Here is a 119,197-nt window from a genome sequence, read left to right on the forward strand (position 1 = left end):
ATTGGATAACATTCACTCTTCTGAAAATTTAATTTATATCCAAAAAAGGAGCTGAATGTATCAAGAGTGGACAAGATACCAGGTAGACCAGATACAGGGTCAGATACATAGAGCAACAAATCATCTGCTGATGATATACAACGATAGACTGTGTTCGATGCCATTCCTAGTGACGCCTTTAAATGAAGTAGAGGATCGTAATGAAATGGCCAATGGCTCAATGGCCAAGGCAAATAAAGATGGAGAGAGAGAGGGCAGCCCTGACGTGTCCCACGTTTTAATGGGAAATACTCTGAGCGCACATTGTTTGTTTGAATACTGGCTTGAGGTGATGTATAAAGCAATTTCACCCAACTAATAAATTTATTACCAAAACCAAATTTTTTTAATACAGCAAATAAATACTCCCACTCTACCCTATCAAATGCTTTTTCGGCATCCATTGAAATCACAATCTCAGGTACCATTTTGGAATGTACTGTATGAATAATATTTAAAAGAGTATTATTAGTATTATTAGTATTAATAGTATTATTAGTATTATTATTAAAAAATAAATGACGTCCCTTAATAAAACCGTTTTGCTCCTCAGAAATAATGCTGGGCAACACTCTCTCTAGACACAGAGCTATAGTTTTTAAGGTTGTCTAAAAACTGATTCATAATAGCAGTGTCGGCCGGAAATTCAGATTTATACAAAGAGGTATAAAATGATTTGAACGTGGCATTAATTTCTACTGGGTCTGTAACAATTACATTAACATTATTATTAATTTTAGGTATCAAACTTGAGGCAGATTGACGTTTCAATTGGTGAGCCAATAGTCGATTCGCTTTGTCCCCATGTTCATAGTACTGTAAGTGCCGCGTGTCTGCAGTAACAATCGCTCTACTTCCCTAGTGGAGATAAGACCAAATTCTGTCTTAAGGTTAAGACGTTTCTTAAACAGTTCTGGGGAGGGATTGAATGCACACTCTTGGTCAAGGATACCAACCAATAGCAGAAGTGAGTTCTGTAAGCTTGGCCTTTTGTTTTTTGACAGGAGTATGAAATAATCTGCCCCTAAGGAAAGCCTTAAGTGACTCCCAAAGTAAAGGTGATGATGTAAGTTCGTTCTGATTAAAAAGGAGAAACTCATCAATAGAATTAGCTAGAAATTCACAAAATTTGTTATCTGCCAACAATAGAGAATTAAATCTCCAAAGGGGGGGCGTAGATCTCTCTGTGGACAGCTGAATATCCAGAAGTAGTGGTGCATGATCTGATATTAAAATACTTGAATAATCAACGGCAGCAACAGACGAGTTCAAGCTGTTATCTATGAAGAAATAATCTATTCTTGAGTATGATTGGTGAACCTGAGAGAAAAAGGAGAATTTTTTAATTAAAGGATTACAAACTCTCCAAGGGTCAACCAACCCATTCTGATTCATAAAGCCAGAAAAAGATTTTGACATAGCTGACTGAGATATTGGTCGTGAACTAGATCTATCTAGCACTGGGTCAAGTACACAATTCAAATCCTCCAAAAATCAACAAATGAGAATTTAAATGAGGTACAGTATGTTACTAAGTAATCTGTTGGCGAATTCAACATCATCAAAATTGGGTGCATAGACATTTACCCGCAGCACCTTTGTTTGCATTAACATGCCTACAACCATAAGTATCTGCCATTTCTATCAGCAATAACATCGGTAGGTAGAAACTGAACATTTTTACTGATCAAGATAGAACCTCCTCTTGATTTAGAGTTGAAGTTAGAATGAAAGACATGCCCTATCCAAGAAGCCTGCAGCCTACAATGATCTTTAGATTTGAAATGAGTTTCTTGCAAAAACACTATGTCGGAATTAAGCCGTTTCAAATGGCTAAAAACTTTACCACGTTTAGATGGGCTACTCATGCCACGTATATTTCAGTTAATAAAACGAACAGATGGGCCTACACCAGGATTACCAGAATTCGACTTAACAGTACTCATTTAAGTGCACATGAATAGTACCAAATGGCCAGGACCCCCCAACACACATCCCCCCACATACATACGCACACACACACACACACACACACAAACACACACACAAACACACACAGACCCATGAACATATACACACTCCGAAGAGAAAAAAAGAAGAAAAGAGAAAAAAGTCCCCAAAAGGGAGACAACTATACAAAAACTAGAGAGAAAACACATTGATGCCATGGGATTGTGACATCAACTCGGAGAATAGCCCGAGACTAAGCTGCAGTAAAGCGATAGATACCTCCCACAGAGTCTTAATACTGAACAGTAGGCAATTCTATTAATGTAAACCCCATTATATAAACAGGAAGTAAACACACACTGATATAACTGTATTACTGCAGAATAAAACACTACCCAATGTTCATCGTTTTTACAGTATATTCTTGGCCTCTTCTGCAGAGACAGTCCTTTTCCACACCTTTATATGTAATCCGGCAGACGAGCAGGGAAGAAAAGACCATAACGAACCCCTTCCTGGCCGTGCAGTTGCATCCTGACCTCATTAAATGCGACTCGATACCGGGCCACCTTGGCCGTGTGGTCGGGGAAAACAGACATCTTTATTTCTCCCACAGCATCTTGTCGTCTCTCTCTGGCATGCCGTAGAACATTCTCACAGTCGCTATAATAGTGAAACCTGGCAATAACACTGCGCGGTCGCTCACCGTGTTTGGGCTTCGGCTGAGAGGTTCTATGTGCTCGGTCTAACAAGCGGTGTTTCTTCCAGTCTAAAAGCTTCCTTGAGCAATGCAGAAACAACCGTAGTGTTAATGACGGAATCCTCAGGAATCCCGACAATCCTAATGTTATTCCGTCGCGACCGACATTCGAGGTCCTCACACGTATGCTCTATTCGGACGGGATTAGTTTCACGTGGGGACTTTGGGGTAAAGTAATTATTACCAGAGCTTGTCAGTGATTTTAGTCCCGTCCGAATGTGCCATCTCGGTAATCATTACGGACAATGTCAGTAAAGATTTCGGCGACTTTTAACGTCTGTAAAAAGGTCCGGAAAAATTACCTCAGGTAATACTAATCTTGTCCGAATAGACCCGCTGTAAATATGTACGGTAAAATTCGTCATTTCCTGTTTAAAAGTAGTTTTTGGCGTGTTTTGCAAGCATGGAGGCGCTTGAAGAAGCATTCGGTTGCGTTGTAGGTGGTGGGCCAACTCTGTGGCAAACCTCCAGTGTTTTCCGCATACCATTTAAAGCAAAAAGAAGATTGAAAGCACTCATTAGAGGCACAAAACTTCTTTTAGCTCTAGGTAAGCGTCTATTACCACCACAATCCAATCAGAATCGTTAGACTGGATTTAACTGTTTTATATAACGTAAAAATATAAATAAATATATATATAATATACATTGTACAATGGTCATGTTATTGTAGGCTAATGATCCAGATGATAATATTTTATATTCTCATCGTTTATGTTCTTAATAGTTCTTAATATTACTCTTCAGCTGATGCTTTATGCCATGCTCCACCCAAGACAATCTTCAGAAACTGCCATTTCTGGGATATAGATGTACAACATTTCGATGATGATGGCTGGTACCTCAATTTCAGGATGCCAAAAACAGCATTTCATCAACTTTGCAATGACCTTACACCTCTCATTCACCCACAAATAACTGCAATGAAAAGTCCTATACCCCTGGAAAAGAGAGTGGCCATCACTCTCTATAAATTGGCGAGCAACATGGAGTTCCATGATGTCGCCAATTTATTTGGAATTGGCATTAGCACAGCATGTGACATATTTTGGGAAATGTGCAAGGCACTTTGCCAAATTAAGAAGAAATATGTCACAAGGCCAAAAAATGAAGAAGAAATGCAAGCTATCATTAATGGCTTTGAAAGAAAGAGTGGATTCCCGATGTGTAGGGGTGCTCTAGATGGCACACACATAACCATCATTGCACCGTCAGCTTACCACACGGACTACCACAACCGTAAAGGTTGGTACAGTGTACTGCTTCAAGGCCTTGCAGACAGCAATTACAAGTTCCTTGACTTTGATGTTGGCTGGCCGGGGAAATGCCACGATGCTTTCGTGTTTGAATGTTCTTACCTCTCACAAAATCTTGAGAATGGATCATTCTTTCCAAAATATAACAAGAAAGATTAACGGGGTTGATATACCTGTAGTAATTGTGGCCGACTCTGCATACAGTCTTAACAAGAATGTTACGAAGCCTTTCCCTGAAGGCACAGCAACTGCTTCACAGCGCAGCTTCAACGAGCAACTGAGTCGGGCACGAATCCATGTGGAGCACGCATTTGGACGCCTTAAGGGCAGATGGCGGATTCTGATGAAAAGGAATGACTCGAGGACAAGCAACATAAAATACATCGTCACAGCAGGGTACGGGCTATAATTGAATGGTGTGGTGGAAGGAAAGGCTGTTGGCCTAAGGCACTGAAATAACTGCATAATCAATTCTCTGTTCTCTCTCGAACGCCTCTCCTCAGCCTCCATCCTTCTCATTTCAAAATCGAGGCGACACCTCTCAAAATCCATCCGGTTCCTCTCAGTTTCCTTCTCCCATTCCAGTCGGTCCCTCTCGTACCGCATGTAGTCCCCACCTTTTCCACAGCTTCCATGACTTGTGTTTTCTTCCCTTTACGTTTACGTCCCCCTGTCAAAAAACAATAAGATTGGTTGACAGGGATACACATGATTCACTTGGGTAAAGTTGGTTTTATATTCGCACATTCGGACATCCGTATTCAATAGCCTTGTTAATCACACCACATTGGACATTCAGTGGACATTCACAAGTAAATATGCCATTAAAACAATACTTGCCTATTTTGATCGACTGTGAAAAATGTTGCAAGTTGACAATCGTTGGTTGTCAATATCATGTCGCTGCTTAAAATTCGCAAAAATGTATTTATTGCACATTTATTGGAAAGTCTGAATTTATCAGAAGTCCAAATATGCGAATATAAAACCAACTTTACCCAAGTACATGATTCTTTGAGAAGAGTGATATATTGAAAGAATTACATTTTAAAATATACACAGAATTAGTTTAAATGAAGTGCTACCGTTGCGTGGTGTTGGATCTGGCCCCGGTGAAGGTTGTGGACATCTTGTTGGAATTGTGCTGGGTCCTGCAACATCCTCTTGATTGTCAGGTAAAGATTCTGTTGTGCTCGATGTAGAATCTTGCTCGAGATAGTCGGAAGGAGTGCTGAATCCCCCATTTCTCCCACTGTACATCTGTGTGCGGCCAACTCTGCGTCTGAAGCGGCCTTATCGTTCGCCAGTTGTGCTTTTACCGACTGTAGGTCAGCTCTAATTGTGGACAAATCATCACCCAGTGCCGCTCGAAGTTCGGTTTTAAAAATCTCAGCAATGTCTTGCTTTAACGAGATTAGCAGTTCTCGCTTTAGGGACTCCGCATCAATTACCTGGGCGACTTCCCTGGGAGATTTGGAGCTGCGGGGTGAAGACGGAGCCCCAGGGTCCAGGGTCGCTACCTGTGTGGCAGGCCTCAGTTGTTGAGCCATGGTGGCACGGGTTTTAGATGATTTTCCAGCCATGATAATACGTCCGAGTGTTGAAAAAAACTTTAACAAAGTATCCTAGGGGTAAATATATCAAAAAGGCAATCTAAATTGCGATATAAAATAACAATTACCATAAACTCTGCAGGAGCCCCAAATCGCACGTCTTACTCCATTGGCTGCTCAACAGCGCCCCCCAGCATGTGTTTTGAGTGAATCCCTGCATGCATGTACAAAAGTGAAAAGCTTGAAGCTTGAAAAGGGTTGGTTCACCTTGTTTTGATGAAACATGATAGGACACAGTGTGTTTATGTCAAAAATCTCGGAAAAAAGCTTTTTTACATTATTTTATGCTAAATAATATAAAATATAATAGTTCATATTAAAGGCCAATATGTTGATAAAAATATGATTTAAACTCGAAAATCTGATGATTTGAGTGTGGTATAATCATTTTCATGCAATCTTGGGTATCAGCATGTGTTTTGAGTGAATCCCTGCATGCATGTACAAAAGTGCGTTTCAGGAGCTGAAAACGCGTTTCCTGCAGTTTCAGCGCTCTAGCGCCTTCCTTTAGTGGTTTTTCGTGCAACCTTATATAAGCACACATCTGACAAGCTTGAAAAGGGCTGTTTCACCTTGTTTAGATGAAACATGATAGGACACAGTGTGTTTATGTCAAAAACCTCGGAAAAAAGCTTTTTTACATTATTTTATGCTAAATAATATAAAATATAATAGTTCATATTAAAGGCCAATATGTTGATAAAAATATGATTTAAACTCGAAAATCTGATGATTTGTGTGTGGTATGATCATTTTCATGATACATTGCATTGAAAAGGGCTGTTTCACCTTGTTTCCATGAAACATGAGAGGTGAAGTAATTACAGTATACTGACATACATGTCCTCTAGTGACACTTGTTTTTGGATTGCGTAGGAAACCCTTCCACAATGCCACTATAAAGGATTTGTCCTAGTTTGCACAGGTTAGTATTGAAAACACAAGATCAACAATTAGAGTTGCTCTTACCTTGAACGCAGGTCCCTCGGTCTTCTAACAAAAGTTCTTCTACCTATTCTATTGATTGAATCTTTAGATGAAGGAGGCAGACTTAGACCTTTTTGTCTTTTCAGGATCCTCACAATGGGAGGCCTTGTTTATATTAAAAGTAGTGTAATACAAATAGGTGTGTGTAATATATGTAAGGTAAAAGAAAAGAAAATTACAAACAAAATCTCCTTCAAATAGTCAAACAATTCTAGCGTAAGTAGAAATAAGTAAAATGCAAAGATAAAACAAACCAAGAAACACTCTCCAAGTGTAAGCCTGCGTTTGGTCTCCTGATGCACCCTCTATAAGCAATAACAAAGTATAACACAGTGAACTTGCCTCAAGGTGAATGCACCCTGATAACTGGTTCTAAAACCCTATTTATACCATTTTATTAGTCTGATCTCATAACGGTCATTCTGCTTCTGTCAGCATCCTGTCAGGTTCTCTCATGATCTCATACTTTTGCAAAACATCCTGAGAAGTCTCCTCAGCTGCATGGCTGACTGTGTGTTCTTATTCTGCTGATACAAAGCTGCTGACACAAAAACTTGTGATTTCCTTTTAAGCTTTCACTGTTACTCTCTGTCTTAATATCTAAACATACTAATGAAAATTATATAATTTCTTAATCACACAATGGTTACATAAATTCATATAAAGGTAAATGATACTTGTCATTCATTTTATACAACCTGGGTTGAATCAGGTTCCTTCTAGATCTTTTTCTTTACGGTTTTAATCAGATATATTCAATTTCTTTATGTCATATAACAATTTCCCCATTTATTTTAGTTTATTTTCCACAGCTTCCTTTTTCCTTGCTCTCTGTCTTTGTTGCCTTTTATTTCGTTTCTCTCTTTTTGCTGCATTAATTTTACTTTGTTTCTTTATAGTATTGGATGAGATTGTCACATAAGGATAACCATGTGCACGTTGTATGGATGGCAGTTACATGTGATATGGCAGTTACTCCACTCCTAACATTTCTATTCACACCCCCTCTTGGAGTCACTGGCATAGCACAAAGAAACTCCATACCTCGATCATACTGCTTCCTTAAATTGACTGCCTCAGCTTCAAATTTAGCAGGTACGATCTTAACTGTCTGTCCTAAATCAACTGACCTTTGTGATGCAAGCATGTAGACTATAAACCCAGCAAAGAATTGTTCTACCATGAACTAACAAAAGCGCTATCTCATCTAGTGATGGGTCCAAATCTTTATGTATTCGTACTTTCTGATTATCAAAGGAAATTTGAGCATGATAAATTGGATCTCGAGGATTATATCTCCATTCTGGTGTTTCAGTTACCCACATCCTGGTGACCAGCTAAATGCCCATTCCCCTCCACAATGGCCCGGATTATGTCCCATGGTTCCCTCCGTAGTGACATCTCGCCTTTGAGCTCCACCACTACATAGTCTCCCATTTCTGGGTCCACATCTCCGCACCACTATTAAAGGAAACAGCATTCATGAAGAAAACCGGACACCAATTGCATTGAACCTTATGCACCAGAATTGTTTCTCTTTTAGCAGTAATTACTCCCCATGGTTTAACCAAATCAATAGGTCTAACTGATTGATCTATTTCATAATATGATTTAATCCATTTAAAGAAGAGCACAGTATCTTGTGGCGAGCTGTTTACCCATGACTGTACCTGTTCTAGGTCCAAGCATTTCCAAAGCATACCTTTATCCCAACAATGAATCCACTACTATGAATTAACCATATGATTAAAGTTAACGCTATGGAAATACTTTCAATTTGTTGACAATATATTATTCCAAGGAAACCTATAATAACTTTGAAACCAGGATATTTATCACATATTAAATAAGTACAAGCCATAGACCAAAGACCGAGATTTATGCTCACCGTTGTCCATGGTTTAGAGCCCTCTCCTGGATTAGTGCCATTACTGCCGGAAGCAGTAGCATTGTCGCTAAAATTTGATGCCATCTTAAAATCAGTCGGTTTTCGAGATCAGAAATTTAGATCCTGGTTTCACATAAATCTGCTCCTTAAATCTTTGTTAGATTTAGTCCCGCACGAGGGGTGTGTGACGCACGAGGGATGTGTGTCAGTGTGGGTTCTTTATACCCCCGATGTCAGTAGTCTTCTTCGTTCTTCCGCTCCGCTCCGATGTCTTCGTGATTTTCGTGAGCTGAAAATTCGCAGACACCTTGCACATTGTATCCAACATTGCATACATTTCATTGCTATTATTAAGATTATTATAGTTCCTACAATTGCAACGATTATCCACCACCACTTCATGATTACTCCCCAAATTGTCTCTATTAAGTCCCAAAGTTTTTCTCCCCAGCCATATAAAATTTTTCCAGTGTCTTTTGCTGTTTTTTTGACAACTCTCCATCCTCTGGTAAGCGTCCTTATAAAGACGGGCAGATCCATATCAGATGTCCAAACATGTTCCCTTTTCATTTGAGACACTTGTTTATGCATTATAGCAACCCAAGTCCAATTTAGGCCTGCCATTACAGGTTCCATATAAGTAGTGTAAAAATTGTATAAGTTTCTGCTAGTGCGGACAAAGACAGTTTTATCAACCAAACCACTAGCACAGTATTTTAGCATTTGATTCATGAGCATCATAATTAGTACTCCTGAGGTGCGATTATACCCATATCCAGAGCAACTTACTCCTTCTTTATTAAAAAGAGATTCTCTATATGGTTGCCAGGCCCATTCAGTAAACAGCTTTGGTGGACAACCCTGTAAACTGTGACCCATGTTATATTCTTTTGGGACTCATTTGTTTGCTATATTCTTAACTGTTAGAACATCTATAAGATTTTCATATTCTACTGCATTTTGCTCTGTATGATTTAGGCACTGGGTTCTTACTCGAATTTGCCCATCATCCTTTTTAGTCCACAGCGATATTCTGTTCTTTCCTATTAACCCAGGACATGTTCCATTCTTTGTCCTGTTTAAAGGAATTCCGTTCCATTTTAATTTGACTTTTTCTATTTCAGTATCATCTATTTTGAATGGCATATAACTAGTCCAGTTGGTACCTGTAAAATAAGCACCAATTGGATAGACAATGTTTCTATCATTAATTCTCTGCTGTTTAGTTTTTTCTGTTGTCCATAAGGTGGTAGTATTAATCCTCGGCCATACGAAGATGTGTAAAGACAGATACATTCTCATGCCCTGGTCTGTTACATTGTTTATAAGGTAATCCAAAATTCCAAACTCTTTTGCTATCTCCATAGGCAGCCCATGTTCTGTTGGACTACGGGTCCATACAACATTCTGGGTGAGCCAATGAGGTCCGGTCAGAGGGGTTTCTTCCATTGATTCTGATAAAATCCTATAATATCAGCGTCAGAATTATTTGGTCTGATTATGCATTCCGTAAATCATATCTTTACTTTCATCTCTTCGTGCCATCCTGTAGCATTTGGACCTAAACAGTTATGTTTCTCCCTCCATATGTTCATTATATTAAGAGAATGGTTTGTTAGTTTCTCTTTAAAGAGGGTTAGATCATGAAATTCTGTTGCATTAACATAACAACCAAACATTGTGTTATTTTTATTGTTTTTACAGTGGCCTTCTTTTCTTCATTCTATAACACAGATTAAGAATTTTTCTTATCCTTCTGTTTTCCTATTTTACTTAACCACCCTTTTACTTTCTCACTCTCTTTAGAGTCTCTGTCAACCCATTTTCTTTTACTGCTCCCTGTTTTAAAAACACTCTTCTATTCTTGCTATTTCAGCACTTACTCCTTCTAAGGTTCTATATAATCCCAAGACCCAAGGGCCTATTGACCTTTTTACCATTATCAGAACCCTTCCTGAGCTCTCCTTCTCCTCCTTAGAAGGTTGATGTCTCATATCTCTTCGGCTGCTGGGAATAATGTTAAAACAAATACTTTTCAGCAGTATCATTGTTTCCATTCCCATTGAATTGAGCCTAGATTTTTCCTGGTTTTACACAGAGTTTAGGACCAAAATTAATAGTCTCTACTTGTCTCCAAGGGATTTTTTCTCCCATGCTATCTTGGGATTCTCCTTCTCTTATCAGCTGCCCTATCAGGTCAGTTAATAGGAGTTTTTCCCATTTTCCAGGCCCAGTTGGGCACCAGACTATTCCAGTCATTTCTCCTTTCTCCCTTCGGCTCCTATAGCCCTCTGGTAGGATTGTGGTGCCAACTGCCTGTCTCATCCAATGACTGTAGTTTATCATTGATGTTAACATATCTATCTTATTGCTTATAGTCCTTCTTTCAGACTGTCCTGTTGCCAGTAATGAAAGTTTGTGGAGCCTCTGCTCCATTCTTTCCTGGTCTTTATATGGAATGAGGGGATTATAACCCTTAAGGTTTTTCCCTTCCATTTCTTGCCACTCTCGGCTTAATAACTCATCGGCTGTCATAGCCAGGAATCCTTTGATGTCTGTATGGGTGATCAGCCCTAGACATCCTTCAGTCTTTCTAACTGTAAAAATTGGCCTTGTAATGAGTCTGTCTGTGTTTTGCCCTGTTTCTGTCTGCTGTCTTGCCCTGCTGTTAATTGTTTGCTCCGCCCACTCGTTTGTTGCCATGGGCACTCATTGAACTCATTCATTCCCTTTCGTTTGTTGTCATAGTTACTCCTTGTCTCTGCTTTGTTATTGGTTCCTGTCTTATATATATATGTACACTGTTTGTTCACTTCCCTGTTGCTAGTTGTTGTTTATGTTCCTGTTTCCTGTTAGCTCTGTGTGCTGCCTAGTTTTGCCTGTCTGTCTGTTATCTGTTTCTTGGCTTGGATTATTAAATGTTTAAACTGCATTTGGATCCTCACTCACCTTTGCCTCATTGCAACAGGCCTAAAGCTTCTCTGCTTTAGCCATCCATTATCATTTAACTTCACACAAGTTTCACATGTTTCTACTCTCCTTCCATCCCATGAGCGTCCACATTCTTGGCTCTTCGAGCTATAATAATCTTTGCATTTATTACACTTCAAACAAACACAAGGAATAACTTCTTCCATCTCTGTAGTGTTGTACTGCCCCTTTAAGAAATAACGTTCCCGGCATTGATTGCTGTTGTGTTTTATGAACAGAGAGCATGTAGTGTTGCTGAGAAAAGTATGCAGTAAACCTCTTTGAAAAGTACACGTCTCAGGTGCTGTCTCGGTCATTACAATGGCGACGAGTGAGTAAAGGGCAAAATAACGCGAAAAAACAACCGAAACCACAAAGAGAGGACAAATTAAAAAAAAAAAAAGATGCAGGGAAAGCCTGAGACGCGGCACGAAAAAAATAAAGTTACCATCGTTTATCTTGTGAGTAAAACCACACAGAAACGATCAAGAAAGAAAAAACTAAACCAAAACGCAGAAAAGTATAAAGTGGATTTCACACACACGTGTGTAAATTTCATACAGCTTCACACGCTTTGCCAACGCTTGAATAAACGCTAAAAGCTAAAGCTAAAAACGTGCTCAACAACAAAGCTACCATCATCCGATAAAACATGGATGCTACTGCTGTACTGCCACATTTTCCAAGATTTGACATTGACTAAGTTCAAGGATCACTTGCAGTGAAATGGAAGAAATGGTTATCAAGATTTGGAACATTTCTAACAGCTGCTGGTGTAACGAACAAGACCAGGCAAAGGGCGATGTTACTGCACTATTCAGGAGAACAAGTACAGGACATTTTCGACACAATTCCAGAAAATGGCGACGGTGATGATTATGATAAAGCAACACAAGTTCTGACTGAATATTTCAGCCCAAGCCGTAATACAGAGTATGAAGTATATGTGTTCAGACAGGCTAAACAAAAACCAGGAGAGACAATTGATGCGTTTCACACAAGATTAAGACAGCTTGCAACGACTTGTGAATTTACAAATACAGACAGAGAAATAAAATCTCAGATCATACTCACATGCAAATCATCTCGATTGCGAAGAAGAGCATTGAGGGATAGTAATCTCACATTAAAACAATTGCTAGACTTTGCCAGAGCATTTGAAACTTCAGAGCAGCAGGCAGCTGGAATTGAAAATGACACACAGGCTAATACCTTCGAAAGTGTTGCAGCAATACCAAAAACAAACCTCAATAAGAGAGCATCTACAAACCACCAACAGAAAATAACACAGAGAACACCACATATGACATGCAGGGACTGTGGTGGCCCTTTCCCGCATCCTGGAGGACAGTTAACATGCCCAGCTAAAGGAGCATCATGCAAATTATGTGGTAAACCAAATCACTTTGCTCGTTGTTGTCTCAGCAGACCACAGATGGAGCGGGACAACAAAAGATACACAAAGCCACGACAAAGACAAGACATCTCGCAAAAGGTGAGAGCAGTAAAGCTAAGTGAAAACAGCCCACCAACAAAAACACTGGAGCCGGATACAACTTCAAGCACAGATGATGAATATGTCTATGTCACACAAGAACCTGCAAATGTCAAACAACCAATGACAAAAGTCTGGATAGCCCAACAACCTCTAGATATAATTATAGACACAGGTGCTACAGTCAACCTGTTAGACAAAAACGCACTTGACCAAATCAAAATGTCAACAAAACTACAACCAACCAACAAGAAAATACTGCCATATGGTGAACAACAACCACTTCCATTACTAGGAAAGCTAACTACAAACATCTCAGCACATGGTAAAACCACTGAGGCAACATTCTATGTAGTTGAAGGAGATCATGGATCTCTGCTCAGTCACAAAATGGCTACTGAACTTGGACTCATTCACATTGTCCTTTCTACAGACATAATTCAACCTACACCTTCTGTCGCTGACCAGCTCTTGTCAAAGTACCCAAACATCACAAATGGCATAGGAAAGCTGAAAAATGTTCAAGTTAAGCTACACATTAATGAGACAGTCAAACCTGTTGCTCAACCACATTGTAGAATTCCTTTCCATGTTCGAAAGAAAGTTGAGAAGGAATTACAACTTCTGGAAGATGAGGGAATCATAGAAAAGGTAGAGGGTCCAACACCTTGGGTATCACCTATTGTTGCGATGCCAAAACCAAAAAACCCTGAGAAAATACGAATTTGTGTTGACATGAGATTACCAAATCAAGCTGTATTGAGAGAGAGATACATTTCACCAACCGTTGATGACATTATTCATGACCTAAATGGTGCGGTAATGTTCTCCAAACTGGATCTCAATTCAGGATATCACCAACTTGAATAAGCACCTGAATCCAGATACATCACAACATTTTCCATACATGTTGCATTACGAAGATACACAAGACTCATTTTTGGTATCTCATCAGCTGCTGAAGTCTTCCAAAACACCATCCAACAGGTCCTACAAGGCATCCCTGGAGTTCAAAATTTCAGTGACGACATTCTGGTATATGGTACCACAGCTGACGCACACAACAGATCCCTCGAAGCAGTCTTCCAACAGCTACATGAAAACAATCTGACAATCAACAAAGGCAAATGTGACTTTCACAAAACGTCCCTTGAGTTTTTCGGATATCTCTTTTCCAACAAAGGTACCTGACCCCAAAAAAATTGAGGCAATCACAGACATGCCACCCCCACAAAACCAAAGTGAGATGAGAAGTTTACTAGGTATGGCCAACTACAGTGCGAGATTCATTCCTAACTATTCATCAACAACTCAACCTCTGAGAGAGCTCACAAAGAAAGACTCAAAGTGGATATGGGGAAAAGAACAAAGAGATGCACTGAAAAACTCAAACACAACCTGGTGAATGCTCCTGTAATGAGTTACTTCCATCCTGACAGAGAAACCAACGTAATTGTCGATGCTAGTCCCGTTGGTCTAGGAGGCATACTAGCTCAGAGAGATAGAACCACAGATCACACCTACGTTGTCGCTTATGCTAGTAGAGCATTAACCCCAGTTGAACAAAGATACTCACAGACAGAGAGAGAAGCCCTTGCCATCGTCTGGAACTGTGAACACTTCCATCTATATCTCTACGGTGCAGAATTCAACATGATCACAGATCACAAACCTCTTGAGTTGATCTTCAACAACCCTAAGTCAAAACCCCCAGCAAGAATTGAGAGATGGGCACTAAGATTACAACCCTACAAATACAAGGTTGTTTACAAAGCAGGAAAAACAAATCCGGCAGACTATATGTCCCCCCATCCACAAAAACTTCACAAATCTACAATCACCGATGACGTTGACACTGAGATACATATCAAATTCATAGCTGACAATGCAGTCCCAAAATCCATGACATTAGAAGAAGTGAAAGCCGAAACAGCCAAAGACAACCTTCTTCAATGTGTTATCAACACTATGCACAACGGCCAATGGCACACATTGAATGATAATTTCACTTCAGAACGTGATCAGGCAGACCTGAGATCATTCCACAATGTAAAAGAGGAACTTACTGTTCTGGATGACAGAAGCATTCTTCTAAGAGGAAATCGTATTGTAATGCCAAAAACCTTACAGCAAAGAGCACTTGAACTTGCCCACGAAGGTCATCAAGGCCTAGTGAAAACTAAACAACTACTCAGGGAAAAAGTTTGGTTTCCGGGAATCGACAAGCAGGCAGAACATTTACTTTCTAACTGTATACCATGCCAAGCATCCTCAACGCAGATCAAACACTCACCACTTCAGATGTCTGAACTACCTGAAGGTCCATGGCAAAATGTTTCTGTGGATTTTTGCGGTCCATTCCCATCAGGTGACTATCTTTTAGTTATCTTGGACGAATACTCCAGATTTCCTTTTGTAGAGAAAACACCATCAACATCAGCAAACAAAGTCATTCCATTGCTAGACAAAGTCTTCTCCATCGCAGGAATTCCTAACATAATGAAATCTGATAATGGCCCTCCTTTCTTCAGCCAAGAACTAGCTAACTTCACTACACACCTAGGTATACACCATCGCAAGATCACTCCGTACTGGCCTCAAGCCAATGGTGAAGTTGAGAGATTCATGAGAACGGTAAAAAAAAGCCACGTCGACAGCTTTTGCTGAAGGAAAGCCTTGGAAACAGGAATTGTACAAATTTCTGAGGAACTACAGAGCAACCCCCCATCAGACCACTGGAATATCCCCGGCCGAATTGTTGTTCGGAAGACCTATGCACATCAAATTACCGACAGTACACAGCCCAGTGCACGATGATGCACTTAGGCAAGCTGATTGCCACAAAAAGGAGATGAAGAAGCAATACTCGGACAAGAGAAAAAGAGTTTCAACATCTGAACTCACAACAGGAGATTCTGTACTCATTCGTGAAAAGACAAAAGGGAAACTCAAAACGCCATATAATCCAAAACCATACAAAGTGATAAAAACAAAAGGCACAATGATTACAGCACAAAGAGGACAACACATCATTACAAGAAACACCTCACACTTTAAACCCCTGAAACAAAGAGTACATGTACCACTCTGTGATCTCTCTGATGATGAAATGGATGAATTCGAATATGGAGACAGACCTCAAGAACAAAGAAAACCTCCAAATGTTCCTGAAAATCCTGAGCAACGAGAACGACGTTATCCTAGAAGAGAGAATAGGAAAAGACCTCGAAAGCTAATGGATTACACTTGAACTAAGGTTAAAGCACTATGAGGAACATCTATAACATTAAAAAGAAAGTTAATATGTTCTAAGTTTTCTAGTCACAATAAGTTAGTGTTTACAATGCTGAATGTACTATAATTCTATTGAGGATTTAAGTTAACATAATTTCGAGAAAATGCATTCCCAGTTCTCTCAAGTCTTATCAATAATTAACATGTCTAGGACAATGTGCTATTGTTGTCATGTTTAGATATTTTTCTTCTAAAACAAAGGGAGGGATGTAGTGTTGTACTGCCCCTTTAAGAAATAACGTTCCCGGCATTGATTGCTGTTGTGTTTTATGAACGGAGAGCATGTAGTGTTGCTGAGAAAAGTATGCAGTAAACCTCTTTGAAAAGTACACGTCTCAGGTGCTGTCTCGGTCATTACAATCTCTATCAGTATCACTTTAGGATATTTGATCCTACATGTTCCACAACAAGTTACACAGGATATGGCACAGCTTCCTATGTCATATGTCATTTCATATGCACTGCTTTCTTATTTCTCCCAATCACCTTAGTTGTGTGACTTTTGCAGAACACACAATTCTCTATGAGATATGGGCTTTTATTTTCATTGATCCTTTCAGGTGTCTCCATCCTACTCCCCCTCTTTCTACACTCTTCTGCCTTTAGCAAGACTGATACTTCCGAGTTATGTGGTCTAATTAGTAGATATACTTGTAAATGTCTGATAAATTGCATTAATATTCTCCTACACAGTATTATATTTATGTGTTAATAAGACATTGTAGTTCTACAGTGCCACCTAGTGATCTGTTCTGCTTTTATTTTGAAAAGCGCCGTTTTCTTCTTCTTATGTTTTTGTGGTGCTAAACTTCCGGTTATACTCGCTTCACAACGTGGTGCTCACGCATCGTCGGAAGAATGGTAAAAAACTTAAACACATTAGTTGTTTATCATGTTCATCCATTTGAATCCTGTAAGGAAAGAGTTTACATTGTGATTTACTTTATTATTTTTGTATTGTTCGTACCTGTTATTTCTAAGAGCCTTGAACTGTGAGGGTGTGTGTCGAGCTAGAGAGAATGTTAGCTGATGGCAGAAACTCTTTAATTAGCGCCCTTGGAGAGCGGAATGAGGTATGAGACTCAAAAATGTGTATTATTATCAGAAGAGATTTTGTTTAGGGAACAGAGAATGTCATGAACTTCATTTGTTTATGAGTTAATTGCACGTGTCCTCATGATAAAAGCAATACAGTAATCCCTCGACACTTCGCGGTTCAAGTTTCGCGGTTCAAGTTTCGCGGCCTCAGTGCATCGGTGATTTTTTTAAAGATTATTCATCGAAAAATAAAAATAACAACGGTTTCCCAGGATGCCAGACAAAGAGAGAAACTCTCTCAGAGGCTTTGTACATACCCATGGGCACTCGGACAAGGCACGTGATTCGCTCCCGGCGCGAGATCTGTTTTCGTTAAGCACTTACAATGCCTCCTAAGCGTCATGCACTTGCAAAAGATGCCACTAGTGAGCCCAAGAGGAAGAGGAAGATCATGACCATAATTGAAAAGGTCCAACTTTTAGATATGTTAAAACAGGGGAGAAGTTAAGCCGCGGTGGCACGCCATTATGGAGTGAATGAATCGACAGTGCGCTACATCAAAAAAGACGAAGATAACATCCGCAAAACCGCTGCAATAAGCTTCAATAAAGAAGCAAAACTTGTGGTAACTCCGCGTAATAAGAGAATTGTGAAAATGATATGATGTACTACTGTCATTAGTGAGTGTAGAACACCATAATACGTATCTTATGAGAGAGAGAGAGAGAGAGAGAGAATGTATAATATTAAGGTTTTATAGTTAAATAGATTTAAGTAAAATATATAAAGTATACATACTTTAAACATTCTGGTACCCACACACATATACAGAAATTCCTAGGGGGGGCACTCCTACTTCGCGGATTTTCACCTATCGCGAGGGGTTCCGGTCCCCATTAACCTAATTAAACCTAATTAAATGCGCCTGCATTTAGTCTGTTCCCTACACTGCTATGCGTCAAGATAAAGGAATCGTGTTGAACCAGGCCAGCGTGCCACAGTGTTTGTGAGGGTCATGTTGAAGTCACATATGATTTGCACATTAATAGAATGCACATGCTTTCTATTAACATAAGCAAATTCATTTTCAGATGTGAACTTATAGCAACATGAGCGCAGTCAATTGCGCCGATTACATTTGGGAAACCAGACATTGCTGCAAATTGCATTTTAATCTCGGCCTGTTCTCGCAAAGTGTAGGGGAACCTGATGTATCGACTACCCATATTAAGTATACCATTCAAAACGACAGATATTATGGCACTCAGGGACGCTGTGATATACCAGACCTATAGGGTGAGATGATAGAATTATTTCATATACAAAAAGGTCTTAGAGACAAAGCTGAGGATTACTTATAGTTTTTTTTTTATATAAATAATTTACCTGTCTGCCAATTCCCGCTGGAAACAGCCGGTTGCCAAGAACCCCAGAGTGGTGAGGACTTGTATTTGGACTGGGATGGCATGGTTCCGGCGTGTTGCCCTCTCTAATACTGGACCCAATTCAACACATAGATCTAAGAGCACAGCTCTAGGGAATCTAAATCGGCTTATTAGCCAGTCATCATAATGGGCCAGGAAATCATCATGGTCCCTGAAAACTCGTTCTCTCCTTATTCTGCCATTGGCGTAATCCTCCAACAGTGCCAGCAGTGCCATCATGAATCATTACATACAAGGGTCACCGAGGATTTATATGTTTCCAGCAATTAGACTGATCGTTAACACCTTGACGAAAATGTTATAGTGCACACATACTTCTTCATGACGGTTTTGTAATGAACACCGTAATAGTAGACCGATGATGAGTAGCGATTGTGCTTCATGACTGTATTTGCAGACTTTGACATTTTATGATATATAAAATATTTCGTTTTTACACTGTGTTCTGCAGTTCTCTAATAAAAGGGTATTTCTTCATTTTGTATGACATGTAGTCGCGCCACCTCCCCATGCGCTCCCGTTGTGGACAATGTGACTAAGGCAGCGCCGATTATTCATTCATTCATTCATTTTCTACCGCTTATCGGAACTACTCGAGTCACAGGGAGCCTGTGCCTATCCTCAGGCGTCATTGGGCATCAAGGTAGGATGCACTGATTATGTAGGTAGGTATTATGAGCTGTACGGAGTACTGGACGGAGTAGCGCTGATTATTATTATTATTTTATTTTTAATACATTTTGAATTACGTTTGGATTTTACTAGATGTATATAGCCTAAAACAATCTGCACAAATAACACTGTTGGATTTAATCTTCATGATAATGTGAATATAACGTATGAAATGGGGTGAAAATTAAATGTCATTAATTCTTATAATCGTTCTTCTCACATGTATTTTCTACAATCTAACTTCAGTTCACGACCTCACCATCTGTGTCGCCAATTCCCTTTGTCTCCAGAATGTGCGTACGCACGTCTCAAAGTTTTCTTAAAGGTGCGCACATTTTTCCGTCAAGTTTGTTTTTTATAGATCACAACCTTTGAGCGAAAACTGGCGTACGCACGTTTCCAGCCCCGCTTTTATAAATGAGATCCCAGATCTGTTTCTTCATCTACAACTTCATAACTAGTTGTGCTGAGTCTAAGGCCATTTGTAATAAAGTCTTTTTTAGTCTCTCGTCCTTCTCTTCCCATCTTAATGACTTTTAAGACGTCTTTACAGTACAAGGATTTTGCTTGTCGACTATATCCTGGAATTAATTGTCTTACATAGTTCAGAGTTCCAAGTAAGCTCTGAAGATGTTTTACTGCTTGCCACTTCTCTAAACGTTGTGGCATTGTTTCTGATAGTGATTTACCAGTTCCTGTTATAGTAAATCCTAAGAATTCAACTTTACTCTTTCCGATGTCTATCTTCTTTAGAGAGGGCTTTAGACCCCCTCTTGCTAGCCTTTTCAATACTTCTCCAAGTATTTGGAAATGCTCATCCTCTGTCTCTGTCATGATTAGAATGTCAACAATGTACACAACAGTTTTAGGCACATCTTTTAAGATTTCTATCATTGCTGCCTGAAATAGATTTGGACTGTTGATGAATCCAGGGCTGGCCCTGAGCATAGGCAGAATAGGCAAATGCTAAGGGCGCCGCCCACCACTAGGGCCCAAATTATTATTTTTTATTTTTATATATATATATATATATATATATATAATGTATATATATTTTATTACCTGAGAAGTATTTTATTTATATATTTATTAGATATATTTTATTGCTGTAAGAAAGGCAAGGAAAGCAAGGTCTCCGTAATATAGTTTTTTTAATATTTAGTTTGTGTGTTTCCAAAATATTTTCAAAATAAAGAAAAACAGGACAAAGCTGTGCAGTTTGTTTCTGTGTAAGTTTATGAACAAAATGATCGGAACACAATTGTCTGTGATTCCAGGGACACCAGGTGCAATCTTGCCTAGGGCAGCAAATTGGCCAGGGCTGGCCCTGGATGAATCCCTGTGAGAGTCTGGTATATACATATTGGTTCTGATCCCATGTGAACGCAGTTTTATCCTGCGATTCTTTATCAATGGGACATGACCAAAATCCATTAGCTAAGTCTATTTTTGATAAGAACTTTCCCATTCCTAATCCATTTGTGGTGTCGTGTATTTATTAAAAATCTAGTATCAGGTACTGTCACTTTGTTTAAAGGTTTTTTGTAGTTAGTCACTAACCTCCAGCCTCCATGTGGTTTTGCTACTGCTTGTATATTGGCATTAGTTGGTGCACCTTTGACCTTTTTTATTACTCCTTGTTTTTCTAAGTCTCTGATGGTTTGTCTTATGGACTCCATCGAGTCTTTTTTAATAGGATATTGCCTTTGGGGACTAGGAGTCCCTCCTATGATTTTAGCAGTATATTCAGGGCCCATGAGGCCACAATCATTTTTGCTTTTACCGTATATGTCTTTATATTTTAGCAGCAGTTTCTCTAATCTCTTTTTGTAAAGGTTAGTTTCCTTAAGAATTCTCTCTATTTTTTTACCTTGATCCACTTTAGGCCCTTTACGTGTTTAACATCTTTAAGGGCTAAGAGGTACTCTTTGGCTTTTATGACCTCGATTCCTTCTAGATCATACACCTCTTTTTCTTTTATTTCACCATCATATGCCGCTATTAGGTACTTAATTCCTATAATTTCTAAAATAGCCTGTCTCTTTGTACCTTTGTCAATTTATTTTGTTAGGAATATGGTTAGGCCATGCTCCTGTATTATTTTTCCAATTTTTGAATTGCTTCATTTTTGTATATTATTAGTACAGTGTTCTATTCTGGCCTGATTTTACGCAACAGCTGATTTATCAATTCTGTCAGTGAATTCAATATTTGTCCTGCTTTAAGCAGTTGATTAGCTCTTTCTAGCAGATCTTTTCCCCTTAGTTCAGTTCCTGTAAGTACTTGGAACATTATGGGGTCTGTAATTACTTTAGTTGTGTTAGTTATTCTTTTTACAGCAGCTCTCTTTTTCATTAGCCCTATATCTTTCAGAATTTCATCTATTTCACCTGAAGTCTCTGGTATGCTGTCTTCAGCAGAGGATCTTCCTCTATCAGGGCTTAAGGCCCTTGTACTAATCCCATCACATTCATCTTCAGAGTTAAAGTCAGCCCGAGCCTGGAATCGGGGTGTGTCTGCTCTTTCTAGGCTGGGTTTGGATTTCTCAGTCAGTCTGTCTCTCAGTCCGCTTACATGGGGGTCTCTTAGATCAGTGAAATCAGAGATCACATGACACAAGGCTTCTTACATCGGTTCACTTCTCATTTCTATTAAATCCATTTTATTTATGTCTCAATTGTAAACGGCCAGTTCCTATGCTGTGCTCGTCATCATACGGCGGCAGACTTAATCAAAGCTAGATCAAATTAGTTTAACATGATTAAAGCATATGTGTTGCAGCACACAGTCAGTTCCCAAAACTTACATGTAACTTTACCGATTCCCGGAACTATTGGCCAGAATCCAAACCTAAATTCTGCCTACCCTTGAGGCGAATTGTCTAAAGATGGAAAAATCGAGTATATGAAAAAATCTAAATTTTACTACTACTCAGAATCCCGTCGCTGGGTCAGAGAGTCCTCTCATCACCAATAGTCAATTGTGTGGTTCGACGAAGTAACCATCTTCGGGTTGGTCCGGACCAGACCGAACATGGATCAACTTTGAGACTGGCACACAGATGAGGGATATCTCGGTGGAACATCCAAGATTGTGGCAGCAACTTTTAATCTATATTTAAAGAAACATCCACTGTTTCTCCAGTAGCTAACTGGAGTAATTTTTTAATTTCAAATCAGTGAACTTATTTGCCTCTCTGAGGCGACTCCTGTCTTCTTTATTTGCTTCAATACGGCTGAGGTTAACACATACTTTGTCATTTACTTTAATCCTCTGCTCGCCTGCTCTGTTAGAGTTTCTCCTATCTTTTAAAGTTTTTATTCTTTTTCGGCGTCGGATGTATCTTTCATCTTCACTTTTACTGGAAAATACATAGTCTGAGGATTCTTCCCCAGTAGCTATTGGGGTAATAAAAAATACCCTAGTACAGTCTTTCAGCTGAGGTAGAGAGGGATAGAGACCACTTGTTTGAGGATCATCCCATGGCCTGGGTCTTTCTGAGTCTATAACATCATCTAATGATGAATGTCCCACATTAGTTCTTTTCCTAAGTACATTTACAAATTCTTAGGCCATGGGAGTCTTACCTCACCCTTCTTTGTTTCCTGCTATTGACATGCCACCTAAACCTACTTGTGACAAATCGTCTGGGGCTTTTCTCCCCACCTCTGGTGGTAATGGGAGTTTAAGTTCCCGACCTTTGTGCCGTATACTACTTATCCAAGTTGAACCTGGATGTTCTGTGGGAGTTGGCATGCTATCGTCCACTCTGACGGTAACATCCTTTCCCAGAGATCTACACAAATCTCTGATACTCTTGGGAGTTAATGCGTACATTTCTCCTCCTGATGTCACTACCGATTCTGCCCCACTCTGCTGGTGAGGGCCAGAGGGCAGTCTAGACACCCAATATATCACAGGTTGATTGCTCATTTTTATGGGATGGAAGTTTTTCAACTATCTCTTGTATCGGATACTTTATAGTTCCTTGCACAGATACCTTGTAGATACGTTGAAATTCACACTAATACCATAGACCTTCTATGTATTATTTTTCAAACATTCCCCGTACGGTGCCACCATGAAGTAATTATACTGACATACGTGTCCTCTAGTGACACTTGTTTAAATAAAAAAGATGAAAAAGAAAATTAAGTAAAATTAGGTAGAGGAAACTTATCATTCTATAAAATGGAAAAGAAAAATTATAACAATTCAATAATCTTCTTTCAGCAAGATGATGGGTCTTGATCCAACTGTCTAGGTACAGGTCTGTTCCTCATTGGGTTGAATCAGGTTCCAACTAGACCTTTTCCTTTACAGTTTTAATTCAATTTCTTTGTCATATAACAATTTCCCCATTTCTTTTAGTTTATTTTCCACAGCTTCCTTTTTTCCTTGCTCTCTGTCTGTTGTTGCCTTTTATTTCGTTTCTCTCTTTTTGCTGCATTAATTTCACTTTGTTTCTCTATAGTATTGGATGAGATTGTCACATAAGGATAACCATGTGCACGTTGTATGGCAGTTACATGTGATATGGCAGTTACTCCACTCCTAACATTTCTATTCACATAGGACACAGCGTGTTTGTCAGAAATCTCGGAAAAAAAGCTTTTTTACATTATGTTATGGTAAATAATATAAAACACAATAGTTCATATTAAAGGCCAATATGTTGATAAAAATATGATTTAAACTCGAAAATCTGATGATTTGTGTGTGGTATGATCATTTTCATGCAATCTTGGGTATCAGCATGTGTTTTGAGTGAATCCCTGCATGCATGTACAAAAGTGCTTCTCAGGAGCTGAAAAGCGTTTCCCGCAGTCTCAGCGCACTAGCGCCTTCCTTTAGTGGTTTTTCGTGCAACCTTATATAAGCACACATTTGATAAGCTTGAAAAGGGCTGTTTCACCTTGTTTCCATGAAACATGATAGGACACAGTGTGTATGTCAAAAATCTCGGAAAAAACCTTTTTACATTAATTTATGGTAAATAATATAAAATATAATAGCTCATATTAAAGGCCAATATGTTGATAAAAATGATTTCTATGATGTGTTTCTGCATGAAAAATTGTGACACATGAAATATTCATTCATTCATTCATTCATTCATTTTCTACCGCTTATCCAAACTACCTCGGGTCACGGGGAGCCACCCTGGACGGAGTGCCAACCCATCGCAGGGCGCACACACTCTCATTCACTCACGCAATCACACACTACGGACAATTTTCCAGAGATGCCAATCAACCTACCATGCATGTTTTTGGACCGGGGGAGGAAACTGGAGTACCCAGAGGACACCCCCGAGGCACGGGGAATCGAACCCCCAACCCTGGAGGTGTGAGGCAAACGTGTTAACCACTAAGCCACCGTGCCCCCACATGAAATATTAACAAAGATTATTATTATTTTATTTTTATTTTTACTACTTTTTAAAATTTTTAAAGTTAAAAATTTAAGTATAAGGGACATGCAAGGTACACTGATATTCCTAGCAATTGCTAGGATCTTGCTAAATAGTTGCTAAGCACTTGTTAGTGTTCGGATCATAAAAAAACAAAAGATCTCTCAGGTACTGTGGAGCGAGACCATTAAGTGCTTTATAGGTAAATAATAGTATTTTATAATCAATGCGAAACTTGACTGGGATCCAATGCAATGAGGATAAGATGGGGTGATTATTTTCATATCTTCTGGTTCTAGTTAGGACTCTAGCTGCTACGTTCTGGACTAACTGGAGCTTGTTTTATGCTCCTACTGTAACATTCAGACAGTAAAGCATTACAGTGATCTAACCTAGAGGTAAGAAATGCATGCACTAGTGTTTCTACATCATGTAATGACATCATATTTCTTATCTTAGCAATATTTCTGAGATAAAAGAAGGCTACCCTTGTGATATTATTTATGTGAGCTTCAAATGAGAGACCGGTATCAATAATCACACCAATGTCTTTTACTGCTGCACATGATGTAATAGAAAGGCCATCCAGAGTTACTCTGTAATCAGAAAGCTTACTTCTGGCTGCATGTGGACCTAGTAAAAGCACTTCTGTCTTGTCAGAGTTAAGCAGGAGGAAGTTAGTAAGCATCCACTGTCTAATGTCCTTCACACAATCTTCAGTCTTATTAAGCTGGTGACTTACATCTGACTTAGCTGCGTGTCATCAGCATAACAGTGGAAGCCAATACCATGTTTATGAATAATTGCACCAAGGGGTAGCATATATAGGGAGAAAAGCAACGGGCCTAAAACAGAACCTTGTGGAACACAGAACATTACCTTAGTTTGTTTAGAGTGGTATCACTGGTATCAAAAGCTGCACTAAAATCAAGTAATACTAGCAAAGAGACACAACCCTGATTAATGGCCAGTAACAGGTCATTTACAACAGTGCTGTCTCTGTGCTATGATGACTCCTAAATCCTGACTGATACATTTCATGAATATTATTCCTATTGTATGCTGAGCTACAACCTTCTCTAGGATCTTTGAGATAAAGAGGAGGTTTCATATTGGCCTACAGATGGACAGATGGCTTGGGTCGAGGTCAGGTTTTTTAATCAAAGGTTTGATAACTGCTAGCTTAACATATTTCAGCACATGGCCAGTGCTAATTGAAGAATTTATTATCCTTAGAATGGGTTGGATAGCTACTGGTAATATCTGTTTAAAGAAACATGTGGGTAAGGGCTCCAGTATGCAGGTTGATCATTATGATAAATCAATGAAAATATGTCAGTCTCTTGAAGGGGATTAAAATACTGGGGATCTAAATACTGATCAAAAACAGAAGTATTATCTACGGCATTATCTATCAATTTGATTGGTATTAAATTAATGGTCTTAATTTTATGCCTGATGTTATAATTTTTCCATTGAAATAATTCATGAAGTCATTACTGCTACAAATAGATGGTGTGTGCTTTTCGGCAGTGATTTAATAACTAGTTAATTTTGCTACAGTATTAACTAAAAATTTAAGATTATTTTTGTTATCTTCAATTAGACTGGAGAAATACACCGATGTAGCACTCAGATTTTTTTGTAGCTATGAAGGCTTTCCTTTAAATGTATTTATCTATTGTGTATCTGAGATATTAGAGAGAGGTTTTAGTAGAGGCACACACTCCTGTGCCGAGTGGGCACATGTTGGCACACATCTTTATATGTGTTTTCTCATCTACCGAACTGTAAACCTTCAATAAATTGAGATATATATCACTAAAGGTGTTCTTTGCATCCAAATCCAACAGTTTTTGGTTTGTTTTGGAATCTACCCACCTATAACTACAGTACAGAGCAAACATGACTATGGCCACATTCACACTGCAGGTAAAAGTGGCCCAAATGCGATTTTTTTGGGGTCAAGTGACCAGGTCAGACTTCTTCAGGAGTAGTGTGAACACTCAAATCAAAGATTTTTTCAAATCAGATCTGGGCCACTTCCATATGTGGCCGCAGTGTGAACAGCCAAGGCGTATTTGATGCGACTTTTACGTCAATCTACATCGACATTCGTCACAATTATGCGCCGGCGAAAATTTATTTATTTATTTATTTATTTTTGCGCCGGCGAAAACGTGACACAAACGTGACTGCTAATGTGTGTGTTAAGAGTGTTATATAAAGTGGTTACGTGAACCAGCTCATAATGCTTGCATTGAATACATCACATTATAGTATTACATGATGTTTGCTTGCACCAGATGATACAATACTTCCTCCATAACCTCGCCAACTTTTTAGCGCAACGGCGTGCTGCGTGTGACGTCATTGTTATTGTTCGTTTGCGCATGCGGGTCAGTTCGAAACAGCAAACAGTTCACACTGGTATCTGATATAGGCCACATTTTGAAAGGTAATGTGAACAGCCAAACAAAAAAATCAGATCTGAGCAAAATATCCGAATTGAGCATTAAGACTTGCAGTGTGAACGCGGCCTATGTGCCAGCCTGATCTGCTTCCCCACTATAGATCTAAAAGCCAGCTCTTCCTTGTTACAAAACAACTCTAAAATGACAAAATTACCACAAATAATCCACAATAAAACCATTCGTGTAAGCGGTGTAAAAACCTTTAATACGATTTTTTGGTCTTGAAAACACACCTCTTTTCGTGTTTTTTAAACCAAACGTTCCGCGCGGTTTCAGCGTTTAACAAGCCAAATAAAACAAGAAAATCCTTTGGAAAGTTGAGTGGGTGAATTTAATGTCCAGGGTATTTAACTTTTTCAAACTTTGAAGAGAGTTCTGTTCTGTGTTTTTAAAGAGTTTGACCTATAAGGCAATAAAGAGTTTGACCTGGTAAGGCAGTAAAGTCTGTGCATCATGGATGATCCATGGATGTTTTTTTTTAGCCACTAACAGCTACAGGAAGTACAGAGACAATAGAAGTTTCTTTTGGCGGCAGACAGATGAAATTTTGTAATTCAACTGAATTTTTCTCTTGGAAAATGAATTATAATCCTGAAACACCAAAGGTAAGAGCAAAGTTAGTGTCATAGCTGTTCAGTTGCTTTGTGGTTTTCCTTCTATTTCTTTGAATATTGGTCACACATTGATGATCTGATACTTATACTGATTCTGTAGAACCAAGTTTGTGTTTCTGTCATGTAATGGATGATTACAGGAGTAAAATTTTGTACAGACAACACGTTTCTGAAGTTTTTTGGACTGTCCATTTAACTGCTTGGTGTTGGAATTCTGCTTTATCTCATTGGAAATAGTGTTCTTAGTCGCATAGTAGAGTTTCTTCCCATTCTTTTGGCATGCTGCAAGATACATAGTACTTATATTTATTATACTTATACATAACTATGTAGTACTTATTATGTTTTTGAAGCTCATTAACATAATGGGCAGCATCTTGCTTAAGATGCTTGCTCTCTGGCTTAAGAGGCACTTAATTCACCTTATATTAAATATTGTGTGACTAGTGAAAAATTACTTGGTTGACAAAGTTAATGTACAAAATAAATTTACTAAAAAAATGACATTTTTCATGAACTACCTTCAACAAATTATGTGTAACCTCATTTTGTTTTAACATATTCTCTTAAGCCAAGACATTACACAGAACTGAAACAAGACAAAGCCTACTCTCATCTATGACAGATCATTGGAAAGTGTCAATAAGTAATATCTTGGATTTCTTCTCTTTGTTAGAGGCTTCTTATTTGACTCTACACTTGCTTTTAATATAAAGTAACAAAGGTACTATAAGCTATTGCTGCTATTAGTTATGTTGATGGTGAGGGGTTGTCGTGGTCGAGTCCTGTGTGAAATTGGTCTAACGTTTTGTATTTAATTGACCATAAGCAAGGATAAAGTGGGCATACACGAGCATCACGAGGAACAAAGCTGAGCTGCGCAGAACTTTTACCTTGCAAGTATGTTTCTTAAGCTCTCTGCAAGCAATTGTTAACATAGTGTGTAGGGGGAACAAGAAACATCAGGGTGAAAACTTGCTTGTCTTCCATTTATACTCTCTGGTAAGTGCAATAGTGAACCGAACTGAACTGAACTTTATACAGAGAATTTGTAATTATTTTTGTCATAAGGTGTGCTCTGTCCTGGCGAACCGACATGTGGTTTAGTTGTAAAAATCGTCATAAAAGTCCCATCTAATGGCTGCTATTGGTATTGCCAGAATAATCATTTAGAATTTTTGGCCTTATGTGACGTAAGGACATCCATCATGATCAAGCGGAAATCCATCTGTATATAAGGGTTTTTGTGTAATTGTTGTCCATGTCTTATGTAGCTTTATGGTCTTGCTTATGTTTACATATGTGTATGTATGTCTTTGCTTTGATATAGATGTGTACGATTGTTAAAATGAACACAGTGTAAACATGTGCCCTATTGTTTGATATGCTTATGTAGGTGATTGCCTCCATGTACTTTTGGGTTTTGTGTATTTTCTAGTTTCACGCTCCCCCTTCTTGTCAATAAACCCGTTTGTGTGATCTTGAGTCTTTTGGTGCTTTTGGTGGTTTGATGGGAATAGGTGCGTTTAGCTCTCTGTCAAGATATATATGGCACACGTATCAAGGACAGAACAAAGGTGTTTTAAGCTTTATAATGGATTACACTTTCAGAAAGTAATTATTGGAGAATGAACTTGTCTATGGAAGACAAAATACTGCATGTGATCCACACATAACTTACATTTGCAAGTCATGTTGGGCAAGACTTTATAACTAGCACTATTGCCACATTGAAGTAAAATTGCACCTACAATGAGTTAAAACTTCAGAAAATGCCCTTCAACTTGAAATTTCAACTTGGTTCCTTCCCTGTTTACAAAATGCCATAAAATTGCAGGGTCATGCACACTGATGCTAAGCTATTTGCTGACTAGTTTGTGTATAAGCTGCTTGCTACTGTGTACTGTTGTTCCTATACTGCAATTTCAATTCTTAGATGAATACAATCTAAAATATTACATAAACGACACTTTCACACTGAATGTGCCAAGGTGGGAAATTATGTTATTAAAGTTTGTAAATTACCACTTACAAAGCACAACAAGCCACATAATTTGGCCAAAATAATACTTGCATTCTTGTGTAAGTTTCCAAAGAGAGATTTGAGAACAAACTGGAGAAATTTTAGCATTCATTTAATTTACAAAGTAAGCTTTATTTTTACCTTTTCACATTTTGCAGCAATTTCACTGAATGTGAGGATGAACAGTAGTATTTTATTTGAAATGCATACAGTTACTTAAACAATTGCATACAATTACTTAAACAATTACTTATTTAATTTAATCTTATAAAATATATTTTAGAAAACCAGTCAAGTATAATGGCAGACTATTTGGCTAAACATTGGATATCATCTGTAAATGGTACAGCAAAAAATGCTTTATTCAGTACATACCATTTACTATTAAAGAATATATGTACAACATAAACATAAATGGTATTAGAACACAATTATAAATATTGTTTTTCAGGTCAAATGGACTTCTGGCTCCAGTACCTATGGTTGATCTCATTCAGGACTACATCTAAGCTGGGGTTCTCCGGCTCTGTGATTGCACGGTCATCTAACGGACTGCCTGTGATTAGGAATAGAACAGGCAGAAAACTGGCAATTACAGTTTACCCTTGTCAGGTAATGCTATTTATTAAACCTTAATTTAATTTATGTTGCAAGAGGTGGAGGTTGATAGTTTAATTGACAGATTGAGAATGGTATAGAGTGTAATGGAAAGATTGAGAAACTTGCCAACACTTACCGATCCCCATTGACCTGTCTGATCCTGAGCTGTCATTGACCAAGAAAGAACTGGATGAGTTGTTTGACTTGGATAATTTTGCTGATCTAAATGAGGAGGTAAGTCTATTTATGGTGGATTTCTTTGTCCTCTGTGTAGCGCTGTGACTCCAGTCTGTTATCCAAATGCAGAAATATTGTGTATAAATTCTGATATATATGTACACACAAAATAACTGGAACACATTTAACATAATTGAAACAAATGAAATTAAACATTTTAATGCACACTACATTCCATTGCCATGACATGTCAAAACATTTGCTGAAAAAAACAAACACACCAGAGTTCTCAACAAGCCTCAGTTTTCCACAGCAGAAGTGTATTTTCCACTGTCTTCTGACATTCTCCTTCACGGCACAGTGGAACACAAAGATAAAGAAGCCTGAAGTAGACAAAAAGGTAGTGAGTCATAAATGCACCTTCAAAATGTGTTAGATAAGTAGTACAATAGATGTCTACTTATATACCTAACCCTAACCCTACCTTTTTTGTGAAAAATGAACCCAAGATAAATTATAGCAGATCATTTACAACTTCATGGTGATGTATCAAACATCAAAAGGCAAAAATAAATAATAATTTTTTCAATTAGCCATAAATAAAGATTAGCTGTTTTATTGACCTCTGACCGCTGAAGCCACGGACTGCAAATAGATTTGTATGAGATCTCATTAAGAAAATATATTGATCAGGAGAGAACAATATGAAGGCTATCTCGATATGTGGAGAAAATAGGGATTAACAGCCCACCGTGCCCTCATTTTACTGCTACAATGTGGTCCAAATGCCTGCCATGTAACCAGGCTGCAGAGCAAGCTATGACATACAGTAACTGAAGACATCCTCACCATACCTCCGGTTCTCAAGCATTCAAACCCACCTAAACCCTTTTTTTGTTGTTGAGGTTGATGCCTCCTTAACAGATGTCCTTTCACAATATTCAGTCCAGTCATCTTCTTTTCAAGAAAACTCTCAGTTGATGAGAGAAACTATGACATTGGGAACAGGGTACCACTGGAGGAATAGCAGCATTTGCACAAGGGGGTGGAGCATCCCTTTGTCACCTATACCAACCACAAGATTCTTGAATATGTCATAACTGCAAAGCACCTGAACCTCCGTTAAGCCTCTCTTCGACACTTGCTTCCAATCCACCCTATCATATCAAACCTTTCAGGCTCTATGAACACCAAAGAGAACACGTCACACAGTTACTTGGTAGAACATACAGTAGGCCTGATAATGAAGACATCACTATCCTATCCTTTCACTAATATCAACTGGCAATGAGATCCTGCCACTTCCTTACCGATCTGCTGGAATTCCAAGGTAAATCCACCATGTTAGTAGTAATTGATCACTTCTCAAGTCCCTGCACCTGATACCTCTCCCCATTCTATCCTTTGCTTTCACCACAGTAGAGTTTCTCTTTAACTAGGAGATTGTAATTGACTGGGATCTGCAATTCATCTTTCAGGTCTGGGCCAGCTTTATGGAGAAACTAAATCAATCAGTTCTCAATCACAAAATCTCAGACTTACAATCAAAGTATACACTCAGCTTACCTTATTTGCTCACTATACCTAGCTATTGTTTACTTGTTTCTGCCTCTAATTTCCTATATTTTAGCCTAGCTCTTGTTTATTATGTTTGCCAATCAACTGACCTGTGTGAATTCCAATGACTTCATGTATGTTGCCTTGTTTCAAATGGTTTGCTACAACTTTATTGCTAAAATATTTTCTAGCACTAGAAACTAGGAAATATCAACCTGTAGTCAGTGAACCAAATAAATGCATTTAATACTACAGAGCATGCTTAAAGAGATATTAGAACATGTACAGTTAGTGCATGTGCGCATACCTTGCAGTGAGTTAAAGATGGCAAACAGATACATAAAGGGCAAGTTGACAGCATCCCAGGCAAAAAAAGCAAATCCCCAGGTAAGGCCTAGAAGAACAGAAAGCCCTGCCACACTCCGCAAATCTTGTAGGACACGCCGATGTTGTAGATTATGGGGATTTTGCCTCTTAATTCGACAAAGCTGAACCATTACCACAATGAACATGCTAAGGCTCAGTAAGAAGACAACACAGAAGTATGCTACCACTGCAACATAGAAGGCTATATCATTCTTCAGCCAGCAACTACATGGAGAAAGATGACAAGATCACACAGTTACAGACCTGATTTCCATCTGTGTAATGAATTAAACAATTTAATACTCTTACAATTGATCTGTGGTTCCATCTTCAAACTTCCCATAAGACACCAACCCATAATTGTTTTCATCAATGGCTATCACAATTATGACCACAATTAGAGGAATACCTTAAATGAAAAGAAAGAAGGAAAGAAAAAAAGAAAGAAAGAACAATTTAACAACTAAAGAAGATATATAAAATAGAATCATCTATGTGAATGTTACAGCATTGCAACATTTATCAACATACCCCAGCCAGCAAGTCCTAATTTGACTATGAAGAGGGATATATATGTATTAAAAACTTTAACAAGTGCAAGGTACATGTGGACAGCCTCCATGGCCATCCAGGAGAAAGACGCCAACAGGAAGTAGTGCAAGAAGAAGGCTGTGGAGATGCAGAGACCCACAACATTGGGGTAGAGAGCCAGCCAAGCATCCAGTAGGAATGTCAGGTTCAATAGAAGCAAAGCCAAACACAGATGGATCACAATTTTTGATGGCATATCCTTACGCAATGTCCTACAAGAGAAGTAAAAAATATTGTTCTTAAATAAATTAAGTTCCTAAATAATACTGGCTTTACTATACACATTGAGACACTTTTGTATATTCTACATTGCCTTTACAACATGAAATTGGTGCAAAACTTACTCAAAAGCCAGATACGTCATCAGAGTGATGGAGAGGAAAATAGCAGAGATGCCACAGCCAATACAGGTGATGAAGGTTAGGATATTATCCTGCAACCGATTGTTTATCCCTTCTCTGGAAAGGTCCTATTATAACAATGTACACAAAAATAACTAAGCAAATGAATGACATTTAACCTAACTATGATAATAGTGCTGACCTAACAATGATTCTATACACAAAATCAGCCCCCTATAAAACATGGATGGTGAAAATTATCATGAAAGAACACAGTTCTGAGCTCAACCACATGGACCACTATCAGGATGATTTGGAATGCTTGCTGTGTACCATGCATTTCTGTCTATTCAGCCTTAAGAGCTAAACCTCACTAATGCAATGACTAAAAGCTATGACTTCACTAATGCTATTCACTAAAGCTCTTAAGGCTGAATTGGAAGATATTCACACAGACTTCTAAAATCTAGTGGAAAGCCTAGCGGTGGCTGTGGGAGCAAGGGAGAGACCAAATTTGGAATTTACTGTTCAACACACATATAGGCATAATCAGATATCCACATACTTGTTTATATGAACTTTTCTTCATTAACTAATAAATTCCTTCTGTGGTAAAAATAAGTCATTAGACAGCAAAAAGGGGCACCTTTTGTGTTGATCAATAAATATGGATTCTATGAACATGCACTGATAAAGCACTATGAGTTTGCCTTTTGATTTAAATTGGTCTTTTTTTTTGCCTTTGACCCTAAATTAGTCAAAACTAATTCCTAACCAATACTCATTTTATATCTACCACACAAGTATAAATTGTATCAAATTTCACATATAAAAAGTATCCAATCTGGGGATAATCTGTGTTTACTCAATATCTATTTGAACTGCTTTTCATTCAATGTCAAGGGGTTTGAATAGAGCACTACATAGAGCACTACACACAAGCACTGTACATGTGCTCAGGGGTGCCCACATTTAGCCAGTGTCACAAAGGGCATTAGAACAATTATAATATCTTTTAGTAATTCTTCTTCTTTCGGCTATTCCCGTTAGGGGTCGCCACAGCAAATCATCTGTTTCCACCTAACTCTATCCTTGGCCTCCTTTACTCTCACACCAATTACCTTTATATCCTTTTTCATATCCATTTATCTCCTCTTTGGCCTTCCTCTTGACCTCTTAATTGGCAGCTATATGTCCAATATCCATCTACCAATATAGCCATCTCCTTCCTCTGTACGTGTCCAAACCATCTCAATCTAGCCTCTCTAACCTTGTCCCCGAAACAGCCAACCTGAGCTGTCCCTCTGATGTGCTCGCTCCTAATCCTGTCGATCCTCATCACTCCTAAAGAGAACCACAAAATCCTCATCTCTGCCACCTCCAGCTCTGCCTCACATCTTTTCCTTTCTGCTACAGTCTCACATACCTCAACCTGTGTTCCTCCACCTGCTCCCTACTATCACTACAGATCACAGTATCATCTGCAAAAATCAGTGTCCACTGGCGCTTACTGTCTGACTTCATCTGTCAACCTGTCCATCACCATAGCAAACAAGAAGGGACTTAAAGCCAATCCTTGATGTAGGCCCACCTCCACTTTGAACTCCTCTGTCTCACTTACAGCACATCTCACTTCTGTTATACTCCTCTCATACATATTCTGAACTACTTTGACATACTTCTCTGCCACTCCTTACATCTTACAATGACATCCTCATACAATACCATAGCTCCTCTCTTGGCACCCTGTCATACACTTTATCTACTGTAAATCCACAAAGATGCAGTGCAACTCCTTCTGACCATCTCTGTACTTCTCCGTTAACATTCTCAGAGCAAAAATTGCACCAATAGTGCTCTTTCTGAGCATGAAGCCATACTGCTGCTCATAAATATCCACTTCCTTTCTTAGCCTAGCTTCCACTACCATTTCCCATAACTTCATTGTGTGGCTCATCAACTTTATGCCTCTGTAGTTGCTACAACTCTGCACATCACCCTTGTTCTTAAACATCTGCACTAGACCCTTCTACTCCAAAGATAGGCTTTTCCACCATTCCTCAGGCACCTTCTCAACTCTTAAAAATGCTGTTGAACAAGCTAGATAAAAACTACTGCTGACTCTCCTATACACTTCCACACCTCCACAATTATGTCAACTGGACCAACAGCCTATCCACTCTTAATTCACCTTAAAGGTTTCCTCACCTCATCCTTTCTAATCTTTCCTATTTCTTGTTCTACAATATTCACCTATTCCTCTCGTTTTTCCCTCTCATTTTCCTCATTCATCAGCTCCTCAAAATACTCCTTCCATCTTCTCTGCACACTCTTCTTGCGATTAGCACCTTACTATCTCTATCTTTAATCACCCTTACCTGCTGCATATCCTTCCCATCTCTATCTCTCTGTCTCGCTTATCCGTACACCTTCTCACCTTCCCTTGTGTCTAACCTGGCATACAACTCGCATGCTTTCTGTTTGGCCTTTACCACATCCCTTTTCAGTCTTTGCTGCAGTTCCTTCTAATCCTGTCTACTTTTTTCAGTCCTTTCACTTCTTTTTAGCTAGCCTCTTCCTCTGAATGTTGTCCTGTACTTTTTTATTCCACTGCCATGTTTCTTTATCTTCTTTTCTCCTTAGAGATGACACACCTAGCACCCTCCTACCTGTCTTCCTGATCACTTCTGCTGTAGTTTCCCAGTCATCTGGAAACTCTTCCTGACCTCCCAAAGCCTCACCTTCTGTCATTATTCTTCACAACATTTTTAGTTTTTCACCTTCCACCACTTGGTCTTCTTTTCTATATTTTCTCTCCTCTTCTTACTTCCATAGACATCTTACATATCACCATCCGATGCTGTCTGTCTACACTTTATCCTACCACCATTTTGGAGTCGTTAATCTCTCTCAGATTTCCTCAGATTGCCTCAAGGTAGAATGTAGTCTACCTGTATACTCCTACCTCCACTCTTATATGTAATTCTATGTTCCTCTCTCTTCTGAAAATAAGTGTTGACTATTTCCTTACGCTTAGCAAAGGCTACCTCTATTTGTCCTTCTAGATTCCTTTTCTTAACACCAAATCTGCACATCACCTCCTCATCATCTCTGTTTCCCTCACTAACATGCCCATTGAAGTCTGCTCCTATCACTACTCTCTCCCATCTGGGAATACTCTCCATCACCTTATCTAACTCATTCCAGAATCTCCCCTTCTCTTCTAACTCACAGCCTACTTGTGGAGCGTAAACCCCTTCAATTTCTAACTTTAAACTGAGTATCCTGTCTGACACTCTTTTCACCTGTAAACATTTGTCACAAACTCTCTACCATTTCTCTTTCTATCCACACCTTTATAAAACAATACTACGTGCTTTGCTCCCTTTCCACCTGGTATCCTTCACACACAGTATATCTACCCTTCATCTCTCCATCATGTCCATCATGTCTCTACCTTTCTCTGTCATTGTACCAATGCTAAGAGTCCCTACTCTTAGACCTATATGCCTATATGCTCTTCTCTCTCTGCCTATGAACCCTTCTCCCTCCTTTCCTTCCTCGAAAAACAGTAGCCCAGTTTTGGCCGGCAAACTGTAGGGCAACAGTACCCGTGGCGGTCAATGTTAACCCGGGCCTCGAACGATAAGGTATGGAATTCACACTGGCGATTAGCATGTTTAATTTTGCCACATTTTATGCCGGATGCCCTTCCTGATGCAACCCTCTCTATTTATCCGGGCTTGGGACCAGCACAGAAATCACTGGCTTGCAACCCCTGTGGCTAGATTATAATGACCTTTAGTATTTGACTTCCAAATATCCAAACAGTTTATTATTGCACAGCTTGGAAGCCTAAAAAATAACACTCTCCTGTCAAATGCCCGTGAGCTCAGATTACCTACCACTATTTAAGTATATATATATATATATATATATATATATATATATATATATATATATATATATATATATATATATATATATATATGTAGTATATAATATAATATATATATAAATATATATTTTTTTTTATTTTATTTTGTATTATTTATATTTTTTCCTTCATCCTACAGTCCCTGGCAAAAAATTGTGGAATTAACACACTTGGAAGAAATTCACTCAGATTTTTTACTTTATAACAAAGAAGGTTTTGTTCAATACCTTAAAGTATAGGAAAGAAATTTGGAATCACTGAATGTTCAGGAAAAAAATTATGGAATCAGGTTTTGATTTGCATTTCTCAATCAAATAATTAATAGTATTAATTAATAATATGAATTAGTCATTAATTAAAAGGGAGCACTTACACACCAGAACAAGCTGTTGGACTTGACTAATTGAAACATGCTTCCAATGAAAGAGTTGTCAGTTGAAAGAGTGGAAATGATTAAAAACTCATTCAACAAGGAATTTCAACATGAAGTATGGGAAGATTATAAAAGGCAAACATACAGGTAGACCAAGGAAGATGTCAAAGTTATAAATAATATACACTCTAAAAAAGGCTGGGTTGTTTTTTCAACCCAAATGCTGGTTGCCGCCATTTTCTTTGCGTCTTCAGTTATTCAATATGTATTTAACGTATTTTTACTGTTATTTAACGTTTTTAATGTATTTAACGTATTTAATGTTCATAACCATAGAAAAATCTGCTTTACTGTATAAACTAATGTTATATGCACAATTTAGGCTTTCAGTCAGTTAAACTGAGACTACCTCATGGCCAAATGACAGCCGTGATCCGATTCACGACAGATCCCAGGTCAGTGAACAGGAGAGCGTGCGTGGCATCTTCATCGGAGCTTGGACGTAATAAGGTAAATGCTTTTTAAATATTACTTTTGAACATGTTAAATCTACTTTATTATAAATGATTTGTTAGATTCGGTTTTGATACGGTGGAGTTTACTTGATGGTAACGTATTTTTTTAGGACATCTCATTTCCTGCTCTGCATTTTGTTTAACTTCGCTGTAAGCTACATTCAACAGCAAACAAGATTCATTCACTGCTTGCATACTACATATAATATATAGATTTTTATTCAGGATTAAAGTTAAATTCCTGTTCTCCTGTACAACCTGAAACAAGCGGGAATGTCTGAGGGCAGCTCAGGATAAATAAGGTTTAAAACTAAACATGTTCGACCGCCATTTTATCCGTGACAAACCCAGGATCATTAGGATCATTTAGGAGCAATTCTTGGATAAAATGCCTTTTGACTGACATTAATATTTTCTCTGTAATTAGTTGATGGCAGTAAGCAGTGTTCCAGTATCTGGTGTGGCAGTTTCTACAGACGTATGTATGGACTTCCTGGGGAGGAGACACCAGCAGAGTTCTGCGAGCATTAATTTTTGCAGACAAACTGTAACTTATTGTTTTGTTTTGTTTTTTTATTATTAATTAAACTGTGTATAGTTAATAAACTTTTATTATTATTATTATTATTATTACTGTGACCTGACTGTTTCATTGGATTCTGTGTTCTTTAACTTGTACACTGTTACATGAAATGTTTTCATATATTTAATTGGAAGTAAATTTTCCTGACTGCAGTCAGTTTGATGCACGTTCATTATTCTAAATTCTTCTATTTTTCTTATAAAACACTGCGATTACATTGCAATTGATGATTCTTATATCTTCGGATATTGAGGTTTATGTAAATGTTATGAAATGTTTTCATATTTTAAATTTGTATTCTTAAAGTAAAATCTTCTGACTGAAGCATTTACTGCGATATTTGATACATTTTCATAGAATGCAAGCGTTTTACATGCTGTTAAGACGAAATCAGCTCCGTGTATTCGACATATCATATATTAGATTTAAGGTATTAGACATATCATACATTAGATTTCGATTAGATTTTGCTATTTTAGCCTAGACATCCTTTAAAAAAATAAGAAAACGTGTATTAATAAAACGAAGGACGACATTTTATTTAGATCTGTCGCTACTCGATCCGTACAGCAACACGATCGGGAGGGAGGGAGGGAACAAATTAATTTATGAATAAATCGGTTTTGTTCTGTGTTTTTGTAATCCATTTTTCTTCAATTCAGACAAAATATAAAATATGCTGCAATAAGAACAGTTAAGCAGAACATATCTTTAGAAAATATTAAATGTAAACACACACACACACATCTGTATTTCCCAAATTATGTGTAACATATTGTCGCTGTCGGGCGGAAACCTCGTATGTCCAAATTTTGTCAATTTCATATTTTTTCATATATCGATGCTATTGGTCAGTCCCCACATGGGTCTGTTATTTTTACAAGTTATTAACCAATCTAAAGTCTTGAAAATAGCTTGAGCGCAAATCTCATAACTCCATTGGACACTTCATCTGTCCACCTCTTCCTCACTCCGCGGGAGAGCTTCGCGGCATATTTCTCCTCAAGAAGAGTCGCAACGAATCAACACGTCTTCTGAGGTGAGGTAAATGTCTTCAATGTAAATGACTGGGCTCAAAGAGAAAAAAACTTGACCCCCGCTAGTTCTGGTGCTTGTCTGAGGACAGGAATTTAGCGCAAGACAATTCACTGCAACGCTGACTAAACCCTGTGCACTGCAGATAAGGTACGGCGTTTTTTTTAATTTCCTGAAAAATAACAGTTTTGGAGATACGAGGAGGCCGCCTGGCAGCGACGATATGTAAACTATAGTTTAATTTTACTACATTTTCTCATATGTTTTATTTTGTTTCACATGTTAACCTTAAAAATTTTATATATTATTTTAGTGATTGCTTAGGACAACAATACCATAAAAACAAGTTAGAGTAAGTAAACAAAACAGACATTAAACGAGCAATATTATTAATTGTTGAAAGGCAGACAAATAATAGTTGCAAATAATAAGACTTGCAAATAAAGTGCTAGGACAACGGTAAGGATAGCGTTAATATCCGAAACTGCCGTAAATCGTTTCGACGTACTTTAGACAGGAAGTGACGTCATTTAGCACATGCGCGGAACCGATCGTGTTGCTTTACGGATCGAGTAGCGACAAGATCACCTAAATTGCTTCCACATAGTTCCGTGTTTCCCGTGGGCAGGGTTGATTACCGAAGTAAGTATTGCTGTAGATTCATTATTTTAATTACTTAAATTTCTGACCCATTTTGGGTTAAATTCAACCCAGCAGTGTAGTCGTTTTTAACTAATAGTTGGGTTAAAATCACAATCCAGCATGCTGGGTTAAACATGATAACCCAACTAGCTGGGCTAAAATTTTTGACCAGCGCTGGGTTGCCAAATAACCCAAATTGGGTTGTTTTTAACCCAGCAGTTTTTAGAGTGTAAGTAATAACTAGATTTGTAAAGTTCGTCGCGACAAACTTTGATGTTGGCTTTGATGGTGCAAGTATTCGCAAAGGCCGGTGCTTTTTGGAGGCGAGTGGACATAAGGGTCAGTGTTACTTTTGGAGGCAAGTGGACAGAAAGATAGGGTGCCAAAACATTTGGAGGCAAGTAGAGACGAGCATGTGACATCATCCGAATACTCCTGAGGAAGTTCCCCTCATTGGGCTGAGTGTTTTGATGACATGCCCATGTTGTGCAAAATTTTTTATTTTCACATGACATCATGTGACGTCACGTGACGTCATCAGAATACACGTGAGAAAGTTCCCCTCATTGTTGTGAGTGTTTTGATACGTCACATGTCCATGTTGAAAAAAGTTTTTTGATTTTGCATATATTGGGGGCGGGGCTGCGGCACAACCGAAAGACCAGTCAGTACACCAATTTAAAAGTTTGTTCAGAGTATCACCCTAAAGGAGCTGGCCAAGTTTGGTGTAGATAGTTCGAAAGCTTGCCGAGTTATAAACCTCCAAATTTTATAATGTGAGTCTATGGGAAAAAAGGCCACTTTGAGACCCAGTACCAGAAGTACCGGTACTCAGATCGCTTAGAAAAGTAATAGCAACAAACTTCAGACCAAGGTCTACAACATATCCGAATTTGGTTCATGTGGCTCGAAAGCCCTAGGCCGCATTACATTTTATAAATTCTTGTCTAAGCTTAAATAGGAAAACAGAATGTTGGCTTCTACAAAGCCAACATAATTATATATAAGCTATAAAGTAAAAAATCTGAGTGAATTTCTTCCAGTTGTGCTGATTCCATATTTTTGCCGGGGGTTGTATATGCAACAATAGTTTCCTCTGTCTTTACTCATATCTACATTTTTATCACATCTACAATTTTGTTTTATTTCTATTTTTTAATTTTTTTATTAGAGAGTCAATGAGAGGTAATGATTTCTCTCACCAAGAGAACACCAAAGCTGGTCAGATGGTTACAGCCACAAATCGTCTCAGCTTGACTCTGATTCAGCACAATACAACCTTTAGAGCTCCAGCCACCAGAACCATCTAACAATGAAAAATGCAGTTAAGTTATATAAAAATGTTGCATTGATTGAACAAATGATTAAAGAATGATTTGAAGAATGTGTGGACAACACTTAATCTGTTTTAATGATATATTTAAATTCTGAAGATATGCTTGCCTATAGTCTAGTTCAATATGCAGGGACACATTTCCACTTTTGGTAAGTAACACTGCTTAAAATATGTTTTTTGAAGTGCTTCTGCATCTTATATTAACCAGGTTTTCTTAACCTCTACTAGTGATTATACTTTGACAATATTACCATTTATATGTTTCTGTTATTCAGATTAATTATAGTCCTCACCGTTTAAGTTGAATTTCCAAAATACACAGGATCGGGAACAGTTACCATGTGGACACTGGGGGTGACAATAATAAATGTATAAATATTAAATATTTGTTTACCATACAACCATGATAAAAATGAACAGCTATTAAAAAAATTAAAAGTTTTACTGCTTTTTTATTACTGACCTCAACAATTTCTGTGTTCTTTAGGGTAAAAACTATTTGGTCTGTCAGGTTAGAGATGGACAAGTTAGCCACACTGGAGGCAAGAACCCCACTGATCAGCCGGCTGATGTTTGGGTTTAAAGCTTTGTCCTGTAGATTGTAATGACAACATTGAATTCATGTCAGGTTGACACAGATAGAAAAAACATGCGGGGGCACACACAAACAAACACAGTGCATAACTGCAGTGGTCAACTGACCGAATAAACCTCTCAATGCAGCCAGATATTGTGTACACAATTGAGCAATTAAAAAATATCAACTATTATTTGAAAAAGAACACACCTGGAATAAAGTGGTCTTCTGGTAGAAATTAAATTGTACTCTGGAGGCCAGTTGTTGCTGTTGAGGAGTGAGGTTTGCTGTCAGGGAAGCAGGGAGCGTTATAGAACCCTGAGGAGAGCTGGACTCAGTTCTCTTCAACCTTGGGCCAATCTAAAATACATTAGAAGAGATATATTAAATCTATAATATTAGGTTCTCATGTAATTTACAATTTAGTTTTTAATTACTATCACTATTTAACCAATATATCGTCGCGTCGGGCGGAAACCTTGTATGTCCAAATTTGGTCAATTTCATACTTTTTCACATATCAATACTATTGGTCAGTCCCCACGTGGGTCTGTTATTTTTACAAGTTATTAACCAATCTAAAGTCTTGAAAATAGCTTGAACGCAAATCTCTTAACTCCACTGGACACTTCAACTGTCTGAGAAATCTCGTAACTCCACCTCTTCTTCACTCCGCGGGAGAGCTGCGCGGCATATTTCTCCTCAAGATTAAGAGTCGCAACGAATCAACACGTCTTAAAGTGATATCTAAAGTGATTTTCGTGGGGCTCAAAGAAAAAAAAATATTGACCCCCGCTAGTTCTGGTGCTCGTCTGAGGACAGGAATTTAGCGCAAGACAATCCACTGCAATGCGGACTAAACCCTGTGCATTGCAGATGTCAAGGCAAACCGTTATGTTCAACCGTCATGCTCATCACTTTAAGCAAGCTGGCTGGCTTTTTGCCTCGTTATTATACATAAGCATGCTGTATAACGTAGCGAAACGATAATTTGAACTTTATTAATTTTATTTTTTGGGTGAACTATCCCTTTAACTATGATTTTATCGATGTTTATCTGTGTTATTGATGCATTTTAAATATCTATTTATTACTGCTTGTTATACATGTTCATTGACGTTTTAAAATGTTTTTTTATAATATAATATTTGAATTAAATTGAATGTTTTGGGTACCACTATTAAATTATTGTTTTTATTATTATTTTACTGACTTTAAGTCAGCCTACTTATAGACAATGCTTCTCTTGGCACTGTGCATGTAAAACACTGTTTTTTGGACACTAACAAGTGAAAATAGTTAGGTTAGATACATTTGAGTAGGTCTGTTTTGTTAAAAATCGATAGCTGTAATGCTTCTGTGCAGAAAGAAACCTGTGAGCCACGAAGGTAAGTTTGCGAGCAGATTAGACTAATTTCCACCTATTAGACAGCCTAATCAGCTTATCGTGTTTTGTATTGCATCACTTATAGCTCTTAAACCTTTAAAATAGAGTTTAGGAAGATGTATGTAACTACAGTCATTAGCTTTGGTTAACTATTGAAGCCTTTTCTTTTGTCAAAAGGCTCAACGTGACCGCAGACTTTATTGAACACTGCTGGCAGCAGCGACGTCTGTGTCCGTACCATTCTTATCAATGACAGCATAATCTCGTATCTCCCTGCTCCCAAGTCATAAATCTTGTATCTCCGATAAAACGTGACTTTGGGAAAATGTTGTGTTAATGTTGGTACTGTACACAACAGTATATGATAGCAATATAAGGTATAATAACAACTTTAACGATACAATGTTTAATAACTCAAAGAAATACAGCGTTTTTTGAATTTCCTGTATATTTCCTGTATCAATATTAATTTTTCCCCTAACATTCATATTGTACAGTTTACATAAATTACAGTGTTTCTAAAATGGAAACAAACACGGGACAGCATTAGTCTTTCTAATTGCTATACAATCACTAAGTAAATATTTGTATTATTTATGACAATTTTTTTCCTAAACAGTGTGAGTAGATGTTACCTGCAAGTCGAAGGGGCCAGTGATAGTGAATGTGGTCTCTGGAAAAAGAGCTCCATCCACCAGTTTTACTGCCAGAGCCACAGATGGGGAAAGAATACTTTGACTCTGTCCTTGCACAACCAGCTTCAATCCAACAGTATCCACAATGCCAATAATTCTTATCAAATCAGAAAAGATATAATGTTTATTATAGTGTATAAAACTGCCATATATTGTATTTGTAACTATTATTTAAACATAATATAATTAAAGAAGTTAACACACAGGGTTGAATTCAAAATTGGCAAAATATGTCAGCAACTTTTGCATCATAAAATTTAGACAGAAAAGGAAATAGTTTTTTCCCTTTGCTTTCAAATATAATATTGTGTAACAGAAAAGCAGAATACAATATATAGTATATAATTGATAATGCTGTTCATTATGCACTACACTTAATTGTCAAATGGAGTATAATTCTAGTCTATTCAGTTCTATTCAAGGGCTACAAGTCAATCTGGTCATTTTTACCTGTTTGATATGGATGCCAGCATATTAGGAGGTGCATTTATAAGATTGCTGACAATGTTGATAGACATGTTTCCCAGAGCCAAGCTAACAGTGGGTCCAGAAATAAGTGACTCTAGCAGAGATACAACCTGCTGTATCTGTATGAAGTTCAGAGAAGATGCATTCCTGCTCAGATTTAGAAGGCTTTCAGCTGTTGCTTCTGCACTGGATGATGAGCCTGTGGAGTTTAGTACCATGTACACACATACATTTTTTTTCCAATTTACAGTATAGTGAAGTGAGTATAAAGTAATATTAATGTATTATAAAATTATATATTGTAAGATTTGAAGTTCTAACTGACATACACCATATGACCAAACATTTTTAGACACTTGTTAGACTATAACAGCTATATGTGGACCTTCCCCAAACTGTTACCACTAAGAGTCCAAATATGTTCCAGCATGACAATGTCCCTGTCCACAAAAAAATATTATTAAGGCATTGTTTGCCAAGTTTTTGTGAAAGAATTGAAGATTTGGGTGACCTGCAATTTCCCTTACAATTTCCCTTTAGTGCTTCAGGCAAAATGTCACAGCATGCAACACCATGGATCCAGGTTCCTGGAGGTGTTTAGTCCCAGTAGGCTCAGCTTCTCAGTCAAGGTGCTGAGGGATGATTGTGTTGAATGCTGTACTGAAGTCTATGAACAGCAGTCATACGCAAGTGTCTTTATTGTCCAGGTGGGGGCTAAATGAAGAGTTGTGGCACTTGCATTGTTGCACTTCCCAGACATCAAGCCCAAACCATACAACCTATCCTGCCCCACAAAGCATTATATGTGCCATTCAGTGGCAGATTCACCAGGCTATTGTATGCAATCCAGCACATTCAGACACAGCATTCTGACCAGGGGCACCAAAGCATTTTCAACGCAGGTGCTAAAGGGCACGCCAGTTTATTTACAGGGGGAGCTAAGTCATTACAAATAATATTTGCAAAATAGGTCTTGGGCTTATGTTTTTAATCTTTTTTTTTTCCATTTTATGACATTAAAGAAGCACTTAGATTACAAAATGAAACGAATGTGCATAGACATTAATTGAACTTCAGAATTTCAGTCAGTGACAATGCAACAAACAGCTATACCACTGGGGTTATATTTACCAGATACTACTAATAATAGTTACCAGTTACTATTCTGAGTCTCAAACCACCAGGACAGTGTAACTTAAATCTTCCAAAGATTTTGCATATATACATAAAAACACCTATAGCACCAAGTATTTAATAAATAACACAACTTACTATTTGAAGTCTCAAATCAGGACAATGCGGCCGTTGTTGTGGTTGATTGCAAATTTAGCAATGATACATTTAGCATCTAGCATTGGTCTATTTATGGCCAAAAGTGCTAAACTAGAATTACGAGGCACAAGAAACCGCTCCATTTTTAAAATAGAATGTAATGATATACGCCTATGCCAGAATTGCTGCAATCCATGTCACATGTCTATGATTCTGATCACCAATCATCACTCTGTTTCCCCACACCCCACAACTCCACAAGACACACTGTTTTTCTAAATCTCTTTTTCTTTGTTGTTCTGCTCAGACTCCTGTCAGTGTTTAGCACTACAGATTTGCTATTTGATCATGCATTGCAATGATTTAACATCCTTGAAGTTAGTATTACCAATTGTGGTCCCAAGTTCATGTCCAGAGTGTGTGCCAGCTTCATGAAGAAAATAAGGTAAATATTAGCTTGACCTCAGGTTATCGTCCAAAATCCAATGGCCAAGAAGAGAGGTACATATACTGTAGCACCAAACCTGAAGTATGGTCCCTGTTACTGCGGTGGACAGAAGAAGCCCAAAACTCCCTTTGCCACTCCATCAATCAGCTCACCCCATAACAGTGTATGTTTGGTAACCCTTCCCCTGGAATGCCAGCACTACTGATTCCTGAGCAATAGATCCCTGGTTTATGCACAGCAAGCAGGTGTGGGAGACAGCACAACAAAGGCTCCTGCAAGCAACCCAAATCCACAAGACCAAGGCCAACCATCACCAGCTAGGTGTTCGCAAAAGTATACAAAAAAATATTACATGCCATGTGGCTATGCTTATTTGAGGATGAGACTAGTTTTATGCTACTGTCAAAAGTTTTATTTTTCCATATTTGTTTCCATATAATTGAGCAGTTTGCAGCATTATTAATTGAATTCAGCATTCTAAATTGCATGAAACTGAATTAAATTTTGTGTAAATTATGTCTCATAAGACATCAGATGTCTGATTTTTTTGTCTATTCCTCCTGACAGAACTAGTGTAATGTTTTTGTAACATATTTTGTGAGCCTCCTTGCTTAGACATGCTTCTTGGTTCAGTCCACAATCTTAATATATGATTCAGGTCAATGTGCGTAACTCTCACTCCAATAATTTCACTTATTTGTCTTTAAGCTTTATTGTTACAGCTTTGAAGGTGTGCATCAAGCATCACGTTAGTTCTGGCAGGCCACATCGTCAAGCGTGCATCAGCTGTTAATCAGCTGTCCACGACGAGCACCATCCGGTTACGACATCCATTTCCCCGACCATTTAAATTCCCATTTATAGAGCCGCTCTAGTGCTTCGCTGTTGCTGTGATATAAACTCCCTTCTCCAACCCCGACTCCACCACGCCGGAACCCGTGTTCCTTGTACCAGTTTACCTCTTAAATCTCTACTATTTTCTCTCTCTCCCTCTCTCTCTAATTATTTAATTATTTATTTATCCATTCATTAATTTATTACTTTCCAAAAACGCGTAAGCGAGCATATCTAATACTATGCACGATTAGTGGTTCTGTTATACGGGGGGTCTATTCTGTTTTCTAGTCGCTGCTCTCCTCGCTCTGTCCATGCATGTGCACGGATGGGCGCGTGGATTCTTGCCCAGAACAGAACCATACCGCCAACACTAACTGTATGCATATCATCTAATAAATTCTCTTTTGACAAAGCGGTCCTGACAGAACTAGGATCTTTGTCCTTCAAGACTAATGTGTTGAGAGGAACATGCTGTGCAGTGTATATTCTTTGCATGCCTATGTCTCAAGACAGTAAAAGAGGTTTTCCTACCTGTTGTGTTGGTTACATTAGTGTTTGCAGGTGGCATGCTGGTGGTAGCAGAATTCACTGGGATGTCGCACTTTTCTATCAAAGGCACAGCTATATTTGTTCCATTTTTGCTGATGCAAAACGTGCAGAAAGAGACAATATAAAATATTAACAATGCATCATATGGTCAGTTTTTGTAGTATACAATTTAATGTATTTGTTTATTCAAATAAAGGCTCATTCATTTTTTTACACAGTTTTCATAGAGGGAATTTTTAAAAAGAATATTCATCATTCAGACTAAGGAATAAGAACTAGTGCACTGACCAGTAATTTGACACAATTTTCACTTTTCCAACTGTGCATAAATCAAAAAGCAGATCAGAAACTGGCAATATGTTTGGTTGCAAAAGATCTGCATTTGTACTATTTTCCCAGCTGCATATTGCTGAAAGACAAAAGCTTGAGTTTCAATACAACATTGAGGTGTGATGTTATGCAGCAATGCATAGTAATAGTATCAGTCATATATAATTTAAACATATAAAATCATATAGGACCATATTCAGAGTTGACTTAAGTGCACATAGTGTAGAGTTAATACCTAAATTGCACACACTGGTATTCAGAACTCAGCTATAAGTATGTGGAGCCCAAAATCAGATCAAACATATCACATAATTATCATGGCATTATTTATATTATGATTTAAAATAAATGAAACTGAATATAACATCATAATGTAATGTCAATGGATTTCTATAGAATTTAGCATTCACATGCACAAATATATTTTTGAAATAGAATCAAAACTCACATGAGGCTTGTCTCTCATGCAGGTCAAAATAATGATTTAGGGTCAGTCCTTTTAAATTACTTAAAGTAAAAAGGAAGAATGGAATACATTTGCCAAAAAGTTACTAGACCCTTATCCAAAAGGACTTTATAATGAGTGCTTTATTACAAGCAAAAGGTGTTTTAACAAAGTTTGTGCAAAACAGATTATTGTATTTTTTCCCCTAAATGGTTTTATGTTTTTGTCTATCACTTCAGCTGTGTTGGTTGCTAAGTCACACTAAATGTGGATAAAGATCTGATACAACTTAACCTGGTCTAATTTTTTACATAACTATAACCTGAAGACTTTTAATATAAATTGTATCACTAGACTAGTGTTTTTATTTAGTAATTTTAGAATTGTTCATTTAGATAATTTGATCATTTTAAAATTGTCTCATGCTTTTATCTTATTACATCACAGTTGATAGCAGCAATGTTCCTCGTAACATGAAAGAGGAAGGCCCCCAAACATTCGTAACATGATGTTTTATAAGCATGATTCAAACACAGAAAACACAGAAGAAAGGAAAACATTGTCAGTCATTGCTTATATTACCAGATCAGGATAAACTTACCATAAACTTACCTCTGCCTAAGCAGTGTTCGTAACACTGTCAAAGCATAATTTTTTCATCTCAGAAACATTGCCAAATTACGTCCCATGTTGACTATCTCTGTGGCTGAAAAGTTAATCAACACTTTTGTCTTTTCGTGTCTTGATTGCTGTAATGCTTTAGTGTTCCTAAAGCTACCCTAAGTAAATTACCATTGGTACAAAATTCAGCTGCTAGAATTCAGACTAGGACCAGTGCAAGGGAGCACATCACACCTATCCTGGAAAAATTGCACTGGCTTCCTGTTAGTTTTCGTATTGATTTTAAAATTCTCATGCTCACTTATAAGGCCTTGAATAATTTGGCCCCTCAATATTTGTGTGAGCTGTTAACCCCCTACATTCCTACATGTGCTCTACGCTCTTCTGAAGCTGGTCTTCTGACTGTCCAAACAACATGGCTAAAAACTATGGGTGATCGGGCTTTTTCTTATTTGATTCCCAAATTGTGGAATCCCTGCCCTCAGAGATTAGGAATGCAGAATCCCTGGATGTTTTTAAATCCCACCTTAAAACGTACTTATTTAGGGTAGCTTTTATGTGATTTCTTTGTTATTTATTGGCTTTTCATTTTTGTATGGTTAGTTTTAGTGCCTGTACTGTTAGATGTATCTTTTACTTTCATATTTTATGTCAAGCGCTTTGAGAAGCATCTTTTAAAGGCACTATACAAAATAAAGTTCATTATTATTATTAAGCTATTTTTGAGACTGAGTCTCACCATCTCATCTCCGGCTCATTCTAACGATCTAATATTTTACACAAACAATCTATTGACTTCTAGTCATAAACAACTTCTTGTCACGCACAAATAAGGTCAGACCCCCACAAACAACATCTTAGTAAAAATTTCCATCACAATACCTGATGTTCTTGTGGGGAGGTAAAGGTAAGTACTTATCTTTTAAGGTGGAAGTCTAGACACTGTTGGAAAATTCCTTCTCCAATGTGTTTTCTCAGGAAAAACCTGTCAGCCTCAGAGGCATGAACAACATTTTTAATTTAAAATTTTAATAATCCAGGTGAGCCATGCAGAAAATCAGCATAAGCACCCTCATATGGTGATATATTTACCTACACTGCAAAAACAGTGACATGTATTTTGATCTTGTTTTGAAAGTACTGACTTTCATTTGCCAACTCTGAATATAGTCCATAGAGTGAAATAGAGAATGAAGATGTATGAAGACCACTTTAACTTTTGCTGATAGCTATAAGACTAATACACATACCCACTCTGGTGACAGTACCATCATGGACAATGGTGCTCTGGTTTTGGAATGCACTCCTTAAAGCTGAGCTGAGTAAACACACATCTATGGCTTTTCTTAGTTTCACAATGACGGTGCATCTTCGCAGGCAAGTAAATAAAGAGTATTAATTTTAAACAATAGGAACTTTGTAAATTTGTTAATTAAATTTTTTGTCACCAGTATAAAATAAGCATATGAAAATTTGTGGTATCTCTGAACGTAAGACTGTAAGGACCGTAAACTTACCTTATATCACATGTCACAGTATAATTCTATATAGTGAAAATACATATTATATACACTGTTATAAACATTCATTTAAAAAAAAATAACAGAAAGAAGGATACTTACTTCATAGATTTGGGAAATATTCTTCAAAGCCTGGCAGTCAAAACTAAATGAAACACACACACACCTAATATATTCCACCCTTCATATATATATATATATATATATATATATATATATATATATATATATATATATATATATATATATATATATATATATATATATGATATATAATCATATATGCAAGAGAAGTCAGTTTGTGTGTGTGCACGTAAAATCAATAAATTATATATGTATAATATATGTATGTAATATATGTATAATTTTATATATATATTAGCACAATGCAAATATCCTGCAGATACAGGCCAGGGGCTTTAGTTAATGTTTACTTAAAGGTAGGGTCTCCGATTTTTGAGAAATGCTTCAGAAAACTGAAAACAGAAAAATTTTTCGGGCCGAAAAATAAACAAAAAAACAAAACAAACGTGTAGCCAATGAGCAGAAAGGAGCGGGTCTTGTCAATATGCGGCGGAGAGAGTGTTCAGTGTGCATGTGTGACATTAGCAGAAAGCGGTTTTAACATTGACATGGAGGATAAAAACTAAGAAAGAAAGCGAAGAAAGGCTTACGATAAGGCAAGAAGTAGGACCCATGTTAATATACTGTAGGATCAGCTTTCCAGCGCTGGAGAGAACTGAAGGAGCAGGAAGTTGGCGCATATTCACAGATTGGAGTTTCCCGAGTCAATAACTCCTGAGCTAAAACACAGTTACTACACAAATAACACCTCTTTTCTATCGTAGTACAGTGATGCCTCGAGATATGAGTGCTCTGACATACGGATTTTTTGAGATACGAGCTGTGATTCGACCAAATTTTTGGCTTGAGATACGAGCAAATTTTTGAGATACGAGCATCCGAGCCGCCGCCGCCGAAACAAAGATCCCCAACAACCACGTGTGCTCTGTTTCCCCGCCTCAGCTTCCTGCGTCTCACTCGGTTAAAGCCGCCTTTCCACTGCACACGACAAACGACGGTCGATAAAACGGAAGTCATTCATTTCCTATGGAGAGTCGCAAAGGGGCTGCGTGAGGTGCCGACCATCTGCGGATCCGTAATTTTCGGATCCGTTTAAATCGTTCGATCCGTTAAAAAAATGTAACTTGTGCGACTACACCGCATCTGATATGCCGACCGGACAGGTTTTTATTAAAACGACCGGCAGATGTTAGTGAGGAAAGAGTGACAAAAAAGCAAAAACAAGTGAAGAGAAAAGCGATGAAGAAAATTAAGCAAAATTAATGTAAAGAAAACAGAAATTGTAGCAATTAAGTTCAGTTAAGTTAAGAGAATTTCAGTTCTGTCAGGACCACTTTGTCAAAAGAGAATTTATTAGATGATACGCGTACAGTTAGTGTTGGCGGTATGGTTCTGTTCTGGGCAAGAATACATGCGCCGTCCGTGCGCATGCATGGTCAGTGCTGGGAGAGAAGCGACTAGAAAACAGAATAGACCCCCGTATAACAGAACCACTAATCATGCATAGTATTAGATATGCTCGCTTACGCGTTTTTGGAAAGTAATAAATGAATGAATTGATAAATAAATAATTAAATAATTAGAGATAGAGGGAGAGAGAGAAAAATATGTGGAGATTTATGACGTAAACTGGTACAACGAACACAGGTTCCGGCATGGTGGAGTCGGGGTTTAGATCACGGCAGCAGCGAAGCGCTAGAAAGCGGCTCAATGAATGGGAATTTAAATGTTCGGGTAATATGGATGTCGTAACCGGATTGGTGCGCGTCGTGGACAGCTGCTTAACAGCTGATGCACACTTGACGACGTGGCCTGCCAGAACTAATGCGATGCTTGATTTAAGTTCGTTAATTTTAGTGAAGTTTAGTTAAGTTCAATTTAAGTGTAAAGTTGCATTAAGAGTGTACAGTAGCGAGTAAGTGAACGAGAGCGAAAGTGTACGTACGAGACAAAATTCCTCCTGTTTACTCATCCCTCAACCTCCGTGCGCATCTTCCGTAAAGTAAAACCAGTTTATTTTTTTAACATTCTCTTTTACTACTGTATGTTTTTATACAATATTTGTCATTTATAAATACAGGTACTGTACATTTTTCATATTCAAAACACATAAACAAAACAACTGGAGTGGAATTTTGCGAGCTGGAACGGATTAATGGGATTTCAATTCATTTAAACGGAGAAAATTGTTTTGAGATACGAGCAATTTGAGATACAAGCAAGGTCACGGAACGAATTAAACTCATATCTCGAGGCATCACTGTAATGCAGAGAGGCAGATACAACCACGTTTTGCTAGTAACAGCGTTTAGCTCAGGAGTTAAAGACTCGGGAATCTCCAATCTGTGAATATGCGGCCAACTTTACTTAAGACGCCGAGGTTGCTTTTTTTCCTTCTCGATAGGTGAGTAACGTTGGTTTTGCTTTGTTTCACAGAACTAATATATACCGTCCTTTGTATGATTATACTTGTGTGTCATTTTTGCTTGTTTGTTTATCTGCAATCGGATTGTTCTTCCCTTCAGCTATGATAAAGACACGTTTCTCTCCATTAGTTGCCTGGGTTGCGTATGTATGTGTGGGTGGAGCTATCAATACAGGGGTGGGACCCATTTGGGTTAGGGGCATGTTTGTTTTGGTGATTTTATATGTCAACATTGGCTTTCAAAAATCGGAGACCCTACCTTTAAGTCATCAGAGTGAAGCACCGGATGGTTAGTACTAAAATGATTTGTTTGAGTATTTCATGAACCGATGATCTCCTGTGAATCAGGAGTCTTCTGCTGTTGAGCCCATACACCTAAACAATGATTTGTGCATGCTGAGATGTGTTTATGCTCACCACAATTGTAAAGAGACCAGGGGATTTTAATACTCCATTGATAATGGCTTTTTAAAGTTGCGGTGCACGCGCTTAACTCAACTTAGTCAGTCAACTTAGAGTTGATAAAACTAACAAACCCTGAGATGGGAAACTGAGTTTTAGGTTACAGAACAGCTGAAAAGAGTTAGTTTTAACTCTAAATTAACTTTCAATTTATACAACTGAGCAATTGTGTCCACAAAAGCTTGGTGGACCTGGGATTTGAACCCATGACCTTCTGATCAGTAGTCCAACACCTTAACAACTGAGCTACCACATCCCACATTTGCTTTGCTGCTCTCTGCGTAACTGAAATGTGGGCAATGAATGAGGTGTTTAAACATCACTTCCTCTTTAAAAAGGGGAGGAGACCGAAAGAAACTCTGGGTTTACCGAAGAAAACCTGCTCCCGACCAGGTTAGGTTCACAGAGTAAGTTACTATGGTAACTGGCTCTGAGTATAAGTTACCTCTCTTTCAGAAACGGGCTTAACTTAACCTGCTTTCTCGGGTTTAACATACCTCCCTTTCTGAAGCGGAAAACCCAGAGTTTCCCTTATTTCAGGGTTATACTCAGAGTTTTCACTTAACCTGCTTTCTGAAACAGGCCCCAGAACAGGCATAAACCAATCTGTCCATTCTCTGCTGACCTCTCTCTTCAACAATTTCTTTCCTTTGTTGCACCATTAAGTAAACTCTAGAGATTAGCAGTTAGAAATGCTCACACTAGCCTGTATGGCAGTAACAATCATGCCATGGTCAATATCACAGAGATCACATTCATTACCCTTTCTGATGGTTGTTTATAAAATTACCCAAAGCTGTTGTCTGGTATCTGCCTGATATAATGCATTGTACTGCTGCCACAAAATTGGTTTATTTCATAATTGCATGAATGATTAAATAAAATTAAGATAAATTTTCTTAATAAAGTGTAAGCACACATATATAGACATAATTAGATAGATAGATAGATATATATATAGATAGATAGATAGATAGATAGATAGATAGATAGATAGATAGATAGATAGATAGATAGATAGATAGATAGATAGATAGAATTTGATGAACATACTTGGTGATGTTACATGTAGGATTTGTTAATATCTGTGGAACAAGTAAATGATCAGTTGTGCCTTTCTTCTAACATAGCAGAGTTCATAGTATTGCAAACTAAATATTATGGATTCAGTTTAAGGAATACAATACAGCTTCACCAAAAAACTGACTTGTGTCATGTTAAAACCGAAGTCTGTAGTTCCAATGTCCAAACTATAATAGGCAGCTATAAAAAGAACAAAGAGAAAGGTAGCTTGAGTTGAAATACTAATAATGTATTTGCACTATATTAATTTCTATATTTTCTCACCTGTGCTGCTGCAATAAGAGGAACAATTACAAGTATTTGGTTGATTTTCTGAGGAGTAAAATTAAAGTTTAACTGTTATATGTAAACATGCTATATAACAATGCTCTATGATGGTCTGATCAGTTTATCAGTCATTACTAAAAATCATATCAAATGCAAACACCAATATTATATTCAAAATGTATATAATATACTCAAAGTATACACATTTCATCTACCTCTTAAGTAGATAGAAGATAAGAACATACATACCTATTTATATATAATAATAATAATAATAATAATAATAATAATAATAAAAATAAAAATAAAAATAAAAATAATAATAATAATAATAATGACATATACTGTGTCAAATTAATAATGATTTTGAAAAATCAGCTATAAATAGAAGACCATATATTGCCACCACATTTGCTATACATACCAAAGGTGCAGTTCATCTGGTCTGGAATATATAGTGAAACATATACAGTTTCACCGTTGCCACTGCTGAAAAATATATAGTAAAATTAACATTGTTTTTATTCTGTAAAATACTGACATTTCTGCCAAATTCTAAATAAACATATTGTAAACATATTTGCAGAAAATACACTGTTTAAAATAAAAATAATTAATTCAGCAGTGTTTTAGACATGAAATAATGCAAGGAAAACATATTAATTTTTAAATAACACAATAAATCAATATTTGGTGAAATAACCCAGATTTTTAATTGCAGCTTTCATACATCATGGCATTCTCTCCAACAAACTTTCACATTGCTGTTGGGTGAATTTATGCAAAAATTCAATCAGCTCAGCTTTGTTTGATGGCTAGTGGCCATCCTTCTTCTCCTGGATCACATTCCAAAGGTTTTCAATGGGGTTCAGGTCTGGAGATTTGGCCATGACAGAGTCTTGATGTGGTGTTCCTCCATCCATACCTTGATTTACCTGGCTATGTTGCATGAAGCATTGTACTGAAAAACCAATCCTCAGAGTTGGGAAACATTGTCAGAGCAGAAGGAAGCAAGTTTTCTTCCAGGACAACCTTGTACATGCTTTGATTCATTTGCCCTCCACAAAGACGAATGTGCTCGATTCCAGCCTTGCTGAAGCAACACAGTTGGTGTGCGAGACTGTGGCTTGTAGGCCTCTCCAGGTCTTTGTCAAACCATGGCCTCACAAACTCACTCGACCTTCCGATCAGTAGTCTAACACCTTAGCCACTTTGCTGCCACTACTTTTTTTAACATTTATTACTCGTATACATAAACAAGGTTTCTTACCATGAAACGTTTACTGTGTCACTTGAATTGCAGTGAATGTCAGGGCTAAGAGAACCGTTGCACTTTTCAAAGCTTCCAATAGGAGGTCCTGGATTTACTGCCGCACTGTGACAAATCCCTTTTACTGTCAGGTTAAAAGTTGATAAGTTACATAGTCTATATTCTGCATATTTTATTTATTTCCTTAATGTGGCTACATTTCATCATTATTTCTATCAAATCAAAAGATACAGTATGCCTAGCAAATGGACAACAAAGGCAGAAAAAACAGAATTCAAATAAAAAAATTGCCAGTTGTACTGCAAGCAAAATAAGTACTTTACAGGTATCAGTCTTTCTGATCTTAGAATGTGTATGAACAACACTCACCCACTTGCTCTACAGAATCTCCAACCACATATGCCTGGATGGAGGATTTATCCGGTACTGTGCTCACAGTTTGTATAATGCAGCATGTATTGGTTGGATGTGTTAATTGCAACAACACAGTACATGTAGTCTGCCTAAAACAGAGGTTTTAAGCCATTAGCAACATTATATCAACTTTGCGTTAGGATTTAATAGGATAATAGCAAAGGAGAAGAATCTTGGCTAACAGACCTTATAGCACTCTTATTGGCACACATGACCTTAATGTCCTAAAAATGTAAATAAATAACAAACTAAATTTTGTTTGTATTCACCCAAGTCATATTATAAACACATCTTAAATGGTTAGTAAACATGTATAGTAAGTCAGACATTTTTGGGCTGTTTTCACACTGCTTACTTTGAACATGTTTGTAGATTCCGTTCCATTTGACAGACTGTGAACAAGCAACAGGAAAGTGACACAGACTTGGAATTGTGTACTTTTTAGATATTTTTTGCAAGCTGAGACATTATTTCAAATGTAAAAATATAAAGCCAACATATTTTCTATTTTGAAAACAATTTAAAAAAAACACTTCAGTTGCCAATGTAATACAAAAATTATTTTGATTTACCTGCTGTTTCCAAGCGTCCCATTGTAAAATAAATTTGTAGTAAATGAGCTGATATTTTGTGTCACAGAAGCAGTGACAGGGTCGGAAGTAGATGCTCTGTTGATGGCAGTGTCATTTATAGTTTCATTGGGTGAAGTGGTATTGATTTTTAATGGTCTAACAGTAGGAAAAGCAGGACTGCATTCGTTTTGATTTTGGAACAGATTTTGAAGCTGAAAAACATTAGATTTAAAGTGATATGGTTAATTGTAAATCACCTCTGTAAGTGTATTGATATTTTTTGTGAATGAAGAGATATTGATAAAATATAATTGTCTCAAAATAAATAAAGATCACTGTTTGAGTGTTTTTGCTCTTCAGGTTTAAGGTTATATTCAGTGAATGACTAACAATTTAAATAAAACAATTAAACAAACAAATAAATAAATAATGTATGTAGGACAAAACAGTGAGCACATTTAATCAATCTCATATAAAGTGTGCACATAAGAAAGAAAAAAGTCTGCACAAGGCATTTTCTTTCATAGCATATTGGCATATTGTATAAATAATGGTTAATTTTAGTAAATTATATATATATATATATTTTCAGATTAATCAATATTTAACCCAGTGTCACTATTAATTAATTATTAAATAGTCATTAATTTGTAATAATTAGGTCATTTTAAATAACTTTACAAGTCATAAACACGTAGCAGACTTAGCTTGCTAATTTTAGACACTTCTTTCAAATGGCTAAAGCAAATCCTACATAATGGCCATAATAATAATAATAATAACAATAATAATAATAATAATAATAATAATAATAATAATAATAATAATAATAATAAAGTATTGCTTATAGTCTGTCTAGTGTTTTTTGATACAGTTTATGTTTACGGCTCTGGTTTTCACCTTTTCCGTTGTTTTGTTTGTACATCACATAATAAATGATCTACATCTGCAATTATCTCCCTTTACAATCCCTGTCCATTTGTTATTAAAAAAAATCTAAATACATATCTTTTTTCAACACTATTTTATGCTATTTTTCTTTTTCATTTCAAGATGCAAGCTTCAGTAACTTCAGAGTGGCTTGAAACTTCAGTACATAGTTTATATGTAAAGCATCACTTGACACAATTTTCACTACAGCATATATATTAGTACAAAACAAGAAATAAACTTTCTCTCCACACATATAAAATGAAAATGCTAGTTCAGTACTTACCCAGGCAGATATATCTGACTCATTAGATTCAGATCCATTAACTTCAACATTTACTGTCATCCAGTAATACACAGCTGCAAAAAATTATTACAGTTGATCAACAGCATTTCTCATGCTCATAAATATTATTTATACTGTTATTTAGGCAGTAATACTCACAGTCACTGTGACAATTTTGTGAGAAACTGCAATGCACTGGCCAGGGTGCTGTATCATAATGAGTAAATTAATTTTGGAGATATCTCAAATTAAAACTCAACAGGCAACAAGCAATGTATAACATACTGTGGATATAAAATGTCTACATATATATGCATATACAAATGGAAAACACAGAAATTTTTTAAAAAACTTTAACAACAGACTCCATTTCCCAAAATACACAGCAGCATACAAACATGCCCGCACCGGACTCCACTTCCTACAACACACTTGCTCTCTCACGGTCACATTTCTGAACTGAAACACCGTGCTTATGTGCATTTGAGTTGCTGTTCTAACACCAAGTAAATATTATGTAAGTGTGCACACCCCTGCTTATGGCTGGCCAATCAGGCTGATTCCAGATCATTTTCAAATGTATTTTTTATACATCTGTCATTAGTGCAGTAATTCTGATGACAAATAAAATACAGCTACTTTTGCATTTTCTTGACATCATCTTGGTTTCATCTGACTGCTGCAGTCATGGTCTACAAATGTCTTGCATTAACAAGATTACTATCAAAAGGCATCAGTATAGATCAGGATTGGGGCACAAAATCATTTCCAAAACATTAGATCATAGAACAAAAGTTTAAAACAGAAGCCTTTTTTATGAGACAAAAAAAGATACAATCCTGCTTAAATCACCCCAAAATATATTATGGTTTTATGATCCCACGATAGAACTTATTGAGCATCACAAATCCATTTTTGTATTGTGTTAGTAGCACAAATACTTATACTCCAAAGAACACCACACCTACAGTGAAGCATGGTGGTGGCAGCACCATGCTATGCAGCTACTTCTCATCAGCTGGGAGTAGGGGGCCTCTCAAAATAGAGGGAATGACAGATAGCTACTATTTTGGCACAAAACCTGGACTCTGTTAGTCAAGATACAAACCAAAACACAAATCCAAGTTAAAAAAGGAACGGCTTCAGAAGGTCAAAAAAAAAATAGACCTTGTAAAAATGTTTTGTCTTACACCCTCCACCCCCACCTCAAATACTTTCCATTTGTTTTTGACTTGATTTTGGGTGCTGGATTACATTAACACACAGACACAGACTTTTTAAAAGGATGTGTAGGCATTTAGATGAAATTACCAATATTGAAATAGCATTTTACCCTTCTGGACACTTAAATGGCATAGTTTCCCCATTGTTTAGCCATATCTTTCTCTGTGTTTTGGTTAGAGGAAGCATTTTTTTTATAAAAAGATTATTTTGAATTTTTGATCAGGTATATAATTTTCTGTATTCACATTTTACACCCTTACCTGCACATCTGTCAGATTTTTATTTCTTTTGCATAAATCTGGTAATCAACCTCAGTTCTAATCAAAACTACTAAATATTTTTTTAAACTTTTTTTTAAATAATTTAGCTCAAAAAGTTATTAGAATTTTAATCACACAATGTTGCCAGTTACATGAACAAAAATATAGAAATGTTGTGTTATTATTCCTACAAGCAATAGGAATACAAAACCCCACTAAAACAAAATGTTAACCCACCTGTTATATTATTAGCAGTAGCTGTGGCTGGTGGGCTCATGGTAATTGTGGTGGTAGTGTTTGTGAGATTCTCTGTCCCTGAACCTTTAAGACAGAAAGAGAATCACCTTTTCCAAAAAAGCCACTAGGGTAGTTGTGACTAGTTGCGTATACTTGGGATAGACATGTTCATTTCTGATGTCTTTTTGAATATTTGATTACTTAACTACCCAGAGGGAGAGAAATACAATAAAATCAAACACTAAAAATATATTAAAATAAAAATATTATTGAATAAAATAAAGATGCTTTAATGGGTTACAGTAACCCAACACTCTAAATCAAACATACACATCTTCTTGGTTTTCCTTACCAGATGTTATAACCTGGTGTGTTGCTGATGATGTGTCCATAACATCAGCTGGGGTAGCCGAAATATTTTGTGAAGTTGCTGCTGTTGTACTTGCATTTATTGTCAAGGTGTACGTTACTGAGGAAAAAGACAAATAAACAAGACAATGAGACCTTCAACTGAGAAAAGATGCAATCCCTATGAACACTGGGATTTTATGGTTTATAAGGATCTAAATAGGAAATAATAAGTGGCATACCAGATATTTCACGATATATATCGTAATAGATTCAAATAACTTCATATGTGTCAGAGCATATTAGATCAGTGCAAAAAATATTGTGTAAATCTTTTTCCTCAGATTGACTGTTATTTCATGTAAAATATGCATTCCCTAATCAACAAACTAAACTAAAAGGGTACAATACAATATAAGGAAAGTGAACATTTACTATAAAAATATAATTCATTTGAATACTAGTGGCCTGCCCAAGAGGCTGATTTTCAATATCAGTTACACAGCAAACTGTATTTATGTGTTCATGCAGATTTGAATTTACAGAAAACAAAACACTTAACTTATGCATAAATTACTGTCCTTTCCTATTGGGATAGTAGGGTTTATTCTCTTGTTTTTGCTATTCAATGAAAACCTTTGGGTTTTATTGCAAAAGACAAATATAATAAGATCAATCAGAATATCAGGTTTCATTTCCTGATATTTACATTCAGTAAATATCTATACAATTCTGCTTAAATCACCCCAAATATATTATGGTTTTATGATCCCATGCCAGAACTTATTGAGCATCACAAATGCATTTTTTGTATTGTGTTAGTAGCACAGATACTTATTCAAATACGTTTTCGTCCATTAAATGGCATAGTTTCCCCGTTGTTTGGCCAAATCTTTCTCTGTGTTTCAGTTAGAGGAAGGATTTTTTGGGACAAAAATAACATGTACTTTGGAAAGGGTATTTAGAATTTTTGACCAGATATATAATTTTCAGTATTCACATTTTACACCCTTACCTGTGCTTCGAGATCAAAAATGTCCATTAATTTAATTACATCACTAATTTGCATAAAAATACAGACAAAATTACCTATTTTTATTTTTTTTTTAAAAGTGAACTGGATTATTTTTTACGTTTTATCACAGTCTTGGATATATCAAAGATTACTAACAACATTGGCTTTTATGCATTGTTAAGTTTTGCACAGCATCAGATTTTTTTCTCCCTCATTTACTTTTCATGGCCCTATTGACTGCCATTATAACCAGATTTTTTCATTGCATGGCCATGACATGGAAAAAAAAACATGCATTCTTGCTGGTTAATGTAAACCAAGCAAGGAACCTCAGTTGGGAAGAGGTAAAATTTGTAATTTTTTGTCATTTTTAGTGTTGACCAAAAGGTGGGGCCATTACCCTATTACACAGGCCTGTGCAAAAAAAAAGGTTTATTTTCAAGCTTTTTACATTGAGTTCTATAGAGGATATCAGCATACTATAGTTTGAGTTATAGTTGAGTATAATTTGTGTTTGTGTGTTTTTGTGTGTAGGGGGTTGTCCATCCCAGATGACTCGGAGCACAAGGCAGAGGACAGGGAGTTCACAATCGAACACATGCTCCCACACCAATTCACACTTCACAGCCAATCGGCCTACAGTCTTTGTCTTTGAACTCAAAATGTGTTAACATCTAAACATGTGCTAACCACAGTCTAAAACATCCTTTATAATAATTTAGCTCAAATAGTTATTAGCATTTTAATCACACAATGTTGCCAGTTACATGAACAAAAATATTATAGAAATGTTGTGTTATTATTCCTACAAGCAAAAATACAAAACCCCACTAAAACAAAATGTTAACCCACCTGTTATATTATTAGCAGTAGCTGTGGCTGGTGGGCTCATGGTAGTTGTGGTGGTAGTGTTTGTGAGATTCTCTGTCCCTGAACCTTTAAGACAGAAAGAGAATCACCTTTTCCAAAAAAGCCACTAGGGTAGTTGTGACTAGTTGCGTATACTTGGGATAGACATGTTCATTTCTGATGTCTTTTTGAATATTTGGTTACTTAACTACTAACCCAGAGGGAGAGAAATACAGTAAAATCAAACACTAATAAGTAAGTAACCCAACACTCTAAATCAAACATACACATCTTCTTGGTTTTCCTTACCAGATGTAATAACCTGGTGTGTTGCTGATGATGTGCCCATAACATCAGCTGGGGTAGCCGAAATATTTTGTGAAGTTGCTGCTGTTGTATTTGCATTTATTGTCAAGGTGTACGTTACTGAGGAAAAATACAAATAAACAAGCCAATGAGACCTACAACTGAGAAGAGATGCAATCCCTATGAACACTGGGATTTTATGTTTTTTTAGGATCTAAATAGGAAATAATAAGTGGCATACCAGATATTTCATGATATATCATAATAGATTAACTTCATATGTGTCAGAGCATATTAGATCAGTGCAAAAAATATTGTGTAAATATTTTTCCTCAGATTGACTTTTATTTCATGTAAAATATGCATTCCCTAATCAACAATTGCTTGCTGTTATGATATCCTAAAAGGTTACAATACAGAATAAGGAAAGTGAACATTTACTATAAGAATATAAATCATTTGAATATTATTGGCCTGCCCAAGAGGCTGATTTTCAATATCAGTTACACAGCAAACAAAACACTTAACGTATGTATAAATTACTGTCCACTCCTGTTGGGATAGTGGCTAATTGGGATAGTGGCTAATTCTCTTGTTTTTGCTAATCAATGAAAACCTTTGGGTTTGATTGCAAAAGATGAATATGAGAAGATCAATCAGAATAACAGCTTTCATTTCCTGATATTTACATCTAGGTGTATTAAACAAACCACCCACTTTCTGTAAAGCAAATATATAGAAATATTAAAGTAAATTATACAGGGTTCCCACGCGTCCTGGAAAACCTGGAAATCCTGGAAAATTAATGACCAATATTCTAGTCCTGGAAAACACATGGAAAATGAGAGAAAACATAAACTGTCCTGGAAAAAATCTTGTTGTCCTGGAAAATTATTATTATAAAGGTTCTTGATCATTTAAAGAACAGTTTACAACTGGTCGAAACAATTAACGTTAGTAACAGAAAGCGCTCTGTTCAGGGACGCTGAGTTTTCATGGGTTTTTTGTTATGCTGTTTAATCTCGCTGTGAGGTGGTTTCAGCTGCTAGGAATGGTTTAAGTGCTCGAATGTTTTCAGCAAATGGTGACGGGTAAGCAGGTTATATTAACCTTGTAATCTGAATATCATGTGCAAGGGGAATGTGCAGCAAACTAAAGCATGCATGATGGCATTGGCCTGAGAAAGGAAAGGGTATTAATATGTGCGGGCTTTTTATTTTATAAATGTTGAAATTTTATTCACATGACAAATTGTCTTTAAAAGTATAATTAAGTAATAGCCATAAAGTGTACGTTGTTTTTAAGACTTCTGGAGAAAAACATATTACTTTAGGCCGTGAATCTGTGATCTTTGTCTTTTTTTGCTAAATTTGAAATGTCCTGGAAAAGTCCTGGAAAATGATCTCTGAAAAAGAGTGGGAACCCTGTTATAGGATATAACAGTGAAAATTTGCTGTATAACCCTTGCTTGCAAAGACAGGATCGATCCGCCAACCAACTGACATAAACAAACTAATGTTTGTGATGCTTTTCCAACTTATTTCAATTGTTGTTTGTTTTGGTTTTCTTCCTTTAGCCTTCTCTCCAGAAAGTAAAAGCATGCTCATTTGGGTTAAGGTACAGTATGGTAATTGACTCGGCCAGTCTAAAACTGAAATGAATTCCTTTGCTGTGTTTGTCATTGTCTTGCTGCAGGATGAAGGTCCTCCCATTTAGACTGGATGAACTTGTCTGTAAACTGGCAGACAGAATTTTCTGTAGAATTCTGAATTCATTCTGCTGCTACCATCATGAGTTATACCTTCAATAAAGATTAGTGAGACTGTTCCAGAAGCAGCTGTGTAAGCCCAAGCAATGACACTAGCACCAGCTTGTTGATCTTGTCTGCTTTGGATTACGAGCTGATTCTTTTTTGACACTTTGGCCTTCGGTTCACTTTGGTAGAGGTTAATCTCGGTTCCAGATTTTTTGTGGCTCATCTCTGTATTTCTATGCAAAATCCAATTGGCCAACCTGTTTGATGCTTGGTTGTTAGTAAACCTAAGGCTTCCTTCTTTTACAAACTGTTGTATTGGCTATGCACAATGCTTTAATTGTTCCTCTTTTTCTCAGCTCCAAAATGGCTGAAAATGAAGTAGCTTTGCCTCCTATAATCAATCTAACAGGGTGCACATAGGCAGCAAGAAAATCATGTCATTATCATGACAATATTTTTGATCAGTTGAAAAATTGTTGGGTTTAAATAAAAGGTGTCATGTTGTTTAACACCTCTAGATATAAATTTCAACAATTGAAAGCTGAAAATCCTACCCTTGCTGTTCCAATACTTACAGAGGGGCCACATTTCTTTTGAACCTACACATACTACACTACTGAAAGTAACTTCATTCTTTCTTTCTTTCTTTCTTTCTTTCTTTCTTTCTTTCTTTCTTTCTTTGATTTTGTCTGTTGTTGTCTGATCTCTCCCTCCCTCTCTCTCTCCCTCTCTCTCCCTCTCTCTCTCTCTCCTTCTTTCTTTCTCTCTCTTATAAACAGCCACTCGTTCTTCTTTTTACTGATGTAAGTCAGAAGCTTGTCATAGATAAAACTAGTCCAGCAGGTTGTAAGTTATATTCAGGTTACATGAACCATTGTGTTTAAAGCTAATTGCCAGACATTTGTACAGTAACTAACATGAAAGAAAGCAACCTGTGAATGCACTATACAATACATCTTAGATGTTTTCATAAATACAATGGCATGTATATAAAATGCTCTGAAATGTTGTCTTACCTAGGTGAGACAGCACGAATAGGACATAGAGTAGATGGTCCATGAACTTCTGTGGCCTGCTATGTAACACAAAGAGGCTTGTACTCACCATTCTCCTGTAACAAAGATGAGCAGTGTGAAATGACCACTGTAATGTCGTTTTTAAGCTGCTAACATACTGTAAAAGCTGACTTTTTTCATATTTATTTATTTGTCTGGATTTTTTACAATTTGAATGTGATGTTGAGATTAATTATTCCTGAAAATTAAAATATTAAACACATTTAACCATTAGATAGATTACATATGAAATATATCATATAGTTCTTATGTGGTGCTGTTTGACATCTAAGTATTTCTCTTTATTAAAATCATCTACCTCAAGACTCAGTAAAATGGGTTAAAAATGATAAATGATAAAATAAGTTTGAAAGTAGCATTCCGTGCATCCCAATCCACCTGAATTTACTCTGAATTTTTCCTACTCCTTTATAGTTCATTTCAGCATTAGACATTTAATAAATTAATTTACATTCTTCAATACATACAATACATTTGCATTACATTACATTTCAGTGCGCTACAGGATACAGATTCTCTTAATATATTTTGTTCTAAAATGTTATTAAGTGAATAATTTCCCTGATGCTCCCAAGCAGATTGACCAGTAAATAGAGATTACAAACACTGACCTCCTGCTTCACCACAGCAAACCAAAATGAAGATACTGCTTCCATTGTCTGATCCATTTGTCAGTCTCAATCTCTTGTTTTCCATGACTCATGAAAATAACCTTATGTTTTTAAAACTCCTGATTTTTTTTCAGAACTTCTTTCATTATTTTATTTAACCAAATTCAGTATTTTAAATATACCATTGATATTAAATGATAATAACAAATGAATTTGTTACTTATTAAATATGTAACAAGTTTCTGTTTGGTATATTTCTGCTTGGTATTAATAAATAAATAAATGAACACACACACACACACACACACACACACACACACAGTGGCTAAAGTAACTTAAAATAATAGCACCTAGGAGGAAATAGCATTACGAGATATTTCTACCATGTGAACAATGGTTGTTTGTACTGTTTGTCCTGACCATCTGATAAAAAGTCTTTATTTACGGAAGCTTCCCAACATTAGTCATTTTCACACATACTTTGAAAAGCTTTTATGGAAATACTATTTGACTAATCGACATCATTTAATACTAAACGAATTAGAAAATAATGTCCATTTAAACATTGTAATTAAAATGACTCAGTAGACTGTCAGATGTCAACACTAGTCTAGACTCCAACTCCAATGTAGGTCCTAATATTCACTACAGCACTTAACAATTATTATTCCGATTAAGTTCTTGTCAAATTCATTAAAATTAACTTATATTATTCATTAAGAATTAGAATTACGCAGAATATAAACATAGATTGTACAAGTCATCCGGTACCTTGTAGTCGGACATCGGCGAACAGTTTGTTGGCCGGTGTTTATATTGTCACGTGTTGAAGCGGACATGCATCCAGCAACATACGGACGGTGATTGACAGCTTTAATCCATCGGTTTCTCCCAACCGTCGGGTTCAGCTCTGTATGTGGCGCCAGTGTCTTCACCCCAATGAAATGACAGGTCTATGTACCGTGTACTGTATGTCCACGAAGAAATCGTGCGTCTATGTTACCCTGTATGTCGGTGTTGATTAACCTGCCTTAAACTGAGGCAGGCTGCCTTGTACAACACAACACGCCTCTTTTTTTGTGACTCACTCTGTCACTATGTCTCAAATCTGTCGCTACATAAAAACTTTCACTGGGCAAAACCTTCAGTATCAGATATTGTACACAAGAAAAATTTAGATGACAGACGAAACCAGAAACTATTAAAACATAGATACTATATATATATATATATATATATATATATATATATATATATATATATATATATATATATATATATATATAAAATACAAGAAACACAATGAATGAAAAGCATAATGACGTCATCTGGATCCACCTATGACTTTATTAAACCTGTCACTTAAGCACAAGTTACGCAACAGTTTTTCATTCTTTGTCAGTCCTGTTACTATATATATACAATTCTATAGTATATAAAATATGAAATATTAAAACATTATGACTGTTCATTGTGATACCTGCTTGTATATATTCTACGTCTGCCAAATTCCATAACTGTAAATGTATTACTTACAAATGCCTGTGAATTATCGGTTTGTGTTTGGTGCAATAACATAAACAAAAGTGTAAAACAAAGCTATAGAAAGCTTATGTGTACGAGTCTAACTGACCTTCCATAACATAAAATAAATGTGATAAATGTAATAATAAGTGTGTGCCATTGTGAAAAGTCAGACTGTAGATGGTTCGCTGTAGTGTCTATGTGATGAGGTATCAAGAAAGGAACGCTAACAGACTTGTTCAGTTTCACCTTATTATTATTATTATTATTATTATTATTATTATTATTATTATTATAAAAAATATTACTTAGTACAACATATATTATTAGCCTACATGATGACCATATTAAGCATAGTAAGCAAATCTATTTCAGGTATAAACATAATCTGGGTGTTTCAGCTTGTACTTAGTACTTTATTGCTTTGAATATTTCATGAGGCTTGTGGGAGGAAAAGCAGAGAGAGAGAGAGAGAGAGAGAGAGAGAGAGAGAGAGAGAGAGAGAGAGAGAGAGAGAGAGAGAGAATAATCGAACTGTATAACCAGCACAGACAGTTATTGGGTGTGTCGTGTTAATTATTTATAATTATTATTATTATAGTTATTATAATTATTAATCTATTCAGTCGTTTCCCATACAATCATGTCGTGCCCATAGACCGAGGTGAAGTAAGTTTTAGGTCTGATATTAGACAGATATTTAGCGGAGTGTCACATTGAGACCGTCAATAATTCACCAATTGAATGATACAAAATTCTGGAGTCTTGTATCATTCGATTGGTCATTTATTGATGGTCATAAGTGACAAGCCGACCAAGGTTAGCGGCGATACGCAAATCTTGCGCAAATTCTGCGCAGTTTAGCAGTCTCGAATACGACTGTTTGAATTTTCCCAAACACGGAAGTTGATACGTCTTCATGCTTCTACAATAATAAACTATAGCTCGAACCTTTTCAGTCTCATCTGATTTATGTAGGTTAAGTGAAAATGCGTGACAGGTTTTACAATGTACTCTTAAAGATTTCGAGTTTTGTGTCAGCTTTCGAGTTTACGAGTGGAGTCGTGTTTGTAGTCACACTGTCATGTGTCTTTAGCATCGTAACTAATCACTTGAACATTTCGGTGCATGCACTAAGTCTGGATTCCAGCGTTCTTATTAACGGCCATGGTAAGGTTTTGTCACATGTCTTGAGTGCATTGTGCACAGATAATGATGTAGTGCCTCATTTATTAATCAACCTATAATACCTCATTTATAATCAACCTATGATGCATCTTCTGCTGAACTTCTGTTTTTTTTTTTTATTGACAAACATAAAGTTTAATTCTGTCTCTCTATTGAACCCCAACCCAGTTCACAGACTTCTTACCTATTGCTTTTACCATAAGGATGTGGGCCAGCTCATGTCTAGTGTGGCTGTACTGGTGTTGTTCTGCAGTGGATTAGAGAAAGGAGTTGGCACAGTGCGATTTTTACACCTTTTACTTTTTCTGGTAACTTCGATTGGCCTAATACATGTCCTCCTGGAGCTGTTGTTGTTTTCACCATCTACAAGGACCTCAGTTTCAGGCCTAATCCCAGTATCTCTTGCTATGCTGGGGATGGTGACCATCAGGTCCCGCATGACGAAGGCATTCCTGCTTGGCTTTACTCTGCCCACTGCAGCTCTTCCTTGGTTCCTGATGCTCATTGTTTATCTCTTTATCCCAAATACTGTATTCTTATGCAATTTCCTGGCCATAATCACTGGGCAGATGTGTATCCTTTTCCTCGTTATTGTAAATATCTTACCATTTATCTGTGTCTAGTTGATAAAATTGTGATTTAAAACACGATATACAGATCAATTTAAACATCTAATCATATTGATGAAGACACTCAGATGATCTTCAGGACTATATCAAAAGTGTGATTAAATTGATCACTAATCTCCGAAATGCGTTGGATATCCGAGTAATTGTAGAATATACATTTTTGTCTAAAGTTTAAATAGAGTAATATATTTTGGAAATAAATATTTTTCAAAATGAACACTTTGGTCAAGATGGTAGCTGAATACTTTTGTGCTTAAATATGTCCTTAACTGAAGGATTTGTAATAGATGGCATGAAATGGTGTTCAGTGTTGCAGATGTCTGAGTCCAAAGCTTGTGTAATGGAGAAGACCGTGCCATTCAGATTGATGAAGAAAATAACATGTATACGTTTTATCCCTGCATCTGCCGGGGAACGAAAAAAGATCCTGCACACTATGTGAGTAAACATTTTCTCCATGAGTTTTTATTTCAACTTAAATATAAGAATAATCTTTTTGCATTTATTATAACCATATATAATTTCTTAAACATTTTTAAATTGAGCTATGTGAAGCATACACAAGGTGTCACAACCCGCTGTTATCAATTATTTATCAGTCTATTTTGTTGTAAATTCTTATAGTTAACTACAGGGCGTCCCAAAAGTCTTCATATACAGGGGACTATGTATGCTATAACTATATCAGTCGTGCCTTTATCAGTGGATGTCTGTACATATCTACTTCTTAGTTAGGGCTGCAAAATTTCCAGTTTGGGAACAGTGTTTCGTTTGACACGTTGGGCATGTTTTTTGTTAAAGTCTATCAGTCTTCTAACAGGTTACTAATCCAGCCCTTAGAATGATTTCAATACATTTTTGTCTGTCAAAGGCAATTAAAGACTATCCAGGAAAAAAAAAACTAAATTATATAATATACATACACTTCACCTTCGTTTTTGTTCTAGATTTTATTGAAATTTAAGCATAGAATAAATCGTTAAAAAAAGGACAGTTCAACATCATGGACTCTGTTAGTTTAACAAAATTCAATCGAAATTTTTGACTCATTAAAGACATCTTATGCAGACGTAACCACCGAACTCAATTGTGGGATTATTTTTTTAATGGACATCAAATATTGTTTGAAAAGTTCTTTTAGGATTTGTGGCTCTTTGAAAAGGCTCTTTTAGGTAACTTTTAGGTCCAGTTCAGCTCAAACCAGCTTGATCAGGTTTAAGTATGGAGACTTTGCTTGCTATTCCATTGCAATTAAGATTGAAGCTGTTGTCCTGTGAGCTGCATATCATGTAAGCTGTGTAAGCTGTTGATTCTCAGAAACTTGTCTTCTGGTTCTGTTGTGGTTTGGTTCTGCCAGACCTCTTCCTGTCAGTTTTCTCCAGTTTCCAAGTGCCTTTTTGTGGTGTAGGAAATTGTATTCACTGATACTTTTAGCTTTCTTTTCAATTTTTCTAAAGGAAAGAACTAGACTTTTTCAGCTTGTTTCATCTTCCTTTGTTAATTGCCTTTTCTTACCATTATGAGAGCAATATGCTACTTCCTACAGTACAATACTGTCCAAATATTGCTTAACTTGGTGTAGTAACACAGTTTGTACTAACACTGCTTTTATACAAAATAAAACAAAAGTTGAGATATTAATTGTAGCATCAACTTTCAGTGCTTAATTTGCTTCCATTGCTGCAGAACAGCTGTTAATTATTTTTAGTTTGTTGGTAACCCAAAAACTTTTTTTCCCTCGTCTGGCTGTTTATTGCTTACCTTTGTTCCATTTCATTGAATTTCATTCACTGAACTGAAAATGCTTCAATTTCAATGAAAACTGAAAAAATGGGTGTGTTATAAAACTTTTGACTGCTAAGAATTAAATGTTTTAGAAGATCATGTATGTATGTCCCAAGATAATGTAATTTTGGGACACCTTGTATAAATAATGTGATCTTGGGCCTAATGTATGTTGTCTATGGGACGTTCAGGATTAGAATGTTCTGTGGCTCCGATATATAGTTGAGATATTATTGTTCACATTTAAATCTTGAGGCTAATATTTGTACTGACAAATATTGAATAAATATCTATAAAACAAATCTGTACTGACCTTGTGAAAAATATTTTACAGATGAAGGGGTCAGTGGTTTGTAAACTTTCGTTTACATTAATCAGAGTAATCTAATCTAACATAGTCTTACTATCTGTTTTGATATGGCAAATATGTTGATGATAAAATGCACTGATAACTCTTTCAGATGCAGCCCGTCACCTGGCTCATACCCTGTCCAGGCTTATGCGCCAGCATCTATGCTTGCTTCTCAAACAACAGGAAATGCTCCAAGCAGTGTAGATGGTTGGTCATATTCAACCATTACCCAACAGAACTTCACGATGCCTTCACAAAACCCTGGATATAGCGTTGGGCCCAGATTTGGATCCAGCCATGGACACAACTGTGGACATAGCCATGGACACAATCATCAGTATCAGGCCAGAAATTTCTGGATGCCAAAGACTCCTTCTTCCCATTCTCATTTTAGCCCTCCTACGGATATGACTATACAGTCTTTTGGTAACCCATCACACGCAACATCTCAAGCAGACTCTGTGTCCACCCAAAAAACAAATATAGTGATGCCATGACAAACAGATGGAGAGCATTATCCAGTCACTCTGTGGTTAAACATAACAAGCAAGCAATTAATCAGTATAACTTCTTATATTGTGAAGCTATACCTATTAAATGATATAGGGTGCCTTTCCTTTATTCCAATTTTTTGTTATTTTACTTAGTTTTTCCCTCATTAATGTAATGTATACAGCAAAAATAAAAAATAAATCAATCTTACATTTACAAAAATCTAGTATACATACTTATATTTACATATACTCTTCTCTGAAAGTATTGGAACAGCAAGGTCAGTTGTTTTGTTTCTGAAGAAATTTGAGGTCTATCAAATTTGATAGTATATCAACCAATAGAACAGAATTTCAGTTTTCATTTCTTGATAGCTCATTATTAACAAATAATTCAAAAAGCAGTTTTATAGAAATCTGGATCTAGACTTCACATTCTGTTGTTTTGTCCCCTCAAATATTAGGTCTGTTCTGGTATATATTTATATGGAATGTTATAGAAATTGTATTACAAAATAAATATATTACATATTTTAATGTCAGATCCATAAAAAATAAATAAAATTGGACCTTAACAAAGTTGACTCAACACTTGACAGTGATGAGGTACTACACTCACATTAAAAGTTCAGAAATTAATTTTGAATTCATCATTCTCTAAATGTTATTTCCTCCAAAGCCAAAAGAAGAAGAAGATTCTCTAAATGTTATTTCCTCCACCATGTCTGCTGATATCAAGGCATGGATCATGGGGCAGGATTCTTAACAAAATACCTCTTTTAAGAGAAGTAAACTGTCAATAAACAAATTTTGTGTGTATTTTTTGGGACAGTACCTGACAGCATTTAGCCTCTGAGCAAGTCTACTTGTGATGTGGGTAAGGAAACAACATAACAGCCCAAGAAACAAACGAACAGTCACAAATCTGGTTGGGGAAAAATTACATTATTGTTGCTGATCATCAATCTGGAAATGGTTCATCTCCAAAAAAAATTCTGACACAAAGCTGCAAATCTTCCCAGATGAAGTGCAAGATCAGGCTATTTAAAGCTCAGATATGAAAGAAGAAGAAAAAAGAAAAACCCAGGAGTCGCATTATGTGACCTAAAGAAAAAAACTTTAAATCTTATGTTCATGAAAACAACTGAACAAATATTGCTTTAATGGAATGGTGGCTAGGAAAAAAGCTCCTTTTCTCTAAAAAGAATAGGTTTGCAAAACTACCTTAATTTCCAAACAGGGCTACAAACACACAAGTATACAACCAATAAGCAGACACTACCTACCTTTTCTATAATGGAGCATAAACAAAATTATGATACTAAATTATATTTACAGTTTATTTAAATATAACTAAATTAAAATTATAATCACATAATACTAAAAGAATAATGAAACACTTTATAAATCAGAATTTCTGCACCTTCAACCTTTTCCCCCGATGAACATGCTCATTTTTTGTTAGCAGTTTGTTTTAGGACATTTGGGACCCAACTGCATATTGAAATTCCTACCACTTACATTGGATGCATTTGCCTGTAATTTGTCAGACAGGTTCTATAGACCTCTGAATTCATTATACTGCTACCATCATTTGTTACATCAGTAAAGATTGGTGAGCCCATTAAAGAAGCAGCTATGAAAGCCAAAGTCATTACACTCCACTAGGTCATATTTGACCAGTGAACTTGTATATTTTGAAAAATGAGTAGGTCATGTTTTTCTGTTTATTTCTTTTGTCTCTGATTTCTCCTTTTAATTCTTACTGCTGATGTGTAGTTTGCATCATATGCTCTTAAAATCTTCTGTGAACTTTGTTTTATACTCTTTGTATATTTTCTATTCGTATTTGTGTATTTTACCCTTATTAAAAAAACTCGGCAGTATTTTCAAAGAAAAATCTTGTGCAATAACTGTGCAAAATTTGTATGTATAATAAATAAGTTTTCTAGCTGAAGTTATAGCATGTTAGACACATTTGATCTCTGGCATAGGTTTGCATGCCAAGAGAAACGTCTGAGCAAACTAATTAACAGTTTAATAAATAGGTTATATATAAGCCTCTTAATTAGGAATATCACTTGCAAAAAAACAAAGCTGTTTAAAATGAAATGTATAATAATAATAATTGCACTAAAAGGTATGTTATTAAGCTATGTAATTATCAAAGTCAGATACTCAATAGAATCAATGGAGTCATTGGAGATATTAAAAAACTAATTTAAACTAATTTTTCAAACTTTCCATCCTTGGTTATCAGGTGGCAATTTTTATTATGACTTTTGGATGGATAAAAATATATTAACCTAAGGCACAGCATAAGAAGCTGCATTCAATAATTGGTTAAAAAAAATGTTCATTCATTAATTCATACATATATAACACACATACATATACAAATATACATTTTCAGTAAGTGCTTTATTTTGGTCAGTGTTACAGTTGATCCAGAGTCTATCATGAACAGTGAGTCAGAAACACATCATGCATGAGATGTCAGTGGCCAATCCACCAACCAGATGGAAAGAAACTGGAAACTCTGTATCAATCATTAACTTTTCCACTACTTTTAAATTAAAATCTGTAAATTAAAAATAAATGTTAGAATTGTTGTACTGATACTGAAGCTTAAACTTCACACAATAATATACAGTACAACTAAGGAGATAAAAACATTTGTATAATACAAATACAAATCTTTTTTTTTCTGTGCACAAAGACTGAGTGTATTTGGCTTTCATTTATATATCTTTTGCTTTTCCCTGATTTGTGTATTTTTGGTAAACTACACCAAGTGTGGTGAAGTAGTTCCCCATAAACAGCACAAGAAAGGTGGATCCACACATTAGTACCTGTACAACAGAAAGAAAAATGATAATACTTTGCACCAAGTATATATATATTACATAAATAACTGAATACCACAAAAAGCATTATATTGGCTGTATTTCTACCAGCTTAGCATTGTTCTCTTATTAGATGAGTTTGCTGAATACACTTTAGTTTCTTTAATGGTACTGAACAGAATGGCCCCAGTACTAGCAAGCTGCCACTGTTAAGAGCTTGACAGAGCACGCACCTTATCCCTCACTGCCACCAGGGTGAAGTAGCATGGCTGATATAGGCTTCATATTTGTATTTTTTATGCATAGTGATCAACAAATTGGTACAATGTAGTTCAGTTTTGCTATGTTTTTTAAATATTTTTTTAATGTTAATGGTCATTAATAGCTAAAATATAAAGAAGCTTGGACTATTGCAATCTTTGCAGTATTATGTTTTACCTGCCACTCTTTCCATTCTGGCAGTTGAGACATTTGGAAAAGTGTGATTCCGTTGTAGAGTTGCCAAAACTGAAAGTACAGTACACACAAAAAAAATAAGAAAAGTGACAATCATACATTAAATGCAATCTTTCTCTTTTGACACACTGGTATTATCTGCCATTGCATAATAAATTATATGCAATGACTGGAAATTATGCCAAAGTTTATTTCTGTGAAATATGCTTTTCTGTTTTTGAGGGATACCCATCTTGAATCCATCATTACCAGGATCTTGACCAGGATAACACAGTAATGCACAAATCAATGACTGATAGTTTTACACTGATTACACTTGATATAATTAGACACTTAAAATAATCATATCATGTTTAGGTACTTTGAGGTACCCATTTTCAAAGCCAAAAATAATATATGCTGAATAATTATAAATTGGCCTAAAATCAATCACCACCACAAATACACCCCTTACTCCCACTACACTGGTTATGCTACTCTGTACTACACTATTACTAAAAATCAGTCTGTGCATTTTGAACCACTGAAGTCCAAAGAGTACATGCTTGCAATGATAAGAAACCCTATGTTATACTCACATGGCCGAAAAAAAGGAAAGGCAACAGAAATGTTAATCCCCTCCACATCCAGGACTGAAAACCCTCTGAGGACAGAGCACATACAATTATATTTTAAGAATATTTGAGCAGGACACACAGAGGATTGGCACTCAGTATGTTGTGCAATCTGATGTGATTATGGGGTACATTGCACTGAATTTTAAAGCAAGGCAAAACTGACAGGTAAAGGACAACAAAAAAGGAAAAACCATCATTTATGTATACTGATGACATACTAGTAGAAGAAAATTATGTACAAGGAATATTGGACTGTACTGTAATGCTTGTACTTTTCCCTTATATTTAGAATTTTATATTAATTACATTAACTGACATTAATTAGAGCTGGAACTTTCTATGGTGTATCGTTAATCACATTTTTTCTTTTCTTTTAGCTGCTCCCTGTTCGGGGTCGCCACAGCATGTCATGTGGTCCACATATTAGCCCTTCCTGACACAACCCTCTCATTTTATCCAGGCTTAGGACCAGCACTAGGAGTTAGCTCCCCACAAGGGGAATGAGAGCAGGGATTCTGGCACTCGATGATCAGGAGGCCATCACCAAGAGAATGTGTGATTAAAAAAACTAAAAAACATTTAGAGTATACTGTATCTCACCAACAGTGAGATCCATGTTGTGCCTTTCTCCCAGGGCACGAAGCCGGTACAGACAGCCACTCTGGTAGTAGTACTGAAGAAACTGGACAAAATCTGTATGAAATATGAGTGACAAAATGTGCCTCGCAACATATAGAAAAACCTCTCAATATGACTGATAGAAATGACACTAAAAAAAAAGATGTATTACTTATATACATAAAGTAAGACAGGTACTGGTTCCTAAACATTTGGTAGAGTTCTCCTTCAGGCCTGTGAAACAGAGGTGACAGATCAAAAACATCAATAATTCCTGTATAAAAAAATAAATAAATAAATAAATAAAATAAAAGGTTGTTTACTAGCTATTATCCAACTAATAAACTATTGGTTAACTGTTTTTTAAATGGATATACATATATAATACATACTGTTGTAAAATTAGTAACTGTGGAAATCATTTGTTTAAGATGAGGAATGTGGATGTTAAAGAACCTTTTAGTTTAACTAAAATATAGTTTATATATAGTTTAACTAATATATAGTTTAACTATATCCCTCAAGACATTAAAGAGAAAGTTTCAGATTATAAACCTCAAAATTTACTTTAAAGAAAGTAAATGTTCAATATCTTGAATATTTAATATTTAAGATATGTAATATTCAAAAATCTGCATTATATCTAGGTCCCTATTTAAATCATCCATTTAAGCATATTTGTGATATTGACCATGTTAACTGATTTGTACAAAAGTTCAGATTTTCCACATGCTTAATTTCATCTAATTTCATTCTACTGAAGCATGTGTTCAGATGCTCTGGTGGATTTGATGTAAAACTGGATCATGAGGTTTTGCATAAACTTGTAGAGTACATGCTAGATTGAGTACATACTGTCATAAAAAAATGGGGAGTGGTTTTGGGGGGAAACCAAATGCTATGAACTCTGAAATGCATGTAAATAGATCAAAGTATGTCTACTTTACATTCAAGTTGTGGTCAATAATAAAGTTTGAAAACTGTTGTATTAAATTAGAAAATTATGCAAAACAAGCATTTTCACTAGTTGTCTCAGACTTTTGGACCCCACCATTATCATTATGAGATCAATGACTATCAGACTGCAAACAGCATTATATATGAAACACAAAAAATCTGAAATATGACTTCTGCTACTTTAGCTCTACTGTTTTGAACAAATAATACAATTACAATACATTTCTCAGTACTGAACAAGATACAGCAAATATTACCAAGTCAGCATTACTCCAGAGAGGAAAGTTGAGACATAATGTTGAAATACCCACCAGCCCTTAATCCTGCAACACCAAAGGACACAGAAAACCCTGGTCAGAGGTCTTGATGCTACCGAAATCATCTCAGATTCAAAAGCTAAAGGTTTAGCAAATTACTGCATTAAAAAAGGGAACACTAAATATTGCCTGTTATTTTCAATTAAAAAAGAAAGCAAAACAAATAAGTACAAAATTATTAAACAAATATTACTCACTTAGAACCGTTATTAATAAGTATACTCTCTCTTATCGTCAATGTGCAGTAATACCACACCAGCAGAAAGTTGAAAAGAGCATCAAGCACTCTGTTAATGAAAGACATGCGTATAGTTTAAAAAAGATAAATAGATAAACACAAAACACTTTCAAAAGGCAAAAAGTGCAGAAATTACTTTACAAAAATGAATGAGGCGAAGAATTAAGACAGTAGTATAAACAATTACTAACTTCCTAAGTGTGTATATAATATACTGTCTTTACAATGATCAAGATGACGATTGCCAGGGAGCATTTTGTTTGAAACTAATGGACCATTAGCTTGACCTCATGTGTGCAGCCTATAAAATGGGCCATTACTTGGCTGTATAACCATGGTTTTTTATATATAGACAACTAGGGCCTTTCACAGGCTGCATATATTAGGTCATGACCTTCCATTACTACTGACTGCAAGGAATGAAGCACACAGGAAACCACTAAGGTTGAATGGAGTGAAATGAATTAAGTCTGTCTACTGGTGAGGACGTGATGATTCAGCGGTTACGGCTGGATTCGGGTTATTGATCAGAAGGTCGGTGGTTCAAGCCCACAATCTGCTGAGACATCAACATTGGGTCCTTGAGCAAGGCCCTTAACCTCACCTGCTCCAGGGGTGCCATACTATGGCTGACCCTGCGCTCTGACCCCAGGCTCATAACCTGGGAAATGCGAAATCTTAAACGCATTTCACTGCATGTCATACTCTGTATGTGACAAATAAAATTTGAATTTGTAGTACAAATGATAGGCATACCTGTAGCTCACTACAAACCAACACATAAAGGAGAAAAGTAGAAGTATGATGGTCAGGTAGAGCTTGAACCTCTCATATTCATCTTTATAGGCAAATCTGAAAGATATTCAGAAAGGAAAGATTTCCCTCACCTTCATTTTTTCACCAAAATTAAGACAATTACCCTTAAACTTCATTTGGAATAACCAGAAGTCACAACTTTGTTTTTCAGACTTGTCTTTCAATAGAGGAGGGTTACAGCTAACAAACCTACAACGGTACTAATGGGGTGCCCAATTGCAGGTTGCAATGTTCTGGTTCTCTTGAAAGGTTGACTTGCCCTGGTTACAAATTGGAGTGGCTGGACAGCTTTTTATACTTAGCCCCCTTTAATAAATAACCTAAAACACAATCAATCCTTTTGTCAAGTACTCTATAGCTGTATGGTATGAAGTACACAAACATTTAGGTAAAAGAGCTGATACACTAAATAAATGTAATCCCATTATCCTCGATTATTGTTATAAATGTAATAAGCAGTGGGGTCCCTGTTTTTACGTTGTATATGGGAATGTGCAGAGATTCAAATACAGTGATCCGCTATATCTCTCAAATGACCTCATTCAAAATTCCACTAAGCCCTGAAATTGTGTGGTATTTATCTAATATATAATAAGAAATCTGTGGGGTATTGTAATGAGTCTGTCTGTGTTTTGCCCTGTTTCTGTCTGCTGTCTTGCCCTGCTGTTAATTGATTGCTCCACCCACTCGTTTGTTGCCATGGACACTCATTGAATTCATTCATTCCCTCTTGTTTGTTGTCATAGTTACTCATTGTATCTGCTTTGTTATTGGTTCCTGTCTGATATATATACACTGTTTGTTCACTTCCCTGGGGCTAGTTGTTGTATATGTTTCTGTTTCCTGTTAGCTCTGTGTTCTGCCTAAGTTTTGCCGGTCTGTCTGTCTATCTGTCAAGAAAGTTTTGATTATTAAATGTTTAAACTGCATTTGGATCCTCACTCGCACCTTTGCAGCATCGTAACAGGTATACAGTATAATGAGGAATACATACTATAAACTACCATATGAGTATCTTTTTGTGTCATGTGAAATTTGTAAAATGTGCTAGGAAAATAGCAAGGCAGACTTGTACAGTCTTCTAAATGCATAAAACCAATAGCCATGTTTAGAAAAAAAGAAAGAAGGAAAATATTGCAGTTTCATACATTCATTACAAGTCTTGCAATGTTGCATATGGCTGATCAGATACTTACTTGGCCTGTTTGTTAAGGAGGGTAACATTCACGTTTCCAAGCACAAGACTGAGGTATAACCTAGAAGACAGAGTGAGAAAATGTATTGCAAGACAGTAACCTCTAATATAATCCAAAAAATTATATCTAAATCATTTTGCATGCAAAGCCTACACAGCTATCTATAAGTCAACAATGCTGTCATGCTAGTTAATGGCTGATAATGTGTATTGAAGGTGTGAATGCCTCTTATTTGCTTTACCCATTTTTCTTTGGAAGGAAGGACTCCATCTCAAAAAATACATTTTTCTTTTCTTTCATTGACTCTTGAATCCCATCTATAGTGCTTATGTCCTCTGGGCTCCCTTTCTGTTTGCATCTAAAAAAAATAGCCAATAATACAAATCTGTTTTGTAGGTGAAAAGTGCACAATACTTTTAAGTCACCTACACACACACAATTGACCAGGCTGTGACACAGCGTAAATAAGAAAGCACTTGAACAAACATCAGTTGGACCAGCTAATGCCAAAGCAAATCTTACTCTTCAAGTGAAGCTGAAATCTCTTTTAGCCTTTTCCTCTGTCGCAAAATAGAAGTTGCACAACTATTCTGTAATTTTGATACCTCTTCCAGCTTTTGTTTGTAGAGGCGATGGGTATCCTGAATATGGAAACAAGAAACACTTTCTTGAAACAGATACCTACAAATACTTTCTTGAGCTATTTAATGTTATTTAGCTGGCTACAAAGAATATTAGTCAGCTAAAGGGCACTGTTACTTATTAATATTTAATAACATTTTAATAACTCCACTGGTACAGGTCTGAAGTTGGCTGCTTTTTTGCGTTATTGGTGCCAACTTAAAAGATCCAGGCCTTAAGATCTTGTGCAATAAATTTACTCATACAATTGAATGAATCCTGCACTTAAAGGAGAAAAAAGAATGCTTATTAATTATGCCATTTCAAAAGCATAAACACTGCAAATAAAATATCTTTTATGTATAATATAAATACTCACTAGGACAAAATATGGTAAATTTCTATGCTGTTATCTCCTCATTTTTAAAAACTAACAATTGCCTGTATAAACGTAAAATACTGTCAAAGTATTTTGTAGGAAATTTGAATAATAGACTTGTAAACTTCGCAGTACCAAGTCCATCTGTCACCAATAAATTATGCTCGATGCCACACAAACATGACTACATGTAAGAGACAGGATTTAATTAAGCCTCTGTAATTAAAATCAAGCACGTCATCCTTGGATCTTCTATACAGTTTTCTTAGGGCTAGGAGTCTACATGGTTTAATTGTTTGCGTTTGCAAAGGAAAGTACTGTATGGTCTGCCACAGGAGCTGTTGATGCTGTTCTACACTGTTCTACAGTCATTGAATCTGTCCTGTGCACATCCATCACCATCTGGTTTGGGGCAGCAACAAAACAGGACAGAAACAGACTGCAACGCACAGTAAAAACAGCGGAAAATAATTGGCGCCCCCCTGCCCACTCCCCAGGACTTGTACGACACAAGAACCAGAAACCAGGCAGGAAAAATCACCACTGACCCTTCGCACCCTGGACACAACCTCTTTCAGCTCCTCCCTTCTGGCAGGCGCTACAGAACTTTGCTTACTAAAACCGCCAGACACAGGAACAGTTTCTTTCCCCAGGCAATCACCCTGATTAACAACTCACCATAATTATATTCACTGCTTCATATCTATAAGTACTGCATTATCAGGACTGTCAGTCATCAAATCATCTGTATATATTACACACATTACTTCTGCTATATATTGTACAAAAAGCATAATATTGCACAATATTGTTATTTGCACTCCCACACTTTATGTACATAACTGATCAGTCATATTTTATATTCTTATTTAATACTCATTCTGTCTATATTGTATCTCATCAGCTGCATTGTCTTGTATAGTTTGTATTGTATAGTGTTATTTATGTCTGTACTTTTGAGAGTCACAAACAGCTGGAACCAAATTCCTTGTGTGTGTCAACACACTTGGCCAATAAACCTGATTCTGATTCTGATTGTGCTACCATTCAGTATCCAGTTCCTCTTCTATGGCACAGTGAGCACATTTGTGTTTCCTGCTATATACCACAACTAGAGAGATTGGGTGGACTGGGAAGAAAATCATAATTCAGCTACATTAAAAAAAATTTAAAAAATAAAAATTTATTTACAATAAATAAAAGGCCACAAGGCATTCCAGAGTCCGCAATTACAGTTACAGTGCACCGTTTTGTAGGTAGCACAACCTGGCCTGAAGTGCATGATGAATCTCACCCATTTCATATTACCTCCAGTCTATTTGTATCCATTTGTGAGTACAGTGACTCCTATTATAAGGAAAAGAGACACACCTATTTATCTTTACACACACATATTTCTTTCATGAAATCTAGATGTCTGGGGCAGACCTGTTTACTGTTTTTGAGATTTCTGAAAGTGTGCTGAGAAGTACTGAAGTACCAAATAAACAGGAACAAGGAACTCAAATTTCAAAGTTCAAATTTCACCTGACTCCAGAGTCTTCCTCCAAACCCCTTACATAACAGGGTTCTAGAGCATACTAGGGCATATTACTGCATCTCCACAATTCTGCTGTACAAAGTAATTGTACCTCCTCCCGGATCATTTGGACTCGTTCTCTTGGGCTCCCAATAGCATCCCAGTAGGAGTCTGTGCCACAGCTATGATTTAGTCAAATCAAAGTCACAAAGCTTGCCTCTCTGAAAGCCTTTTCGTTTCCAGGTAGCAATGAACCCCTCAGACAAGACTGCTGAATGAGTTGAAGCTTGTTTCTGTTTCAAAACATGGCAAAGCAGCTAAAGCTTTGTGGTAGGCCTAGCCACTTGTCTTGTCTTTCACTCAAAGCACTCAACAGTGTTAAGAGGAACCTCATAGACCAGCATAGAGTTCTCATCGTAGGATGCCATAATAATAAATCCTGGCTTTGACCTTCCCCAACAGCACCAAATACTCAATAACCATCAGGAAAGCCTGTCAGTTGCCCAGAGAGCTGCAGTGTCCTTCATGGCGCTGTCAAAAACTTGCCCAGTCTGACTCTAGATGTCTCTCCATAGCATATCCATGCAGGGACGTAGTACATGTAGCTCACTGGTTAAGGTGTTCGACTACTGATCGGAAGTTTAAATCCCAGGGTTACCAAGCTGCCACTCTGAGTAAGGCTCTTAACCCTCAATTGCTCAGTTGCATAAATGAATGTCCCTCTGGATAAAAACATATGCCAAATGCCATAAATGTAAATGTAAACTTTATGTAATGAGTCAAACAAGGCCTTGTAGGATCCATCTGCTCCCCAGCACAGATATTCTCATCCATAAATTCTCTGATGGGTGGTTGTGAAACACCAGACATGGCCAACTTCTGCCAACTTGACAAGTGTAGCAAGTGCCAACAATGTCAATAAAATGGTTCACTCATTCCAGCCAATGCCATGTTGATGGTGATATTCCAGAATTGGCTCTAGGTATGAAGTTGTTGCAGTAATCCAGAATGAGATCTACCTGATTCCCCCCACCTTAGCAAAAATATGATTGCTAATCATTGCAGCTTCCACCAAATTCTGTGGGATTGAGTCATAAGCATTATTGAGCTCCAGCTACATAACAGGCAGTTTCCTTTGCCTTCCTGCACCTTTTAGATCATCCACGTGACATATGTGTTCATTGTACCCAGACACTTTTGGGACTCTCCCCTTCTGGGGGCCTTGATATTGGAGCTCCTCAGGACAAACTCTGACAGACACTGGTAAAAACTTCTGAAGTCTACTTCAAGACTGAGGAAAGAAAGTGTCCTAAACCATTTGATGTTAATTGAGTTCTCAGTTTTTTTTAGAGGCACCTACTATAAATCCCCACTCATCATTGAAAATTGCTACAAACAATGTGTACTTATTTTCATAAGCCAGCGTCAGATCTTTCAGACCTTTTGAAAATTAGAAGATAATGGCACAGGAATAAGGCATGAAGCAGGGGTGTAGATTACGTGGGGGACCCGCACTTTTTTATAAAAAGTAAATTCGTCCCCCTCACTTTTTTAGTGGAGAGTTGTGTTCACCACATGTTGAGGTTTTAATGGAGCAATGTATATAAATGCAGAGTGATTTAAAATTCAAAGAGACAAGAAAGTTTAAGATAGTCTATACATGACGGTCACGGCAATCATCATCACGTGCCCCCAATACTGTAGCTCGAGTCGCACCCGCGGTCCAGCATTCGGTTACAATGAGCTCAAAGCGGCAAAAAACGCTTCACTCCTTTTTGTCAAGCAGTGTAAGTTGGCATATGGTATCCAAATTGTGTTGCACAATGTTTAGTAACTCTGCCTGTTGCTCTTGTTGACTAATAAGCAAGTTTTAATTTAAAGGATTTAATTTATGAGGGAAAATAGCTGCTTTGACAAACGTTATATAAACGCTTTTATAACGTCTTTTGTTTTATCAAGTGTGTTATCAAAACCCTTCAAATAAGAATAAAGATAATGTTGAACTGAGATTTTACAGCATGTTTAACTCTGCCAATTCTACATAATATCAAGTATGTGTCACTGTATGTACACGACAGAGACGAGGACGACGAATAGTGACATTAAAGATGTCATTTTAATAATCAGACCAGATTAAACTGGCCACGATCCATTTTTCCATGGACATCACTACCGTAATAACGTCGCTGCTGTCGACCAAAACATCTCTGAGTGTGAAAAGAAGAAAAAACTGTGTCTATTGAAGAGTTAGTTACCACCATGTATTAACACACACACACACACACACACACACACACAAATGAAATATTCACTAGCATAGTGCACTAGATAACAAGGGCTAAGTGATGACGTAGACTAGTAAAGTGTCATTTCTAATGTTTTAGTAAACATAAAGTAAAGAAAAGATTCACAGAAGAAATCAATCAAATGAATCAAATTCATTTTTGCTGGCCGATTTGCTCTTTCTGTTTGTATTTTTTGCATTAAAATCGTATGCAAACGAGGCTTCTTTTTATATAAAGAAATACATGTGTATTCTCAGTATTCTAGCTTGGGATGAATGTAATGAATAGAATTAAAATTAAAATAATGATTTAATTGTAACATAATTGTTTCTCAAAGAAAATATCATGCACTGTTTTCATCATTTGTTTTCATTATGCAAGCTAACATTATATGAATTATGACAATTTGAGGAAATGTTTCTTCAATGTGTCAATATTTATGTTGTGTTTTGAACGTACAAAAAAAATGAAGTATTATTTTGAATGTGCACGTATCCATTACCGTGTGCCATGTACTGTGCATACACAAAATACAATTTGAAATATGTAAACAATATACTCTTAGTACCATTATAAGGACATCTTTGTACTTTATACTCAAAAGGTTACACATTACTACCTTAGAGTACCAATGTGTACCTTAATGTACAACTATACATTTTTGGGGTTAAATAAGGTACAAAGATGTCCTTTTAAGGGTACTGTCCCAGTGGCAAGCTGTTCTATTTCTTTCTTTCTGTTTTATAATCATATATAATCATAACGCATATAAAGCATGATTAAAAAACCATGATTAAAAATAAAACCTGTCATTTACACAAGGGTTAACTGAAGAAAAAAAAAAACAGATAACACTAGACATTTCGTCCCCCCCACTTTTTAAATGATGGCTACGCCCCTGCCATGAAGTGTAATTTGCATGCATGTTTCAAGTGCCAAGTTAAGAGGGCCATTATTCAGAATTCCTACAGTATCTGTTTTCATAGTGAGTATCTGTACAATACATGAAACACATTTACTATGTAATGGTCAAGTTTTTAAAATGGCATACGAAGTAAGATTGTCCCTCTTTAATGAAATCGTTCACTAAATTGTATATATAATTTTTGCACGTTTCATGGCGCCATCTACAGGCACGACAGAACGGAAAAAATAAGCAGCCAGGTTTTGTTGTTAGCGTCGACGGAACTTAACGGGACATTAAGTTTAAAATTTTGCTGAGTTTATTGAATTGTATATTTATTGAATCCTTCACGCCATGTCTAATTAGCTACTAAAATTAGGCCAAAGTTTTAAGTTGGCTATCCAACATAATTAAAGACTTTATTAGCTAACAACAAGGTGGCTAGTTAGCTAGCTCGGTTGTAACTCTACAGAAGGATTATTCGCTAGCTAGCCGGCTACATTCATTAGCTAAGGAACTGCTAGGTGCTTAAAAGTTAAAATAAACCGCTGCCACCTCACCTGAACTTGTTGATAGTCCTTTTCGAGAGCTTCCCATTCCTGTATACATTCTGTCAAAGAGTTTGGGCTAAATAGCATATTGTGATGGTTTATGACTGAACTAGATAGCTCTATTGTTATATCAAGCTGATTTAAAGTTATTTATCCACCTACACTCAGTCAAAGTAAATAATATATAACCTCCAAGCTAGTTTGTTCTTTGATGGACGGGTGTCTTCTGAACACGAGCAGAACCCAGCCGTATAATTATGGTTTAATCCCAAATTGGACCTCGTGTACCAATAACGTATGGTCCGTTATTTTATACCCTACTTAGTGCACTATTGTAAATCTGAAGTATCGATTTTGTCAAACGCCCTACGAAGCTAGTCACGGGATTCACCATTGTAAAATAAAGGACCTCAGTAAAACGTCATGGAATCCTAATTGTATTCCTTTTATTTGTTTTTGTTTTTTATTTGCAAGAACAAACGCAATAATTATTTGTAAACACACGCACACACACATAAGAATCTTTAACTAATAAAAATTTATAATCAAGAGTGTCAGAGCTCATTGAGCTCACTACACTGCTGAACTTAAGGAGCCTTACACTTGTACATATGCAATAACATAATATATAATAAAATAAATGGCTAAATGGAAAAACGTAGACATCCATATAGAAATGTGTTCCAGGATTGTTACATTTAACAACAGTAAAACACTTAAAACCCCAGAGTGTAATCTCCACCTCTATTATTGATGAAAAAATATCTTTGCCTATCAAAATGTAATCAGATCTTGAAAAACAGTCATGTAAATCTGTGTGTGTGTGTGTGTGGGGGGGGGGGGTGTACGTTCCTGTGGGGTTAAAAAACACCAGAGGTCTATACACCCAGTTTGGCTCATGAAGCCTGACATTTCAGTTGCTGTTTTAGAAGGGACCAGTGTTTTAGGATAATAGTGGTCTAAAATTAGGTTCCAAACTGAGATCAAATAATGTGAATTCCTTCTTTCCTTCATCTTCTACCGCTTATCCGAACTACCTCGGGTCACGGGGAGCCTGTGCCTATCTCAGGCGTCATCGGGCATCAAGGCAGGATACACCCTGGACGGAGTGCCAACCCATCGCAGTAATGTGAATTCCAGTTGGGTAAAACTGAAATTTGCCTGTTCACAAAGCACATGTGTACCTTTAGACCAATCCAAATCAGTCAATTTTATTCAGTCAACACCTTTATTGGTCCAATGCTCATAAAAGGCCATGGCTTAAAATGCTAACTTTTGAAGGTGTTTCTCCTTGTACAGTATGTGTCAAGCAGAATAAAGTAATCTGAAGCATATTCACATAAACCAAAAAGTCAGCAGACAAGCTTGATAAGAAACTGACACTACATGAGTTAGAGACTGCACTCAGTGGTTTAGAGAACGGATGGGCAACTGGCATCAGTTTTTTTTAATTACTGCTCATCATTGGTGGAGTTTGTGACTGTTAGATGCAGACCATTTTATTTACCACAGGAATTAACCACTGTGCTTTTTGTCAGAATGTACATTTCCCCCAACACAAATGCTAAGGAGGCAGTGAAGTATATGTGGCTATTAATGATCTGCAAAATGCCCATACTTTATTACTGACAGAGGTTTCAAGCATGCAAATCTTAAATCAAGGCTCCATAAATTCCATCATCTTTGCATCATCTTTACATTTCAGTAATGCTGGAACTTGTTTACACAAACAAAACTGTGTGTACCATGTGGATGGACCCTGTTCAAAGCCATCAGATAGGTAAAGCACGCACAAGTCCAGATAATTCACATCCAGAAAATCAACGACACCTGGCACATGTGGCAAGGCAGCCAGGCCATCACAAACAGGATATCACCTGCCTGTAACAGTGATGCCTCCAATTTCAACATTTCCCTGAGCAGCATTGCCTTTCCTAAGTGCCTAAAGACCAACACCATTATCCCTGTGCTAAAGAAATATTCAGTGTCATGCCTCAATAAACAATCATCTTCTTGTACTCAAACTTATTATGAAGCGTTTCTAAGGGCTTGTCATGAGGCACGAGACCCAGCTTCCATTCACCCTGGACCCCATATATCTTGTGTATTGTCCAAACCATTCCACAAACAATGCCATTGCCGCCACTACCAAGGCCGGCCCGTCCAACAGGCAATACAGGCTGGGGACCGACGAAAAGACGAATACAGTATAAATTAAAAATAATTTTTAAATTTCACAATCCCCAAAGACAAGGTCAACAAATACTACGCACTGCGTGCGCAAAGACCCTATTGATTAACACAGGGATCACAAAAACGGTAGATGAAAAACCCCACAGGGATTTAACAACAGGATAAACTCTATAAACTCTCCACACAACAATCGACAGTAAAATGACAATAAATACGAAACATCAGTATAAATAAAGACAGAAAACATTACAAAATAGGAGCAGAGTGGGCTAATTTGCATAATATTAATGACGCGATTGCGGAGGTATCGAAATACGTCTCATTGCGCATGCTTGGAAATAAAATGTAGTATCGTATAACAACGTAATGATCACGTTACATCTTTCAGATAAAAAATAAGACTTATTTTAGTGAGGTTGCGGTGATAGGCAAACTATGGCATCAAAATGGTATCTTTCAGGAGCTGAAAAGAGAAAAGCAGAGGAAGAAAAGCAAGGTCAAAGTAAAGGTGTCAGGACTCTGCCCGGACTTTGGCCATGTGCCTTTTGTTTATGTTTCTTTCAGCTGCGTCCGAAACCGCTTACTTCCATCCAATAATTAGGCTAAGTAGTGCTTAGGCGGCGGTTTTGGACGCAGCGTAGTAAACCATCTATCAAGCTGATGCCTCGCGTCTCTACTTCTAATGACTTTTTATGGCGGATGGCAAACCAACTTTTGGTGCATTCACCGCCACCAACTGGACTGGAGTGTGAAGCACTAGTAAGCAGATGACGCCTCACGTCTCAATCATCCTCGCGTCTTATATATTTGTGTTCATCAATTTATTAAGGTTCCAAGCAGGGGCGGTTTTAGGATTTCATCTTTAGGGGGGCTTAGCCCTCAGTGAGAATTTAAAAAAGAAGAGTTTTATATTATATTATGACAACTCTGGTAATAAGAATAGTGAAATTTCACTGCTTTTGGTTGCCGTCTTTGCGGCGATTAACATTATAGATAAACGCATCCAGCTCTGACTGCGCGTGCACGCTGCGCGTACCTGTGCTTCTCCGTTCAAATAACGCACTTTTGAAAGACTACAACGCACGCGCGTAAAAGCAAAGTAAAAAAGTCGCTCTTGGATCAAACTGAAATAATTTTCTTTCCTATCCACGACATGTCCTGCATTTTAACGTAATTTTTATTGTTTATTTATGAAAGTAAAAATTATACTTATAGTTTTAAAGGTCTAGAACCGCCCCTGGTTTCAAGGCACTCAAATTGTAAAGAGAAAAATTATTTCCAAGAAATTTTGGTAAAAGTGCTTTTTTCACTTGTTGTCTTTTCCCTTTATGTGCTTGTCAGAGTGCTTCATTTTAAGTTCTCAATAATTCCATATTTGTATTGATACATACAGTACTATAGTTCTATTGGACTACAGTTGTTGCACTAATATGTTGCACTTAATAAAAACTTCTACACTTGAATATATAAATTGTCATTTTTGTGTGTTTTAATTTCACTTGTCAAATTGCAGTGCTATGACAATTTTTACACCAGTGGGGCCCATTTTCATGGTCTTGCCTGGGGCCTCATAACCCCTTGGGCTGGCCCTGGCCACTTCCCTCCATTTGGCCCTTACACGCCTGGTCAAAAAGGTCACATTGGACTGACCTTTGTACATACATTATGTACAAATGCTGTTCACAGTTCAACATTCAACACAATTATCGCTCAGCACTTGATCGAAAAGCTGAGCCTGAGACTTGATCCTGTACTCCACTGAAAAGAATGACAATAATGACACGTTTCATGCTGATTTGACATTTATTTAAGCACAAACCCTTAGAAACAACAATATATACGCATATTTTTGATAGATGCAACCAGTCTATCACTCACGCGGTTGTTTTTCAGTCTAAAAGTTCCCATTACATGGTCAGTCATCAACTACAAGGTTGTTAGGCCTTTTCTTATTATTATTATTATAAACTGATTGGAAACGCAAAGGTATTTAAATCAAGTTCTATAATATGTCTCACACACGGTATTAAAATATTCCATAGGTTTTGTTTTGCTAACATTGTGAGCATACTGTTGGAAAACACCTTTGAACATTTGCCACATCCCACTTCTGCTGCAAAAAGTAATACAAATGGATTTTTACTTTAGGGTGGAGTTTAGTTAAGGCAGCGAGAATAAAAGAATAGCAAGAATAAAAAATGTTTTTAAAATAAATGATTTATTTGGTTGATGCGGCAGCAAACAAAACCTCCGCCGGTTGGTGAAAAAAGAACCAAACACCACGAACCAATCAGAAGATAGAGATCGCTGAACTGTTTGTAAAGCGGTCTATGGTTGGCTAAGAAGAATTCCGGAAGGGTTTTTGAAAATCCAGCGGTGCACAGCTGCCTGAAATGGCTGCTTTCGGGGTATTTTGCTTAATATATAACTTATCGTTTTATGTATTTGGATTGAAGCTATAGACCATGATAGTTACTTTTTTTTTTAACAATGCAAACATGTTGCATGTAAATGACCTCGCTTCTGCATCGTTTATGTTTATTTGCATAGACGAACAGTTTTAACGACAGTAATATCAGTGTGTTCAGTGTTTTCATTGTGTTTATCTATTATAGAGACCAAGCGGACGCTTTAAGAAGCGCAGGAAAAAACATGGTAGCAGTCGAAGTTTGGCCGTGAAGGTCATAAAGTCCAAACAGTCATTAACCTCAGCACCTGACGTGTAAGTAAACGTGTCCCAGTAGTAGGGAGTCCAGGCTTATTATTATAATGTTTGTCAGCTGGACTTCTGATATAATGTTGAATACGTTTCTGGTCACACTAATCGTGTATAGAGTTCTGATTATGATTTTAGTTAAATGTAGATTTTAATAACCTTAAAAAAATTACTTTTTTACAAACATTTTTATTATGGTTCAACTCTAAATTAGGAATAAAACTGTGTTGACCCACAAAGTCTAAGTCAAGTTGCCTTGATAACTACTTTTAAAACTATACATGTGGGACTATAAACTTCAATAGCATTTATATTTTTAAACAAGCAAAAAACTTAGAACAGTGTTTTAGACTCGTTGTATCTTAAGTATGTAACCTAGTGAACCAGAGTTAATGCATCCAATGCCAATGATAGAGACTTAAGCACTTCTGTACGTCGCTCCGGATGAAGGCGTCTGCCAAATGCTGTAAATGTAAATATTCATATTTTGTACCCCTTTTGTACTGTTTTGTTTATTTATGTTGTTATAGTACAAAAAATCCAGTTGACAGAACGATGGTGGAACTGGTTGTCGAATCCTGTAATAAGAACACTGAGAAACTATCCTCCTTTCCAAGAAGTGCAAGGTTGTTCAATGCAGTCAGAACATTTATGCGGCAGTGTCAGATCAGGATCAGTCAGGTACGTGTCAGCAACGACTACTAAGCATGTGGTGATAGCCATGCCTTCAACCACGACAAAGAGATGTAATCAACTTCTTAATTCATAATTATCTCTTTCGAAGATCTTGCCTGGATTTTGGAATGTTTTATTTTTCTGGAGCGTTTATGACAAAAAAGTGGAAATTCTTTATCAGAAGGTAGAGGAGCTTCAGAAGGAATTACAGCTATTGCGTAATAATGCTGTGGTAAGTAGAACCTACGGTTGATTTTATGTACAAAGTGCAAAACTTTACCAACCCTCATGACAACATTAAAAATAAATTATATTTAAACAAATAATATGGAAATAGCAATTCAATTCATGTCCTAATAATGTGTAAGAAAAGATGTAATATATATTTCTCTAATTATTTGTATATCCAAATGTTTCCTTAAACTGCCTCCAAACTCTTTGCATACATCTGAGTTGTTGGATTCTTTTATTTGTAACACAACCTTCCAGATAAGTCTGGGGGAGCTGGTACATCAGGGCCTTCATCCCCAGGCTCACTCAGGGGTGGCAGTGCTTCCTGTGCAATGTCTGCCTGTCTGTCTACCCTTCCAGTTTACATTTTCTGACATTTTCAACTTAATTTTTTTCCTTTTAGATAAATTGTAATATTGCTTTTCTGTTATGCTGGTATTATGGTTTTATAATTATTATGAAATTATAAGTAGTCAAAAGATATATATATTAGGGCTGGGTGATATGGCCGAAAACTGTATCACGATATCAGTGTTTCATATCGGTCGATATCGCTAATTATTGAACTTTTTTATGGCCCATTTAAAATAAGGACAAGGAGAAAAATATATTACATTTAAACATTTTTATTTTAAACTAAACCTTCCTCTTATCGTAATCCCTTCAGTAATTAAGGCAAAAATGTCAACAACCAGGAAAACTCAAATAATTATAATGTAAACATAAGTCTAAAGTCACAATGAACACTTAACATTTATCTCTTAACATTTAAGGTGCAAAATGAAAGAAAATGTAAGAAATGCTTAATAAAATGTAATAAAATATTGCAGTGTTAAATATAAACATAGAGAAACCTGAGAATTTAGTGCAAGTTTAGTGCTAGAAAGTTCACTAGCTGTTCACCTTCTGGTGAATAAAGTGTTTTAAATGTGCAGTGTTTTTTAAACATAAATAAAACTGAGGTAGACTGAGATACATCTGTAATATAAAAAACAAACCTGATACAGTACAGTAACATTGTTTGAAATATAAAACCTGCAGAAATAGGAAAAAGTAACTCAAGTTATTCTTACTCTAATCATACTTGAAGTTAAACTATTCAAGTATATTTTCGTAGACTTATAATTAGGGCTGTAGCTATTGAATATTTTAGTAATAGTGTATTCTACCAAAAATTTAATCGATTAATCGAGTAATCTGATAAAATGTATGCTACCAGAACACCTTTTCCACAAAATAAGGCATTTCAACAAAAAACATTATTTTGCAGAAAACACACTGATCAAAATTAGAGAACACTTTCAGATACCTCCCAGTTATTGGTGTTAATCTGGCACCTGGTGTTAATTTCCTTGATTATCTGTCAACCCCTATTTAACTGGCAGCCTAACTTCCAGTTTCACTGACTGCAAGATGGTGGGCCGTTCTAAAGTGACTGAAAGCCTCCGACAGCAGGTTGTCCAGATGAAGGCCAAAGGGATGACCCTATCAGCCATAGCAAGACAAGTTGGTCGTTCCAAATCTGTGATTTCAAGAATATTGAATCTTTACAACATCACAAACTCATTCAAGTCCCCCAAGAAGGCTGGTCGTCCACGGAAGACAAATACAAGAGAGGACAGGATACTCAATGGGCAATCGTTTCCACACTGCAGCTGCTGGAATTGCTCACCAGTTCAGCGCTGAACAGGGTAAGGATCTGTCTCATCATACAGTGTCTCGACGTTTAAGAACATTTGGACTAAAAACCCCCACACTGCAGTGACCAAACCTCTCATTAGCAGAAAGAATCAAAAGGCTAGACTAAGCTTTGCTGAGGAGCATGTTGTGTGGACAGAGGAGAACTGGTCCAAAGTTTACTTCAGTGATGAAAGCAAGTTCAATTTATTTGGGTCCGATGGGAAACATTATGTTCGGTGACAAACTGGAGAAAGACTGAACCCAAAGTGTGTAAAGAAGTCAGTGAAAAGTGGAGGAGGAAGTGTCATGGTTTGGGGCATGTTTTCTGCAGCAGGAGTTGGGCCTCTTATACAGCTATATGGCAGAGTGAATGCAAATGTTTATCAGAACCTTCTTCAACAACATATGGTTCCTTCCCTGCGTTCATCACCCAATCAGCCCGCAGTGTTCATGCAGGACAACGCTCCATGTCACACAGCAAAACGGGTAAAGCAGTTCCTTGAAACTGAAAACATTGAAATAATGACATGGCCTGCCCAAAGTCCTGATCACAACCCAATAGAGAACCTCTAGAAAATCCTTGGCGACAAAGTTATGGCCAAGAAACCCACTACAGTCACTGAACTGTGGAGGAGACTGGAAGAAGAGTGGACCATAATCACACCAGAGCAGTGTGAGACACTAGTGCTGTCCTGTGGCCGCAGATGTGCTGAAGTCATTCAGAGCAGAGGCTTGTACACTTCCAACTAATTGCTGACTGTTGTAACCTTCAGAAAATTGTTGTAATATTTTTCCATGCTACAGTCATTGTTGTTCTCTAACAGTGGGTTTTCTGCAAAATAATGTTTTTTGTTGAAATGCCTTAGTTATTTTGTGGAAAAGGTGTTCTGGTAACATGGTATAGACAGGACAAAAACTCCTTCAACTGTTGAGCAGTGAAGATGACATTATTTCAGAATTGTTCAATTGTTTATAAATTGTTCTCTAATTTTGATCTCCAGTGTATATATGTATATATATATATATATGTATATATATATATATATATATATATATATATATATATATATATATATATATATATATATATATATATATAATCAGAATATAAAAGTCTCTCTCTCAACGTGTGTGCTTTAAAAGTCTTTAAAGGAGCATGTGATTGCAACGAAAAAAGGTAAACATATCAACATGCTCAGAACTGAGGCTTGCCCTTTGCGCTTGTGCTTTGAAGCAATGTTTCCTGCTTCTGAAAACAGACGCTCCGATGGTGTCCCAAACCTTGGACATTTAATGTCGTTTTCTCCTGTTTTTTTCTTCTCTTTGCTCATTGACATTGTTATCGCGCCCTTCCATTTTGCAGCCCGCACTATAACACGCGACCGCGCCCTCAAATCAAAAGACCGCTTACTCCTCGCGTCTCCTTCCGCTTTTATGTAAGCGCGTTGTCACTCACACTCACACACACTCACACACACACACACACACACAAAATAATTGCACAAGAACGTGACGTGAGCTTTAAAATTAATCAAAAGAGGCTTCGAGGCAGAGGAATTTGAATCGGATAATTTTTGTAATCGAGTTACTCGAGGAATCGTTTCAACCCTAGTTATAATATCCAAAAAACTGTCGTGCTGACTTTTCCTCTTTTATTTACAATTTCTTTGCTCGCTGCGGCTCATTTTCTGCTCATCAGTCGCCGGTTACTGAAGAGGAATCCAGCACGAGACAACGATATGGCGCAACCAAACTGATACTGTTACATGATTGTCTGTTAGCGTGTCACTCCCCAAGTTGCTAGGTTACCAGAGAGCGGGTGCCTTTGTTAATGCAACCACACTTGCTTCGCAACCTCTGTTTTCTTCCGACGAAGAATAAAAAATATCGAACGTTTTATCAAGCACATTTTCTATCGCTATCGATCACGTGTCTATCGCGATACATATCGTTATCGTTTTATCACCCAGCCCTTATATATATATATATATATAGGATTCAAAAAGTATTCAGACCCCCTTCACTTTTTTCAATTTTGTTATTGTGCAGCTTGATACTACAATTGTTCAAATAATTTTTGATAAATGTACACTCAGTTGCCCATAATGACAAAATTCTGGACATGAAAATGCCTGTATATGTATTTAAAAAAAACTGAAATATCACAAGTACATACAGAAAGTATTCAGACCCTTTACTCAATAGGTTGAAGCACCTTTGCCAGCAATTACAGGCTTGGTATGACGCAACAAGGTTTACACGATTTATTTTCTGTCATTTTCTTTGCAAATGCTCTCAGGCATGCTCGCATTGGATGTGGATAGTCAGTGGACAGCCATTTTCAGGGCCCTGGCTGGGCCACTCTAGGACATTCACAGAGTTGTCCCTAAGCCACTCCTGTGTTGTCTTGGCTGTTTGCCTAGGTCATTGTCATATTTGAAGAGTGAACCTTCAGCCCAGTCAGAGGTCCTGATTGCTGTGGAACAGGTTTTTATTGAAGATATCTCTGTACTTTCTTCATTCAGCTTTCCCACTACCCTGACCATTGTTGCTGAAAAACAGCCCCACAACATGATGCTGCCACCACCATGCTTCACTGTTAGGATATATTGGGCTGGTGATGAGAGGTGCCTGGTTTCCTCCAGGCATAATGTTTAGAATTGAGGCCAAAACATCCAATCTTGGTTTTATCAGACCAGAGAATCTTGTTACTCACAGACTGAGAGTCCTTCAGGTGCATTTTTGCAAACTCCAAACAGGCTTTCATATGTTTTTCCCTGAGAAGAGCCTTCTGTCTAGCCACTCTGCCAAAGCCCAGATCAGTGGAGGATTGTAGTGACAGTCAGAGTGCCCCATCAGTTTCTTGGTCACCTCTCTTACTAAGGCTCTTCTCCCCGATTGCTCAGTTGGCCAGGTGACCGGCTCTTGGAAGAGTCTTGGTTGTGACAAACGTTTGAGAATTATGGAGGCCACTGTGCTCTTGGGAATTTTCAGTGCAGCAGAATTTTTGTAGCCTTCCCCATATCTGCAGCTTGCAACAGATCTGTACCTTGTATTGAGAGCTGTGTGTCTTTAAAAAATTATGTCCAATCAATTTAATTTACCACAGATGCATTTCAAGTTTTGTTGCCAAGGGTCTGAATACTTATTTACATGTAATATTTAATTTCTTTTTCTTTTTAATAAATGTACATTCCTATAATTTGGTTTTTAAATTGTCATTATGGGGTACTGAGTTTATAATAATGATAAACATAAATATTTGTTTGTTCAATCTATAGCATACACAGTTGTGTGTTAGTTTTGAGGAGGTAAATATACAGTACAGTACCAATCACAGTTAGCTGGCTAATTAGATAGCTGATCAAATTTGAACTAAATAGGCTACCCAATAACATATTGAATGCATTAAAAAGATCTTATACAAACTCAGAAGCTACAGCTTTAGAAAAGAACATAGTGTACAAATACAGACGTGCAAATGCAGAAGCACTAAGGCTTAGAATAATCACCCTTATACACTCTGACACCCATTTCAAAAGTGGTACTAGAAGATCCAGCTTAATATAAAGAACTGACAAAAAGGGATCTAAATCATATTCCACACAAGTGAATGTGGGTTGTATCTTTAACATTGGGTATAGTTGTTCTTTTCTTCTCATGAGATGATGACAATAACTGCAAGTACAATGGGTACAGGCATCCCCTGCAGCACAACTCCAATGACAATTTTACTCCAATTTTACAGACTGACTGTTGCTTGGGGGGAACGGTGGCTTAGTGGTTAGCACGTTCGCCTCACACCTCCAGGGTTGGGGGTTTGATTCCCGCCTCCGCCTTGTGTGTGTGGAGTTTGCATGTTCTCCCCATGCCTCGGGGGTTTCCTCCGGGTACTCCGGTTTCCTCCCCGGTCCAAAGACATGCATGGTATGTTGATTGGCATCTCTGGAAAATTGTCCGTAGTGTGTGATTGCGTTAGTGAATGAGAGTGTGTGTGTGCCCTGCGATGGGTCGGCACTCCGTCCAGGGTGTACCCTGCCTTGATGCCCGATGACACTTGAGGCTCCCCGTGACCAGAGGTAGTTCGGATAAAGCGGTAGAAAATGAGTGAGAGAGAGTGACTGTTGCTTCAATCTTCACTCTTAATGGAATGCAACATTAGGAACAATCATGATTTGATGCCCAGGGTTGTTTCCTACGGTGATCTTTATAGGGATATTTTATTCAAACAATGTGCAGCATCAGGAAGTGACCTCGGTGGTCCCCAATGAAAGGAAGTTTGTATAGGTAACCAGGATTCTAGGAGTACACAGAGATCATTAATTTTCTATTTAGTTATTAGAAATGAACGAGAAAACAGGAAACAACAGTGTTTGTATGCAAATATAATTATTGGTTTCAAGGTTACACTGATCATTGTAAAACATCACAGAACTATATACAATAATATGAGTATTGTGTCTTTGCCTTTGTTGTGCTTCTATCTATTAATTTTTTTTTTTTTTTTTTAAAGTTACCTCCTGAACCAAGATGTTCTGGCTGCCATGGTACAACCTTTATGCACCACCATCAACATAGCTCTGTTGCTCTTCATCCCCTTCCACCACCTCCACCACCACCACCTCCTCCTCCTCCTCCTCCTCCTCCACATATTCAAGTGCAAAAGAGACTGCCTTTAGTACCTAAACATAGGACGAGTAATTCATCATTGCAGGTACTAACCCATAAATTCTAAACTGTAATAGTCAATATTTCTCTTTGTGGCATTACTTATTATTTTGCTAGCAGCAGTTTACAGATGGCATTAGAAGGGCCACTGACACTTGTATTGATATTAATAATCTGTGTCACACTATCCATTAGGAGAAAGTTGATCGACATGTTGCAGTGACTCTTAAGGACCTGCAGGCAGTGCAGCTCAGAAAAGTGACTGCTAATAACAAAGTCCGGGTGAGGAAGCATGCCTTATTTTGTCACTCTGTCATTGAACTACATGTTTGTAAGAGCTCCTTATTGTGAGAGTTTTATGCAGATTTCTCCCAATGGAAAACAAGCACCACTTGTCACGCTAGCAGACCTGCAGAAAGTTCGTTTAAGACGTGTTCAGTGCAGCATCCCATCACCAAAGAGGCGTAGCTCTGGCAGGTGAGTTCGGTAAGACACTTAAGAAAGACACTACTGACAAATGTTTATGATTCATTAAGTATTATCCACTCAGTCAAGAATTAAGTTTTTAAGTATTAATGTATATACACACACAGTATACAGTATACTGTGTTGCTTAAAAGTTTGTGAACCCTTTTACACAAATTTTGCATAAATTTTACCCAAAATATCAGATTTTCACACAAGTCCCAAAAGCAGACAAAGCGAACCCAATCAAACAAATCAGACAAATATATTATACTATATAAAATGTTTCAATATTATATATCTGTGAGAGGCAAAGGTTTGTGAACCCCAAGGATTAGTATTTAATGTCAAGGTTAATTTAAAGTCTATCTAATTCCAGTCAATGGGATGAAAAGCAGGTCTCAGTGAGTGCTCTATTTTATTTAATGAAAAAAGATATATCAAAGTCTGATGTTCACAATGCACATTTGTTGAAGTGAATCATAGCAAAAACAAGGGAGATTTCTGAGGACTTCAGAAAAAGAGTTATTGTTGCTCATCGGGCTGGAAAAGGTTACAAAATACTGTAAGCATTAAAAAATGTATAGTCAGACAGATTCTGTACAAATGGAGGAAATTTAAGACCATTGCTTCCCTCCCCAGAAGTGGTCAACCAACAAAGATCAAGACATGTAATAGTCTGTTGGATCAGAAAGGAACCCAGGGTAACTTCGAAGCAGCTAAAGGCATCTTTTACTTTGGCTAATGTTAATGTTTGTGAGTCTGTATTGCTGCATCTGGGCCAGGACAGCTTGCCATCACTGATGGAACAATAAATTCAGAATTATACCAGTGAATTCTAAAGGAAAATGGCAAGACACCTGGCCATGAACTGCATCTCAAAAATGGGTCATATGCCACGACAGCAGGCCCAAAGAATGATTAAAGAGGAACCAATGTTTTAGAACGGCCAAGTCAAAGTCCAGACCACTATTCAATTCAGTCAATTCAGTCACTAACTCAAGATCACTGTACTTGTTTTTAGTTTTTAGTTTGTTTTTACATGTCATTGTTTATAGCTGTGTTTGTGTATTGTATTTGTTTTTATGTTGCTTCTTAGTCAGGTCGTCATTGTAAATGAGAACTGGTTCTCAACTGACTCACATGGTTAAATAAATAAAGACCTTAATTCAAAAGAAAAATTGTGGAAGGACCTGAAGCAAGCAGTTTATGTGATGACACCCACCAAAATCCCAGTGTTCAAGCTCTTCTGTACTAAGGAATGGAATAAATAAAACTGATAAAAGTGTTGAAGACACCAATGTAATGCTGGATCAGTTTTCTTAATAATTAAATGAAGTAGTATAATATTGTTGGCTTATTTGTTTGTGTTTACTTTTAGGACTTGTAAAAATCTGATGATGTTTTGGGTCATATTTATGCAGACATATTGGAATTTCTGTAAAAGATAGGACTTAACAATTACTGGTCTTCCTCATCATAAAAGCTTAATTATCTTTCTTAACAAGTCACATAGCAGTAAATTGTGGGGAAGTGGTAGCTTAGTGGTTAAGGTGTTGGGGTACTGATCGGAAGGTTGTGAGTTTGAATCCCAGGGCCACCAAGCTGCCATTCCTGGGCCCCTAAGGCACTTAACTCTTAGTTTCTTAGCTGTATAAATGAGATGTAAGTTGCTCGAGTCTCAGATCCTCATCTCTGCAGACATGCTTCTTTTTATCAGGTTCAGGAAGGGAAAATTAAAATTGAGCTAATCAGTAAAAGAATGTAATGCTTACAATTGGCTAGTAGAAAGCCACAGCCATGGCACTCATATTAATTAATTTCTTTCCAATGAAACCTGAAAGTGATTTGATTATTTGATTTGTTTTAATTGTGTTGTTTTTCTAAAACATATTCTTGTTCTTTTTTATATAGATCACCAAGCAAAAGCAGAAGCCCTATGAAACTACACTTACAACTTAGAAAAATCCACATTGACCGGTAATTTAATCTGTATTTGCAATGCAATTAACTGTTTATTTGCTTTCTACAGAGGTTCTAAAAATCAATCATGATGTGTTTACCCCAATTTATAAAACACATGTGTCACAAATTCTTTCATACGTCTTAGTAATAGAAGAGGCATATACATATTGCGTTTCACAATTTTTACAGGTAATGTCAGGGAAATGGCGTTCCATGAGCCATTTTCTGTCGAAAATCCCCAGAAAAAGCAGTTTAATCTGATTTCAGCTTGGTGAAAAAAAAAAATCAGGAAATCCCATCCGAGAGTTGATTCCACATCCTTCACATAAACGTAGTAAAATTAGTCCAGAGGAGTAAATAGACAAACAGAGACACTGTTTCTATTTACTCCTACTGTTTATATAATCTCCTACTAGTCCCACAACAGTCTCACAGACAAGGTTTAAACCCCAAATTGCTCAGAAGTCTGTGTGGAAGGACTGAGCAATTAATTTTCTTGCCAGACCACGTATGTGTCGTGAAAACATTAACCAGTTCTCCCAGAGACACTCATTGAGAAATCAGGGGCAGGACATTACAGGCCATAAATTAAGTGTAAACACCAAACTAGTGCAACCATGTAATGCATCAAAATGATCTGCACAGTGAGGAGAATTGTAATATTACTTAATTCACTTAATGTGCAGGACTACATCATCGGTCACAATCCTCATTTGCACATCAATTCAAAATAGACTATGACTACAAAACCACTGATACCTGGGCATTTCATCATGGGCATTTCATGGGCATAAAAAATGCCCAAAATGAGTGGAATCAATAAAATACTGCAACATAGGCATGGGTTATATTAGAAGACTTGGCTGACTGAGGAGGGTATGTCTCATGCACAAACTCGTACACACACATATCTCCCCATACAGACCTGCATATGCAACTGCATGTTAGTGTTCAATTTTGCACAGGATAACCTCCTTTCACATTTTCTCCAGAAAATGTCGTCTAGTATTTTATTTATCTTTGTTTTAGCAGCAGAATGTTACCTTGCAACACATATTTTTAAATGACTTTTATGCTTCTCTGCAGCTGGACCAGGATTACATGTCTGTGTGACCTGTTCAAATGTTCCTCACTGTCTCGATCACACTGATCAGAATCGTTTGCTATTAGAAAGAAAGGAGCTGCTGTTAAACTATTATCTGTTCAACTGTGTTATTGCACGGTGACAGTGTTTATTATAGGAGCATTTGAAATGGAAATTTTAGGAGTAAATGAAACAATAACACTGGAATTTAGAACCCCAAACAATAGTATTTCTTAAGGGCTGATCTAAAATTTAATCTGCATTTTATTTGGTAATTGAGCACAAACAATATGCATTTTCATTTGAAGACTTTTCAGAAATATGTTTTTTTCATTCAGCTCTCCAAGTGATACGCCACTGAGTAATAAGGAAAATGTTGGGAAATGGGCAAGGTTTTGATAAACAGCAGCTAGGTAAGTAATATTAACAATAATATGGTTATTAAGATACCTATATAAACAAAGTGTCTTAAAAGTGACCGTATTCTTCAGTTATAGCCTGTTTATTTTTTGTTTGTTTTTTTATTTCTTGTACAGGGTGCGTTTATTGTGAAATCATAACCACTGAATGGCAAATGCTGAAACCAGGACATCCTGAAATAATTTTTTAATGATTTACTTTGTATTGTGATCTCACCGAGTATTGCAGAATCCCATCAGAAAAGCATAGAAAAGCCAGTTCTTTTAGTTTTAATTATAAACTGAAGGAATTTAGGTTAAAGCAATGATCAATAAAAATTTAACTTTTTATTTTTTTATATTTACATATTCATGTCAACAAGTAACAGCTGACAACAACATTTTCCAATGTGCTTGAATTACTTGAAAAATAGATCAGTTCAAACAGAAGGTATCATTCAATAAATTTAGACATAAATATCAGGAAATGAAAACTGCAATTATCTAAATACTGTAAATGAAATGGTCTATCAATTAATTTTCATCTTTGATTTCAAACACAAATGTCTTCAGTGTATTGCAAAAACAAAAGAATTGTCCTTGCCATTTTAATACAATCAGAAGTGCCTGGATGGTATAAATGAGCTACTGAGACGTTTACTGTACTATTATATTATCCAGTAATGCAAATATTAATGAGGATCTTTTGGTTATTGCATTAAGTTCAGTTGATACAACTGATATATTGGAACTACACAGGGAATATAGAATATGTTAAAATATGGTTTACTGTTAGGAAGCAAACTGATGTTGGCACAATGTCCATTTTGGGTGTTGATGCTGGAACACATTGCTACATAAACATTCTGCAAAGGAACACTTTTAACAAAATCCATATAAAAGGCTTAATACTAGCAAGGTGGTTTTAAAGAGTTTTGTTCCTGGTGGCCCAATGGATAAAATCAGGTAAATGGTACCATTCTAAATAACTATCGGCGAAAACAAACAACAGGCTACGCTTAGCCAAAAACTTAGTTACTGCTACTAACTTAATCTCATATACTGTTTCACTGAAAATAAGACTGTAATAATGTGGAAAATCTTAAATATTTATTGATCAATTTAGACAGAAAAGGCAGCTGGAAAATAACTTGCCAGCAGACAAAAATGGCCCACAAGTTTGACCAGCTAGTCCTGTGTTCTGGAAGCTGATACATGTTCTGACAAAGCTGGATGTCTCCAGCCGACATCTTATTGTTACCATGGTTACATTGCAGTGTTTATAAGTCAAATGATCTGACAAGAGCTGCTGACGCTGGACCCAAGAGAAGCAACACTGAATAAGATACCCCACTAGTGGACAAATCGTAAAGAAAGAGCATGATTTGCACAGCCAAGCAATGATATTTGGTTATAAATATGCCACCACTTTTGTGCCTAAGTATGATTTTATTATGTGTATACAATCTGTAATTCATGAATTAAAGAGATTCTTACATAATTTCTGTCTATTTTTCCTCATTTCAATCGAATTTCGAATGAATAAAATGAAGGAATGTCCATTACGGTGTCTATTTACGAGTGTTCCTGACTACCAGCGCCAAGCACATGCTATTGAATATGTTTCTAGGAACTTCAAATAAAAATGTCGCAGGTTTCCGCACGGATACTTTTAGTTGACGCTCATGGAAAGCCCGCCCACTTCAGTGTTGTAGCTTGTAATTAGCAGCAATGGCGCTGCCTCTGAATATCAGCGAACTTCTACAGTCAGACATAATTGAGGACTCTCTTTACAAAGATGAAGGCGTTTGTATATTGGGGATATTTGGTAAGAGTGCTGTCCAAACCGGATGTTCCAAGGAGTCACTTATAAACATATTGTCAGACAAACACGTCTTTTCCCTGTTTGGGACCGATGGGACGGACAGTCGGGATGAACGCAGCTCTATCAAAGCTTATTATAACCAGGAAAACCGTGTGTTGTATTTGGTACTAACGTCCATTTTCGACAACCGACAGCTTTTGCGGGCGTGTGATTCTCTAACTTCGGGTCTGGGTCACGCCGAAGCGCACGAATTTTGGAAAGGAGCTGAGAAAGATCACTGCATCCAGCTGCTGTATCTTTTCTCATTGTGCCACATTCTGCTGCTAGTTAATCCTACCTGCGCCTTCGATGTCACTTATGACAGGTTGTTCCGTGCCTTGGACGCCCTGCGCCAGAAAACGCTACCTTTCCTCCGTGGTGCCATAAAGGATTGCCATGTGTCCAAAGAATGGAAGATGAATTGCAGACCCTGTCCTCCTCGTCTGCTGTTTGTGTTTCAGATGAATGGGGCACTGAGGACCAGTTCATCTGGACTTGGCAGTGGCAATGAGGGCACAGGAGTAGACAAGCCCAAGAAACACTCCCCAAGAAGACGCCTACAACATGCATTAGAAGATCAGATCTACAGAATATTCCGTAAAAGCAGAGTACTCACCAACCAGAGCAGCAACTGTCTCTTCACTGTACCTGCGAATCAGGCTTTTGTCTATGTTGTTCCAGGACCGGATGAAGATCCAATCGGTTCTTTGCTTGGGCAGTTGCGAACAAACTGTGCACTGCGTGAGTGTGACCCTGGCACACCTGCCAGGCGATACCAACAGATGCGGCACTCTAACAGGCATCCCTTATTTAATTTGGAGAATAGTGGACTTTCTTCATTGACAGGTCAGATAGTGGACTGTAATCTGAAGGAGTTTCTTTGGCAGCATGTAGAACTTGTTCTGAACAAGAAAGGATTTGACGACAGTGTGGGCCGAAACCCACAGCCATCTCATTTCGAGTTACCCACCTACTCCAAATGGACTCGTGTAGCCTCTAGGCTGTACCAAGTCATGATAGAGAATAATGAAGATGAGACAGCAGAACTTTTCCTTAAAGTGCAGGGTCAGCTAAAGGTTCTTGAAGGCTTCCTGGATGCAGATGCAAAATTCTCAGAGAACAGGTGTCAGAAAGCATTGCCGCTGGCTCACAGTGCATATCAATCCAACCTGCCACACAACTACACTACCACAGTGCATAAGAACCAACTAGCTCAGGCACTGCGGGTTTATAGTCAACATGCCAGGGGAGTAGCCTTCCAGCGCTATGCCTTACAACTTCACGAGGATTGCTACAAGTTCTGGAGTAATGGACACCAGCTTTGTGAGGAGCGCAGTCTCACTGATCAGCACTGTGTGCACAAGTTTCACCTGCTGCCCAAGCCAGGTAAAGACCACTGCTAAGGTCACAGGATGATTTAATACACTTTGAAGAAAGACTTGCATATTAATTAGAGAACTATAATGTTTGGCTTATGCCCAGAATTTTCACATTGCTATTAAAGCAATAACATTATTTTTCATATAGTAGATCCACACTTAATAGTTGAGACATTTATTATCCAAAAATAATAGTTGAGACATTTATTTCATTTTTTATTTACTCTGTCAGATTTTTAGTGTGTCAAAAGTTTACATAAAATGTGTTAGAATTTGGAAGCCTTGCATTTTAATTGTTTGAATTTGAGTCACTTTCACAAGCTTCTTATATACTTTTATTATGATTGAGATTTAATTTTGTCCATTCCTCTAGACAAAACCTTTGTAACTCAGTAAAGTTTGTGTGTCTCCAGACTTTTGTGTGTCTCAGTAAAGTTTGTGTGTCTCCAGGCTTGTCCAGGACAGTCCGCATTTTTTGTATGGGATTTAAGGGAAGGTTTGTGATGGCCATCGAAATACCTTTAATTTCCTGTCTTTAAGCTGTTTATTTAACACTTGGTAAAATGTTAAGTGTTGTGGTATGATTAGAATCAGAATCCAACTTCTGGCTGTTTTTTAAGGTGTTGTTTGAATATTTTTACGTAATCCTCTTTCATCATGATGCCATCCTTATTTTTACCCATACTTCACAGTTGAGGTGTTGTTCTTCAGATTAAAAGCCTCAAAGTTTTTTCCTCCATACATCCCTAGATAGTCTCAGGCCATGGTGGTTTAGGGCTCTCTGATGGTGGATGTGCGTATTTGATACCTGAAAACTCAAACTCCTTCACCAGTTCGTTTATTAATGTAGACCAAGTTTGTTCATCTATGGGAGTGATGCAGTATCTGGGTATTTTCATGATTTTAATATTTTTATAGTAGTTTGTACAGATGCTTGTGTTCTCTGGTGATTTGGAAATTGCTCCTGAGTAGGGATTAGACTTGTGTAATTCTACAATGTATTTTCTATGGTCTTGGCTGAGTTGATTGTTGGATTGTAAGTTGTAGGGAGACATGTGAGATCTTGGGAGACACATCCTGTGGTTGTGGAAAAGATATTAATCTTTTTCAGAAGGGTCAAATTATTGGCTTCCATCAAGTAAAGAGAACAATTAAGGAGCTTGCTGAAACTGTCCAATGCATTATTAAAACCTAGAAGGATCGTGGTGAGCCATCATCTTCAAGGAAGAAATGGTTCAGCAACATTTTGTGCCCAAAATATGAGATCAGCTGACAACCTGAATATAGTGAATGACCAGGTTTTGTTATAAAGGATTTTTCCTTCCTTGAAGACTCAGGGATATTCCAGGATTGCAATAATAGGATGCTTCAGGCGCAATGTGTGTTTCACAGAGCACGAGAGATCATTTTCACACATGGGTTGGCCATCATACCTAAGACCTTACCCCATTGAGAATTTTTTGGATGTGATATTTTACACAGCAGTCTGACTCATTCATTGAGTCAGTGAGTCAGTCATTGACATCATCAATATAAGATCTTGGCGAGACACTAATGCAACTCTGGACAGAAATAAGTGATGTGACCTTGCATACGATTATTAAAATGATGCCATGGCAAATTTGTAGTGTAATAAAATCAAAAGCAGTTCAATAAAATAGAAACAAGAGTGTGTGACTTTTAAAATCTATTCAGAAAATTCATTGTAATATAGAAGGTAACAAAAAATTACATTTTTTTCTGCAGGAGAGAAGCCTGAAGTGGATCACAACCCTCCTATTCTCTATCACAACAGCAGAGGACGCTCAACAAGTTCCTGTAATTGTGGCAGGAAGCAAGCCCCTCGAGAAGACCCGTTTGACATCCAGACTGCCAACTACGACTTCTATTTAGTCTGTAGAAATTATTAGGAAATATATTGATCATAAACCTTGTAATGAAATATAATGGAAATGGGGCCATAATGATGTTTGCACCAGAGCACTACTCTCAAATTCTCAAGTTCTCAACAACAGAAGGTGTTGTATTAGGAAGGAGCCTGGAGTATCAGAACTTGTAACATTCATTTCTGCCAGGGAAAAATCTTCAGAGTAGAGAACTTTAAACAAAAAAATTCCAAAGATTTGTAGGCTCAATTAGGAAGGCAAAAAAATACATGGTTAGTTGTTTATAGCTGTTGCCACAACCCTTTGTAGTCACAACCCTTGTCCAGGAGTATTTCTTGGTTTGTATAATTTAATGTTTTTTCTTCTCAAACACATCCACTTCCACAAAGGAAAGACTTATTAGCTGATGAGATTTCTCAGGTGTGTTGAGATCCAGGAGAACAACCATAAATGAGCAGGATTGAGGGTATTCCAGGACAAGGGTTGAGACCTAATTGAATAACTAACTAAATGGCATTAAACTGCTCTTTTATAACATCTCTCTTTCTTTGTAATTTTTTTTGCTATTATTCAGATGCTTGAGGAGAAGTGCTGTAGTAAACTGGAGAGGATAAACTTCCCCGTGTTCCAGGCCAGCACTTCAGACCCAGCACCTGCCTGTGATGATGCATCAAGACCTCCAGAAGTTCCAGCATCTGATGTTGAACGTCTCAAAGAAAAAGAGAGCGTGACACATACGCCTGGAGAGAGCACAAGTCTAAGCCTTGCTCTCAGTCTTGGCCAATCTACTGACAGCCTGGGTGCTTATGCTGATGGAGTTGAGGGCCATGAGAAGAGGCCAAGTGTTGACAGACAGGCATCCACTGTGGAGTATCTACCTGGCATGCTCCACTCTGGATGTCCTAAAGGGCTTCTTCCTAAGTTCTCCAGCTGGTCATTGGTCAAGCTTGGGCCTGCTAAGTCTTATAACACCCTTGTAGGTTTAGAGCAGCCTGGCTTCCTACCTGGCTCAGCATTTCTCCTCCCATGGGACTTGGTGATTCGAAGCCGCTCAGAGGATGATGCAATCTCCACAGAGCTTGATGGTGGAGCCTCATCATGGCCAGCTCCCAATAAAGTGCCTGCTGGGAAAAGAGGTACTGTTGGAATCGGACGCAGCAGAAGGCGTGACGATGTATTGCGCGTGTATGTGGGTTTTGAGTATGAGGACAGCAGGGGCCGTCGTTTCCTCAGCTCGGGTCCAGATAAAGTAGTAAAGGTACTTGGACAAGGAGGGCCCAAAGAGCCGGCCACTCGAGCCTTGAACTCGGACATGCCCCTGTACATTCCTTCTCCTGCCCAGGGTAGAGGAATCAAACCACACTATGCTCAGATGGCTCGACTCTTTGTTGTGGTTCCTGATGGACCAATTGAGATGATTCTTAGCCCACAGGTAAATAGTCAAATTTTGTGAATACTGCCCAACAACCAATTTCCCTACAATTAAATAGAATTTTTCAGATCCACTCAGTTAAATGAGTTACATGTATTGTAATGTAACGGCTATATTTAACGTTCAGTTTCTCAGAGATGGTACGGCTTTGGCAATGCTTGCATATTTTGTGTTTGTTGAACGTTACTTCCCGTATAATCTTAGCTGCCTGTATTAAAAATGAAAATAATGTTGTGTCTCTCTCTGAACATAAACTCTGAAATTTTCTCATCTCTGTCTCAGCCAACAAAGATTAGAAATTTTATTCAATTAAATTTATTTATATATCGATTTTAACAATTCCCATTGCCTCAAAGCAGCTGTACAGAAGTATAGAAACAGAAGAGAGAGGGGGAAAAAATAATATATAATAATAAGGATAAAAATGAATACATACAATTAAAGTTTAAAATAAATTTTTATATAATCATGAATAATTCATCTATAAGACTATAATGTTCCTGTTACAGTACAAAATGTACATTTCTAACTGCATGTGGGGTTATATAGTGCTAGTGATAAAGTGCCTATAAATTTCAAGTGACTTATCAAGATATTTCATCTTAAGTTCAAATTAATACCTGCCCGGTCTAATACAGTTATTTGGTTGAAGGAAGAACGATACCTTGATATGTTCTGTGTACTTGTTTGTAAAAATGTATTTAAATCTATAGAAATTTCATGTTAAATTAGAAAGATACTACAACCAGCAAACGAAGACATCTGACCTTCTGGTTTCTGTCTTTATATGAACTACCATGTGAGGTGTGGCTTGCCTCGGATTCCCTTGCCGACGGTTTTGTCTTGTTTACTAGTAATCTTTGCAGCACTTTATGTATTTTATTGTTTTTGCCCAAACAGGTTCAACCTGGGCCCCCGCCTTGTCCAATTTTCCATCCTGAGAAACCAGAGGTTGTGCTGCTCCCTGATGGACTGTGGGTGCTACGATTTCCTTATGCCTACGTGACAGACAGTGGACCCTGCTATCCTCCGAAAGAGAATCAACCACTGGCCAGCTTCCGAGTCTTGAAGGGCATTTTACGTGCCAATACTGCTTGTTCTCCAGCACAGTGATATACAGTGCTTAAATATTTTGAGATTGTTTTCCTAGAGAACCAGAAAATCTTGGAAAGCATGTGCAGTTGTAGAGATTTGATAATAAATATCAGTGTTTATGTAATGCCATCTGTTGAGAATAAAAATGAAAGTTATGTTGTAAGAGTCCAGCAGTTATTTTAATAAAAAAAAGATTTAACATTAAGTAAAAGATTTAGTGATGTGAATACACTGCCTGGCAGGAAAAAAAACACCACCTGCATTTAACTAACAAGGTAATGGGATCTTTAATTCCAATTGATATATTTCAGCTGGCAAGTTATTTAACCCTAGCTGATGCAATAAGTAGTTTCTCGTTTCTAAAACAACCATGTTGGAAGACATATGGTTTGTCAAAAATGTATCAGTTTCAGAAGGGTCAAAATAAAATTGGGTTAAGAACTGCATTATCAAAACTGGAAGGATTGTGGTGTACCACCATCTTCGAGGAAAAAATGTGTTCGGAAATAATCTTGCATGATTATGATTGATCACTTAAATGTTTGGTCCACCAAAAAAAATTATTTTGAATTAGAATTCATGTTTAATGGTGAATTTCTCCACGCAAAATGCAAAGAAGAGATTGGGACTAAAGCTGTGTAGCATTAAGAAAACTGCTTATCAGTAAGGCTAATAAAATTTTTTTAAAAACTTTAATTTTCTTGGGAGCATACAGTTCTACACTGTGTGCACAATTATTAGGCAAGTTGTATGTTTGAGGATTACTTTTGTTATTGTACAACTACAGTGCTCTTGGTCGATCCAAAATGTTAAACCCTCAAACCTGAAAATAAGTAAAAGTGTACTTTTGGCTTTCTTAAGAGAATATCTATATGTACACCGTTATTAGGCAACTATTAATGTGCAGAATTATGCAACTAAATGAAAAACAAATATTTTCCCATCTAACTTGTTTATTTTCACCTGTTAAAGAGAGAATAATAAACAAACTCAATTTACAAATAAACATTTCTGAAATCTCAAAAAAAAAAAAAAACCCTCAGTAACCAATATAGCCACCCTTCTTCTCAAGAACAGTCACAAGCGTTCCATTCACGGAGTCAGTCAGTTTCTTGATCCGGTCAGAATCAACTTTTTGTGCAGCCGCAACCACAGCCTCCCAGACAATGTTCAAAGAGGTGTACTGTTTACCTTCACTGAAAATTTCCTGCTTACAAAGGGCCCAAAAGTTCTCAGTAGGGTTTAAGTCAGGTGAAGAAGGGGGCCATGGGAGAGAAATACAGGTCATAATCCATTATCCTATTTTGACAGTTTTATTGTCCCCAATAAAACAATAAAACCATAAAACATAAAATAATAAAATCATAAGTTAAAGTTTTATGATTGTAATAGGGGGCACGGTGGCTTAGTGGTTAGCACGTTCGCCTCACACCTCCAGGGTCGGGGTTCGATTCCTGCCTCCACCTTGTGTGTGTGGAGTTTGCATGTTCTCCCCGTGCCTCGGGGGTTTCCTCCGGGTACTCCGGTTTCCTCCCCCGGTCCAAGGACATGCATGGTAGGTTGATTGGCATCTCTGGAAAATTGTCCCTAGTGTGTGATTGCGTGAGTGAATGAGAGTGTGTGTGCCCTGCGATGGGTTGGCACTCCATCCAGGGTGTATCCTGCCTTGATGCCCAATGACGCCTGAGATAGGCACAGGCTCCCCGTGACCTGAGGTAGTTCGGATAAGCGGTAGAAGATGAATGAATGAATGATTGTAATAAAGGTTTAGGAATGTAATTTTATAATGTTTACTGATAGGAATCGGTCAAAGGTCATACCTTTTGATCTGACAGATGTATGTCATGATTTTATGATGTTAGGTTTAAGTTAAGAGTTCATAATAATAAAGTTAATGATTGTATTGATATATTGCTTGACTCCAAGTAGTTAAAGAGCCCCCTTTTCCCTCCCACCACCCCGTCTTTCATATTGTTTAACACCATTGTGTCTGCTTTCAAGTAGATAGGTGACAAGTAATTAAAAGTCCATATGTTTTTTTAAAAAGGGGGGTTTATGACCCCTCATATGAAACAGTATTGTAAAACAAGGCCATGTGTTTGTTCCAAATGAGATAGGAGATATTTATTTTTTTTTAAAAAAAGGGGGTTTATGACCCCTCAGATGAAACAGTGTTGTAAAACAAGGCCATGTCTTTGTTCCAAATGAGATAATACTTAAAACTCATGTTTGATTCGGGGTTGGTTTGTGATAGGGTTACCCCCTCCCCTCAGACTGTATGGTTATCAAATCAAGATTATGCCACCCCGCGGAGTTAGGAACGTCTCTCAGACTGATCGTTAGCCAATGGGAGGCTATCTATAACGTCACACATATAACATATAACCTCCCCCTGAGCAAACGCGCATTAGCAAAAACGCGCACACTCCCCCCTGAGCAAAAACGCGCACACTCCCCCCTGAGCAAAAACGCGCACACACTCCCCTGAGCAAAGACGCGCACATGCGCAAACGCGGCCCTCCAAGGATCTTAGATTTTCAAATGATTGTTTTATCACATATTACTAAAATAACACGTTATGTGTTTTATTTTAGACAACTGTATAGAGATTACTTCCTAGCTGAATTCGCCGAAGTAAGAGTAAAACTAAACCTTGATTACGAGTGAATCTTTCAAAACCCATCCCCAAGACCCCCACCCCAAGACCCCCACCCCCTTCCCAGCACCTCCCACCACCAGCACCACCCACGGAGAAAATATCAACATTCAAGACGTTCAAGACGTTCTAGGGAATTCTTACATCTAAGGGATAGAATAATTGAAAACTTTGAGCATGTCTACAGTGCGCTACAAAACACTTCTGATAGTGAATATGTTCAATCTTTGTGTAATTCTCAGGAATCCTTGAATTGGTGTGTTTTGTTGAATAAAGAATTGTTAAGACATTTTTACATTAGACATGGCACAGAAACGCTCGAATAATTCTCCCACTTCAGAAGCTAAAAAATTAGAATTGAAAATAATCCTACATCCCATGATTTCTGCTTTGGTGAAACCTCGACTTTTTCAAGTAGTCAGTACTGTAAATCCAAATGCTCAATCTAATTAAATAGATTGAGTAGTGTCAACTTAATTTTATAAAACTATTCAACTAACTTAAGTATTTTAAGTTTCTAGTACTTTTTTCACTTTTTGATTTTATTAAACTAATTATTTTTTATTAATTTAAACTATTAAGTATGTGACACTTAAGAGTATGATTTCATTGTACTTATTTCTGGGATCAATTAGTCACAAATTTGGGGTGTCGTATCACTGCTATGCGGATGACACACAACTTTATGTACCTATTAAACGCAAAGATAACTCGGCATACAAGAGATTGGAGGCTTGCCTGCAAGAACTCAAATTATGGCTTACAAATAATTTTATGATACTTAACGATGGCAAAACCCAAATCATTTAATTTGGGTCAAAAGAGCACCCAGATGAAGTTTCTATTAACCTTGGTACTCTTACTCCTTATATTACTTCTGATGTTAAAGATCTAGGATTCTGGCCTTAAATTAGACAAACAAATCAACACTATAGTTAGTACCAGCTTCTTTCACATTCGCAGGTTAGATAAAGTCAAAACTTTCTTAAGCAGGAAACATTTTGAAACAGTTATCCACGCTTTTATCTCGACTCGACTTGACTACTGTAATTCTTTGTACTCTGGGTTACCTCTCTCTTCCATCTCTCGTCTTCAATTGGTTCAAAATGTGGCAGCCTGTCTACACACAGGTAGCCACAAACAAGACCATATTACACCAATCTTACGTTCTTTGCACTGGCTGCCAGTTCGATACCGTATTGAATACAAGATTCTGCTATTCGTCTACAAAGCTCTCAATAATCTAGCTCCCAAATATTTATCTGATTTGATTGTTATGTACAATCCTTCAAGATCACTTAGATCCCAAAATGGCCATCTTTTACTGGTACCATGATCCCGTCTGCAACGCAGGGGAGACCGAGCTTTTGTAGTAGCGGGCCCTAAGATGTGGAATAGCTTGCCACCACCAGTCGGAACTGCTTCTACTTTTGCTGAATTTAAATACATGTTAAAAGCACATTTCTTTTCCTGTGCTTTTAATTGTTGGTAACTTGTATGTGTTCTTTTATATTTATGTTCTTTCTTTTTTCCTTTTCTTTTATCTCTTGTACAGCACTTTGGCCAGCTCAGGCGGATTTTAAATGTTTAAATGTGCTTTATATGCCCTGTGATGGGTTGGCACTCCGTCCAGGGTGTATCCTGCCTTGATGCCCAATGATGCCTGAGATAGGCACAGGCTCCCCTTGACCCGAGGTAGTTCGGATAAGCGGTAGAAGATGAATGAATGAATGAATGTGCTTTATAAATAAAATTGAATTGAATTGAAATTGTTGTTTCAACATTAGAATTTCAAAAGTTTTTGAAATATTGAGGTAAAATGAGCTGCAAGCAAACTATTATACAACTCTCCAACATATAATGATAAAATATTTAAACTGAAAAAAATCAAATAAACATTTTAAATTAATCAGGATTATTGGTGACACGGTAAGTGTTCAATGTGTTTTTACAAGCTATTATAAGTATGTCTTTTTTATGTAGTGAATTTCCATAGTAAACAGTTACACCGGTTTAATCTAAACAAAACTCCGTGTATTCACAGTTCACAGATGTGTCTAAAGGAATAATTAAACAATGATAATGAACAACCCATGTGGTAATGCTGTAACTATGCAAAGTGAAGTGCGTGTTACAAAAGCGATAGATTATTTTTCAAGACATTTGGCAGTTTTTTATCTCAAACCTCCGTAAATGAGCTTGTAATGTACACCAACACTACATGTGACATTTAAAAACAACAAAAGCAATCTTTACTAGTATAAAACTAATATTAACTGGTTCGGACAAAAAATAAATAAAATTGAAAAGATACTTTTTCTAATGTGTTGTCGCATTTGGTGCCCATTGATATACAGTTATAGGAGAGTGAGAAAGCAAGTGCGATTGCAGAAATATGTAGGAAAACAACTATACAATTTAATATGCTTTAAAACTAAGTTGGCAAAGTAATGTAGAACTATATTGTGGTCAAGTTCTGACAGAATGATATTTGCACATCTGAGAACGTCTGTTCAGAATCTAAAGTATAAAGCAGTGCTCTCTGGTATAAGTCCAGAACTACTACCAAATTCCTACTTGATATTGAACCACTAACACTACACCAACGATGTAGTAACCACCTTATACTGTTTATAACATAAAACATTAATATACAATTATCTATCTATACACATCGTATGAAACAAACACATGAAAACAGTACTATGAACAGAACTAATACTATGAAAACAGTATTAGTTGTATTCCAGGGTCATGATTTTATAACTTTATAGTAATTAACTTTGTGTTAAGCATAAGGAATTCTAAGAACCTATAAAGAACCTACCCCTCATTAGAAAGATGATGCAGACCACATTTGCCCTGCGACGACAGACCATTGTGAACCAGTGAAAGAGCTAATGGAACTCTGGCCTGCTCTTAAAATGGAGTCTGAGGTAATGTGTAGTAACACATTTTCTGTTATTCGTTTGCTGATAACAAAGTTGGGTTTATTACTTTACATAGGACTCTTTTCTGCTCAGTGGGATGGAAGTAGATTTACCAAATTCATTATAAATATGGTTGTGTTTTCTGTCATGTCTTTTTTTAAAACGTATGTGTATGTAGAGTTCCAATGGATTACAAACCAGAACCTGTCCCAACACATTTTACTCAGTGCTTGATCGACATCTTCCTCGATTGATGACCTTGTATAGACAGAAGGCATCCAGAACCGGAAAGACAGCAGATTATTTGGTTAAAATCTTAAAAATCCAAGATGAACAGGTAAAGTTGCACTGTTCAAATACATGTTATACATTTTATTGGTAGAATTTTGTATTGGAAGAGGAAAGTTTCTAATGAGCCCAAACACTACAAGTTGTCTCTGGTTTTTGTTTGATTCCATTAAAGATGCTTTAATGGTATTTTTTGTATATATGTTTGGACTTTTTTAAAATTTACAGTTCAGTTATGTACAGTTTTATTTTTATTGTTATAGGAATTTAATGACATACACACCAAGCGTACCACTGCGTACAACAGGTTTTATTTTTAATCATTATTTTTTAAAATCATGCTTTATATGATTTATATGATTTCTATGATTATATATGATTATAAAACAGAAAGAAAGAAATAGAACAGCTTGCCACTGGGACAGTACCCTTAAAAGGACATGTTTGTACCTTATTTACATTTTTTACGAAATGTCTAGTGTTATCTGTTTTTTTTTCAGTTAACTCTTGTGTAAATGACAGGTTTTATTTTTAATCATAATTTTTTTAATCATGCTTTATATGCGTTATGATTATATATGATTATAAAACAGAAAGAAAGAAAGAAATAGAACAGCTTGCCACTGGGACAGTACCCTTAAAAGGACATCTTTGTACCTTATTTAACCCCAAAAATTTATAGTTGTACATTAAGGTACACATTGGTACTCTAAGGTAGTAATGTGTAACCTTTTGAGTATAAAGTACAAAGATGTCCTTATAATGGTACTAAGAGTATATTGTTTACATATTTCAAATTGTATTTTGTGTATGCACAGTACATGGCACACGGTAATGGATACTTGCACATTCAAAATAATACTTCATTTTTTTGTACGTTCAAAACACAACATAAATATTGACACGTTGAAGAAACATTTCCTCAAATTGTCATAATTCATATAATGTTAGCTTGCATAATGAAAAGAAATGATAAACAGTGCATGATATTTTCTTTGAGAAACAATTACATTACAATTAAATCATTATTTTAATTTTAATTCTATTCATTACATTCATCCCAAGCTAGAATACTGAGAATACACATGTATTTCTTTATATAAAAAGAAGCCTCGTTTGCATACGATTTTAATGCAAAAAATACAAACAGAAAGAGCAAATAGGCCAGCAAAAATGAATTTGATTCATTTGATTGATTTCTTCTGTGAATCTTTTCTTTACTTTATGTTTACTAAAACATTAGAAATGACACTTTACTAGTCTACGTCATCACTTAGCCCTTGTTATCTAGTGCACTATGCTAGTGAATATTTCATTTGTGTGTGTGTGTGTGTGTGTGTGTGTGTGTGTGTGTGTGTGTGTGTGTGTGTGTGTTAATACATGGTGGTAACTAACTCTTCAATAGACAGTTTTTTCTTCTTTTCACACTCAGAGATGTTTTGGTCTGTTAAACATGACCATGACATGAGTTAAACATGCTGTAAAATCTCAGTTCAACATTATCTTTATTCTTATTTGAAGGGTTTTGATAACACACTTGATAAAAGACGTTATAAAAGAGTTTATATAACGTTTGTCAAAGCAGCTATTTTTCCTTATAATCCTTTAAATTAAAACTTGCTTATTATTCAACAAGAGCAACAGGCAGAGTTACTAAACATTGTGAACACAATTCGGATACCATATGCCAACTTACACTAGAGTACTGGGGGCGCGTGATGATGACGTGACAAGTGAGTGACTGATTGCCGTGACCGTCATGTATAGACTATCTTAAACTTTCTTGTCTCTTTGAATTTTAAATCACTCTGCATTTATATACATTGCTCCATTAAAACCTCAACATGTGGTGAACACAACTCTCCACTAAAAAAGTGAGGGGGACGAATTTACTTTTTATAAAAAAGTGCGGCGGACATGTCCCCCGCGTAATCTACGCCCCTGGGTCAAAGTGCCCATAGTTACCAAATTACCATCAAATGGGCATAATTTTGACACTTACCGCTACGTGTTTTTTTAGGTTGGAGCTGGAATTCTTGTAAGCTGCCATGTCTGTTTGTTTTGGTGCACACAGAATGCATCGCATTATAAAGCTATTATTTTTTACATCTTGGAGTGAAAATATAGAATTAATTTGAGGCCACGGGTGATCTGCCTTTGATAAAGCGCAAACGTCTTCCTCTGCTTCAACCATCATTTTCCAACTAAAGGCGCGCTAAACTTCAGCGGGAGATGCGCAGCATACTCTCGCGAAGCAGCCTCTCCAACGTCTCGCGAGACTTGTCATATAAACTAATTATATTTGATTATATGAAATCTCATATTTATTACCATTTGAGTAACGGAGGAACGCGGCCGATTGTAGCGAAGTAAAAGTAAAGTTTTTCCACTAAAAATCTACTCGAGTAAGAGTAAACTTCTTTCCCACTCTCTCCATTACTCTGGACTGTTGACCCCAAGTACTTAAACTCCTGTACCTTCTTCACCTCTTCACCCTGTAACCTTACTGTTCCACTTCCCTCCCGTTCATTCACACACATGTACTCAGTCTTACTACGACTGACTTTCATTCCTCTTCTCTCCAGTGCAAACCTCCACCTCTCCAGGTTTTCCTCCACCTGCTCCCTGCTCTCACTACAGATCACAATGTCATCTGCAAACATCATCGTCCAAGGAGACTCCTGTCTGACCTCCT

The 119,197-nt window shown here is 37.0% G+C and overlaps 5 protein-coding genes across 7 annotated transcripts; 3 read left to right on the forward strand and 2 right to left on the reverse strand.

Moving 5' to 3' along the window:
* Positions 1 to 30,042: 30,042 nt before the first annotated feature.
* Positions 30,043 to 67,627, reverse strand: LOC132863153 (adhesion G-protein coupled receptor G2). 2 transcript variants are annotated; one of them, XM_060895774.1, is made up of 35 exons: positions 67,380 to 67,627; positions 65,938 to 66,032; positions 63,169 to 63,285; positions 62,863 to 62,946; positions 61,000 to 61,116; positions 60,648 to 60,731; positions 59,086 to 59,133; positions 58,927 to 59,000; positions 57,711 to 57,922; positions 57,494 to 57,530; positions 57,325 to 57,362; positions 57,094 to 57,227; positions 56,725 to 56,848; positions 55,879 to 55,943; positions 55,452 to 55,499; positions 55,312 to 55,367; positions 55,158 to 55,189; positions 51,236 to 51,278; positions 51,131 to 51,156; positions 50,864 to 50,982; positions 48,506 to 48,626; positions 48,200 to 48,309; positions 45,094 to 45,310; positions 44,584 to 44,740; positions 42,772 to 42,921; positions 42,448 to 42,576; positions 42,278 to 42,332; positions 41,851 to 41,954; positions 33,567 to 33,691; positions 33,163 to 33,434; positions 32,941 to 33,040; positions 32,573 to 32,856; positions 30,990 to 31,091; positions 30,668 to 30,820; positions 30,043 to 30,487 (listed from the first exon to the last, which is right to left on the reverse strand). In XM_060895774.1, exons 1-35 carry the CDS (start codon positions 67,445 to 67,447, stop codon positions 30,384 to 30,386), a joined length of 3,804 nt encoding a protein of 1,267 aa, XP_060751757.1. In that variant the 5' UTR covers positions 67,448 to 67,627; the 3' UTR covers positions 30,043 to 30,383. The 2 variants fall into 2 exon arrangements, with proteins under 2 accessions (XP_060751757.1, XP_060751758.1); XM_060895775.1 differs by lacking the exons at positions 62,863 to 62,946; positions 63,169 to 63,285.
* Positions 67,628 to 69,015: 1,388 nt separating this feature from the next.
* On the forward strand, positions 69,016 to 74,380 carry rhbdd2 (rhomboid domain containing 2). Its single transcript, XM_060896220.1, has 4 exons — positions 69,016 to 69,302; positions 69,489 to 69,893; positions 70,237 to 70,387; positions 72,196 to 74,380. The coding sequence occupies exons 1-4, from the start codon at positions 69,122 to 69,124 to the stop codon at positions 72,581 to 72,583; spliced, it is 1,125 nt and encodes a 374-aa protein (XP_060752203.1). The 5' UTR covers positions 69,016 to 69,121; the 3' UTR covers positions 72,584 to 74,380.
* A 599-nt stretch (positions 74,381 to 74,979) lies between these two features.
* tmem120aa (transmembrane protein 120Aa) lies at positions 74,980 to 87,181 on the reverse strand. Of its 2 annotated transcripts, XM_060895902.1 has the most exons (12): positions 86,907 to 87,175; positions 81,161 to 81,279; positions 80,880 to 80,996; positions 80,639 to 80,698; positions 79,383 to 79,478; positions 78,586 to 78,675; positions 78,329 to 78,394; positions 77,287 to 77,348; positions 77,097 to 77,189; positions 76,458 to 76,522; positions 75,862 to 75,930; positions 74,980 to 75,429 (listed from the first exon to the last, which is right to left on the reverse strand). In XM_060895902.1, the coding sequence occupies exons 1-12, from the start codon at positions 86,982 to 86,984 to the stop codon at positions 75,319 to 75,321; spliced, it is 1,026 nt and encodes a 341-aa protein (XP_060751885.1). In that variant the 5' UTR covers positions 86,985 to 87,175; the 3' UTR covers positions 74,980 to 75,318. The 2 variants fall into 2 exon arrangements, with proteins under 2 accessions (XP_060751885.1, XP_060751886.1); XM_060895903.1 differs by lacking the exon at positions 81,161 to 81,279 and having other exon boundaries at positions 86,907 to 87,181.
* Positions 87,182 to 91,393: 4,212 nt separating this feature from the next.
* prr11 (proline rich 11) lies at positions 91,394 to 104,473 on the forward strand. The gene is made up of 10 exons (XM_060896527.1): positions 91,394 to 91,498; positions 91,706 to 91,812; positions 92,337 to 92,487; positions 92,591 to 92,713; positions 98,906 to 99,106; positions 99,256 to 99,342; positions 99,425 to 99,537; positions 101,440 to 101,505; positions 102,913 to 102,987; positions 103,111 to 104,473. The coding sequence occupies exons 1-9, from the start codon at positions 91,484 to 91,486 to the stop codon at positions 102,971 to 102,973; spliced, it is 924 nt and encodes a 307-aa protein (XP_060752510.1). The 5' UTR covers positions 91,394 to 91,483; the 3' UTR covers positions 102,974 to 102,987; positions 103,111 to 104,473.
* Positions 104,474 to 104,637: 164 nt separating this feature from the next.
* smg8 (SMG8 nonsense mediated mRNA decay factor) lies at positions 104,638 to 110,791 on the forward strand. Its single transcript, XM_060895715.1, has 4 exons — positions 104,638 to 106,222; positions 107,962 to 108,107; positions 108,676 to 109,533; positions 110,434 to 110,791. The coding sequence occupies exons 1-4, from the start codon at positions 104,704 to 104,706 to the stop codon at positions 110,644 to 110,646; spliced, it is 2,736 nt and encodes a 911-aa protein (XP_060751698.1). The 5' UTR covers positions 104,638 to 104,703; the 3' UTR covers positions 110,647 to 110,791.
* Positions 110,792 to 119,197: the final 8,406 nt, after the last annotated feature.

Source organism: Tachysurus vachellii, chromosome 20 (assembly GCF_030014155.1).
Source record: "Tachysurus vachellii isolate PV-2020 chromosome 20, HZAU_Pvac_v1, whole genome shotgun sequence".
NCBI lineage: Eukaryota > Metazoa > Chordata > Actinopteri > Siluriformes > Bagridae > Tachysurus > Tachysurus vachellii.

Coding starts and splice junctions, on each gene's coding strand:
- LOC132863153 (XM_060895774.1), bottom strand. CDS start 67,447: ATGTCCGCTTCAACACGTGACAATATAAACACCGGCCAACAAACTGTT. Junction 48,627..50,863: donor TGGTACTGTCACCAGAGTGG/GTATGTGTATTA, acceptor TTTGTCTTTCAG/CAATATGCAGCTGGGAAAAT. Junction 42,922..44,583: donor CTGGCCCCTTCGACTTGCAG/GTAACATCTACT, acceptor AATGTATTTTAG/ATTGGCCCAAGGTTGAAGAG.
- rhbdd2 (XM_060896220.1), top strand. CDS start 69,122: ATGCGTGACAGGTTTTACAATGTACTCTTAAAGATTTCGAGTTTTGTG. Junction 69,894..70,236: donor CATAATCACTGGGCAGATGT/GTATCCTTTTCC, acceptor GATTTGTAATAG/ATGGCATGAAATGGTGTTCA. Junction 70,388..72,195: donor AAAAAGATCCTGCACACTAT/GTGAGTAAACAT, acceptor TAACTCTTTCAG/ATGCAGCCCGTCACCTGGCT.
- tmem120aa (XM_060895902.1), bottom strand. CDS start 86,984: ATGCTATTTAGCCCAAACTCTTTGACAGAATGTATACAGGAATGGGAA. Junction 79,479..80,638: donor CTCCTTAACAAACAGGCCAA/GTAAGTATCTGA, acceptor AATATCTTTCAG/ATTTGCCTATAAAGATGAAT. Junction 77,349..78,328: donor TCTGGAGTAATGCTGACTTG/GTAATATTTGCT, acceptor TCTGTTTCACAG/GCCTGAAGGAGAACTCTACC.
- prr11 (XM_060896527.1), top strand. Junction 91,813..92,336: donor TTAACCTCAGCACCTGACGT/GTAAGTAAACGT, acceptor ATGTTGTTATAG/TACAAAAAATCCAGTTGACA. Junction 99,343..99,424: donor CTGCTAATAACAAAGTCCGG/GTGAGGAAGCAT, acceptor AGTTTTATGCAG/ATTTCTCCCAATGGAAAACA.
- smg8 (XM_060895715.1), top strand. CDS start 104,704: ATGGCGCTGCCTCTGAATATCAGCGAACTTCTACAGTCAGACATAATT. Junction 108,108..108,675: donor CCAACTACGACTTCTATTTA/GTCTGTAGAAAT, acceptor GCTATTATTCAG/ATGCTTGAGGAGAAGTGCTG. Junction 109,534..110,433: donor AGATGATTCTTAGCCCACAG/GTAAATAGTCAA, acceptor TTGCCCAAACAG/GTTCAACCTGGGCCCCCGCC.